This window comes from Tauraco erythrolophus, chromosome 1 (assembly GCF_009769465.1).
Source record: "Tauraco erythrolophus isolate bTauEry1 chromosome 1, bTauEry1.pri, whole genome shotgun sequence".
Taxonomy (NCBI): Eukaryota; Metazoa; Chordata; class Aves; order Musophagiformes; family Musophagidae; genus Tauraco; species Tauraco erythrolophus.
This window is the reverse complement of record NC_141465.1, coordinates 27435650-27579828: the sequence shown is the minus strand read 5'-3', so window position 1 is coordinate 27579828 and position 144179 is coordinate 27435650.

Below are 144179 nucleotides of genomic sequence, written 5' to 3'. Positions count from 1 at the left end.
TCATCAATCCTCCGCATGGTGTATGAGTATTATGAAAGTGAGGCACACTTGCAAATAGACCTCTCCCTCCAAAGCAAAGACAAACTATCTAGGATGTGGCATTCCTTGTTCAAAACTAAAATACAATCAACAAAGCTAAATACAAGTTATAAAATTATAGGATCATAGATTAGTATTATTTAGTACAATTTAGTACTATATAAATTTTGGAAAACCTACTGAGACATCACACACTCCTCCCCCAAGGTTTGTCAAAGTACGGAACATTTTACCTTGTTTACTTTTAGACAAGTAACCAAAGAAAATCCAAACAGACAAAAATTAATTCATTTGATAGCTGGTGCACTTAACACAAATGAGATCTATTTGGAGTCAACATACAATGTTTGGATCAACGTTGCTACATGATGCTGATATATGGAAACCTGCTAAAATTATTACAAGAAATAATGAAGTTGTGTGCATATGTACTTGCATATGTTTGTACATGTTTCATAAACACAAAGTAACCATTGGCATATTAGCACAAGTTAATAGTATGAGAATAACTTAAGGTAAACATGCAAAAGAGGATACGTGGCAGGTCAGTCCACTCATGCTATCTGATCCTGGCTCTTTCATGCCCACCTTGGTCTCTATGAAACTACAGTCTTTGTTAATGTGATCACACACTACATCTAAAACAATGCAATGTATGACACAGCTATTGAAGAATAGACACTTGTTCAAATACAGGCGGTATTTTACTTAACCTCTTTTTACCCAACTGTTCTGCAATGCTGAGCTGAGTAACGGAAAGCAGAAGTAACATCTTACTATCTTTAAGAGTTATGACTACAAATTTAGGAAATTACTAGAGACAGTTGGCTGCATGATTTTTTTTGACTTACTATTCATGCACTATTGGATATATTTTTATATTTTTCCCTTTCTACCAACTCTAATTTGTTTTTTGAAACAGAAAATCCAGCTATGTGATCAACATCTTTCTGGCATATTTTGCCTTAGTTTATGGCCTGTGAATTTAATGCTTTTATCAAGATAAATTCAACAATGCCCATTCGTAATGTATTCATTTAATATACTTTCAAAATATTTATGTACTCACTGAAAAACTTCTGTAGATAATTGTGTTTATTCAAAGTGGTGCTAAAAGATATGGTCACATTCCAAAGTCTATAACAAAATAAGATGCATTTAAATCTTTTGCAAAAACAGTCTTTGAAATTCTTGTAGTGTCTTGAGATAATGGATACAAATATCTTCTTCAAGAATACAGAAAGATTCATCTTTTTAAAATAAAATTTTGCAGTTTATTAATTCCCAGTCTATTCTGTCTTTATTTCAAACTGTCTTTAATACATCAGCTATTTACAACATTTTACAAGCTTAGGTGCTACTTCTTAAACCATAAAAGGAGAAGAAAGAACATTCGTATATATAAGCTGATTGAATTTCATGGATTTTTTAAGTTGCCTTTTCAGCACAGCTCTTTTTTGCTACTTAAATGTTCAACAGCACTCATGATGATGCGCAAAAATAAAGCTGATATTGATGTGCTGACTTTCTAAATTTTTGGAACTTTCCAAATATTAGTAAGACAAGCTCAGACAATTTTGTTCACTATATTACAGAAGAAGTGTGAAGAAGATATAGCAGACAGACAAGCCAAGTAATAAGCCAAATCCAAGTTGTCTTCACTAGAAATGTATGTTGTCTTGCAAAAGCCTGATTTACAAAGGAAAAGGTTTAGGTAAATGAAACACACTGATAACATTAAGCCTTAACATTATAAAAGTTTTTTTTAAATAATCTGTAAACCACCTATGAAAAGATGTAACTCTGCATGCTGTATTATAGCACTAACTGATATCAATTATATATTTCCTGAAAAAAGTCATAGAACATCTACAGTTCCAAGGATAATAATGTATAAAAGCTGCTAAGCTGTTATTTATTTGCCTACATCTTTCAATCTTTACACTGACATTCAATGGCATATCTGATAAAGAAATTTGAATCCTCTTTTCTTCTTGCTGAAAAGAGGTATTTCATTTTCTTGAAAAATATAATTTATTTTTCTATGTTATTCATCTCATCTGCCCCGTACTTGGTAGAAATATGATGTAAGACTTAAACTGTTTTAGTTAGGAATGTTTGGAGACATGACTTCAATTTATGAGGTCAGCTGAACTTCAAGAATAATCTTTAGTTTAGATCTAAACTGTGCAATTCAGTTGCAAAGTAACTTTTTACCTGCAATGATCACTGTAGAATATGTTTCCTTTTAACACTGTTACCCAATAATGTTCTTCATAGCATGAGATATAGTTAGGGACACCATTTTACTGATGAAACTAAAATCTTCACTCTTTCAGTTTTAAGGAACAAGAAAGCTTATCTTGTCTCATCAATATTCTTGCTCTCTCTGAAATTGTTAAGATAATGAGGCTGAACTAATAAAGATCCTATTTAGCATCATGGTAATACTGCCTGCATTGCAAGTGAGTTAATGGTTGCTATTTATAAACATGTACATATGGTTTTCAGTGCCACCGTGCTAATAAAACAATAACCTTTAATACCAGCATCTAAACAGTCTTTAAGTTGTATTTATTTGCATGTATAACAATAACAATAATAATGCTATATGCCAGAATTATGCAAAAAAAGGGTTTTGAAAATGGAATTTTTGACAGCCCACTTTGAGTAATTTCATGCTAAACCTTCTATCTGGAAAGTTAATAGAAGTTTAAACATTAATGACATAATAGTGAGTTTGTTCTGCAAGCTCATTTAGCTCCATTTGCTATTCTACACACTAGATGAGGAAGTAGAGGGGGAATATAGAAAGAAGGTCTCCGGCACAAAGCAGAGACAGGTGAAAGTGAAGCAAAAAGGTAGAAATGCCCACTTTGTGTATGTCTAGTAAGGTTGAGAAAGCCATTCTCTTACCCTCAATTATTTGCAGAATGAGCTTCCTCTGTGTAAATTTGAGGCTCACAGTTCTTGATAGGGTAACAGGTTTTCCCACTTAAATGCAGGCATAAAAAAATAAAATTAAAAATAAAATAAAAAATAAAAATAAAAATAAAAAATAAAAAATAAATAAAAATAAAAATAAAAATAAAAATAAAAATAAAAATAAAAATAAAAATAAAAATAAAAATAAAAATAAAAATAAATAAATCTAGTGCTTCTTGGACCCACGTGAGGAATGGTAGTCTTTGAAGTGAATCATAGTTGGGGGTTTTTCCTTCTCACCTCCTTCAAATAATAGTAAAATTTGTTATGGAAACAGCCCCACAAATTAATATGACAAATCAATACTGTTTCTCATGATAATGTCAATCCACAATCAACATTCTGCAAATCTGTTCTCTGTAATGCTTTTAAGTGCATTTTAATTTCATCAGTCAATAGCAGAAGCAGCGGTTGTAAATGATACCACTGCTGAGTGCAGAAGCTGAAACTTTAATGCTAATGACACTGCTGAGGAGATAAGAGTCAAAAAAAGCATGGAAATGTTTTAAATTGCCTCACAATATGTTCTCTGTGATAGCATTTGTGTATCTGCCCCAGTGTCTGCCCGCAGTCAAGATGCTTACAGTAGCAGCAGTGAGAATTGTAACCCTTGTTTCATCTCTTCTGCTAAAGTCATTCTCATTTCTGCATCTGTACATGGTCAGGGCTCTGTCTCTTGTTTTCTATTTACTTATCCTTAATATGCATGCAGAAAACCTAACATACTAGAATAGAATTCAGAAAAAAATTAACAAAAAGCAATCCAGGGACATAACTTCAGTTTGTATAAATTGATTGTAGCTTTTCTGAAACTAAAGAAGTGAAGACTATTGTAGGATTCTGTCTATCCTTCTATCGGTTGGTCGAGCCACCAATGTTCTGTCATCTACCCCAAAATTTCTAAGCTCCAAGTCTTTTCCTAGTAAAATCAACAGCAAGTTCCCCAGTGGAGTTTCTGGAACATCTGGCTATTTTGGGGTCCTTTTCACTTTTTGAAGGATAAAGTAGTGAGGACAAACATTTGAATTCATGTCAAAAGAATGATAAAATACATCTTTAAACTGAAGAAAAAAACAGTTTCCAGCATAAAACTGAGAAGTATAAATACCACTCAATTTCTTAGGATTTTTTTTTTTTTTTAAATTACCTCCAGAACAGAACTTTTATTTCCAAAAAATAAGCACTGAGGAGGAAAAAAGATAGCAATGTCTCCACATTAGCTCCACTGTGAATGTTTCTAACAGTACTGTTGTTTCTCACCTCTACTCATTCAAAATGCAGATGTTTGCATTTCCTGCAGCTACATTTGTACAGGAGAAAGTCTCACTCTGTTCTTCATGTTTTTCTTTTTTTTGTGCACACTAAGTCCATGAAGATTCAACAAATGTGTTCAAGTCCTGCTTTAAAAGGGGAAGATTTGATCAGCTACAATTTTAGTTAACCCCAAAAGCACTGCTAATCTGATAACAGAGAAGTACTAACCTTGTACCATCTGTATGATGGGACTAAACCAGGGGCAAAGCAGACGTAGCTGTCAAGGGTGGGTTTCATGGATGACTCTTGGTCAAAGACTGCTAGTTTGAAAACAAAACTCTGCAGGAAATCGAATTCATTCAAAGTTTGAGAAACTTTAGAAAATCTAGTTTTGAAATATATATTTTTAATACACACTTGAACAGACAGAAGATGTTGGCTGAGGGACTGTGTGAAACGTCAGAAAAAGATTTCTGAAAACACAAGATGACTCTTAGTGGAAATGTAATTTATGAAACATTATTGCAAGAGCATCACAGCAAAATATGAACTAGTATGGTAAAGAGTCTGAATCTGTTCTATTTAGTGAATTCAGTGATAAATTCCTCACTATTTGTATAAAAGAATGTTTGAAACAAGCTGTATAGAAGAATTTCCATTGCAGAAATTTGATCATAATAATTACCATAGTTCTATAGACTTGCTTGAAAACAAGCACATAACAAGGAATATTGCTGGAATGGAATAGTAAATTGAAAGCAATAATAAAATTCACAAATATGACTTCCTGACCATCTCCAAAATCAAGTCAGAGCTGAATTCTGTGACTGTATTCAAACAAAAATAAGGGCTGTTCCTAAAGTCTTCATATGTTTTGTATCATGCTATTTCTCTGAAGACAAACTTCTTTCCTTTCATTAAGGCCTTTTTTTTTGGTCTTAAATTTGCTCTTATCTCCTTTTTTTTCCTTCTTTTTAAAGTAAAGCATATATTTCTATGTTTTTCAGTTTATGTGGAGTAGCTTATTTTCGGGAAAGTTTTTGGTCTTCTAATCACTGATGCTTTTCTACTTGTTCTGATGTTTTCCACTGTCTCCCCCTTAGACTTTTTATCTCACAATTCCAATCCCGTGTTATTTCCCTGTTTTTTAGAGTGTATCCTAGGATAAATTCACAGACTGCTTCTAAGGGATTTAGAGCAGATGATTTGAAGTAACAATTTAAATCACAGTAAGAAGTCCACAAAAAAGTGGAGTTAATCTGAAAGACACTTATATTGTGGTCTCCTATATTATGACATTAATCTTTTTAGCTATTACTAATTTGGCATAATTAACCAAAGACCTTTAGCAAACACAAACTGAGAAAATCAAGACAGTGATGACTGCAATACAGATACAGTGTTCAGATATATAATAATTTTTGGTTTATTTTCATCATAATACTTATGCATGTTTCTGCCATGTATATTTAATTTTAACTTTCAAAGGAAAAAGATGCATTAATAGAATAACAAGGGGGAAAATCCATTTATAAATGTTCTCAGTCAGTAGTGAGAAACAGATGAAAATCATAGAAAGATGATTAACTGCTAAATGATTGTTGAAGCAAATCTACATGTCTAGATAATGTAATAAACAGTGTAATTTACATTTTCATGCCCATTCATGTCTGAGCTTTATAGGTTATAACACTCTCCAGTCTAAGATATATTACCCAGGTATAAAATTATTATTTATTTTTAGGATGAATGAAGAGCTAAAGTGTGCAGATTCTTCACTCTTTTATAAACAAACCCAAGATTTTGGATATCATACAGTAGTCTCATTAAGACCCCTTTGGGAAATCCTCATTCTGATTCTTCAATTGATCTTATTGCTGTAACAACTTCCAGAAAGCCATATATTTCTGAATATCTCAAGGTTATTGTAATAGTCATAAGGACTGTTTCTCCTCTGCTAAACCATACGCCTCCTCATCTTTAGCTATAATTAATACCCTAACTTATTAATGGTTGTTTTACCTAGACATGGAAAATATTCATTCTCTTCAGGTGTGTTTTGCTGCTACCTACATAACTTTTCTGGCTGGAAAGGAAACATTGTCAAGACTACCTTTTACAATGAGATCCACAGAGCAAAAAGCTATTCCTGCCCATCAACTCCCTCTGCTGATGGCATGGAGTGTGGACACTCTTCAGCTTTCCGGCACTGACAGGGTGGCATGGGCTTCTGCATAGCCTCTAACAGCTAGCTCCAGCTTGTCTCCATAGGCTTCAACTGTGCTTCAGACCACAGCATGTCCACATGCTAAGCTGCTGGCCCATCATTGTTACACTGGGACACCAGCTGGGCCTCCTGCAGTGTCCTCTGTCAGTCTCCAAGCCAGACACGTTCACTCTCTTGCTGCAGTCATTCGAGTTGCAACCCATGTAGCAACCACCATCATGTGTGGCCGTGGGACCTCCACCCCAGAACTCTCACTCTACCGGGGCAGTGAAGCACCGAAGGTTAGTTTACACTTGCACAGTGATATTGCTCTTGCTCTGCAACTGGAAGGAGGAAAGCCTCAGTCTCATTTCTTCATTGCATCTCCTGTTTTATGATCTATGTAGTACGGGCTTATGTGTCTGATAAAGTATTCATTGCTACGCATCTTCATCTGTCTGCAAACTGTTGTTGAACAGGGATGCTTATTTCTGTGTTGTGTCATGAGATGTAGAGACTTCAACGCAGAGAAGAGGGTCTTGGTCTCCAGAAGTGCCTCAGTTCTACAGCAACCACCTTATTAAATCATGTATTTTTCTCACTAACATTTCTCACTTTAACTCTCGAAATTTTATGTTTATTAATTTCATTTCTTATACTTTATCTTGACATTCAAGGTCCTACATGTTAAATAAATCTATTTTTAATATAGACAGACACTATAGCAAAGTTTGCAGTACATGTCTGCATTTAAGTGAGACTCTAGTTGCCTTCAATATCCTGTATGACTTCTCTCTGGATGTTGTTTAATTTTAATGTCCTTCAGTTTTGCATATATAATAATCCTTTGGAGTCAAATTACAGTTACCTACTCATATACAGAATTTGTTTGTATTCTTAATGATTTTTAAGAAGCAGAGAACATTGCAGGAGAAAAGACAATTTGGGATTGAAAATTTGAAGAAAATAACAAAATCCATTTAATCAATAAAAATCCAGACTTTTTTTTTCAAGCAAATGAAGAAAAAAGTTCTTTAGAATTAAGAATTCTTAAGATAATTTTTTGGAAAAGATTATTTCTTTCTTCTTCTTTCATACAAGACTTTTATTTTAGAGTAGAAAAATCCTGTAGAGTATTCCAGAAAGAAAAATATAGTATGCAACTGTGCAGCCACAATTTACAGTTTTAATTTACTGAAGATCGAAAGAAGTTTATCGGCTGAAAATCAATACTGAGTTGAATTTAAGCTTTTGTAACTTGGGACTTCTCAAGTAAATTGAAGAAGTGCCATAAAATGCGAATGCTTGCCTAAATAATTTATCAGATAGCTGTTTCTTTATGTTCTTTTAAGTATGGATGTCTAAACTGAACCAACAACTGCATTTTTATTATGCATTTTTAGCACCACTTCTAAAACCTGTTTTGTACACAACTTCAGATAAGACAAACAATACATATCCTTAACTTTAGTGACTAGTTCAAACCTTATTGTATGCACATATCTTTTTAGAATCAGCTCTGAAGTTCAGAGATAGCGAGTTCGGATTACAAAACTGAACTGAGTTTGAGACACATTCATAGCAAATTATTTGCCTTGACTCTGTTGAACATAAGGCTGAATTCCACTAGTGCTGTATCCATGGTTGAATGTATCTATATAATATTTCAACAATGTGAAGGGACTCTGTATTGCAACAATACTCCGTGAGGGCACATAATGCAAGTGTGTCAACACCCCTGATCCTACATGCTAAAACATACATGTGGCAGAGGCACATGTCACACGCCTTGGAGAGTAGATATGTGGAGGGCAGACAGCCCAGAGGGATAACACAGGAAGGTCAGATATTCCTTTTCTCGCACTCAGGGTAGGGCTAGGTTAGTTATACAAATGATTGTCAGCACAACATGCTATAGTGAGCTTTCACAGCATCATTTATTTCCACAGACAGAAATTTGGGTATGCAAGCATAGATTTGGTGCTGATCTCGTGGCACGTCTCAGCAATAACAGCCAAGTTTCATCTGGTCCCTGCACACGTGCCACACAAAAGCTATTCCAGCTAATATTTTATCAGGAATCATGTCAGAAACTGTTGTAGTCACAGTAGTTGTAATTAAAATTTAAACTCAGTTCCAGGACTGAGTTAATTGCAAACTTCACACAGATTTTTATGAAGCCAGGAAATTATTCCAAAGGGCAAGGTGTTTTGGAAGTGTCCTTAGTTATGTTTTATTGTCCTCTTAAGCAATATGCCTTGCAGAAGCACAAAACTGTTTTCAGTTTTAGCATTAGTATTTGGAATTTATAGTCAGAAGACTGCTTTTTGAAATTTTTCTTTAATACTTATTAGTTGTTCAAGAGTGTAATTTTAAGTCTGTCTAGTATGATTGTATGGCAGTGGTTGGAGTGATGAAACGAGAGTAATGCAAGAAATCTGATGAATACACCATGCTGTTGAGCACAGACAGGAATTTCTTATCTGCCTGTGAAAATCCTAGCTTTTTCATCAAATAGCTTGAATCATCTCTGTTACTGCACATACTTTCTAACAATTTAGATCATAACTTCTCTGGTGAAGAGGCAATCTTTTCACCCCACATGTGTGTAGGACGTAGCACAATGAGGCTTTAATTTCTGCTAGGTTCTTTTCAGAGCAAATAATTATTAAAATCATGTGCAGTGCACTTCTGTGAATTTGGATAGGAAAGAATAGTAAATGTCTAACAAAAAAGGCATCAATATACTAAAATTGTTGTATATGCTATCAAAGCCAAAAATCCTGACTTTTCTACGAGTGCTGTATGCTCTACAGAGGCGTTACTGATTACATTTTGTTGTGGGTATGCTGTACTGCCTTTAACGGGTCACAATGACACCAGATAACGACAGAAATCACTTTGCGGATCCTCACAGCCCTCATGGATAGTGCCCAATATAGCCAACCTCCCACCTCTATAAGGACAGTAAGTATAGGGAACGTATAATGGGAGATGCATGCAGGCTCTGTGGCAGAGATGGGGTGGCACAGCTCCTTCTCACGCTATGTGTGAAAAGGGAAATGCTAGGGAATGAGTACAGAAGGCCATGTCTTGGCCAGTAGCTATACTACTGGAAAAATTGCAAGGCATTACAAAATGCAAAGAGGACTAACACATATGCAGCAGTTGGTCAACCTTGACCAGTGACTACACCACCAAGACAGTAACATGAGAAATGGCAGAAATGGGAAACATTGTTGATGATCTTGAGAGGATGGGGCTCAGGATCCAAAAAGGAGGGAGCAGAGGGGTAGGTAGCAAAATGTGAGATTGAGGCTGATTCATGTTGGTGCTTGATCCCTGCAATTTGGAAGAATCTGCTACATCCAAGATTTCTGTGTTTATGTTCACAGCCAGGAGGGATCTGGTGTCTTTTTCTATGATGAAGGAGTATTCAGAGAGCTCTTCCTAACATCAGCAGGGGACTCCCTGGAAGGTACTATCTCACAGCACCACTCCACCTTCTCCCCTTATAAAAGGAGACTTCCATTCATCTTTTGATAGTTTCTGATTCTAATGGAACTACAAATATGTAAAGAGAACCTATTTTCTCTATGTTATTTCTAGACATAACTAAAATTTCTTGCATGACAAAAATATTGGAGTTATAGTAGATATTTTTAATGAATATTTGTTACTTATTTCCTCATCTTGTCAATGGCTGAAAAGAGCACAAAAATCCTGCCAAAATCTGAGGATAACATTTCAGCTATATGTGTCAAGATTGTTGTATATTCATAGATGTATGTCTAAATATCGAACATAATATTTCTTTATATTAATGTTATTGATAATGATAGACTACATTATTATAGTACCAGTTGTATTTTTTGATTTTGACACGTTTTGGTAATAACAGAGGATGATTATCCTAGAATATAATTAGAACTAGTATAGAAAACTATAAAAGTAGAACAAAAGATTTGCCTATTGTGTTTAGTACAAGAATTTTCTCTGTGTTGAGTACAAGAAATCCTCAAGGTTGCCTAAATAAATCATACTGACCACTCAAACATCATATTTTTGTTCAGAGAATTTTTGTTGCATACTAACTCAAAAAGATTTATAGTGGAAAATACCTAGCAGAACTAATAAGAGAAATTTTTATAGAAGGATTTTTCTTTTCCTTTCCCCATGCAGCATAAACGCTGGATACAGGTATGCTCCTCTCCTCAAACTGTATTTAAGTTTTAGTTATTTTTTATGTCTCAGCTAATGACTACTATGTATTTGTCTTCAGAAAAGTTTTATAGAAGACTATTCTTTGTTTTGCACCTACCAATCCATATTAAAACATGTCTTTTTTGTGGTTAATTTTTTTAAAAAAGTTTTTGAAGTATTAATGTTTTTTTAAATTAAAATAGGAAATTTTAGGAATTCTTTCTCTTCAGCTTGCATAAATCTTCTGTCTCTGTTCTATTTCTGTTTTACTTTGTCTTCCCACAGCTTATTTCAGTGAGATCATTAAGTGTATTATTATTCTGAAAGAGATGGTTTTATTAACATGTTGCTTTCAATCTACACAATTGTGCATTAATCTAAATATATACAGTCTGGGTCCTATTCAGAAAATTAAATTTCATAGTTCCGTTAAATCATACTCTATTCAAATTATACTGGAGTTTTCATGGCAAATTAATCTGGAAATATTGGAAGCAGCAAGCTGAGTGTTGGATGTGTTAGTATGAGTTTCAAAAGTGTTTTCAAATATTTGTTTCTGGAGATGCATACTTTCTTTAGAACGAGATGCATTGACTCACAGAAACTGTTATATTTTCATTAGAAAAATAAAACTTCATTTGGAAGTTTCGCCAACTTTTAGTTTATTGGATCTTTCATTTTGAGAGAGTTAACAAGCTTTAAGAGATATTATTTACATGTCACATTGTGATGGAAGACATTATGCTAGACAACGATATAAAAGAAATCGATGTTTACAGTATAAAAATGTTTCTCATTTTAGTTTTACAGTCTTGTATTTCTGTTGAGCTTGGGAGGGTTGTTCATATTTTAGAGTGCTGTGAACAAAACCAGAATGTGTCATCCATTTAATTATAAATATACCAACTCACATTTCTTGGTGTGAGTATTGCCAGGGGCATATCGTGCAGCAGAAGAGCATAGTATGTTTTTGCTTAACTGCCAAGAAGAGTCCAAGAGGCCAGGGAGGGACAAGAGGTAGTGAGCAGGTATCATTTTTAATTGGAATTGCCTGGGAAAACATTATTTTCCTACAAAATGATTTCATGAAGACAAAACCTTTTCTTTTATTTTAGGGTCTGTCAGTAATCAAACTGTTTGCTACAATTCACTCATCCAATAACAAACATTGTGGATGTGGATTTAAAAAACCAAAAGTTTAGCTGGGTTTGAAATTTGGGGGAAGGTGGTTGTAGAGGGTTTTTTTAATTTTCTTTTTTCTTTCAGTAAAACCAATCAGCAATAGTCTACAAAGTTTCATGTTTTATTTGTGAAATATTTCTGTCTTTTAGATTTTCAACAAAAGTCTCTTGTTTTAAAGAAAAAGAAGGAAAAATAACAAAACCAGATTCTTTAGAATCTTAGACTTCTCATTTATATTAAGATGTTGTATCTTGTCACTCCAGCAGATGGTCAGATATCAGAATAGAATCACAGAATCATAGAACGTTTAGGGTTGTAAGGGACCTCAAAGATCATCTAGTTCCAACCCCCCTGCCATGGGCAGGGAAACCCTCCACTACACCAGGTTGCCCAAAGCCTCATCCAGCCTGGCCTTGAACACTTCCAGGGATGGGGAAAGCTACAGAATCCAATTTCAAGGAAATTTTCAGTCAAGTTCATGGTCCCAAAATGTACAGATAGTATGCTTTGAAGAAATCTTTCAAAGAATTTGCAGAGAAGTTCAGCACGCTAAAAGGAACTTATGCTATTTGGTTTTTAAATGACCATGGCACTTCACCATGAAGAAATTGTTTTTTGAAAAAATTCCGTGTTAATTAGATTGACATGAAATTTATGCTCATTGTTTACATACATCCTAATATAATGAACAAAAAGCAACTCCTTTTAGTTGTAACATAAACATAAATGTATTTTCTTTATTTTTAACATTCATTTTCCCTGAGATATTAGGGATTTGTTTTAATTACATTATCTTTTTTCATTTCAAATTCTAGAGTACATAGGAATGTTGAGGTTAGATTCAGCATGCAGATTCATTTCTGTTGTCATTGTTATTTTAACATTCTTATTGATCCCGGACACATAGATAACAGGTAGGGTAAGAGTTATGCTGGTGACCTCATCTACTTATAGATAACCATTGTCTTCCATTTGAATTTTAAATGAAGGATCAGAAACAGAAAATGTTTTAACAAAACATTATCAACTGAGTGTTTCTGTAGACACTGCTGTATCTGTAAACTGCGAAGTATCTTTAATCTGAGTACAAATCTCAGTCTTGTGATGTTTAAATTGCGTATACAAAACTCTCTACAGTGTAGAGGTTTATTTGAAAACTATGCGACTGGAAGTTTTGGCTGCCCCAGCAGCCTCTATACCAGCATTTCTGTACACTTCAGCACAGATGGGATGTCCAAGATATTGATCTGACAAGGGCTTATAAGGAATTTCATGAAATTTACAAAGAGTTGCATAGGGAAATGTCAGCAATGCATAGCTGAAAACCATCTGAAGTTTCTTTTCTTCTTGATATTTGGAAATTAAAGCAATATTAACAAGCAAGTTATGTAAGGACTTACATTACATAAAAATATGTCAGCTGCAGTTTACAAGTAAAAAGATGGAATTTTGAATCAGTACATTTAATTATTTATGGAATCAAAACTGCCTAGATCGATTTTTCAATAATGTATTAACTTACCTTCATGCCAGGAAGAGGAAATGGACCATTCTGCTGTGAAGAAAGCCCATATCGGTAAGTCTTAAATATAACCTTTTATGTTACAGAACACATTTTCATTAGTAACTTCCAAACATATTGTGCATGTATATTCCACTTAACAAATATGGAAACCAGAGGTACTTTGTTATGTCAAAGTTTTGTTTGTTTGGTTGGTTGGTTGTTTTTCTCCAGTAACTGACAGCTCTAAAATTCATGAGATTGGAAACTCTACCTTATTGAATGTAGATGTCAGATCATATTAATCAAGTTTGCTAACATAAAACTGTGTCTTCATATTGCCACATATGAGCTTTATTTTTATATCATCATATGGTAATATAGAAAAAGAAAATAATCTCTTCAATTGTCTGTAGATTTACTTAAGGATTACTTAAGTCTTTTTAAAAGATGAGTTGTAGGAAAAAAACTCTGGATCACAATATCTCAAGTAGCCAAACCAATTCTTATATCCATCAAATCATAAACAGCTTAATGCAATGGAATTTATATAGAGATGACATACACTTTATATTTTCATTCCTTACTCTCTAACATTATTTGAGTTTGCATGGTCTGCTACAAAAATCTAATATGAAGTGAGAGCTTCCTTGTCTAGGTTTCCCTGGGAGACCACAGGTGCGTTAAGATTGTGTTTGCCATGGATAAAACTTTTTGTTATAGTTTGGGAAGACTTCATTTCAGGGAATTTAGGCCTAGATTAGGTAGGTAGATTAGATTAAGGCTAGATCAGGTACCTGATTTCAGCTAAAACTGGTTGATTGGGTTTCTTCTGTGATTATTACTCAAGAACACGACGTCATCCCATTTTAAAATAAGTGCTCATGCTAGCTGGGATAATTTCTAATCTGAATTTGCCTTTTGCAGTACTAACTGCAGTTCGCAAACTTTCAGGTTATTAAAATTAAGCAAGAGATTTATCTTCTTCCTGTTCACAAAATACTGAGATAAGAAAAATTATGATTGTTTATGGGTTAGTTATTTCCTTTGTTTTATTATTGATTTAAATTTTGTGATATAAATTGCCTAGCTTGAAGAAATCTAGTCTGGTTCTAGATCTAAGCTTTCCCACTACCATTGTTTTTATTCAAATTATTTTTATTTGCTGTATTGCAATGGGACTTGTTAAAGAGAAATGTCTTTCTGCTAGGCTGGCACTAACATCTTACAAATTTGTAGGTACCCCAAGAGTCAAGTGTAACTCCTATGGGTCTTGAGATATTCAGGAGAATTTCGGATTTATAAACAAAGTTGAGTTATTTTACTTTTTGTGTCTTTTCAGAAAGTTCATTCTGATGCTGCAGAGTCTTCCAAAATGCTGCATCTCAAGCTATTATATTAGAATAAGAAATGAGTCGCATTAAGGTTCCTTGGAGGAGATTTCTGACAGGATCACCTTGATCAGATGGTGGCTAAATTCCATCCTCTTTTAATGATATGTCACAAGGGACATATGTTGATCTTCACTTATTTTCTGTGTGACAAATGCCTGATCTTATCAAAGAAACCCAAAGTACCTAGTTTTAGGCCATCATATATGAGTACAGTTATTTTGGAAGCCATCCTACACATTTGCACATAAGGAAAAAGGCAACTGAAAAATGAAGCTCTTTATGTGTTCTGTGATACGTTGTGATATTAATCACTGTAATTGTATAAGATAAACTATTATTTTCTGTGTTATTTTTAAAAAATAAAAATATTCACTGTTGTTCTTGATGATAAAAGTTACATGCCATTTAAAACTTAGATGACCTCTGCACAAGGAAAATTGACCAATTACTGATTGAATAAAATAAAAGTTAGCACAAACACTGTCATTTAACTTATCTATTTCTGAAAATGGTGATGGTAATGTCTTAGTACCTATAATCTAGCTGACTATATAGTTTAGTTTATAGTTTAAGTCCCTTGTTAGTTTTATTTGTTCAGAAAATATTCTAAAATCTTATTATAAAATGTATGATGACTTTTCATAAATAAGCGAATACCTGAAATGTTGCTAGACAGTTTATAATGTTTAATCTCTTAAGATGAATTGTCAGTGACCTTCACACATCGTCTATTTTTCTGCACTTCAGCTTAAAATCAAAATGTCAAATTCCACAGTTGCTTCTGAGCTACTTCAGTCAGAGAATGTTAAGAAGCTGAATTGATTTATTTATAAACTACAGAAATGTTGTTCATCAGAATGAGGAGTTATTTTGTCAACCATATGTAGATTTACATTTTTCTAAGTTATTTTTAGCCTCTAATCCTTTTCTAAATGAATTAACTCAACAGCCCAAAGACAAGGTTGCATTTCAAATGTGCTGAAAATGAGAAAACAATATAGTATACGCAGGTTCTTGAGCTGTGTGCTATCAGTCCAATTAATACTGTCTTCAGGCCACAGTATGTTACTTGCTGGTGTTAAGAGAAATGATGCCTTTAAAATTTTGTCCACTACATATGGCTAAAATTTCATTTTGTGGCTATGCCTCTCTAGTGATTTAGATCAGCTACAATTCTACTCTTATCATTAGCTATTTAGATTTATAAGAAACCTAGAAAATTTCCAAGGCCTATGCAACTCAACTGATCATTAAATCCATACCTCCTATTAAAAATACTTGCAAGCTCTCCATCTGCTTTTTTTTTTTTGACCTCATACAGTCTGGTATTCACATGAAGTAAAACCCTTCATTGATGTTTGAATACTTAATATCAAAGCCTTATTGTTTTGTAACTTAAGCAGAGCAACTGGCTCTAAACACACAGATTACCACTGCATAAATAGTTTGTCTGGGGGAGAAAAGTAGCTAAAAATCAACTGCTTGGTCTTTGCCTTTGATTCAGAGAAAGAAGACTGTTCTTATTCAAATACATGCATTTCATGATTTTTACAGGACATGTTTTCCTTCTCATTTTTCATTTTACTCTCTTCCTACCTTCTATTTAATTTCCATCTAGAATTTCAGTCCTCCTCTGACTCACTCCATGTCTGAATTTCACACAATATTTGTTGTCTCTAGCTGTCTTCCTGCAGTATCTGGAGTGTTTCTGAGACAGTATTTACTGCAGAGGTGGAGAAACAAGAGTGACTACAGAGAACTTTGGAAAGAGTCGGTGTCTGTTCGTAAACATGATGATAAGATATACATTTAAACAAAAATAAATTAAAGTTGCATCATATTTCTAAAGAACTTTCATTTGTATCTGGATGGTTTATCCATGATGACCTTTACTCCAAAACAATTGTATTCCTGCAGGATTTGTTAGCTCAGGCATGTCAGTGAGTGAATGCACTTCTCTTTCTAAGACCAGCAGAGCAATGTTGCCACTTTAGAGCTGCACTTAGAAGTGATGATGTGCCTGGCCCTTAGCTACCTCCAGGCAGCTTGTGTCTGTCCTACATTTTCTAGGGCTCTCACCTCAGACAGTATGTTTTGGGCAGTGGTGTTGAGTTGCTTTCACACTATGTCCATATTTTTTACTTACTAATATTTCTCCACCTTTACCAATTTCTGTTGTAAATGAGGTATAAGTGACTTAGTAATTTGACTTAATGGAGTGATATTGTACTGCAGTTGTAGCTTTTGCATGAGATTAATGCCCATGTAGGAAGGAAAACAAAAGTACACACATCTAGAGACTGCCATCAATCACTAACTAAATTTTAATGTTCATACAATACAAACAAGTTAGAGATTTTCAATCTGTGAAATTCAGAGCAGGATTGCTTAGAATAGTTCAAGGGCAATATTCTCCACTTTTATTTGTTGTTTGGTTGTTTCTCTTTGCTGTATACTTTGTACACTCTTTTTCTTGTCAGACTGATAAATTGATTCTTGATTTCCTCTCTTCACCCTCACTTGAATCACTTCCAAATGAGTAAATCCCTAATCAGGCACCAACTATCAGCAGATTGATGTTCCCGCAGCAGCCTACACAGAATAAAGTTCCTAGTCAAAGGATTACAGAAAGGTGTAACACAACTGTATACCGAAAGTGATATTGCTTACATTGTCTGATCTGAAAGCTGATTGTGCTTGACACGAATACAAGATAGTTGGTCAGAATTATAATGAAATATTTTGGCATAAATAAAGTTGCAATGTTCTTGTTATGGTACACTGAGATTATACAGCTGCTCTGACACACGCCAAAACAAATGAAATAGTAAAGTTTCTTTGAGTATTGGGAAAGTCCAGCTCACAAATGGACATCCTTGGATAATGGCATTAGAATACTTTATCAGGAAAATATAGCATGTTGTTTTGAGTAAAGTCTTCATTGTTTTTTACAGGGTGCATTTGTTTCTCCCTTTGATTGATGATGTTTTTTGGATGGCAAATATGAATTTATACATCTTATTGCATACTTATAATAGGGTATATAAAGGCAGCAATAAGACTGAAATGAGCTCATAATAACAGAGCAACTTTCGGGTCATGTAGGTAATTATCGAAGAAGTTAATCTTGAATTTCTAACATAAAAACTGCTGCAAGTGCAAATGGCAACATTGCTATGCTAGGAAGAAACTTCATAAGGTCACAGCCATTCTAGCGTACACATTGTACGCATTGTTTAAGAATGAAGTAATTTCTTTTATCATGGATTATAATGCTTCTCAATAAAGCAAAACCAAGATGATTGTTGATATTTGCTTGACTGAGTTAATGGAAGTAAAGCCAATAATGATTTGCTGAAATTATCCCCTAAAGGTACACTGCTGTATGGCTTGCCCATTGGTACCTAATATTGCCTCAGTGCTCTAGAAGTTTTTATGGCTAATGATAGAGCAAAGTTGTAGCTAAATTTATATTTATATGAGGATCATTACTGATACATATTAGTATAATAATTTGGCATATGCTTAAGATGGAAGTACATTGGATCAAAAAATACGTGCCTATTTTATTACAACTGTTGGAACATAAATTGTGCACAAACTATCTCACACCTTGGTTAATGGTAGTGTTATTGCACAATGTAACACAATGAATAGAAGATGACAAGGGTTAATAGAAATCTATGGCATTTCAGTGCCACTTACCAGAGCAATGTTTGGCAGAATCCTTCAGTATTATTTCACGTGTTCTGTGCCTTTGCATATTTCAACCCCTGAGCACATTCTATGCTCTTAATCCAGTGAGAGAGTTAAGATATTGTTGAAAGAATGGGAATTTGATATACCTTAATGGTTATCTATAATAATTAAAAATTGAAAATACTAAGAGTAGTATGCAGACTAACTCTTAATATAGTTGGAGGTAAAAGTTTGTGAGACTTTCTGTTCAAATGCAAATGTCTGAAGAAAAAAGGTCAAAAATGAAGATTTTGTCAGCAAAAACAATCTTGAAGTTTTCACCTTGTTTCCTGAAAAGATCTGAAATGTGTTTAATAGTCAATAAGTATACTTGCTTGAAGTGCTAGCTGTAAGAATGAGATTGAATATAGGGGAATGACGTGTAGTTGTGGGAAAATAATGACCTCAAAAAGTGCCAGAAAGATTTAATTGGTTATGGGAAAGAGCATAAGTGGCATAAAAGAAGAGCAACAAACAGCGAAAAGTTTTGGAAAAAAAAGTAAATTTTTTCTACTGCTGATCCAAATTGAATCTTCTTGCTTTTCTCAGTAGTAAAAATAGATATTTGAAAAAAAAAAAGAATGTATCACAGTCAAGATGAAGAGTGAAGCTAAAATGTCTCAAATCCCTTTTAATACCAACCCAATAAAAATTCATTGTGATTTGCAGTACCAAACTTATGAGGTCGACAGTCCTTTAACAAAACCAGCAGATTTCATAAAATTTGCAACAGGTAAATTATTTTATTTAGAAAAGCTAAAAATGGTTTTGTTAGAAATATTTTTCAGTATGCTGCTCACACAATTCTAACTTCCTCTGTACTAAAACAGTGAAGGCAGTATTAGTGTATAAGGATTTAAAAGGAAGAATTTCCTTTTCTTGATGTACCACACAAGAGTTTTTAAAGGATATTTTTCCTCAGTTTTATTAATTATTTTAAGATGTCTTCAGCGGACAAAGCAATTATAATAATAAATGGTGTAATTACATGTTCAGTGACTATCTAATAAGGTTGCATCTTAGACAAATTTGAGATGTATGCAGTTTCTGCTTTATTAACGCTATTAAATTGAGTTCCATTTCTGCTGGAAATTCTTGTTCATAGTTTGATGATTCTAAATATATAAAATGCTTAGATAGTAATTTGTACTAAGCAATACTAATTATTGATATTGATATCAACAAGATATTAAAATATCTTATTGTTTAATACTGATTAAATAACCTTTTTAAGATTACATCTGTGATTCTGATCTTACAGTGATCTCTGCGTTCATTATATATAACCACTAAGACTGTTGTAAAAAAAGTAATCAATCAGCTCTGCTCCAGAAAACTATGCATCAGGGTCTACATAACTAAAAAAAAAAAATTTAAAAAAAAGAACCAGTTGTCATCTTTGATAAATCTGTATGTCTTCATTTTTAAATATGCTAGAATGTTCCACAGAATATTTATTTTGGAAATTCAATATTTTCTTAATACTGATATTAAAAATTTGAAAATCTTTTAAAATCATAACCCCAAAGATGAAATGTTTGCCAAATACTAGCAAAAATATGGCTGTCAGAGGTAAACTCTGTTGTTGTAAAACTATCTACGTAGATCTGTACATAAAGAAAATGTAATGTCTGTGTCCTTAAAATCACAATAATAGTAACAAGAAACATGTTTTTCTTTGTTAAAAAATCCTACAGATGCAATGACTCTTCTCCAGTGTCTAAATGACATTAAAAATAAATTAACCATGCCAGCAACTATCTTTATCCAAAATACTGAATCCATCTAACAGTTCATCAGCTCTGGGGCCCGCAAGAGCAGAAGGACATGGACCTATAGGAGCGAGTCCAGAGGAGGGCTCAATGGAAATGTGCTCAATGGAAAGCATTTTGCCTCTGTAGACTAACTACAACCTTTATGAAGTGCCTTATCATTTCAACCAGAGTATTGTTTATTGGCAATTTGCTGTGCTTTAATAAAGCAATATGGACAGATCTTCCAGTTTCATTTGTCGTGTTATGAGTTTTTGTTGCGATACAGAAAATAGTGTGACTGAGAGGTGTAAATGTTTCTGAATATCTGAGACACACTTACAATGCCAACACAGTCATTGAAAGAAGGATAATACTCTAGGGCATGGTTAAAAGGGTCAGTTGAAACGTTTTAAAAAAATGTCAGATTAGGTATTGATTACTGAAATAGTTCAAGTTAAAATGTTTCATTTGTTGCTAGAGCACTAAATTCAGGAGGATGTTTTTTTTTAAATTTCTTTAGAATTGTTTAGGTTAAGGTGGACTGTATGGTGCTGAAGCATCTTGCCAAGTTATACTAATCCATTACCTGTCTCTAACAAAAAGAAAACTCTAGTTCATTTTCTTGTTGCCATTCTTTTAGAGCCAGAGAGCGTGAGAGATTGAAAAACCATCACTCTTACTAAAGGCCCTAGGAGTAAAATACCTTTGCAGTACCTTTTAAGATGGGGTCAGTTATGTTATTTCATTGAAGTTAACTCACTTGGCATTAAAGTTAATACAGTTCTAAATGATTGCTTTTGTGAAGTTTCACTTTCCTTCAATATGTGTTTTAAATATCTTGTATGTGCCATCATTTATTTTGCACTGTAATGCAGGATCTACAAAGTGGACTGCAGAAGATTCTGAGTTATTTTTTCATTGAAAACATCTGCCTTTCACTTGCTTTGTTAAACCAACAGAAAAGTAATAAAATAGTATAATATATACAACAAGATGGTATTCTCAGATTTAAAATTAGACCTGAAGAGCTATTTGTCAGTGTCCTTTTCCCAGAATGACCCTGGGGTTTGGATGAGAAAGCAGGTATTGAAATCCTTCCACCAAATGATAAAGGCAGTAATGACTGATTAGTACAGGTACAAACAGCAGTAGACTTAGAAGAGGACTTTATGGTCTCAGAGACAGATATTCTTGGCAACCTGGTTAGCACGGATGTACAAAGAATGGTTGAGCTTGTGAAGTCTCTGATGTCCTTTGACTTATTGGGTTCCTAGCGAAAGAAAGGCATGGACCAGTTAGAGCAGGTCTAGAAGATGACCACAAAAACGAACAGAGGGCTGGAACATATCTCCTATGAAGAAAGGCTGAGAGAGTTGGAGTTGTTCAGTCTGGAGAAGAGAATGTTCTGGGGAAACCTTGTTACAGCCTTTCAATACTTGAAGGGGGCTTATAAAAAAGATGGAAAGACACTTTTCACCAGGATTTGTAATGACAAGCTAAAACCAGGACAACAAGACAAGGTGCAATAGTTTTAAATTGTAATAGGGTAGGTTTAGATTGAACATTAGGAAAAATTTTTTATGGTGAGGGTGGTGAGATATAGGAACAGGTTACTCAGATATGTTGTGACTGCCTCCTCCCTGGAAGTGTTCAAGGTCAAGTTGGATGGAGGTTTGAGCAACCTGATCTGGTGACAGATGTCCCTGCACATGGCAGGGGTGTTGGAACTAGATGATATTTGAGGATTCCTTCCAAATCGAATCATTCTAGGATTCTATGAAAAGGAATGTTAGGAAGTAGAGGCTTTGCTTTGCTTTTTACAGAAGAAGAATTAAGTGGTATAGCTCCTTACCTGAGAAAATTTGTAAAGCTCAATTTTTAGCTTCTTTTCACTGTAAAGCACTCTACCCTATGCCAGTCTGATACCTGTAACACTGTTAGTCCTTTGATTAAAACAGTTTCTATTTCCTGGGCATCTTAACTGTTCTCTGGAGAGAAGAACAAGTCATTCACTTGACCAGTGAGGCCTCCTGAGGGCTATTATGAGCAGTGAAGCTGAGGATGCTAAATTCAGGAAGAAAGTGGAGACCAGTAGCTGCTGCACATGTCACTTTCTCTGCATATCTCATAAAAAGTCACCTCACAAGAATATTTCAGAATCCATTTTTGTATCTATCTACTATCTGTATCTACCTATCTACTCCACTTGGAGTACTGCATTCAGCTCCAGAGTCTCCAACATAAAAATGACATAGACCTGTTGAAGCAAGTCCAGAGGAGGGCCACAAAGATGATCCGAGGGCTGGAGCACCTCTACTATGAAGACAGATTAAGAGAGTTGGGCTTGTTCACCCTGGAGGAAAGAAGGCTCCAGGGAGATCTTACAGTAGTCTTCCAGTACCAAAAGGGAGCCTCCAAGAAAGCTGGAGAGGAACGATTTGCACGGGCATGTAGTGATAGGACAAGGAGCAATGGCTTTAAACTGAAAGAGGATGGATTTTGATTAGATCTAGAGAAGAAATTTTTTACAATGAGGGTGGTGAAACACTGGAACAGGTTGCCCAGAGAAGCTGTGGATGCCTCATCCCTGGAAGTGTTCAACGCCAGGTTGGATGAGGCTTTGAGCAACCTGATGTAGTGGAAGGTGTCCTTGCCTGTGGCAGGGGGGTTAGAACTAAGTGATCTTTAAGGTCTCTTCCAACCCTAACCATTTTATGATTCTATGATTCTATGATTCTATGATCCAAAACTCATTGCAAGATGGTGTATTTGATTCATGTGTTAACGGTGTCTGCGGAAGCGGGATTTGAAGACCCCAGAGACGACTCAATATGAGTTAGCTGCAGGAATCTCGTTTATTGCACAGTTCTTATTGCTTATATAGACAACTTTTGTCAGTCATCTTGAGACCACACCTTTTCTACAGCATTATTGGATGATACATATGCTTGTCATATTTAACAGCTTATTTCAAACAGGTACCCACCTAGCGAACCTCTGCTCTAAGCAAACACTAATCCCTTATCATACTGCATAGTTTTCTTATCCTTAACTTCAAGGGCATTCTGCCCTTGAGGCCTAACTTTAGAGCTCCAGTCCTTATTTACACAGGATTTTCTTCGTGCAGTCTCTTCAAGGATCTGCACTCCGACAATTCCCCCTTTCTTTTCTTGCACGAAGAAAACCCTGTGCACGAGACTGTCAACCCCAGTTACTAGCATGTTGTTTTGGTACAGCCTTGCAAAAGCAGTTTCTAGTATACTACTTCCCTTTCTGAGGGCTTTACTATTTCCACTATACCCAAGATTCCGCTGAGCAGGAGGGTGTCAATCGGCAGGGTCGTTGTGGAGAAGGGAGGCAGGCACGGCACCTTCAGGGCGTCCCCTGTTTATCCACACAGTGTGCTCTGCAGCCTCCCTCAGCTCCGCTCTGAGCCATCTCTTTTCACCCTCAACAGAGTCTATGACAAAGGTACTGACACGGCGTTGCCGCACGCGTGGCCAGTGCGTGCAACAAGGCTGCCCAGTATGTGCTCTGCCGGCTAACAGCGGCTTTTGCAAATCGCAACATGTTGTTCAATAACAATCCTCCTAGCTTCTCTTTTCAAAGTTATGTGCTCACAACTAAGTCCAGTTAGTAATTCTTTGTCATTAATTTGGTACCAGTTAATTCTTTTCTTTCTAGTAGCTACGGGTGGAATCCATACACCTTCCGATCGGAGAAAACACACAAAGCATATATACAAGCAACTTTCACACATGTAATATACCAAACAATAAGAAAACATAGAAACAGTTTACATATCAACATGCAATCTTCTATTACAATTCTTTTGAGCCATTTTCCTCATTCTGCGTCTCTGTCATCGCTTTACGTTTCTTGCTGGTAACCAGTATGGACCTGTGGGAAAGAGAACACAAGCATACCCTCTTCCCCATATAAGCAGAGGCACAGGGCCATCCCATGAGTTGAGCCCAGTTTCTTATAATATACTGTTGTTTTTTCGTACAAAAATGGCACTGGGTTTAAAATTATGATCCACAGCTGTAGTATGTTGCCTAGAAGCAGGCGAATTAAGAAAATTTAAAACATATGTAGCTTTGTCTGAGGATTCTTGTGGGGAAAATATACGGAAGGCTCCCCCTTTTTGGTTTTTCCTTTTTTTTTTTTTTTTTTCTTTAGAATCAATTACCCTTGGGAGTACAAACAATCGTGATTTGTGGTGGATGATCGTCCCAGCTAGTGCACATAATCCTCGTGATATAGACCAAAGACGCTAATAGGAATTAAATGCACCAACGTGTCAGTGATTACTGTTGACCAAAACATTTAGCTGCCAATATCTCTGCTTTATAGTGTTCCCAGCCCACATTTTGACACGCCTTTACTAAATCTGCAATCATTTTTGCCCGATTTCTGATAAGATCAAGAGCTCGTTGGCAGTCTGTGTTAACATTTTCAATGGCTAACTGGAATATCAACACATCTGCAGTAGCCGGATTTTCTGTTTATTTCTGAACTGCCATTTGTAGCTGATCAAAGAAATGCTCATAAGGTTCCTGTGCTCCCTGCCAAATGGAAGCAAAGGAAGCCTCCCCTGTCCCAAAAGTCAGGGACACGTCTTAATGCTCTCTTAGCCAATTCAGTCAGTTGTTGGAAAGCCACTTGCTGTAACCCTGCCTGTGCCTGATTTTGACATGTGTGACATTTTATTCATCCTAAAATATTTATCTCTCGATTTAAGAAATTTAACACCTATAACACTTTAGCTATTGTTTCATTGGGAGATTTCCCCATCATTCCCCCTTCTCGTTTTCAAAGCATATTCTCCAAAGTACCATGTGTGTGTTCTATGATCGGTTGCCCAGTAGGATTGTAAGGAATACCAGTAACCTGCTCAATACCTTATGATGACAAAAATACATATGTTTGATAAGAGGTGTATGCCAAAGTTCCTGCGAGCGTAAACCACGAGGACTAACACCATTCACTGGTGGCATCATCATATTTTAACAGCTAGTACACAATTGTACAATTGAGCGGGCTTGTTGTCTTGTTATACCAAATTGTCACCTAATAGCATTAGCATTCTGATGGTAGAAGTCATGCAAGATGTTTGCCTGCATGAGCGAGTTTGGTACCAGAGCTGCACTCGTGAGAGGCTCAGCTCGCCTGTTCCCTTCTGCTATAGGCCTTGGAAGCGCGGTGTGCGCTCGCAGATGTACAATGGAATGTGCATGTTTACGGTTTTGCAACACTGATATTAATTGCTGAAATTGCTGGAACAGAAGAGGATTAGTTATTCCCCGCAATGCCGATCGAGACGATCCAAGTTACGATGTGCTCTCTCGGTAAAACCTGGGCCCCGGGCCTCAGCCGGGCGGGGGGGGGGCGGGGCCAAGCGGCCGCTCGCCAGGCGCGGCCGGCGGGGGGGGCTGGGGGGGGCAGCGGCGGCGAAGGGTTAGCCCTCCCTCACCTCCGCCGGACTGGGAGGGGGAGGACGGACGGACGGGGACGACGACCCAGCAGCCCTGTGCCGGCCGCCCCCCTTGTTGTTGTTGTTGCTGTTGTTGTTGCCGCGTCTCCGTCCCTTCCAGCCGCGGTTCGCTCCGTGCACGAGCGGCAGCGCCGAGGCAAACGCTGCGCCCGCGGCCCCGGCCGGCAGCAGCAGCGGCGTTCCCGGGGCGCCGCCGGGCGCGGTGGGCGGCCCGGCGCAGAGGTTCGATGTACCGACTTCGTTGGAAGAGGGGGAAAGCAATAAGTCTATCTGGCGTTCGGGGCCCTGGATCAAAAGGATTCGATGATGGCTTTTCCAGACCGGCAGCTCCGCACAGCTCCTCTGCCGGTGGGGCCGCGGCGGAGGCGGGGATGGGGCTGCTGGCTCTGCCGGTGCCAGCGGCGCTGCCGCGGCTACCGGGGGAGGCGGACGCTGATGTTCCCTCGCCCTCGCTCTCTCCCGCCGCGCCCTTCAAGGCCTCGAACACAGCACACCAAGCTGTCAGCTGTCGGTGCACGGCAGCATCCCCACGGGTGGCTGCGTCCCAAAGTTTAACATCTATAGTGTCCCAAGTCCTTGTCAGGTATATATTTCAAGAGTTTGCCTCTGGTATGTGAGCTGATACCCAAACCAGGAGTACCAGGAGTTTTATCAAGTCAGTACTGTTAATGGTGCTGTTCTGTTTCTCTAGCACTTTTGTCAACACCTTAACTACAGACTTATGTTCTGTTAAAGCCATGCTTCCCATCGTTCCCAGTCTCTTACCTCCTCCTGTTGAGGCAGTTGTCGCTTATTTTTTTTCTGTCTTTAGATTCTTACTTCTTCTTTCTTTTGGTTCCTAATTCGTGACAGTAGATCTGCTCCGGCTTTCCTCTGTAGGCCGCCTGTAGTCACTCGTCCTTCCTTCTGCAAAATTAGCACACTCGTTCAAAACAAGTATAGGGTCCCGAACGTGAGGTTAGCTCATTCTCCGAGAATATCCCGAACGTGAGGTTAGCTCATTCTTCAGGTATGTGCCGAACGTGAGCCCAGCTCATTCTCCGGCGCGACAGTGGATCCACTCCGGCTTTCCTCTATAGGCCGCCTGAAGTCGCTCGTCCTTCCTTCCGCGAAACACTCGTTCACGACAAGTAATAAATATTCCGAACGTGAGTTTAGCTCATTCTTCGGGAATCTCCCGAACGTGAGTTTAGCTCATTCTCCGGAATGTCCCGAACGTGAGTTTAGCTCATTCTTCAGGTATATCCTGAACGTGAGTTTAGCTCATTCTTCAGGTATATCCTGAACGTGAGTTTAGCTCATTCTCCGGGTCCCGAACGTGAGTCCAGCTCATTCTCCGGGTATACCCCGAATGTGAGTCCAGCTCATTCTCCAGGGCCGTGGCTTGCCCCACGTTGGGCGCCACTGCGGAAGCGGGATTTGAAGACCCCAGAGACGACTCAATATGAGTTAGCTGCAGGAATCTCGTTTATTGCGCAGTTCTTATTGCTTATATAGACAACTTTTGTCAGTCATCTTGAGACCACACCTTTTCTACAGCATTATTGGATGATACATATGCTTGTCATATTTAACAGCTTATTTCAAACAGGTACCTGCCTAGCGAAGCTCTGCTCTAAGCAAACACTACTCCCTTATCATACTGCATAGTTTTCTTATCCTTAACTTCAAGGGCATTCTGCCCTTGAGGCCTAACTTTAGAGCTCCAGTCCTTATTTACACAGGATTTTCTTCGTGCAGTCTCTTCAAGGATCTGCACTCCGACAGGTGTCTCCTAGGAGGAGATTTCGCAGTACATCAGTGCTGAAGAATCCCACAAAGCTGAGTTGCAGATGAAGGATATGAGTCTGCATGCCTCTCTGTCTGTGTAGATCTCCAAGAGCAGAAGTAACACATCAAAATTAGAAAAATTGTTGCTTGATTTCACAAATTCTTGTCTGTTTTGTGTTACTCTCATTCGTTGTTGACTCCTATTTTAATACCAAGTCTTGCAGGGTTTTGTTTTACCTTCATAAGAAGTGGAAGTGTCGCAAACAGTTCAAATACACAGGAGTTAGATTTCTAACAATGAGATGAGCTTAGCTACTTTATTTAGAAGTGTTAGGAAAAGATGTCAAATCTGACACTTTAGGTATCAGTAGATATGTTGATTGGTGTAAATTTCAACTAAGTTTGATTTTTATTTTTTTATTATTTCAGATTATAACTGCATTTTTACTGACATAACTCACTGAATCTAAACTCTTACAAAAAGTCTTATCGGATAAGACCGGTTATGGATATGATTAACCACCTGAGGGGTTGTCAAGTAGTTCTTATATTCTACTTCTTACAAATGAATGCCTTTTACAACACTTATTTTTTGATAAGATTTTTTTAAAATTGAAATAACTTTCCAACTTTTCACAGAGGTCTCATAATGAAGACTTCTAGATAACTACTGCGAAAATTTTAATAAACAAATATATTTTCATGTGACTTGTAGGATGCCATTCCCTTAAAGTATTTCCATGGGTAATAGCGTTTTTTTTTCTGCTGACAAAATAAGCTTCACATTTGTGTACACTTTTGAGGCCTCAGTATCACTTTAACCTATTGACATTCATAACTAGCGACATGAGTGCCAGGGAAAAATGACACTGACAAAACTATGACAATGCAGGAGTTCAGTTTGACTGTTTTATACATCAAGTCAAACTTATTAGCCTTGGGTTACATTGTTTAAAGAAAATTGAGAAATACAAATAAATAAATGTGACAATGAGAAAGAAATTAAAAACTGTTTCACAGTAAACCAATTTAGACAATGTAATTTGGAACCGTAACCCAACATAACTGATATGAAGGATAAGCAGCGTCAAAGATAGAGAGCATCGAGGATTTTTCACTGAAGTAGTAGTAGTATTAGTATACATAAAGTAGAAACTTATTTTATTTATATTTCATGTATGATGTAAAAGCAGTAGAATAAAGCCTTTAAGAAGCATGGCATAACAGGGAATAGTTAACACTGTTTCACTAATCACTATACAAACTTAAAGATATTCTGAAAAATTACTCTTTAAAAAATACCACATTGCATAAAAGACTAGAATATGTTAGGCACTTAAATCTTATGTGTGACAATACTGAATAAATGAGATTGCACACCTTACGGTTTCAGAAACATATGTTCACGTGCATCATTCTTAGATGTTAGCCCTACTTTATCACATCTAAATTGAGATCGATAGTTTAAGACCAGCTGACTAAACCTGATGACAGCATCATTTCCTTGCATGCTAGTGAACATTACAAGCTCATCTGAAAGGCCACAGGGAACGTACCATATGTATGGAGCCATGAATTCACTGATTGTCCAAGTAAAGTTTCAGCTGCCTGTAACAGTCCTTCTTATGCCATTAAGAAAAGCTTCAGTATCAACATAGACAAAATCACTACCGAGCCCCAGTGAATCTCCCCAGTATCTATACCTTGTCTCTGGTGCTGTGGTCCTATGTCCCCGTGGCCTGAGGCTTCCTTCCCCTACAGAAAGACCTGGGAGGGATGGATGTGTGGCCCATCCCCATGGCCATCACCCTGAGCTCTCACCAGAAGGAGTCTGATGCTGGCAGTAGGGTCCCTTCCTCCTCAGTCCTGGAGTCCTTTTGGTTTTCTTTTCATATATTTTCCTTTAATTTCATAAATCCCTGTCTACTCCTTTTTTCCCCCTAGCTCCAAGAGAAGGAGCGAAAACTTCCCTCTAGCCCTTCAATATCCCCAAGGGTCGTTTGTCCTGCAGGGACTGCCTGGGGCTGTCAGCCCCTTCCCTGGTGGCACTCATAGAGCTGGAGATCAGACAGGCTGGGCAGTGGGCACTTGGCCACAGGGCGCCTGGTAAACCCAGCTCAGCCCCGCTCAGGCTGAGGCAGCCCAGCCACCCCTGGGACCTAACACAGCCTCATGCCTGCTCCCAGCAGTGGCAAATATAATCATATTTACTAGGCCACAACTTTCAAAGCTGGTATGACTTAACCTAATTAGACTTAGCAATACCTTTGATCTATGGAATTAGTGAAGTTAAAATATTTGCAATTATCAACGGTATGTGTTTAGCTTGTAATAAATGATTTTAATTAGTCCAAACATTTGAAAATATATAAAGCTTTTGATTAATGGCAAGTATTGAAAATCTATTTTTACACTTCTGTTGAGAGGAAGCTGGAAGAGCAATTTACATATTCATATAGACTTGCAGCTTCACTGCCTCATTTAAATTTTTACTCAGAAATTACAGGTTGACCCCTATTTATTTCTTTCAAAGCATATTTGAGGATGATAATAAGAAGAGGGGAAAGGTACAAAACTGAAGCATCCAAATGGTGAAAGATGGATTTATTATTAATTACATCTCCTGGAACACAAGCAGGTAAATAAGAGTAGTTTAAGTATTTTATACACAACATTGCAAGTGTAAGTATATTTTCGTAATGATCCAGAAGTCTGGCTCCGAGAGTTTTACCTAGGGTCGAACAAATTTTAATCTAGGTTTACTCCTAAAAAATAATGGAGCATATGCATATATCTTTCAGTAGATCCTGACATTAAAGATTTTGAATTCATATTAGAGTTTTGCTTTCTTAATCTTTCTATTAGCCATACATTTTTACACAATTTGGCACAGCATCTGGTTTAATGATTTTGAATGCTATCTTCCAAGGGTGAATTGGATGAAAAAGGTATTTTAAGGGACTAACAAAAGGCAAATACTATAATAACATACATGCTAGAACGGTATGTTTCCAGCTCCATTATGCAGTTATTGTGTGCCTTCTATGTTTTTGGTTGCATGTCTACTTCCGTTAATTCATGCTATCACTTTTCTGCCTGCCTTGTTAATACTGTAGCTGTAAGAAAGAAAAATGAAGAAAAAATATTTGTTTTCTCTTGCACCTTTTTGTTTGTTTCCAGACATTAAATAACAATTTGCTGGTAAGAAAATGACTGCAGTATTTACAGACATTCAGAACAAATAGTAACAATTCTACTCTCAGTCTGGAAAACAATTAATTAAAAGGGGATATTAGCAGAGATAATATTTTTATGTACTTTTTCTACTTTTCACAAAGGTACTTACATTACAAAAAAGATTTGAATTTCTTACAGCATACTAGTCTCTGTACACACCTGTTGTATCCGTAAGTACTTGAGATTTGCCTCTTAAAAGGAGAGGAGGAGGTACTCTCACAGTGACAGGTGACATGAGCTGTTGTTCAGGTGATTTCTAAGGCACCATGGCATACAGACACAATCTTCTAACAGAGATAGATAGAGGAAATGAGGTGGTGCGGGAACAGCTGTGGTGTCTGCAAACATAGTATATCCGAAATGGCTAGCTGGAGCATGTTCAGTACTCTTCTGCACAGTGAAAGTGAGGTAGAACAAGCCTGACCTGAGGATGCTTTACTAAGGGGAAGAGAAATTCTGGCCTCATCAAAGTCAAGATTAAGCTGTGTATCCAAAGTTCTGCTTGCCACTGCTGCATCATGACAAGGTGATACATTCAAAGTTTTTCACGCTCCTAAGTAGCTCAACCTCACTGAGCAATTCTGCTACAACTCGTGTTAATTATGTATCTATATGTCGAGCCAGTTTTAAAATGGTTGTTACATTTTGTTTGTCACTGTGCCATGAATTTGTCTTCATAATATTCTGCAAACTCCAAAAAAAAAAAATGAGGCAACGACAACCTTTTCGTAGTTCAATTAACAAAAATACTGTATGTATGACAAATTCGCTAATGTTTCTTGCTGTCGTGAGGAAGGGAGCTTCTGATACTTCTACATCCATCACTGTGAAAGCTTTGTGAACAGCTTTATCACAGGAGAATTAAGATTACGGTCTGAATGTGCTTTTGCAGATAATCTGGGAAACTACATTTGTCATTCTAAGGCATTCAGAATGATGAAGTCCATAGTAAAACCTATGCAGTTCTTCCTTTCAGATATTTAATATTTATTTATTTATTTACCCTATCTTTCCTATGACATCTTGGAATAACAAAAAAGGAATAGCACATATTTCTTAAAGTAGTCATTGAAGTACATAGTTTATTAAACATATGTAAAATATTTCTTGACAGCTTTGAGTGGAAATGTTGTAGCTTTATATGAAAAAATTTTATGAAGTTAGATAACTATTTATAGTCTATTTTCAAAACAACTCCATAACATAAGGAAGTACCAGTGACTTTCGTTTTACAGACGGAAACTAAGGCACAGAGTGTTAGACAGAATAATGGTTGTTTATGTACTTTACACCAAAAAGTCACTGGATAAAAGCCATTTTTTGATTCAGGTTTATGATCATTCATGGGAGCGTAACCACTAGGTCACAGAGCTGTGCACTTTTTTTGTGCTTTCTGTGGCCTAATGTGTAGGAAATTATTTATTTATGATATCTCACTAGTCTTACAGTTAGGATACCTTCCATGGAACTGAGATACAGGATTTATCTGGAGGAACACGCTGAACCCAGGTCTGCTACTCAGAATAGCCAACAAATAGTGTTTGATTTTCAATACATAAGTTTATTTCAAAATCTTATTTCAAGGAAAAAAACCCAACCAAACCCATCAACTTTAATGTTAATATTTTCAGGTGTACTATGTTATTTTCATGAAATCTAATTTGCTGATTAGAAAAGATGTTTTTGTCAAGCAATTTTGTCTATATCTAGGTCAGCATGCACACATATCATATAAAACGAATAGTGATTACCTCACCAAAATCCCTTACAACTGACTTCACCAGGTGCTGGGTTTCATACAAACATTAACAATGTCTTAAGGCTTTATATCTTGATTAGGATTCTTATCTAACAATCACTTGAATTATTTGATCTATTTTAGGAGGTTAAATGATAGCTCTTTCTCTGAATATAAATCATAATGTATTCTCAAGATCATTCAATTTCAGGGAAATACTGGAAGCTTGATGCTACCTTTAAAAATTTTGTCCCATCTGAATGTGCTCATTTTCTATCTTCTAATTTTTGTTGTCTTATAACCCTAAATTCATTATCTCAGTAAGTACTTTCCTGCATTTTAAACTTCACTGAATCGGCAATGATTCCTTTCCTCCATGTCAAAAATATTAGTTACACTTGCTGCTACAAGTCATACTTCCTCTGATTTAAATCCATTTTGGCACTTATCTCTTTTTTTGTTTGACCTGTAATAATACTTTTAAGTTGTTGCACATGTTTTCATGTGAGGTTAAGTCCTGCTAGGCTACATTGGTTATTTAATTTTTTGTTCAGCATCAAGCTTTCTACTTCACTGTTGCAAATATTCAACCCTTTCTTTTGAGTCAGAAGATTATAACACAAAGACCGTCTACTTGATGGATAAGATATTAGTATTTTTCTCGGAATTCAAACGAACTTTCATTCCATATGCTATTGTATTACAATGCATAAATTGCAATTCCTGGAGATTTAGATGGTGTTTGCAGTTTTGTGATAGGTTTTCTTCTAAATCTATTTGAATAGAAGAAATATTTCCGTTCTATTGTTTCTTTTAACAGAGGTGACAATAGTTAACAGTCTTACTATTTGCATATAGATTATCTCATACCAGATACAAAAGCTGTTACAGAGATTAAGTTATCTTTCCCACAGTACAATATCGCTTGAACACCTACTTTTATAATAGCCACACTCAGAGCACTTTATATAGGGGAAGGAGGAGGAGAACGAATTCAAGTTTGACAATTTCTGTCAGTAAACCTGTTAAGAAGAAGAGTGGTCTGCAAATTACATGTTTACGTGCTTCATTTCTGGTATAAAGAACTGGAAATAAACCTCCCTCTGTTCCACTTAATGATTATTATAAGAAAATAAGAAGATAGCCGAGAATTAAGATCTTTAGAAAAAATTTCTTGCTTTTATAGAAAGTACAATTTTTCTAAACAACATTTATGACTCCGAACCCTTAAGATGGATCGTGTCTTTTCTACAATGCAGCCGTATCCAGGGTGGAAGCATCAAAATCATTGGTCTTGGCGCATTTTAGTATTGGGTTTGGTTTTTTTTCATAAAATTCACCTGAAGCCCTAATGTAGAAAAGCAATTCAGAATGTACTTAAGCCCTACTGAATTCAACAAGATTTATACATGGCCTTTAAGAGAAGAAAATGCATAACTGACTCAGACCTTCAGACCAAGCTAGGATTGCATGGGCTATGCCTCTGCTGTTCTCCTCTGAGGGAGCCAAGACAGGAGATAGTACACAGTTTATCATGAATAGTAAATGCTGTTTTTCACTACTGTCAAGGCTGGTTCCTGTCACAGTACTTAACTGGATACTGAATACCTTTTTATTCAAATTGCTCCTGAGAACGGGGCAAAATCTCCCCGGTTCAGTGCCTCAGTATGCTCTGGAAGACATTCTAGGCTTTTCCTCAAGAAGAACTTAATCTTCTCTGGCTTTAGAGTAATCTTTAACTGGTTACTTAATAGGAAGCTCAGACTATAAGTGCATTAAGTCTACAACTTCTTCTTCCTATTAGCTAATGGCTAAATTGTTCAGTGCCAGGAGAGCAAATCACCACTATTATTAACCTTTCTTCAAGTTGTACTTTGAAAGGAAGCTCACAAAATTGCATAGTTGCAAGATAAATTTGGTCACTTGGCAGCCTGAGACTTAATCAGCTATGTCACAGTAAGGATCACTGAAAGGATGCTGAATAGCATGCTAACTTGCTACGCCTGGAGTGGGGTCTGGATGGGAGAAAGAAGAGGGAAAGAGGTCTGTACACTTCAGACGTGATTCTTATATTCATGTAGTTCCCTGAGTAGGGAAAAAAAAACCCACCCACTGCATGTATGGCCTTTCTTGCAAACGTATATTCTCTTTGGTGTCATGTTGTTGTCAGGCTATAGTTGTCTAGATGATGCTATATGGCATCCTGGAAAGGCTGTCACTAGCCCCTGAGTACATTTTCCAGCACATGCATCCACTACATGTGATGCGTACATAGCAAACCTGGGAGAATTTCTTAGGTCTGGACATACTCAGCAATGAGTCTCTGGCATACCACTGCTTCCCAAGAACAAAACGTAAGTTTTTACTGTGAAATAGCAATCTATGCAACGATCATCAACATCAAGGGAAGCAGTAGTTACAGTGTAATTGTCTGTGCATCTTGTTTCATGTGGCTCCAGTTGTCTGCTGAAATGGCTCAAAAACCTTTTCTCTGTAATTCTTGCATAGTTGACAGTTCAAATATCACCATTACTTGTATGGTTGCAGTAGTGAATCTATTTCTGACACACACACACACACACACACAATAACATAAGGTGATGATGCTGAGTGTTCAAGCCTTCTTGAGGGTAAAATAATATTAGTCACTAAAAGAGTTCTCTTTTTTCAATAAATTAATTATCATTGGTCAACAGGTGCATGAAAAATAATACAGAGGATGTTTCTAACACTACATTTGGAAGAAGTCATAATGGGAGTGACTTTCTGCTTATCACTTTGTTCCTCTTCTATTCCCATGCTGCTTTAGATTTCAGCCAGTTTTCAAGGTTCATGCAACATATGTTCATTAAAAAAGTACATTGCACTCCCATGCAAGTTTTTCCTTTTCAAACGTTTCATAGAAAACATTGATTTGTAGGAGATGTTTGTAATTGTTCTCAGATAAAAAGTATCCAGAGGTAAATTTACCTTTCACATAACATAACATAAAACATAACATAACATAACATAACATAGCATAGCATAGCATAGCATAGCATAGCATAGCATAGCATAGCATAGCATAGCATAACACAACCTTTTTCCCAAAGTAAAATCCAGGTTTTATAGGAACATCATTACAAACAATAGGCAAAGACCATTTTTAAAAATATTGCATATTGGGAGAGGAAATCAGTATACATGATACGTAAGGAGCAATAGAAAACTGAGTTGCGCTCTATTACTAAGAGAACTATGTAATAAAAAAGTGTTTATTTGGATGGTGGAGAATGGGAAGACAAATAATTCCTGCAGTTAAAAAACTTAGTGGCATTATTTTAGAGAATAGAGAGGAGATAAATAGGAATTCATTTCTTATTTCAAATAATTACATAGCTACCAGCATCTTAATAAAAGTCAAGCACGGGAACAGCTTAAAATGTAAAATTAGCTAAATTGTCCTCAGAACAATGTGGTGCTTTAAACAGCAGCATAATAACAGTATAGTTTTAAAGATATAGCAGAGAGTAAAGTTGTTGGTCCAGATGGATTCTTGAAAGAAACTGTGAAGTCACTATCTCCAAACTGTCCATACTTTTAAACAGGTTATTTAATATTTTGCTATCTAAAATTATATGATGTTAGTCAAACTACATGCAGTAGGAAGGACTGCAACACTGATAAACAGGTCAGCCAAATGTCTTTCTTGCCATTATGCAACTATTATTGTAAGACTTCTACTAAACTGCAAAAAATGTTCATTTTTTAAATGTTTACATTCCTAAACAGAATGAAAACAAAACAAAACCAAAAATACTTGCAACATTCTCACAATGAAATTGTGAGTCTAAAGGAACTTCAGAACTATCGTTTACTTGCCTTGAAAAATCAGGAAATTAACTGACAGTTTGAATCTTTATCTATTGCTGCACCTGAAAAGGTTTCTACTTCTATGCAAGTAACCCTCAGGATATAACTTCCTCCCAGGAAATTGACCTGCTGTTGCCCCATATTTTGGGAAATGGAATCACATTTTTTTCCTTATTCTATCTGCCTTCTTTAACACTTGCATTTCACAACCAATGCAGAAAAAGATTAATTTGCTTATGTCTTTCTTCTGGTTTGTTTTCACCTACTCATTTTGTGTGCCATGGCAGACTATTTTTTTAAGCTGAAACACATCTCAGTGTCATCTCTTATTTCATTTTTTATTTCTGTGATTGTGACCGGAAACCCTCTAAATTTTTCCATAGTACTAAAAGGCTTTGTATTCTCCTGTAGTTAAATTGTACTTGGAAGCACAGAACACACATCCCAAGTGCCAGAAATGATGGTGCTTTAAATAGATAGGCACGATTATTTCTTTAACGAATACGGAGAAGTTCCTCAGCTGAATGAGTTTAAAGGATAAGGGCCTACATTTTCACTTCTGGGTGCATAAACTCAGGTATTTATGTTCCTATCTAAAAGTCTCTGAAGGTAGCCTCTGAAGGACTTCTTAGATTCCTAAATATAGTTTTTATATGTATATATATATGTATCCACACATTTAAGCATGTATATATATAGATGCACATACACAAGCATATATGCACATAGATATACACATGCATATCTATTTATGATATATATGATATATATATATATTTCTACACACAAATATATTCATGCATATGCATATTTCTGTGTTTTCAGTCCTAGTATTTTTATGACACATGAATAAATAGACCAGGGTAAGTTTTAGTATTGATTTTATAGAACAGAAGTTTTTTTTAGTTTTAAAAGCTTAACAATTCATGTGCTAGAAAAACTTGTGATAATAATAATAATAATAATAATAATAATAATAATAATAATAATAATAATAATAATAATAATAACAACAACACTTATTTAATGTTTTCTTTGTTACCGCTATTTTCCTGTGTTGATTTTTTTCCCCCTAGAAAGTATATGAGGTACTATAACTTGATAATTTTACTCAAACATGTTTTTTCACAGTCATGTTTCTACCGTATCATTCAAAGATTGAAGAAACCTTGAGTTCTGGAGTCCCCAACACAAGAAGGTCATGGAGCTGCTGGAGCGGGTACATAGAAGGGCCACGAAGATGATCCGAGGGCTGGAACACCTCTGCTATGAAGACAGGCTGAGAGAGTTGGGGTTGTTCAGCCTGGAGAAGAGAAGGCTCCAGGGCGATCTTATTGCAGCCTTCCAGTACTTAAAGGGGGCCTACAGGAAAGCTGGAGAGGGACTTTTTACAAGGGCGTGTAGTGATAGGACAAGGGGTAATGGCTTAAAACTGAAAGAGGGGAGATTTAGATTAGATATAAGGAAGAAATTTTTCACTCTGAGAGTGGTGAGGCAGTGGAACAGGTTGCCCAGAGAAGTTGTGGATGCCCCATCCCTGGAGGTGTTCAAGGCCAGGTTGGATGAGGCTTTGGGCAACCTGGTGTAGTGGAGGGTTTCCCTGCCCATGGCAGGGAGGGGGGAACTAGATGATCTTTGAGGTCCCTTCCAACCCTAACCATTCTATGATTCTATGATTCTATGATTCTTCTTCAATACAATATGTATCTAAGAAAGAAAATCACAAGTAAAATAAAGGATCATTCCTAGCATAATCTTGTCCTTAACTTTCAGATGGCTCTTCAGATCAGACATCTTCAGATGTCTTCATTAAAGATCACAGAGATTTTGAAGTTGTTCACCAAATCACAGAATGGTTGAGGTTGAAAGGGACCTCTGGAGGTCTTCTGGTCCAACTCACTGTTCAAGCAGTGTCACTGAGAGCATGTTGCCCAAAACCATGTACAGATGGCTTTCAAATATCTCCAAGGACATTCCACAACCTCCCTGAGCAATCTGCTCCAGTGCTCAGTCATCCTCCCAGTGAAAAACTGTTTCCTCATGTTAAGGTGGAACCTTCTTTTGTTTCAGTTTGTGCCCATTACCTCTTGTCTCATCACTGGATATCAGTGAAAAGTGCCTGGCTACTTCTAAACTGTCACTTCAGGGACTTAAGTACATTGCTAAGATTCCTTCCTGAGATCTCACAGCTCTCACAGCCTTTCTTCATAGGAGAGATGCTCCAGTGCCTTAGTCATCTTAGTGGACCTTCACTTGACTCTCTTAAGTATGTCCATATCTCTCTTGTGGTGGAGAGTCCAGAACTAGGGACAGTACTCCAAGTGTGACCTCACCAGTGCTGAGTAGACGAGAAGCATCACCTCTGTCAACCTGCTGGCAACACTCCTCCTAATGTAGCCCAGGGTACCCAATGGTATCTTTTGCCTCTTTGCCCCAAGGGCACATTGCTGATTTATGTTCAACCTGCTGTCCACCAGGATCCCCAGGGCCTTTTCTGTAGAACTACTTTTTGGCTGGGTGATCCCCAGCATATATTGGTGCATGAGGTTGTTCCTCTCTAGGTGCAGGACTTTGTACTTCCCCTTGCTGAACTTCATGAGGTTTCTGTCAGCCCTTTTCTCCAGCCTGTCAAGGTCTGTCTAGGTGGCAGCATGACCCTCTGGAGTATCAGCCACTCCTTCCAGTGTCATCAGTAAAGCTACTGAGGATTCACCTTGCCCCACCATCTAGATCATCGATTAATATGTTAAACAGGATCTGATCTAGCATTGACCCTAGAGTTACACTGCTAGTTATTGGACTCTGACTAGACTTTCATTTTTTTTCCCCACCACCTACTACTACTGTAGGTTAACACACTCCCCTGAAGAGGTGATTTTTCAAAAGCAGAATTTTTAAGTGCCAGACAGCCCATTGATATTTTTTCATTTTTTAACACACTTCCCTTACCTGATAAAACAATTTATAGGCTTCATTTTCTATAAGTAAAAGTATGTATTTTAAATTTTTAGAGAAATATATCATACAGTGAAACTTAAATTGTCCCATGTGGTTACTGCACAGGAACAACCAATAATATATTGCTTGTGTCTAACTGGAAAAAGAGGAGCACATTAGGCTTAGGAGAACAATATACATTGCATAGGATTAATTAATTCATCTGGTACAGGGAGATATTTAAAGAAAAACAATGGAAGAGTTTGGCGTAGTTTTGCTTGTTTTAATTACAATGTATTATTCATGTGCAGATGTGGAAAAGCAGTTATCTTTATCCCTCCACTTTCCACCACTGAACTCTGAAAGTCAATAATTTATTTCTAGCAAGCTATCAGAAATGTGTAGAGGTCTCATTGATAGTAAGCTTCAACAATTCTGGGTGTAGAAGAGATAATCCTATATATTGTCACATATTTGCCCAACTAAGGCAAAGCTTGTGGCAGGAGATCACTCTTTATGAGAGCAGAAAGAATCCACACCAGCAGAGCTCTTTAATGCCTCCCTGCTGCAAGGAACTCATCAGTCAGGGCTCACAAATCAACCCTGAGACACAAATCTATAGGAAACCGAGCTTCATTAGTTCTGGTGCTTGTGAAACTGCTTGGCTTGCAAAAGAACTCTAATAAAGCCCTCTTGTATCTTCAGTCTTGTAATGAAGTTTCTTCCGGGGTATGTATATGTTCATAAACATATAACATTAAAGAATTCTAGTTATTGACAGACCATATTCAGTAAGATGTTATTGTTAAAACTAGCATATTTTTAACTATTTGCCATCATGATCTGGTTTGTGTTATTTTACCTTTAAAGCTTCACACTGATTGAATCTCCTTATCACAGTGCTGGCTTGCTTTTTCTCGTAACAGAGCCCTAGTCATAGAAAAGCCCCACAGCTTCCTCACTTTCTATTCTATGTTCTTTAAAGTGTTAAGAGTTGAGTCTTCTCACATACATAAAGCTGAGAGAATCTTAAAAGTCTTTGAAAGATTGAGGTCTTTGTAATCTTAAAAAAATATTGATAATGTGATGTTAGACAGCAGAATATTTTCTGTTTCAAATGTTACCATTCTGAAAATTTTATATACAGCACTTGTTTTTAAAATAATGCTTGCTGCATCTATAAGAAAAATTAAGGAAAGACATTAACACAAAATTGGTTAAGAAACTAGGTTGCTTGCTGTTTGTCCAACACCAAGGTTTTCCCATCTCTGTTTTATTTTCTCACAAGCTGGATGGATAAGTAAGTGCACATTGTAATCTCTACATTAGTAAAGTGATGAATCAAATTTCTGGATGGATCAATTTGTTGTCCTTGCCATTTGATACCTCTCAATTACTGACGAACAAGTTTCATTCTATATTTTAGAGAACAAATTAGTGAAATAAAGCATGAAGTGCTGAAGAAACATTGAAGTCCCAGCTGGTTCCCCACCTCACCTTAGAAAGGTGATCAAAAAAGCAGTGAAGTAAGTCCCTAAAAAATGAGCTGAAATGAAACAAGTGTTTGATAGCAATGCTGAGGCTGCTGAAGTTGCAGCACAAGGTGGCATTGATCTTGATTCTTCCAGTCTGAGCCTGCAAGTGGCAGGATCAAGGCCATTTTCTAAACTACTTTGAGCTGCCCCAGCTTTGTCATGTTGTGCACAGTATACTCAAAACACTCAACGACTGCTACACTAGTGCATTAAAGGCACTACTCATGCATACTTGGAATAGTCTGTAACAGCCCATCTATGCATGCAAGATTGCACATAAAGAAAAATGATGAATCTGGGTTCAGGGGTGTATGTAACTGAAACTGTCATGTTAAATGTGTTATGTTTCTATTTTGTAAACATGTTTGAGAAATGATTTAAACTTCCTTTTTTTTTTTTTTTGTTAATAAAAGTAAGAAATACTGGTTACCTAGGAATTAAGGTCCTAGTTTGGAGGATTTTTGTGCTCGTATGTTGGACTCTAACATTACTGGCATTTGATGTGCCACATTGGCCTCAGTTTCCAGGCATCTCCATTTATTTTTAATAGCTAAGAGAAAAAAAGTCCAAGTTTTAGATTGATCGCTACTTTATGTAGTGAAAACGAGAACAATCCCAACATTGTTAGTCCAATAAAAGGGAAAAATACTCAAAAAAAGGCAACCCAAAGGACAGTAAAAAGCAAATTTACAATCAGATTAGTGTATTTCTTATACATCCCCAGCTGAAGATATGTTGAGTATTAAATTAAGGAGGAGGCTTACTTGATGCTTAATACCCTTAAATTAAGAAATCATCCCCTTATTGCAATTCTAAAATGACACATTGAGTCATTAGGGTAAATATTGCTTTGCTGCTCCTGACTAGAACAAGGATTAGAACATTTTAGATATAATCCTATCTAAAGTGATTGGAACCTGAACAATATCTTCAGCATAATAAATGAAAGTATAAAAAGGCAAACCAGCCTACTTCCAAGCATCTTGTGGAAACAAATGTGTTTCACATGGGTGGATTAATAAGGACGGCCTTCTGGACTGTCCTTTTGGTCTTTATCAGGCACATGGCCAGATCCACAGTGAGAAGGAAGCAGGCTGCACATTCAAATAACCCCAAGAAGACCCAACTCAGAAGAGGACGAAATGCCCCCTAGGAACATCACATGCCTCTCAGTGAAGAACTCACGAAGCTGATGACTTGCAGATTTTCCCCCATCGCATTTTTCTAAAAAGAAGACTGCAAGTGTTGAGATTATCACTCAAAGTGTATTGAAAGCATAAGTATAACACTGGAGGAAAAGTGTAGGTGAAAGGAAGGGATTTTTGTCTAACAGTTTCAGCTATACTACTCATGAGGCTTTCCTATATTAATTAGATAATTTGGACTCTGAGACTGTTAATACAATACTTGAACAAAAAATGCGTTCTTGGCTCTGTATACACAGCATATTCCCTTTTGCCAATTTTGAGACTTTGAGTGACAGGACTGGAACTATATACAGTGTTCAAGAAGTCAGTGTACCAAGGCTTTATATAACAGCAAAACGACACCATCTGTCTCGTTCTCAACATCCTTCCTGATGATACCCAACATTTTGTTGGCTCTTTTGACTGCCACTGAACACTGAGTTGATTGTCTCAGAAAACCGACAGATCACTTTCCAGAGCTGAGACTGACAGCTCTGAGTTCAAGTCATAGTTTAAATTATTTTTGCTATATGTGTAACCTTATACTCATCTACACTGTAGCTCATTTGCCAACTGTTTGCTCCTGCATTCCATTCTGTGAGATCCTTCTGCCATTTGTCACTATTGGTTTAACATTTGACTACTTGAAAAGAGCTTAATCATCTGTAGACATGGTGATTACATTGCATACTGCCTTGTCCAGGCGTTTTTATAAAGACGATAATAAAATCAGGTTCCAAATTGATCCACTGATGACCCAACCTCTGATTTGTCCCTATTATAAGATTTCATCTTTAAGACTTTTCTTCCTGTTCTTTAAGGAATTGTCTATCTATGAAAAAGAAATACATCTCTTACAAAGCAAACAACTTTTCTCCAATCCATGGTAGCTCAGTTTTCTGGTTATTTTCACTCTATAACTTTGTGACGTGTTTTTGAAATACCACATCTATTGCGTCTACATGATGATCCTTATCCACATCGTTATTGATGCCTCCTATGATGCCAGCAGGCTAATAAGCCAGGATTTCCATTACAAAAGGCAGACTGCCCATTTCCCAACAGAGTTTCTCTGCAGCCTCAGTCATCATATTCCTGATTACAAACCCTTCCATCCTACAAGAGATGGAAATTAGATTCATCAGCCTACAGTTCCTAGGATACTCTATATGACTCTACTCTATAGAGATCCTATAGTGTATCCCGGTATCCTATAGAGTTGTCTTTGTCTAGACAGGTATTACGAAGGCAACCTAGCAGATCTCTGGCACTGTGACTGCATGTGATGCAGTGATCTGCATGCATGTGATGCAGTCACAGTTGGCTGGAACTTCTCTAATTCCACTTTTGACGTTTTCCAGAATGCATGGGTTAATGTCATCCACTCCTGATGTTTTATTGAGATCTATCTTGGTTTTTGGTTTAATGAAAATTATGAAAAACACAAATTAAAAAATATTTTGCTGAAACTGCAATATTACATTCTTAAGAGATTATTAAAATTGTTGTGGATATTAAAATAAAAGTTAAATTGTGACTGCTATGATGTTTATTTTGTTAAAAAAATCCGGGAAGCTATAACAACTTTGTCATATTTCTGTCCTACAGTGTGCAGTTAATGCACCAAGAATGTTTAATTGCAGAAAATAAGTTTTATACAAGTTTTTTTTATTTTTTTCCCTATATGATACTAAAAAATCACAGGTTGTGGTGTATAGAAAGAAAAAGTACTGACACAGAAAATTAGTCTATTTTCTAAGACACTGATTTGGAAGAAGCAAAAGTTTCTCATTCAAATGTATTAGTTTTGCAAAATCTTATTTTCTTATCGTTTAAAGGAAATGCCTACAAGTAACTTTAATATTATTTTCAAAACAACTTTTTTTTTTTGTTTCGCAATGCAGTCTGTAATATGACTGGCAAAATAAAAGCCTAAAGAGACTCAAAATATTTTCCTCTTAAAATTCCATTCTTCATAAATTTCTCTAGTATTAAACTGAAATAATAGTTTTTAATATGAAGAAATCCCAATTACTACACAGTTCAGCTACTAAATACTTTGAAATATAGTGTTATTCTGCCTTTTTACTACAGTTTCTTCCCTTTTTCTCTCCAAGCTTTACAAAAATATTCTGAGAGTGATTTCTTTCCAGGGTCATCAGAGTTGGTCACTCTATCATGGAATTTGGAACAATTTATTTCATGTGAACATCAGTATTACACCAGCCATTTATCTCCCAACAGTGTAACGTAATCCTATTGGAGAACATCCTGTAAGGTTTGCAAAAAGTCTTCAAACTCAAACATTCAGCAGCAAATGTTTTAGTGGCATCTACAGGAAACCGTGATTTGAATGATGCAACAACCATCGAAATAGTTGAACTGCAAACTTAGATTAATGTTCAAATGAACAGGACATTTTAATGTACAAATAACTGTACAACTCTAGTGGCAGGAGTATAATTTTAATAGCACGACGTTCAGGAGTTCAAACTGGATAACAAATACATGATGCATCTGTGTGATTAGTAATGCAGAAAAACAGGACTTTTACATTGTACAGGGTAAGAGTCAGTGAACACTCAAGGAAAGCACACGCCTGATGAAAGGTCACATCCTTTATCTAGGAGACAGAAGGATAAACTTCCCTCATGACTAGAAGTGAGGTCTTATTCTCCCTGCAGCATATTGTTTGGTAAGGTTGAGGACAGATAAAATGAACCAAATCCATTGTATGCGAGGAAAATTTAAAGAGGTCACTCTTCAGAAGGTTTTGTGGTTTTTTCGTAGACAAAACTTCTGGTGATATAAAAGATTATTTTTTCCTGCCCTGACACTCCCAAGGGAAACTTAAGTGTTAAATACAAAGTTGGAACTAATTAACGAGGTTTTAAAGCTTGCAGTTTTTGAAGATTCTCTAGTTTACTAATTTCTCTGCACCTGAAATAAAGCCAAGACATTTTTTTTATGTTCTAACTACTTCACAGATGATCAAAAGGATTAAGGGTGAATATTGCATTAAAAGAAAAGAGAGAAAAACAGGTGTATTTGTTAAGGAGAAATGTTTAAAGATAACTGATCTGCTTCTTGCCTCACTGAAAATGGTAATATCCCAAAAGGAATCATAGAATCATAGGATCATTTAGGTTGGAAAAGACCTGAAAATCATTGAGTCCAACAGCAAACCTAACACTGGGAAGTCCACCACTAAACCATGTCCATAAGTGCCACATTTACACATCTTTTAAATACCTCCAGGGATGATGACTCAACGACTTCACTGGGCAGCCTGTTACAATGCTTTATAACCCATGTTACAGAAGACAAGCTCCATGTAATAATGAAATACATTTCGTGATATCATCTTTGAACTTAGCTTTAAATTAAAATAATAATTGGACCGTCTTCCCCTTCTCTTTTCACTAAAGAATGTCTAACTAGGTAGGTTACCAAGACTTTACAACATGTGAGGAATTGATTAGGACATTTAGAATATGGTATGAGAAGGAGTGTTATGTAAATCTATTCAACTGTTAATTTTTTTTTTACCTCTGTACTACTGTAGGACGGAACAGGTCTTGCAAATTCTTCCTCACTGAGGTTTATGGAGTTGTGTGGGAAATTGAATTCTAAAAAAAGTATTTTAATACACTGTGCCCCAGAGTTCCATGTGGCTCTGCATTGAACAAGAGAGAGTGATAAGATATTTGTCTGTCCTAAATGCTATTTTGTTGCTCGTGAGCTCTTTTGTACTACCAGTGAGAAAATATGAGAAGTTTGGATGCTTTGGTAAGCCACTTCATAGTTAGAGTCACATGAAAAAAAGTCAAGGTTTTGACTGTATCAGCAGTATCCAAAAAGGTAAAGATTAGCTGAAGTTTTGTGCTCTAACTAGAGCAAAAGTTTTGTCATTTGTCCAAATAGTTTCATTGTGAGTTTGTGCCGTGGGTTAGGCCGATCCAGCAACTAAACCCCACGCAGCTCTCCCACCCCAGTAAAATGGAGAGGAGAAAAACATAATAAAAGAGCTGAGGATCGAGACAGGAACAGAGGAGCACCCACCAACCACGGTCCCGGGCAAAAGAGGCTTTTTTTCTTAAAGCAAAACTATTTATTAACAGCTACCTACAAAGAGAAAAAAAAGCACACAAAAACGGTTACTTGAGAGGATTACAAGAAAACAAGGCCAGGTCTTAAAAACAACACCACTCCCCCCCCTTGCCTCTTCTTCCTGGCTCTACCTCCTCCCCCCAGTGGCGCAGGGGGCAGGGAATGGGGGAGTGCAGGTCAGTTCATTCCAAGTTGTTACTGCCGCTTCTCTTAAAGGAAAAGGAGTCCTTACACCATTGTCCCTTGCTCCAGTGGATCCCCTACTCACGGCGAAAGCGTGAATCCTGCCCACTAGGAGGCAAATCCTTACCCCATCGGATTTGCCCCAAGTGCGGGCTTTACCAGTCCTGGACTTTTAAGGAGCTGTAGCCACTCGCTCTGGCATGGGTCACCATACAGACTTTAAATGCGCTCTGGCGTGGGTCATCATATCTACCTGAAATGCGTCTCCGTACAGACTTAGATGTATAAATGCGCCTCGACCTGTGCCCATGATTCACAACAGTCTCAGGCTCAGGCATCTCCTTTAACAAAGCACCTCCCCATCGGCGGGGGTCATCCCACGGACTCTAGATGCGTACCGTACTCAGGCTCTGGCATCTCTTCTCAACATGGATCCTCCACGGGCTGCGAGTGGGTCTCTGCTTGCTCCACCAAGGGCTTGTTACAAGGGGCTGCTCGCAAGGGGGACTCAGCCGCGGCACATGTTGTTCCGTCCCATCTTCACTGACCTCTCATCTGTGCAGCCATTTCTCTTAGATTTCAGTCCTTTCTGGGTGAACTCGGCCCGGTGGGCGCCCCGGCAGCAGGCCTCTCCCCGAGTTCCCCAAGTGGCTCCGCCGCCGCCATCCTCGACGGGGCGGGCACTGGCCCAGCCCAGGCTGCCGGCCCGGCCGGGAGCCGGGAGCGGGGGCCGTGCCCCCCTCCCGTCTCCTTGCTCCTGGGCACAGGCACACCTTTCCGGTTCCTTTGTCCGACGTAAATAGGGCAATTCGCAGAGGCGCCGATTGGTTCAAGACCCGAGGGGGATGGGAGTCCGGTGTGATAGGCAGCTTCTGCCACCTGGACCGCCCCCCCCCACTTCAAACCATAACAGTTTGGTAATACTTTTTAAAGAAAAGGTAATTATTCTATTTTTTATTCTGTACCCTGGAGAGTTGTAAATTGGACCAGGAATGAAACTGGAAATCTTGATATTCAAAAGCTTATGTACATAGCAGGAATGTGAAGACGAAATGAAAAAATAGCAGTTCTGTATTCTGAAACATCTGACTCAGCTGAAGAACATGTACAAACAAAGTCAACAGAAGAACTGGTTTGCACATCCTTATTTAAATTCTTCTTTTAAATGACTTACAGAAATCAGTATTTAATTGGTTGGCTATACATCTTCAGCCTTAAAAAAAATATTTTCCCTATGTTAGATAATGACTTTGAAAAAGCATCTCACCAAAAGAATTGGTGTAGGGGTTGCATCCTTCTTCATCTTCTCTGGCTTTCCCTTCTCTCTCCCTCCCCAGAAACATAGACGCAATAATCTTGTGTCGTAAGTTGTGCTTTGGTATTTTTGATCCCTAAATTGAGCAAATCAAATCAAGCTGTTAATTGCTTATTCAGATTCATGTATAATTTGTCTAGAAAAGCTTATGCATTTTTCTGATTGCATGTGTGTGATCTCAATGGAAATCCCAGTGGGTGAGCCTTTTTCAGCTTCAGTTCCTACCTAAGTATTCTTTCTGACATGAGCATAACTAGGAGCTATTAAACGTATGCCATTTCCAATTTATTGTGAGTGTCTGAACATCTGTTCCATCTGAATGGAAAGTTTGTATTTTCAGTCTTGTTCTTGTGTGTATTTTTTAAGTTTCAAATTCTTGCAAGGCTCTGCGTGTTACAGTATATGCGCATTCATGTATTGCAAACATCTACTTCATAAAATGGAGATAAGGATTATAAAACCACAAGTTATTCTCTTTTACTAACATCATCTAAAGATCACTAATAATATGAAGATTTACTGAGGGATTTAAAATTTCTCAGCAGTAACAAACAACTGTAATTTGGGAAAATGTCCTACCAGAAAATAGATTCTTTCATAATAAGAAATCTCTTCCTGATTCTTTCCCTTTACAAAAAAGAAACAGCTTGTTTCAGAACAATTTATATCCTAAACACAGAAGTGTTGAGACTTAAAGATTATCCAGTAAGATGCACCAAATCAATTTTAGCAGAATAAGCATGATGTGGACCACTTGGAAAAGAGACCACTTTGGAAGTTAATTGCTGCTGACTTTATCTTGTAAATCTTTCTCAAGAAAATTTCTTACAGAGGTAGGAAAGAAAGTGAAAACAAGGCAAGGAGATGTGAAACAAAAATAAAAGCACGAAGTCTTTAAGTAATTGAAATGGAGCAGGATTGCCCTATTTGCCTGCCAAATTTGTTTCCTTCTTTTCAGTTTAAGTGGAATGTGTTTTTTTCCCTCTTGCTATAATTTACTTCACAGAACTACAAATTGAAGCGAAAAATACTTGTGTCTGCTGTGCATTATGCATGGATTTTGGAAGTGGCATTGCAAAGACCTTGGGTCCATCAGCAGTTGCACCTTGAATTCCTGTTTGCATTGCTCTGTAATTTAGACAGGGTTTTGACATTGTACTTATGATTAAATAGGTAGAAAACAGTAATTTAGGTATTTCTGACTGAGTGCAAATAGCAGTTTGTACTCATTGAAAAATGTCCCTTCTCAATATCATGTCTTTGGGCATAAGAGTAAGATGATATGACTTTACAGAGAAGACTGCAAGTCTGTGTACAGAGGGGTTCTACTCTGACTAGTGCTGAACGAGTCTGAAGCATGAAGACTAATGGCAATGTAGGATACCACATAAATTGCCTGTGTGTCCAGTCACATTTTGTTTCCTCTTATGTGGCAGTGAGGTCCTTTTTTTCACTTCCAGAGGAGGAAAAGCAGTGTGTGTATTCTGCTCTTCCAGGCATCAGCAATAATATTTTTCTCCATTTAGAATGACATGGTACCAATAGCGGTTCTCTCTTCTCTACCCACACACTACCGAGAGAGATTAAAATGTTTTTTTGGGGTTTTATGTTACTGAATTTTTACATTACATAATCAAATGTAGCACAATATAACAACTCAGAAATATGATTCTATGTATATTGTGTATAAAATCAATGCTACTGAAGATCTGATGACAGCTTTCTGCATTTAATTCTGCAATGAATATTTATCGGATGTTATCTCAAGTAATGCAGTGGTGCTTTTGCTTTGTAATGAAGGACACATTACAGTTCTTCCTCTGACATTCCTCACAGAGTAGTTTGCTAATTATTTTTTGTTTTTTTAAGATTAACAAGAAGGGTCTTGAAAGCGAAGATATTTTGCAACTATCCTCTTTTCCTTAACCAAACCAATTCACAGGAAGAAACAACATTCAGAAGACATGACCATATGATTCTGAAAACTAATATCATGGGTTTGGCCTTCTTAATAATAAGACTCAATATGGCATCTTAGCTTTGTTTTCTAGACAGTTTTAAATCATTACAACACTTTTTTTTTCAATAGCCTCTGGTACATCATAAATTATATGAACTTTTTCTGCCTTATGCACTTTTTCTAAGTACATCCAGAGTTTTGTAAGAGATTAGGAATACATTTTTCCTTTACATTTTCCCTTTTTCCATTTTCCCTTACAGCAAGAGTACTGAGCAGATTCAATATACTTTACTTTTCTAAATTAAGATTTTCATTCTTTTTCAATTTGTTTTGATCCAGTTAAAGAAGACATGCTATGTAACTTGCTAGGCACATGGGGCACCTAGCTGTCTAAATTTTCCAAAATAATCCCAAAAGCCCTTAAAAAAAGAGATAGTATTTGGAACCATCTCATCTTCTGGAACAGAAACTGTTTTCAAAGAGTTATTATATGTTGTTGTTACATCAGCCACTTCATATTGAATCTGGCTATATAGCCTAGAATGTCATATTTCTGTTTTTCAGTACATCAGTTTTGGATGCACCTCACTTCTACTAACCAAGCCCTACTTTTATTGGCTTGATGTGTCACATAAAAGAACTGAGACACTTTTGAAAAGAGCAAGGAACAGATACACCCACAACTCAGCAGGCCTATAGAAATACAATATTTTCTAGGGAGAAATACCAGCTGTGCAAAGTTTTCAGCAACCTGGAAAGTAACTGAGCTGATGATTTGAAACTAAGCCTGAAAGAAAAGATCTATTTGTGAGTATGCAGAAGGTAGGGATATATTTTATGCAGAAGGGATATATTATATGCAGAAGTAAGGATATATTATATGCAGAAGGTCCCTGCTCGGCGTGGCAAGCATAACTGCCTGGCAATTCCCCCACCCCCCGAGGTGTCCTTGCATAATAGGTACAGTGCTCTGCAAGGGGAACTGGAAAACAGTGAGGATGTTGGTTCTCCCTGCTTGGAGGTGTCACCAAAGCCTAGTCAGACTGCCATCGGCATTAAAATCTCATCAGAAAGGAATAAAAGACAGGTCATTGTCATTGATGACTCACTGCTTAAGGGAATAGAAGTCCCGATATGCAGACCAGACCTGCTGCACAGGGAGGTCTGTTGCCTCCCAGGGGTCAGAGTTAAAGATGTAAGGAAGAAGCTTCCTTCCCTAGTACGGCCCTCAGACTATTACCCCCTTTTGTTATTTCAGGTAGGCAGTGAGGAGTTAGTAAGAACCACTCCAAGGACAATGAAGAAGGACTTCAGAGCCTTGGGGTGCCTGGTTAAGGGATCAGGAGCACAGGTTGTTTTCTCCTCTATCCCTCCAGCTGTGGGCAAAGATGAGGGACTAGGCAGGAAGTACCAGCAGATTAATACCTGGCTCCAAGCCTGGTGTGTCCGGCAGGGGTTTGGGTTTTTTGACAGAAGCTGGATCTGCATGAGGCCAGGTATGTTAGAAAGGCATGGTAATAGCTTGTCCCACAGAGGGAGAGGAGTTTTGGGAAGGGAGTTGGCAGGGCTCATAGACAGAGCTTTAAACTAGGTATGAAAGGGGGTGGGGGTGAAATCAGGATCACTGGAAGGGAGCCGGAATGCAGTATGCCAGTGCTTGTGGGGGAGGAATGCACTAACAAGATGGCACAGTCTTGTGAATTTGCAAGGGATCAAGGTGTCATGCCAAGTTGTAGACAGAGCACAGGGATTGTTGAGGGGTTGGTTACTGTGGAAACATCTGAGCATCATCAGGGGGCTCCAGGCACCTCATCAGGGACCCAACTCAAATGCCTCTATATGAATGCCCGCAGCTTGGGCAATAAACAAGAGGAGCTGGAGATGCTAGTGAGCCTGCAGTGCTATGACCTGATCAGCATCACAGAGACATGGTGGAATGACTCCTGCGATTGGTGTATTGGACTACAGGGGTATAAACTGTTCAGGAAGGACAGGCAGGGGAGATGAGGAGGGGGTGTTGTCCTCTACATCAACGAACAGCTAGAATGCATGGAGCTCCACCCGGCAAGTGATGACCAAAGAACCGAGTGTCTGTGGGCCAGGGTGAAAGAAAGGGTAGGAGATTTTACAGTGGGAGTGTGCTACAGACCACCCAATCAGGAGGACCAAGTGGATGAGGCCCTACATAGACAGATAGGAGTTGCTGCTCATTCGCAAGCCCTGGTCCTCATGGGGGACTTTAACCACCCTGATATCAGTTGGAAAAACAACACGGCGAGGAACAAGCAATCCAGGGGATTCCTGGAATGCATTAACAATAACTTCCTTATCGAAGTGATAGAGGAACCAACGAGGAGAGGTGCCATCTTAGACCTTGTTCTCGTCAATAGGGAAGGGCTGGTAGGTAATGTTGAACTCGTGGGTAGCCTTGGCTGCAGTGACCATGAGATGGTGCAGTTTGAGATCCTAAGGGTAGCTAAGAGAGGGAAGCTAAGCAAGCTTGAAACCCTCAATTTCAGAAGAGCTGACTTTTGCCACTTCAGGAATCTCCTTGGTAGTGTGCCATGGGATAAAGCCCTAGAGGGACTGGGAGCCCAAGATTGCTGGTTGACTTTCAAGGATCATCTCCTCCAAGTTCAAAGGCATTGCATCCCTAAAAGGAAGAAATCAGGCAAAAACACCAGGAGACATATATGGATAAACAAAGAACTCCTGGCTAAAATCAAATACAAAAGGGGAATACACAAAGCATGGAAGCAGGGACTGGTAACCTGGGATGATTACAAGGCAATTGCTCGTGTACTCAGAGACCAGGTTAGAAAAGCTAAGGCCCTGACAGAGTCAAATCTGGCCAGCGATAATAGAAATAACAGAAAAGGATTTTATAGGTATGTGAGAGAAAAAAGGAAAATGAGAGAGAATGTGGGGCCTCTCTGGAAGGATACGGGTGACCTGGTTACTGAGGACATGGAGAAGGCTGAAATATTCAACAACATTTTTGCCTTAGTCTTCACTGGCAACCACTCAAACCACACCGCCCAAATCACAGAGGATGTTGGCTGGGTCTGGGAGAGTGAAGAACCACCCAGGGTAGGAGTAGATCAGGTCCAGGAACACCTAGAGAACCTGAAGATGCACAAGTCCATGGGACCTGATGAGATACATCCACGGGTCCTGAAGGAACTGGCGGCTGAAGTTGCTAGGCCACTAGCCATCATATTTGAGAGGTCCTGGCAGTCTGGTGAGGTTCCTACAGACTGGAAATGGACAAACATAACCCCCATCTTTAAAAAAGGGACCAAGGACAACCTGGGAAACTACAGACCCGTCAGCATTACCTCTGTGCCAGGTAAAATCATGGAACAGATTCTCCTGGTAGCTGTACTAAGGCACATAAAAAATAACCAAGTGGTTGGTGACAGCCAACATGGCTTCACTAGGGGCAAGTCGTGCCTGACTAATTTCATGGCCTTCTACGACAAAGCTACAGCTCTGGTTGACGTGGGTAAAGCAACGGATGTCATTTTCCTGGACTTCTGCAAGGCGTTTGACACTGTCCCACACGACATCCTTGTCTCTAAAATGGAGAGACACGGATTTGACAGATGGACCACTCGGTGGATAAAGAACTGACTGGATGGTCGCACTCAAAGAGTTGTGGTCAATGGTGCGATGTCTACACGGAGACCAGTGTCAAGCGGTGTCCCTCAGGGGTCTGTTCTGGGTCCAGTGCTATTCAACACTGGCCTGGATAGGCACACCCTCCTTTGGGTTAAAAACTGGCTGGATGGCCGGGCCCAAAGAGTGGCAGTAAATGGGGCTAAATCCGGCTGGAGGCCGGTCACCAGTGGGGTTCCCCAGGGCTCAGTGCTGGGTCCAGTTCTGTTTAACATCTTTATCAATGACCTGGATGAGGGGATTGAATGTACCCTCAGTAAATTTGCGGATGACACCAAGCTGGGAGGCTGTGTCGATCTGCTTGAGGGTAGGGAGGCCCTTCAGAGGGATTTGAACAGACTGGATCGTTGGGCTGAGGCCAATGGCATGAGCTTTAATAAGGCCAAGTGCAGAGTCCTTCACTTGGGGTATAAAAACCCCAAGCATCGCTATAGGCTCGGGGAAGAGTGGCTGGAGAGCTGCCTGGCGGAGAAGGACCTGGGGTTGTTGGTTGATTACCGGCTTGATATGAGCCAGCAGTGTGCCCAGGTGGCCAAGAAGGCCAATGGGATACTGGCATGTATCAAGAATAGTGTGACCAGCAGGAACAGGGAAGTGATCCTGCCCCTCTACTTGGCACTGGTGAGGCCGCACCTGGAATATTGTGTCCAGTTTTGGGCCCCTCGCTTTAAGAGAGATATTGAGCTCCTGGAGCGAGTCCAAAGAAGGGCGACCAAACTGGTCAAGGGGTTGGAAAATAAAACTTATGAGGAGCGGCTGAGGGAGTTGGGGCTGTTTAGCCTGGAGAAGAGGAGGCTGAGGGGAGATCTGATTACAGCCTATAAATACTTGAGAAAAGATGGTGGGAAGGTAGGGGAAGGGCTCTTTACATTAGTGATGGGTGATAGAACAAGAGGAAATGGGTATAAGCTTAGTCAGGGGAGATTCAGGTTGGATGTTAGGAAGTATTTCTTCTCTGAAAGGGTTGTCAGCCACTGGAATAGGCTGCCCAGGGAGGTGGTTGAGTCCCCATCCCTGGATGTGTTTAAGAATAGGGTGGATGATCTACTTAGCGATATGGTTTAATGGGGATTAGGGATGGTTGGACTCGATGATCTCTAAGGTCTTTTCCAACCTAGAAATCTAGAAATCTATGAATGAACATCTTTGTCAGCGACATGGATGACGGCATTGAGTGTACCCTCAGTAAGTTTGCCGATGACATCAAGTTGTGTGGTGCCATGGATTCACTTGAGGGAAGAGATGCCATACATAAGGACCTTGATAGGCTTGAGAAATGGGCCAGTGCTAACTGCACGAGCTTCAACAAGTCAAAATGCAAGGTCCTTCACCTGGGTCGGGCCAATCTTAGGCACAAATACAAACTGGGCACAGAGTGGGTTGAGAGTAGCCCTGAAGAGAAGGATTTGGGGGTGTTTATAGATGAGAAGCTCAACATGAGCTGGCAGTACGCTCATGCGGCCCAGAAGGCCAACCGCATCCTGGGATGTATCAAGAGAAGCGTGGTGAGCAGATCAAGAGAGGTGATTCTTCCCCTTTACTCTGCTCTTGTAAGACCCCGCCTCGAATACTGCGTCCAGTTCTGGTGTCCCCACCATAAGAGAGACATAGATTTGTTGGAGCGTGTTTAGAGGAGGGCCACAAAGATGATCCTGGGGCTGGAGCACATCTGCTACAAGGACAGGTTGCGGGAGCTGGGATTGTTCAGCCTTGAAAAGAGAAGACTTCGGGGGGACCTAATAGCTGCCTTCCAATACCTGAAGGGAACCTACAGGAAGGCTGGAGAGGGACTTTTTACAAGAGTGTCCACTGATAGGACCAGGGGAAATGGGTTTAAGTTGAAGGAGAACAGATTTAAATTAGATCTTAGGAAGAAATTCTTCAGTATGAGGGTGGTAAGACTTTGGAATAAATTGCCCAGAGAAGTTGTGGATGCCCCCTCCCTGGAGGTGTTCAAGGCCAGGTTGGACGGAGCCTTGAGTAGCCTGATCTAGTTGAGAGGCGTCCCTGCCCATGACAGGGAGGTTGGATTAGATGATCTTTAAGGTCCCTTCCAGCCTATGCTATTCTATGATTCTATGATATTTCTTTATAGTGTCTTTTATATTGTAAAAATCTTCTATAAAAAAAAAATTGTTTCAAATGCTTTGTTCAAAGTTGATTGTCCAATAAAAGTGACTTTCTAGTCCAAAGGCATTTTAAGACCTAGCTAGACCCATCTCAAATCTGTGGATAATGTAGGCTTCACCAACTGAACCTTGAAGAGTTGCATGTAGCTTGATTCATATTGGAAAATTAACATGTTTCTACATTAGCCTGAGGAGCAAATACAGTTTAAACAAGTCTCTCTGGCTCTGTAGAAATATTATCAAACACAATTCTTCCTTTCATTACATTGGAATTACATGACTGAAACACCTAAGTCCAGAAAGCTACTGCCTGGTGGCAGAACACATTTCTTGACAGCTGGTGTGAGGGGCAAGGGGACACACAGCTGTAGCTTCAGCAGGATGTCCCACAGCTGTGAGTCTTCAGTCATATCACAGCTTGCATCCTCCTGGAGAATGTCATGGTTTGATGCTACTTGTAGAGCTTCATGTCAAAATGTACATGTGACTCAAAGTAAATAAATCTTAGCTCTTTAGGGCACATAGTAAAGGCATTACTTGCATTTGCATTTTATAGGAAAATAAATATCTTTTGTTAATGATATGCAAGGTCAGATATATCCGGGAGAGAAAGGGGACAAGGCTCAGGAAAGGAGATGGAACAGTAGTTAGAGATGCATCAGTTTGCATGTATGCATATTTATGTATGTAGAAACCAGCCTTGGAATGTCTGCATGCAAAGAGGAAATGTTACCATTATTTTCTTGTTTAAATTCAGCTTCCTTTTCAATTTATTATTTAATATACACAAATTACTCATCCAGCAACAAGAAAAGCTGGGATGATGAAGAACGGATTTGATTTCATGAAGTTCTCAGCAATGTCTCATTTGTTTTTTGTCTGATTTCCAGCACAATTGGAAGTCTGGATTATCTAGAGCATATTTTACTTAGTTCTTGGGTATAACTTCTGCTTGGTCCTTCACTGCATCTAGAGATATCAAAGAAATCATGGTGGTAAAAATATTTCCAATTTTTGGAAGTTATTTCTTTTGTTCATGTCTAAAATATATCCAGAAGAACTACTCATTTTGTATGATAACTTACTAGTATACAATTTTGGGTTCTGTGTAGGAGGGAAAAATAGTATCACCTTGTCATGGTTTGATGTGAGGGGGATTCTGGTGGCAGGAGAGGGCCTTTGCTCCCTGTGACCTCCCTGGTTTTGGAACCGGGTCAGACCTGGTTCTGGCCACAAGATCGGAACTCCCATCCCCCTCGGGGTTGAGCCAATCAGCGCCTCTGCAAATTGCCCTATTGAAGTTGGGACAAAGGAACCGGAAAAAAAAAAGCTGCTTTGCCCAGGAGCAAGGAGAGAAGGGAGGAGGGCACTGTCCCTGTTCCCTGGCTCCCGGCCGGGCGGCTGCCTGCATCGGGCTGGCGCCTCCCACTGAGGATGGTGGCGGCAGAGCCAGCTGGGGCACTCGGGGGCACCCCACTCCCAGGGTGCCCACTGGGCTGAGTTCACCCGGAGAGGATTAAGAACTGAGAGAAACAGCCGCATTGACACCAGGTCAGTGAGGATGGAGCGGGAGGAGGTGCTGGAGCTGAGTTTCCCTTGCAGCTGGTGGTGAGAAGGCAGGCAGCCCCCCTGCAACCAGGACGGCCTTGGTGGAGTAGAGACCCACTCGCAGCCCGTGGAGATGAGATGCCTGAGCCTGAGGATGGTCGTGTTGGGACGCACGACAAGGCAGAGAGGCATCTGGAGTCTGGGTGACGACCCACGCCGGAGCGAGTGGCAACAACTCCCTGAGAATCCCAGACTGTGGTAAAGCCCGCATTGGAGCAATCTGATGGGGAAGAATTGCATTTTGCGGGTAGGACTCATGCTGGAGAAGTTTGTGGATTTTTTCTCGTGAGTAGGGGATCCACTGGAGCAGGGGAAAAGGGTGTAAGGACTCCTTCTCCTTTAAGAGAGAAGCAGCAGTAACTGCACTTCCCCAGTCCCTGCCCTCCTGCACCACTGGGGGGAGGAGGTAGAGCTGTGAGGAAAAGGAAAGGGGGTGGGAAGGAAGGTGTCGGTTTTAAGATCTGGCTTTGTTTCTTTTTACCCTCTCAAGTAACCGATTTTGTTTCCTTTTGTCCTTTTAAGTAACCATTAATAAATTGTTTTGCTTTGAGAAATCCGAGTCTGTTTTGCCCAGGACTATGGTTCGTGGGTGCTCCCTCTGTCCTCGTCTCGACCCTCAGTCCCTTTATTACATTTTTCTCCTCTCCACTTTACTGGAGTGAGAAACCGGCTGCGTGGAGTTTAGTTGCTGGATCGGGCTAAACCACGACACACCTCAATGCAGCAACTTCAGAAGAAAGTAAACTTGCCTCTAATGTTAGCAACCTCTAGCTACTGTTTTTCAATGTTAAAGAAAATTATAAAATGAAATATTAGAATTTATAAATGTAAACCATATTTTAAATAATTTAAAATTTGTAAATAAACACTTTCACATATATTTCAATTATATTTTTCAATTATATTTTTATATATAAAATATTGGATCATTCAGGTTTCAGCTGTTTAAGTTAAATTACATAATTCAAAAAAGCTGTTTATCTTTCTAAACAACAACGCTATACAATTTCTTATTATAAAGTATGGGGACATTTAAAATTATGAGGACAGGAGGTATATTCATGTCTTTTTGTTGTTAAGTCTTGCTGGGATCTCCTACTTGGGTTTTCAAGAAACTCAGGATGTATTAATCGACAACTTAAACTGACAGCAACTAACAATTTCATGAATTAGTGAACCTGAAAAATAGCATTTTCTAACTAGATATTAAAGAAAGTGATATACCTATCAACTACAAATAATTTTGATTTAAATAAGCAAATTCTTTTCAACTTCAATTTCTTTTTAGCTTACTTTAGCAATAAATTCTCCTGAGAGACATTAAACAGTAATTACTACATATATTCTTACCCTGTCATAACGTTATGAAACGAAAATGCATTTCACTGTCTGGCTTGATGAATTTTTTCAATCTCTTCACTCTCTGATGAAGGACTATGTTCTTATACTTTATTCACATTGATTATTATCCGCTACTGAAAACCTTAATTTCAAATGGAATAGCTTATTGAATCAATTACTAAGCAACCTAAGAAGTAGGATATCACAATGTTACTGACAGTAAAAATTGTTAAAAAGATATTTTACCATTTTGCCACCTCTAGTTTTGTTCTAAATGTTTTTTAGGCATAAATATGGTTTGTTGTATCCTCAGATTGACTATTTTTTTCAGTCTTGTTTCCTCAAACTGAACCCAAGAACAGCCATACTAGTTTGAAATGAGACTCCATCTATCCCAGTGTTCTGTCACCAGCTGTGGCCATCAGCAGACACTTAGAAAAGTCTGAAAACAGACGGAGTATCTGCATCTACTGGTTGCAACTATGGTACATTTTGGCAAGTTCCTCAAGGATGCTGCTATCTGTTCTATGAAAAAAACATCCTTCTATTTGTTTAGAAAGTCCTATTATCTTCTTTCCATGGTCCTTTTTTATTCTATTAGAAGAGGGACTGAACAGTGAATTATCTTAGCTCTTCCTGATTTTGTAAAACTTGATTATATCCACCTAAATATTTTCTTTCTGAGCTGAGGAGCTTTGGATACTCAAATTTTTGTCATGTGGAATCTTTTTCATACTTCAGTTTTTCTCTGAGTGTATTAGTTTTTATATATCTCTTTTGAAGTGAATTGCTGTACTTTGTACTGCTATTTTATTTTATATATTCATCTTCAAACTTCACTTCTGAAGAAAATTTTAAGTGTTTGAAGAGTATTACTGAATCTGAAAGCCTACGAGCAGACAGCAAGAAATGTAAGAGTTCTTTGTTTCCACGAATGTCCCTTTAAGAACACAAGGATCAGTGTGAAATGTGCAAAGCCAGCAGTTCAGGTCAATACTCAAGGAGTATAAAGGTGGTTTATTGCTAAGGTTGATGGAAGGGGCACAGAGATCAGAGACTCTCACATGCAAACAGAAGAGCATGGATCCAGTAAATTTAGTAGGAAAGTTCCTGTTTATTTTAATGGATCCAAGAGGTATCCTTGCTATTCAAGAGAAAAAAAGAAAGCCTTTCATATTTTTGCTTTTCTACTATGTTTGAAAAGATTTTAATTATTCCAGATGCTATCAAATTTTGGTCTGGATAAAGAAAAGAATAATGTCAGGTTTTGCACTTAACTTCAAATCGTACAGGCGATATGAAGAAAGGCTTCAATTTCAGCTGCAAACAAAGAGAAAGGAAGGAAAAGATAGCCTTTTTAACCCAATGTTGGAACATTAATAATTTTTTCTTTTTTTCTTCTTCTCTGCTTTACTAATCTTCTTCTTACTGCTTTACTAATCTTCAGATTAATATCTTTCATTAATATATTTCTAGATTAAATCGTACATATCTGTATAAAGTATGGAATGTATTTATTCAAAACATTCTTTCCTATTTTCTTCTGGCATTCAGAATACAGTAGAACTTTTAATACTAAAAATTAATTTCCTGTTTACACCAAAACATAGCTTTGGATAATCTTATTGTACCTTCTTATCAGATGTTATTTTTTTCCTTTGTCCACTTTGATTTCTTGAAATCCCCTTCACAGCTTAGAAAAATATGAAGCATATGTAAGCTTCACTTTCAGTTTATTACACTTATTTTTTCTGACAATAAAAATAGCTTTTATGATTGTCTTTCTAAGATGGACAGTTGTATGCATTTAACTACCAGCACAGTATTTCAGTCTTAAGGATGACTTAACCATACCAAAGAATGCCCTTTATGTACTTTCACCTATGAAAAGCATGAATCAATTAATAGATGTTTGTTCTGCATGAAGTTGACTTTATAGTGAATGTTTCAACTCTCAGAAAGCTTTCTCTACACAAGTGATTATTCTCAGTTGTGCATAATCAATGTTAAAAATCAGCTTATGTTATATTTAGTTGAAAGCTCTTCCTCTCCTCTGCCTTTCGGAGGTAAGAAGGACGGAGTTTTTCAAATAGCATCCATCTAAACTTCATGTGACAAACTGAAGAACATCTTTAATTTGATTCTACTTCAATAATCGAAGAAAAATAAAGCAATTTTTACTTGGTAACTTGAAGCTGCTTTCATGTAGAAGATTGGGACTGTTTAACTTGGGAGCAAAATGATCTTACTGGATCTGTAGATCACTGATTTCTTGAATGGAGAAAAAGAATATCCCTTTTATCTGTCTTTGAATAGATCTATCTTTGGAGTATTCTGTTCCATTTTCAAAGACCACTTATTGGTTTCTGTGTCTGAAACATAATTAAAAGAAATAAATAATGTTTTATTGTTCTCTCTCATTTAGGACATTGCAGTGAAAATCACTTGCAGTAATCCAATGCAAGGTATAAAATAAATCACACATTTCTTCAAAGTGATATTTAGATAAAAATTCTAAAAATGACAACAGTGGGGTAAGTGGAAAATTTGTATATTAGCGCTCAAAGACTTTGTTCAATGATATTATTTATCAGCTGTCTAAAATGTCATGTTAGAATTAACACATTTTGAACTTTAGGTATTTTCTTAATGGCTTTGTTGATATCAAGCTTTAGTGGAGATAATGAATTGGATTAACTGAAGACACAGTAGTTAATGTAATGGTAGGAGCAAAATCAAAGTTAGTGGAAAATACACAAGTGTTACTACTAGCTGCAGAGATACCCTGACTTATAAGAGTTTAAGCAGCAGTCTTGGATTGTCATAAAGTTTATTAAAATCTTGTTTTTTGGAACCCTAAACCAAAGTTTTTATATTTAATATCATAATCAATTTTATTTTTTTCCTGTAATTCATTATCCAATAACCAGCCATCAGCTGATCAGCCTCTTATTGAACGACTTCTATACTGGACATTAGTAGCTTTCGTGTTCCAGTGGAAACATGGAACTGATTAGATGAGAAGAAAGAAGTATAGTAGTTGTAATTAAAAAAATTTTAAATCCCTGTGTACAGAAAGAATAATTTCTGAAAATACGAAAAAACTTAAATAGAGTACTGCTTCAGGGTTTTCTGAAAATGTAATCCCATTGTTGAAAGCATTCCTAGGTTCTTTTGTGTACCTAGCAAACAAACAGTAAGTTCATCTCTAGAATTAGTCAATTGATAGAAAGAATATAAAATCCTATATAAAAAATAGGATTTTAGGATTATGTCACAGTGCGATCTGTTGCACTCCTCAGATGAAGCTGTATAGAATGTCAAGAAGAGAGATTCTTCTAATCCAGTTCAAAGTCATTCTATACCATTTGAATATTCACTATTTTGCTCATTGAGTGTTTCATTTTATATGATAAATTACACATACTTTCATAATACCACAAAATTTTATTTCTATTTCCTTATACTTACTGTTGAACTAAATGTAGAAATGTAGAAATCTAGACTTGTCTGTACTTGGCAAAGTAATAGCAACAGTGTTATTTTTGACCTTAGTGACTTTTTCAGAGGCAGTTTTGATATTGACCAACCAGTTGCTATTGACACACTCATGAATGACCTAAAGAAAGCGAATGAGAACATTAATTATTTTTCATGGAAAAAAGCAGAGAGATCAGGAAACTGCTCTTGAAAGTAGCTGTTAATCCTAGTCCACACATACACTACTTCTCAATAGTGAGGTTATATATGTGATTCCATATACATGGTATATCTGCAGGCTAGTTTTGTCAATGCCCTTACCCAAGTTTTTAATAAAAGCCAAGATTTCCAGGGACTAAGAGAATACAGAACTGCAATACTCCTACAGAAATGTGTCTGTCATTCTGTTGTCTATTAAATATAAAGGTAATATATTAATTCCTGGAGTCACCTTTTACAGAAATTATTAAATATTTAAAAAAATGAGTATGTACAATTTAATTTATATTTGAAGTATAATAAAACTCTTGGCATTGGTTTCTGTTTAATTTAGGCTTAACAGGGCTGTGAATACTTTCTTGTGTAACTCTGCCAGAATGAGGACAAATTCAGTGTCAGCTAGACACAGAAAACAGGATTCCCAAAATGATTCCTCTGTTTGCTGACTTGCATCCCCATCAAGTATTGTGGGTATCTGTTCATCATGTTCCTCAAGCAAACTGCTGTGTTTAAATGCCTATATGTGCAGGATGCAGGTGCCATCTAAAGAATCCCAGAAATACTGAGGACACAGATGTCCCGTAAATCCTGTTGCTTGCTAGCAGCTAGACACTATAAACAGGGAGAAGCCTCTTTGGTATGCAGAGGTCTGAACCCTTCAGGGCTCAGAAACTTGATTTTTTTTTTTCTGAAAGACTGCAGAACAATAAGACTTTATTTTAAGACACAGCAAAGTTCCACCCTACTCATTAACACACCGTGTGCAGTCTTCTCCAGCATATGGTAAATCTCAGTAAATCCCTCTTGCCTCTTGGGTGAACTCCATAGTCACTGGAGTAAAGACTAGACAGCTGTAGGCACGCTCAGTTTCTATTACTGATGCTGTTTTACATGGCAGCAAATACCTAGGGATTCACTGGGATGAGAATTCACTGGGATTCACAGGCAGAGAACAATCCTCTCAAACACGAGTTAGGGCAATCAGAGGAGGAAGAGTAACTGTAGTATCTGGTACACGTCCAAAAGACTACTGTGTGTTTTATCTGGGGAATGTCTCATATGAAGATTATTATAAAATATGCAAATAGGTCTTGAAGGAGCAGGAACTTTTTTACTCTTTTTTTTTAAGGCTAAAGCTGTGAAAATTTAATCCATTCTATTTTTAACAATTCCAGATAAAGCATACACATGATACTTTAAAGACAAATGTAAAGGATATTTTACTTAGTTGAACTCCTATCTAATACTTCAACTATGGCTTATAAAACCTTCAGCAACTGTGAAAAAGAAGGTATCATCCAGTTTTCTGCGTGGAACCAGAAAACTTCACCAGAGTAAAGTGGACCCCAACCATTCCCTTTGATTATAGTGACCAGAGACTCCAGTTAATAAATTGAGAAACTGTAAATGTCAAATAGAGAAAATAAGTTCATGAGGAATATCTTCCTATAAGCACACGTATTGTATGGCTGACTGACCAGATGGTTTGTCAAGATCTCTCTCCTTGTGCAAATCCAAACTGGAAGATATTTCAAGAAACATATCAGGAAAATTTTCAGAAAAAGTTCAGGAAAATTGGACTGAGGGCTTTCATCAAGTAATCAATAAATAAAAGCAGATCTGTCAGGACTGTCTGACCAGATGCTGAATCTCCAAAGAACCAGTCAGGTCATCAGCCTACTGATACTATGGGAAAATATTGGGTGGCATTTCAGATTTTCAATATAAGAACAATTGTCATCCGTCCTGATTCAGTAAGTGTCATTCTACCTAGCAGCAACCCAAAATGATCTCATATAACATTTGTAAAGCCAAGAGACAAGAGGATGCATACTCCATATAATCTGAAAAATAACCAGTGCCAGGTTTCAAGATGAAATCTGCTGCCTTTTTTTTTGACTGAACAGTAATATTTATTATTCTTTCTGTGACAGGTACAAAATAAACTCTTTTGAGATGCCACATTCACTGTTGTTGTCGTGAACAATGGGTCTATCAATACACAGGGAGCTTCATAGATGCACAAAATGTAGCTGTGTTGCTTAGAAGTTGCTACCTTAAGCACAGAGGAAAAGAAAGTGTTTAGAAATTAAAGTCATACTGCCTTTAGGTTGACAATATAGAAATAGGCAAGGATTATGAATGATCAGTTGTTTTTCCTCAGATGCCTGTGTCTAGGAAACGTGCTGCTACAAAAATCATTCAACTTGAAGAAAGAAAGGAGCAGTGTTTGTAGCATCAAACCACAAAGTAGTAGCAGTGACAATGAAATTAAAAAAGTAGAGAATGATATTTTTCTGGAAGAAATGAAATACGGTGATCACACACAGTGATTCCTCAAAATGCAGAGTAACAATTTGTATGGGTAAGCCTCCTTTCCAGATGCTAAGGAACAAAGTATTTTCAGCTGGAATAAAAACATGTTAAAAAGAATTTTTACATAGATATTTACTTTCCTTACTAGTAGAAAAGTAGAGAAATTTCCTCTTCTGCGAGGGAGTTAAAACCAAAAAAGTAGGTTGCCATTCCATTATCTTCATGTGGAAAACAGCCTAAGCGATTCCAAGTCAGTCACAGAGGTACATTTTATAAGCATCTGTTCTGACCTCTGCAGCATAAGGAGTACAACTGTGCTATCTTTGCCATCTGCACCTTGTTGTGAGCCTGAAACATTTATGTATTGAAATGAAGTATCTTCTCTAGCTCACCTATTTGTTTTAAATGCATCCATGCTTCACTTGAGCAGCATGTCCTGCCGACCCCTTATCTCCACTACTGCATGTAGTTTTGTTCCTAATCTGTGAGTGCTCATGCTCCACCCAGCATGATTGACCTCACACAGGGTCTGCTTTTGAATTGAAGTAATGAGAGTTTGTCCCATCTAAACAGTTTCTGTCCCATCTAAATAGAAGGAGTGAAAAAATATGACAAAAATAGGAGTTTCTTTGACAACTGCATGTACAACTCATGTATTCATGGACGGTCTTTAAAGGATATGTTTTTCAAAAGGTGTGTAAGAACGTTTTCCTTGCTCTTTAAATTTTCTTTCTTCGCTCCTCTAACAGTTAAAGATAAAAAGGAAGAGACAGAGAAGGAAAGAGACATACAGCAGTCTGATATTACTAAAGCTCTGCCTGCTTTTTTCTTGGCCCCAATACTGGGACACAGAAAGCACAGTACCTCAGATCTATTTTTAAGAATGGAGAGGATTTAGACAAAGCCTCCCTTATGTGTGGTTGCTTTGAATCCCTTTTGAAAGTTTGGTGCAGCAGCAAGGTTAATTCTATGTCAGGAGATTTTCTGATACAATCATTGATTTCTTAATTGCTTTAGAAGTGCTAAGAAAATGTGATGTTTTGTGTACATCCCTTACCAGAATTGGAAAAGGTATACATGAGTTCTTTGACTGAGAAACTAGACTGACCCTTGTTGTAGTTAACACTTTTGTTATTTATCTAGCCACAGGGGACTTCAACTTTAATGATAGTCTTCAATCTCCTCATTCCATGCTCAGACACTCTGGGATTGGAACTTAAAAAAATCATTAATCACTGCTTAGATACGGTTTTATTTATTTATTAATGGGCCTGATATGTTCTCCTTGGGACAGCCTTGGAAGCTATTTCTCACTTCTGATTACAGACAATGACTTTCTTCCCCAACAGGTTCATAAATTCAAATACACTGAATGTGAGATATTCAGATAACATTATAATAAGTGCCATGCAACTATTTTACATAAGATGCTATTCCTATTGTAGTTATTAAATATCGATTAAAAATTTGATAGCATCTGTATCATGTTTTTCAGTCACCTCTGCAGTCAGTGTTGGAATATGCGGTATTGCGCTGTAATAGTATAAAAAATAGCTTAAAAGCTAATATAAAGAATTTGACATATATTCATAAATATTTCTTTAATTCAACTCTTCAGCTTTAAGTGAGAAAACTTCAGTTACAATTTCCCCATCATATTATTATTTATATTTTTTCAACTGTGCTATGTGTTTTAATGTCCCACTGGAAGAAGACAAAAGTTAGTGAGCAACAACGACCACACAATAGGAATCTCTGCTTAACTGTACTTGAATCTGAGGTTCAGGCCAGGTAATTGTCTTTGAGTACATTTGAATCAATGAGATTTTTGGTGGTTTTCTTTCTATCATGTATAGAAAGTATGTGAAGAATTCTTCAGGAAAAGATGATATAGTTTTAATATTACTCTCATTGGGATTTTTGTCATATTGTGAAGTTTTACTCATGGCAGCAAATAGAACCTGAACCCCACTTCTTTTTATATAGTAAAGCATATTAGCTTCCACTGTTTTTTTTGGAAGGGAAGAGGAAGGAGGAGGAGTGGAGAGGGAGGGAATAATGCATGAGCATTCAAGAAGACTATAATTTATGCAGATCCCCTCCTTCCCCCTGTCAAGCTACTTCCAAACTTTATTTATGGAAAAAATACTTGAAATGTGAACTCTTGGAACCAGTTAAAGAATCACTTTATAGAAAAGATTTTATTTGTGTCTTTTAGGAACGTCTCTAGGAAGGGTGTCAGTTATTCAAAACATTATTTTTACATATGTTTCCGCCTAGATCTTCTCAAATTCACAGTGTTAATTTCTTCCTTATAAACTAGGAAACAGCTAGTTCCTGCATGGCTTAAAGACAAAAGAGTAGACAGTAGTTGATACTTCTTTAGCATTTCATGCTCTTCAAATAATTTATACCAAATTACTCAATAGTTCAATTAAAATATATTGAATAATGAATATTAATATTGAACTGTTCTTAAATACATTCATAGATTCAAAAAAACTAGTAAAAATCTTACAATAAGTTTAACTAAGAAACTTTGATGAAATAAAAACCTTTTCTTAGGCTTTCTCTGAGTAGAAAAACAAGCCAAAATAATTCAATAAAGCATTTCTTGATTTATTCAGTTCACTTGGAAAGCCAAGGTTTCTAAGAACGATTTGATTTTTAGGTGATTCAGTCTGAAAAACTTTTATCCCCTGAAAGTCAGGTTCATTTTAATTTTATATTATCTGTCCAGAAACTTAGTTAATATTAGTTGCATTTGCAAATCTTATCTGTGTCTCTAGGTTATCAATCTATCTTTCATTCCTGTACACTAATGAGAAAAAGAAAAGGCAGGTAATTAATAGACTTTGGACATTATCCAAGAAGAAATTAAATCTTTCCAAGCCAATACAACTGCTTTAATATAGGCTCATGTGACTCTTCTTCAAAACAAAATGCAATGAGCAAGCTCCCACCTTCAATAGAAGGTATCAAGTAAAGCCCCTTGTCATCCTAGGAGAAAGGAAAGCTTGCTCTTTTGTAACATTCAACAAAAGATGTGTAAATGCAGTTTCTGTTATGATTCACAGATTAGGATTTTCTTTTTCTTCTTTGAGTGGCTCACAATCAGTAAGACAAGTTCTTTCAGTCATTTCAGTTTCTGAGCTCGGTGTTCCCATGCGGGGCAGGACACTCACTGCCACCTGTGCAGCCACAGCACAGTTCAAGCGTTTGTTTATTTGGTGAGAATCTCAGCTACAACACTTGCTGCCAGGTTTGTGATCTTGACAAAACTGAACAAGAAGGTAACATTTGTTAGAGCTGTGGGTGCCAGAAGGAAATCAAATAAAAGTTAATAAGTGATGCACACTGCTGAAAAATATGATTACAGTTTGAAGATCTGCTGCTGTTTCTGCTGCTGCAATCGAATCTCGACCTAAAGGTAGTAAAAGCTACAAAGGGCAACTCTTTGGGAATACAACTTCAGTACTTGGTAGATGGATACATGTAAGTCAATTAGTGCCATTTATTTGCAAGACAGTACCAAAACTTTTCTGAATATAAAAATTGTGTTGCACTAGAAGTTCATCTATGAGAATGATTATGTTGCCTCAGCAAGACTGAATCAACAAAATGTTGTAGTATTATGGTATAACATACATGTATGCATTTGTAGAGGAAAGACATCTTACACACTATACATCTGGAATCTAGGTGTTTATTTTCAGCTTTGTGTTGATTTTTGTTCTTGGTTTTGGTTTTGGTTTTGGTTTGGTTTTGTTTCTGCAAATGTTTCTTCCTCATGAAATTAAACATGTATGCAAGTGTTTAAACAGGTAACACAAACTAAGAGTTTGGTAAATAACGTTCATTTACATCCTTTCCTTCTGATACATTACTTGTAAACAGACTCTAGTTTATCTTTGGACATTATGAGAGATTAAGTCTTACTTGTTGCTTTAATAATTCTCTAGATCTGTCATTCTTGCCATGCCACTAACCAGACAAAGGTCTGAGATCTTCAATATTAGCAAAAATATCTTGGGAAACAGTAAGAAACTGTAAGAAATTTGATGCCTTTGGCACAATGTACACATTGTTCTCTGTTTTTCAAAAGCCCATTGGTAGTAAACTCAGTGTACGTTAGAAACTGATAGCAACAGCAGCCTTGACAGAAAACTAGTATATTTAAATAGGAGATGTTATTGTTTTAGGAGTATCTGGTGATGCTGTTTTGTCAATTAAATAAAATGTTTTATCTATTGTACTGTCCTAACTTGTCATGGAATTGCATAGTGTTGTTTCAAATGCACTGACATATTTTGCACTGGGAATATATTATAGATAAGTTTAGTCACTAGGAGAAGTGGATTCTCTTTGTTTCCAAATTTTCCATCAATAGGTATGTAAACATATGTCTAAAATGCAGTTGCCTTCATACTTTCAAGTAGCAAATGGTCACTTCACAAATACAATATGCTTGCCTACAATAATAGAAGTATTATAAGGTAAAAGCATTGCCTTTAATAATGACTCATGAAGAATTGTCACTTGTAATTGACACAAAATTATTATTATGTTGTTACTGACAGATTGTTTTACACCTATTGTGAGGTACTTTAATTTGCAGCGCTTAACAGAAAAATAAATGACCATAAAGTATTAAATTATCTCTGCTGGAGTTTGAAACACTAGCAGATAATGCACAGTACCATAACAATAGTAAGAATTATGCCTGTCTTAGCATTCAAAACCACAGGTCTCACATTCATTTGCAGGAATCATTTCTGAGTGACGCTGAAAAACGTGTCAAATCCAATATTTGGAGTTTATTTGTATGTTTGCTTTTGGGTGAGATTCTTCATACAGATTTCCTCAATGACTAAAGCATGAGCAATGGTTCTTCAACAAAATGCCAAGAAAAGGACTACTATCTTACGTTTTGAATAAAGCTATTGAAAGAAAATATGCTCAACTATTTCATGTCCAGTGATACAGCAGTACAATCTTTCAAGTTAGATGTTTGAAATAAGTAAAAATATTTTGTCATTCTCAGCATTTTCATAACCAAATTGTATTCTGCAGTGCAGTCTTGATGTTTGCTTTTCCTTTATGAGCGCCACGAATTCTATTTTGGAAAACAATTCTGACTCTTTCTGTGTCTTTGTTGTGGAATGATTATTACGTTTTGTGCAGTTAACCTGTCCAAGTGCTCATTCAAAAATTTGATTTTAAAATTAGAATTTTAGTACATTTTTTTTTACTTGCCATCATTAAGTATATATGCACATAAGAAATTTGACCATTTCACTAGAAATCATTAAAAAAACCTTATTCTTACTTTTAAACTTCAGAAAAATAGTTTAATATCCCAGACTAGATTAAAATTTCCTTTTTTGCTGAAGTAATTTTGTATAACTTTATAGGAAAGGAAAATAAGCTTAGTATTTTCAAACATCAACAGTGCAATAAGTCTATTTACCTGGAAAAAACATGCATATTGTTACATACTCTGCAATTTGGACAAGTTAGAATCACTGATGTTAACAGTGGTAGCTGATGAATGTCTAATACGAAAACTGTCAAAGGTTTCAAGAGAATGCACTGCAAATACTGACACATGAAATTATGCCATCCACGATGTGGCTCTTGATATTCCTAGCATGTCACTTTGACCATGTTAACTTTGATTTGTTTCTTGCTTGTAGTTTACCAAACATACTGTGTTTGTTTACGTTTTCAAAGCATTTTACAAACTGTCTTCTAACAATCTGTCAAGTTATGAGTTATTTAAGTTCAACAAGCCAACCTAATTTCAGTAGCTCTTCATTTTGTAGCTCTTAGTCTATGACAAATGCAAACTTTATACTATTTTAAGCTCTTTTTTAAAGCATAGTCTTAAGATCTGTAACAATAGCATCCATCTAGTCATCCTGTAAGAGCAGATATTATTATCTTGCTAGATTTTTAGCTTTTCCAGATATGTGATAGATAATGGAAATATCTGTAGGGATTTGTGAGTATTCTTCCTAAAATTCCTTCTTTGTCACAATGGCTACAATTTACTGATAAACTAGTTGGTTGTTTCTGAGCCAATTGCTGTTCATCAGCAATTTTTGTTTCCCTGGAGTCTTGCAGGTATCTTTCGACTAATTTTAAACTTAACTTTTATGGGTCTTAGATTAAAAGACATGTTTTACTATGATTATCTGTAAAATCTGGACATATAGGAACTTCATGCACAGTCCAGTTCATTAAAAGGAGTGTTCAAGGATTCTCTGCCTTCTTTAATAATAAAAATGATTATGATCATTAATTAATAATTGATTTTGTTTGCATCGGTAGAATCATTTATTTAATTTCAGTCACATCCTTGCAACATCTTTGCTTTAAAGAAACATTCTTAAATAGCGTTGATAAAATATAATAAGAGCATAATTTGGCTCATAGACAACCACAGCAGCTTAGGTACTAAAAATCTGAGAACCTGAGCTTTTTAGGCTGTGCACTGGGAATGGATAAATGAGGAACTCCGCACTGAACTTTATAGACATTGTTATGGTCTTTTAGGCTTATTTGGGATAGTTCTTTAGGTCCTTGTTAATTTATTCTCCATTTGGTATCTGTGATTTTCTATATTTATCTTTTGAGGTAAACCAGCTAACTATATGATGGTTACTAGAGGCAGAATATTTGTCTTCATACTAGGCAGATCTTAGAAAATGCAATAAGCAGAGTTATAGAATAAATAGAAAATATCAGTTAGGACTTGTCAGTCTTAACTTGCTCTCAAAATCTTGCAGTCTTTGCAGCAGTGTTCTTTAAAATGCTGTTTTGAAGTGAAAAAAAAAAAAAAGTTTGGTTCTCTCCTGAAAAGTATTGTTTTGTAATAAAATAAATTGCTATTGCCTTCAGAGTTTTTGAAAGACAAGCTTCAATAGTATTGTCAATGGTTTTGCTATGTCAGTGAGCTTCATTATTTGTGGATTGTTTACTTCACTATAATGATGAATTGACTTTCTGCTCATCATTATTAAATTGGAGATATTCAGTTTTATACTAATAACACCTTGCCAACTAACTGTATTTTCTCCAGTCAATTCCAGTCAAACCAGGTTTGCGCAACTCCCATTTGAAATTGCTTTGTGGTTCCTTTTTTGAAATCTGCATTGCTGCACCAGCCACTTCAAGATTGGCTGGTTCTGAACATGGGAATATCTGAGCTAACACAAGGCTTCATCTTTTAAGGTATTTATTTCCAAACATTTAATTTCTTGAGTTGTTTGCTGCTCTGGAAGTCTACAATAAAGCGCAAGTTTTATTTGCTGCTTTACCACCACAGCATTGCAAGGACAATGCCAAAACGCATTCCTTTCAGTGGCTTTGTTCAACTAGCAGGAAATCACACGTGTCATTGCTAAGCGTAGATGAGCTTGAGTGAACTCATTTGATGGGTACCTTGTAGCACCCTAAACGTCAGAGGAAGGAAGAAGGCTGACTTCTGTTTCAGACATTTCACTGAGGACTTGTAGACAAACTCTTGGGAAGTTATTTAATTTCTGTTGTATGGTTCTGCACCTGCAATAGATGAATTCAGCAGGAGTCTTGCCACTCATTTAGCAGAAATCTCCATCTACTTTCAGTGTGCACACAGAGGCTTCACACACTGGTCCTCAGCAGGTGATGTGGTTTGGCATATGTCACTGCTTTCTTCCTTTACATGAGCAGTGAAACTGCAGTGCAGAGAGCGCTACATCATTGCTTTGCAGAGATCTTACTGATACTGGTAGACAAAACCTATTTCTCTACCGTAAAATGTGTCACAGTGGTCTATAGCTTTGCTGCTGTGAGGCGCCTTGTACAAGATTATCTGCTAAGGTGATTCCAAATCTTATTCGAGTCAATGGGAATTTTTCTCTCTTGGCAGCTCTGTTGTGCTAGCTGGATTTTTTTATTCCTTCTGAGTTCGCAAAGAAACATTTTATAGTTCCTTTGTACCTAGAAACACTTTTATTTTACACATATATGTGTACATATATATATACACGAAAACTTTAGAATGCAAATTTCATAGCGTGTAAGGATGCGTCACACCTTGAAGTGCACACCTACTGAATTCTTGAAATATATCAATAATAACCATAATTATCCAAATATCTCCAACTTTACAGAAAATTCACAGGAATTACTTTTTTAGGCTTGAAGTAGATTTTAAACTTGTTAAGTGCTTTAGTCTGGTCTTTGAATTGCATGTTTAATGGTGCCATTCTAGAGTAAATGGAAATTTTTATTCATCAAGATGTTATTGAACTTGTACTCATATGGCCTAGTCTGGTTAATATAGTTTGATAGTCTTACTGTTGCTACTATTACAAAATTCAAGGGGCATATTTTGTTTGGTTACTGGAAAGATTTTTCCAACTTTGACATTGTTTCTAGAACATATCTTAGACCTAACCTTCATTCAAGGCAAAGAAGATGCATTCAATTAAATAATATTTGCAGGAAAAAAAAGTATCTTCAATGGGACTGCTATTATCAAATCATTTTAGAAAAAAGATAAGCTTCTCTGTCAGTGATGATCTCAAATGGAGGTGGCTTAATCTTTTAGATATGAGACATACTAAGCATTATTCCTTACTTCTCAACTGAAGTTCATCTCTGACTTCCTTTTCCCTATATGTGAAAGGTGGTAATGGCTTCTTGCTGTTAAAACAAAGTAAAAATCTTTCAAATTTGAAGATACCCACAAATACCATTCCATTTCACCTCTTCAGCACAGACAATACTTAGTTTACAGAAAAATGAATACACTACAGACCGGGTTTTTGTGCAGAGTAATTGTCAATTAACAAAATGTGATTTAGTCCTAATTCCTAAGTCTCCTCTCATAACCAGACATTACCTAAATGCTGAATAAGAATTATGAAATTCAACAGTCCGTAAACCAGATGCTGTGTGATAGGAGTATTGCCAGCTTCATCTGTCATCTCTCAGAAGCTAGAGAGGTGAAATTCGTTGTGCAGTCCCAGCACTGATGAACAAAATCAGCATCAGCTGTGGGAAGAGATTTGCTGGCTGGACTCAAGAGATGCACCTGGCATGCAGGGTGGGAACTGCTCTAATGGTTCTGGGCAATGGTCAGTCAGCCAGCCAGCCAGCCAGCCAATAACAACCTCCCTGGAGCCCAAGGAAAATCTGCAATGGGGAAGGTGAGTTTCTATTAAACATCCTCCTGTCTTTCTGTACCTGAGGAGTTCTGGCTGAAAGTTTTATATTTTCTTCACAACCTCCCTGGTAAGGTATATGGAGTATGTCAGTGTTTTCAGTGATTTAATACATTTGAAAGTGTCTCACTGTTTGCTAAATAATCAGTAGTTCATATAACTTGGTTGCAAGTTAAAATATGTGTGATAATATTCTAGCCTGAAGCATATACTAGTTTTCATTTTCTTTTTTTCTCATTGTAGTTTTTCTTCCCTCACGCAGTGATAAGCAATGATAAAATCCAATTATTAAGTTGGGAGCACTATTGTAAGAAAAGATAAGAGTAGCTTGTTTCGAAATGTTTTGTCCTTTTACCAGTAAATTGAATTTTGACAGTGAAAATCTGACATTTTATGAAATTGAGGTTTAGCCAGATTTGATATGCTCACTGAATGAGAGGGAAGAAATGCATTTAATATGTTAGATAGTTTATTTTCATTTAATATTTATCATCATATATTTATTTAATTGTCAGTAAGAGGTGAGGGACTAGATTTTTGGGAGGGGGTTAACATGTACTAAGATTGCATTCTAAAGTTATATTGAAAACTATGTTTAACACTTTGAATGTAAAGGAAATCCAAACATTGTATGTATGGATTAAAGTATATGTTATATATAACTTAATCATATTAAAATTATGTATATTGAATTCATGTTAAAAGGCTGCATATGCAGCTGTTAATTGTGTAGTTCACTAGTCTTTTAAAATGAAAGGAAATAACAGAACCTCATTATGTAGCCTTTAGTGCTAAACACTTTTATGAGACATTTAAAATTCATTATTCCATCTGGGGTTCAAATGTGTTGTATAGTCACAGTCCATACAAAAAAAACGAGACAACACAAAATGTGGATTAAACTAGCCGTGAGTAAATCTCAAAAGCTTTGGCAATTCAGTTTTTTTAAAAAAAAAAAAAAGAAAAAAAGGAAAGTTTGAATAGCTTCCAGGATCCAGCTTGATTATTCAAACCTTCTGGGTCTGAAAATCTGGGCAGCAAATACTGTGAGAAATGCCTGCGGTGTTTTGGCGCCTTGTGTCCAGTCTTAGCTGGATGATGGCAGAACCTAGACACAAAGTGTTTACAACATAAACAAAAATGAAGTGGAAAAAAATCTAGCCTTTTCCAATTTACTGAGGCAGAATAGTTTCCAAGTCATTTCAGGTAGAGGGAGGAAGGAAAAATGTACCTTTGTTTTACCAGAATCATCCAATTAGCTAATATGCAGATTAATTTGGGTTCTAATGTCTGCTGGTACATTACAATTTTTAGCAAATGCCTACTTATACCTATGGGAAAAAAAACAACACAGCAATGATATTGTTTTATATTTCTTTTATAATCTGGATGAAGCACAACATCTAACAGCAGAGAAGCAAATAATGGATTTTGCAATAGTAGAAATCTCAGCAAGTCAGTTCATATATTTGTAATGTCATGATAATTTTATTTCATGCAGTCTATAGACTATATAACACATATGCTTCAAAGCCAGGACATCTGTTGCAAATTTACAGATCTGAGGTAGTTTGCCAAACTACCCAACAGAGGCAGGAACACACCTGCTCAAACAAGTTGGAAGTGTTACAAATGTATGAACTTGACCTAGGCTTTATGAAACAGCAACACTGATTTCATAATGCTAAAAAAATAGATAAAATGTCGGCTGTGTCATCTGCAATTTATTGATTGATGAACACATCTGCAGATTTAATATTCATAACTAATGCCATATAAATTATGCTTCTTTACAGAAGCCTATTTCCATAAATGGAAAGTTTATAAAAAGTCCCTCATGTTTTGGTTTTCAAATTAGAACAAAAATTCCAGCGCTACATGGTGCATCCCAATGAATTTGTTGAACAGGATGGTATTGTAGGAGAGAAAAATAGTAAGACAAGCTTAATGAACTAGAAAATATCAGCTGAAGCCAACAGGATTCAGTGTTGGATGAATTCCCACTGGATCAGGCTCTGTGTAAAGGGACAGCCACCATGGGGAAATAGGATCTCATGCCTAATCTAGGTTCTCATTATGGGGCCTCTGTTATCTGCTCTAATGAAATATATGTTTACACAGTGTTTTGTAGGCAGATGTGGATGCCAGTTTGCTAACCTGCCTGGAAGTTTTGTGTGTCAGACAATGAACCTTAACTAATGCACATTGTTTTTCATCACAGCTTATTAGCTCAGAGCTGATGTTATCTATTGTGTCTACTTTGTTTCTGATTTGGAAGTGGCTGGCTTCCAACTGGCTTCAAGTGTGGGTAGTTGCCATCACTGTGTTCAACTGCATCTGAGATTGGAATGCAGTGTAGGAATACCTTTAGCATTTCAGAAAGAGAAATAAGTGGTGTTACCATGACAAATAAAGTTTGAGGCCTTACTAGCAAACCATTCAAATGTGAAAAAAACAGGAGAAATTTTTTTTTGAATGATGAACGTAACTTGTGATAGATATTTCCACAGAAGAAAAGCTTTGTGAGGATAGATTCTCAAGGAGGAAAAATCAGAACTTTTAGCAATATTCTTTTAGATTTGGAAGTTAGATGACAGGCATAATACACTATAAAACAGTGTTTTTTGAGTAGGACAAAGACTTCTGTTTCACTGAGTGCTAGCAGGCTCAGTCTTTGGATCTTCTGCATGAACTTGAAAGCTTGAAGATAGGGGTGATATTAAAGGAAAATTTCCAATTCTCATGCAGAGCTCTGGATAAAAATGCATAGATTTTTCCCAATCAGATCAATTTCTGTGGAAAAACGTAGAGTGTATATGTAAAGACTCACAACTACATTTTGAAGATTTTCCTATTGATGAGCTAGGCCACGAGGATATGGCAATACAGTGTACTACACTGCTAAGGCAGCTCTAATCTCTGAGAAGGAATCCATAAAACGAGGCATTGGTTGCAGCTTAGCTGGCACAACATCACAAAGAGACAGTACAATGTTTTTGCTTAGCATGAAGTAAAAAACAGTAATAGTCAGTAAAAATAATAAGTTCATGGCACTGATAAGGCTTTGCAAAGCAGCAGAATAAATATAGCTCATCATTCCTACCACTTGTTGTTTTTTCAATGTTTGTATACATGTGAGAGTTTCAAGTAAAAGTACTCTCTTCTGTTCCCAGAGGATTGCATCCTGCCTCCTTGTGAATAGAGCTAATGGCCAGTCACACCACTCTGGAGTTCACAGGTACAAAAAACCCTAAACCTCCAGTCTACAATCTGCAGCTGCCCCCTATCACATATAAAATATCTTTTTAATTCCCTTTTTACTTCAAAAACTTTCCAGTCTCATTCTGGAACAGAATGAGCAAATGGAACGATGCCGTACAGAGAAGTAGTAGTAAACTCAGACAAAATAATCCAAGAAAATGATAAAAAGTTGAAAAGTATCATAACTCAGAGTTAGTCTGCAGGAGAACATTGGGGTTTATGGAAGCTAGGAAACTATAAAAGCATAAAATATGATCAGCTTAAAGAAAAAAAGAGAGATTCGCAATTAAGATATTTCAGAAACCTTTTAAGAATCTCCTCATTTCCCCAGTTTTGGTGCTGCTTTTATGAAAAATTATTTCAATCAGTTATTATAAGGTAACCTTGATTACTCCTCATTTTATATTACCCAGTGCCCTCCAATCAGCCACTGAGTGTAGGATGTGAATATGAGAAAGAGGAAGGAGTGGAGGAAGACAAATGGACAAAAAGGGAGAAGAAAAAAACCCACACAAGTATTGTTGCATACATTCCTATGGTAATGACAACGGCATTGGATTTATGTTGTGGGGTTTTGGTAATGGGGTAGGGGTGACAGGGTTAGCCCCTGTAAGGAGCTGCTAGAAGCTTCCCTGGCTCCAAACTGGACCTGCCTCTGGTCTCCTTGGACCTGCCTCTGGCCAAGGCTGAGCCAATCAGTGCCTCTGTGAATAACATATTTACAAAGAGATAAAGAAACCAGCACCATGCAGGGCCTGCAGCTGAGAGAGAGGGGAGGTGAGGGGCCTGGTCCCTGGGCTCCTGCACAGGTGGCTGCCCATGCTGAGCCACTGCTACTTGACTGGTGGTGGCTGTGATGGCATAGCTTGGGGTGCTCTGAAGCACCCTGCTCCCAGGGTGCCCACTGGACAGAGTTCATCCTGCTGGGACTGCTAAGGTTCGTCAGGTTGATTTGGCCCCATGTGGCTGCAGCAGAGAGGACAGAGATCTGAGAGAAATGGCCATGCAGACACCAAGGTCAGTGAAGATGGAGCTGGAGGAGGTGTGCCAGAGCTGAGACTCCCCTGCAAGTCGTGGTGAGATGGCAGGTGCCTCCCCTGAAGCCCATGGAGATTAACAGTGAAGCAGAGATTCACCCACAGCCCATGGAGGACTCCACGCCAGAGCGAGTGGCTGTACCTGAAGGAGCTGATAGAGGACTGTCTCCCATGGCAAAGGGCCCCGCACTGCTGGAGATTAACGGTGCAGCAGAAATGCATCTCAAGTTTGTGAAGGACCCCATGTCAGAGCAGGTAGCTGCACCTGAAGAAGCCATGACTCTGTGGGGAAAGCCCATGCTGGAGCAGTCTGATGGGTAAGGACTTCATTCCACAGGAAGGATTAACATTGGAGTTGGTGGAAAACTGCCTGCCTTGAGAAGAGAACCCATGTTTGAGCAGGGGAAGAGTGTAAGGAGTTCTCACCCTGAAGAGAAAGGAGCAGCACAAACAATGTGTGACAAACTGAGTCCATCCTCCTCTGCCACTGGGGGGAGAAGGTAAAGCAAGGAAGAAGAGAGGGGTGGGGAGAGGGTGTTTTTAATATCTAGCTTTGCTCCTCATTATCCTCTCTGATGTGATTGGTAACAAATTAAATTGATTGCCCTCGAGTCTAGTCTCTTTTGTCCATGACCATAATTGGTAAGTGATCCCTCCCTGTCCTTCTCTTGACTCTTGAGCCTTTTGTTATATTTTCTCCTCTCCACCCCAACAAGGAGTAGGAGTGAGCGGGAGGCTGGGTGATGCTTAGTTGCCAGCTGGGATAAACCACAACAGCAAGAAAGAAGGAACTGGAGCTTTTTGTTTCCTTTTTTATTAGAGGATGTATTGGGTTTGTGTGGTGGGGTTTCAGTAGCAGGAGAGGGGCTACAGTGGGGGCTCCTGTGAGAAGCTGTCAGAAGCTTCCCCCACTCCAAGTCAGACTCGCCTCTGGCCAAGGCCCAGCTGATCAGTGATGGTGGCAGTGCTTCTGTGGTAACATTTAAGAAAGGGAAAAAAAACCTAAACAAGTGGTGGCAGAACCTGCAGTGGAGAGATGGTGAAGGTATGATCCTCACCCTCAGCCTTCTGTGTGGGCTACTGTCGAGGAGCAGTTCTTCATAGCCCAGTGGTGTTGACAAAGGGCCTTTGTTCCCCTAAATTGAGACTCAGGGAGCACCCACTGGGTGGAGCTTGTCCTGCTGAGGCCACAAGAGTTCTTTGGGCCTGGTGCAGTGATAGGAAGAGAGGAGTGGGATGTAAGAGAAACAACTATGTAGATAGACACCAAGTCAATGAAGAAGAGGGGGAGGAGGTGCACTGGAGAAGCCATTCCCCTGCAACTCACTGTGAGATGGCAGGCTGTCCCCCTGAAGCCCAGGGAGGTTAATGGTGGAGCAGAGATCCACCTACAGCTCGTGGAGGACCCCATGCTGGAGCAGGTATCTGTGCCTGAAGATGGTCATGACTCTGTGAGAAACAGATGGTGGAGAAGCCTGTTCCTGAAAGACTGCACCCTGTGGAAGTGACTCACACTGGAGGAGTTTGTTAAGACCTGCAGCCTGTGGGAAGGACTCATGTCAGACAAGTTTGTGGAGGACTGTCTCCCATGGGAGGGACCCCACGTTGGAGCAGAGGAAGAGTGTGAGGAGTCCTCCTCCTAAGGAGGAAGGCGTGGCAGAAACAACATGTGGTGAACTGACTACAACTCTCATTTCCCATCACTGTGCTGCTTGATGGGAAGAGGTAGAGAAATTGGGAGTAAAGTTAAGCCCGTGAAGAAGGGAAAGTGGTTTTGAGACTTAGTTTTATTTCTCATTATCAACTCTAATTTGATTGGCAACAAATTAATTATTTTTTTTTGCCCTTGACACTAATTGGTGAGTAATCCTTCTCTGTCCTGTCTCAATCCTTAAAACTTTTGTTATGTTTTATTATTTTTTCTCCACTCCATTCCACTGGGTAGTGAGCGAGCAGCTGTATGGTGCTTAGTTGCCACCTGAACCATGGCAAAGAAAAGAGCATGGCGGATGAAAAGACGGACATGAGCCGGGAATGTGTGCTTGGAGCCCAGAAAGCCAACCATATCCTGGGCTTCATCAAAAGAAGTGTGGCCGACAGGTCAAGAGAGGTGATTCTCCCCCTCTACCTCGTTCTCGTGAGACCTCCACCTGGGATACTGTGTCCAACTCTGGAGTCCGCAGCATAGGAAAGACATGGACCTGCTGGAGCAGGTTCAGAGGAAGGCCACAAAATGATCAGAGAGATAGAACACCTCTTCTGTGAAGAAAGGCTGAGAGAGTTGGGGTTGTCAGCCTGGAGAAGAGAAGGCTCCGGTGAGATCGTGAAGCAGCCTTCAAATTCTTAAAGTGGGCTTATAAGAAAGATGAGGACAAATTCTTTAGCAGGGCCTGTAGTGATAGGACAAGAGGTAATGATTTTAAACTAAAAGAGGTAGACTTAGACTAGATATAAGGAAGAAATTTTTTACAGTCAGGATGGTGAAACTCTGGAACGGATTGCCCAGAGAGGTGGTAGATGGCCCATCCCTGGAAACGTTCAAGATAAGGTTGAATGGGGCTCTGAGCAACATGATCTAGTTGAGGATGTCCCCGCTTATTGCATGGGAGTAGGACTAGATGACCTTTAAAGGTCCCTTCCAATCCAAACTGTCCTATGACTCTATGATCATGTTAACAAGCAGAAAATATTGGAAGAAGAAATCTTTCTTCTGTGTCATGTGAATGCAGATTGAAGCTCTCAGAGTGGGGAAATTTTTGCAGAAGAGGATAAAAATAGAGATGATTTCTTATAATTCATTAAGTAGTAAGGACACAAGGTAAACGGCAGGTTCGTCTATTTCCAAGGACAGCTAGCAGTATAAGGAATATTTCCTGACGTTCATATTGTTGGTCATAAATGCAGTTCTATTTGATTGTAAAATGTCTTCTAATATACCAGAGTCTGGTTATATATCATCTTTTTGTGCTTTTTTTACATTCCACCTGGGAAGCAACTTTTGGGAGTGAAAGAATACTTTGGTTTTTGTCATTTCTAAAGCAAGTTCATAGTGACTGAAGGACTATATTTGTAGTACGTCTGTATCAGGTTTATTTTTCCTTCTTTAGTCTAATCAGTGTGCTATAATTGAAATATGAAGAACTGAAGAATATTATTTTTTGCTAAGCTAATGTTGCCGCTCCCTTATCATTGGAATTTCATTATTTTAAGCAGCTACTCTTTTGTGACTCTATCAGTGTACAAGCACCATTATTTTGTTTCCTGTTTTTCTCTTGCAATTCTACCAATTTCATTTCTAAGGCTTTCAATTTTTCAGGAAGTGTTCAAAAAGCCTATTAAAGACAAGATTTTAATAAGCTCTTTTAACATAGAAGTCAGTTATGAAACATTGCTACTAGTTCTCTCCACTCTAAAATCTTTGTGCTTTCCTTTCTGGCTTTTTAAATTGTGTCCTTCATTTCTCAGACCCTTGAAGGAAACATGTTTTTAAAGGGTTGAGTTCTTTTCCGAAAGAAAAATATTTTCTTTTAAACAAGTGACTGTTTTGCAGTTCTCGTCATAAGTTTTGTTCTGTTTTGCAAGTTACAACTTGGGTTTTTTTCTCATTTCTCTGATTCGTCACAGTTTTCACTGTAATGAATTGTAAGTACTGTTGCTGCACTTAAAATGATGCTGCTCCTCATTTGGGTTTTGATTTCCTGTGATGATGGCTGCATAGCACCTTACTTCTGTTCAGTGCATGAATCTTATTCTTGCTCTTAGTGCTAGTTAATGACTAAATGAGAGACTTTTAGTTACGCTTTCATGCTCTTAGGACACCCAATGTGTGGCACAAGCTCAAAACAGATGACCCTTTTCTTATTACTAGGTGTTTAAATTATATGGGTAAGCTTCTTTTATGTTTTAAGCAATCCTGTCTTTTGAGGTATAAAATATGCTCTGACAGTGAAATATTAAATCAGTAATCAACTAATTCAAACAAGTCTCTTACCTGTGAGACAGCAATAAAGTATTTTTTGTGTATTAGCTAGACAAATATAAGAATTTTATGCACTGTATTTCACACAAAACATGTTCCTTTACACTTCAGCACTCTTTAGTAGTACGGCTATAAAAGCTAATATAATATAGAAGCCAAAAGTAGCTGAATGAAGAGGAGAAAAGAAGCTTTCAGTTGAGAACTGAATATAAATTTGAATTTACTGTGGAGTTCACTCAGTTTGAGAGGGAGGGGATGTCAAGGACTCCTCTCTCCTGTTGAGTGATGACACTGGTATTGCATTTCTTGGCAGCACCAGAGCTCGCTCCAGGCTGCAGAAACACCACAAACATTACGGAGGAGGAAAAGCAAAGCATTAAAGCATCTCCCCAGCTGAGACATTGGTTCAAGCCTCCACAGCATGCAAGGCCCTTGCAGGGGATGGAAAGAGGTGCTCCTACGTCCCATTATGTAGTGGATCCAAGTTTGAAGTAAATGGACAATCAATGAACTGGTTGAAAGGCAGGCTCATAGTATGTGTGAAAATATCTTACCTGGTAAAATGATATCATAAGATTGAGAGCAAATATGACACAAGAATGAATGGAAGATAGATAACATGATGAAGTAGTTCAAATTATCATAACCTGTTTCCCAGATGGTTACAGTGACGAAGGATGAGCTTCAGCTCTTATTTCGTACCGATTATGCTGACACTGTTACATTTGTAGACATTTCTGAGATAGTTGCTGGTGCAACTGCTGGGAGGTGTCCCATTTCTCAGCCCTTAACTCCATACTGCTGATTCAGGCAGACTGAAGGTGTCTTCATTAATAGAGTAAATATGCTCTGCTTTTCAGAGCAGAGTTACTACTAGGCTGAAATACCAACCAGAGAAAGTGCAATCAGGACTCACCACAATGTCAAGCTGATCAAGTTTACAGTCCTCATCTGATAAAGAGCTAGTGAACGGAAAACAACTTTGCTGTGATCTAGTCATTTTTTTTGTTGAGGCAGAGTTGTCCCCTCTTATCCAGTGATGTGTCCATGTACTAATTGGAAGAGAATAGAAAAAAAACAGCCAAACAAATGATATGAGCCTTGTGTTTACCTCCACTGCAGACAGGCAATGCCCACTGAATTTTATCAAAAAACACAGTTCTCTCCAGTGCTGCTTTCTAGGTGTATTTCTGAAGAATGGAACACCCTCTGTTCTACTACATGGAGGACATGTAATACAGTTTGTACCACTGAGGGCTTCTGACCATCTTCAGATTTCTTAGTACTCATCTTACACAGAAGTAGGTAGTAAACCTTTGAAATACAGAGAGTGACGATGGTATAATTTATTTGTTTGCCATACTTTTATTTCAGTTTAAAGTTGTTTCTAAATTTAGTTTTCAAACAAGTCTTGTTAAAGGTGTAAGATGTACTAATAAGCTTGATATTTCAGAAGTCTTGATTTAATTTCTAAAAAGTCTAAGCATAATATGCTATGAAGTGTACCTGATGTATCTTTGTTCTCTAGAGACACCTGCTGAGTTTACCTTGTTTAACTTTTAGTCTGAGAAAGAACAATTATTTGGAACCTCATCTTATAATGTCAAAATCTTCTGTTATTATCTACATCTTCTTCATGTTAAGAGCTAATGATTTCTGAGAGGCATTTGTTCAATCTCTTCTTTAAAAAATGTAGTGGATTTGACCTTTGACCAGCTGCCAGATGCCCACCTAACAACCCTCTCACTCCTCCTCCTCAACAGGACAGGAGGGGAAAATAAGATGAAAAACTCACAAGTCAAGATAAAGATAGGGAGGTCACTTACCTATTAGTATCACAGGCAGAACAGACTTGACTTGCAGAAATTAATTTATTTTTTGCCAATTAAATGTAAAGTAGAATAGTGAGAAACAAATTCAAAACTGAAACCACCTGCTCCTTCCCATACTCCCCCCTCCTTTTTCCTAAGCTCAACTTCACTCCATCCCCGACTCCTCTACCTCTTCACTCTGCCTTGAGCTGTGCAGGGTGATAGGGACTGGGGATTGTTGTCAATCTATGTCAGTTCCTCTCTGTCACTCATTCATTTTCACATGTTTTCCCTGCTCCTGTGCCGGGCTTTCTACAGGCTGCAGTACTTCAGAATAAACCTGCTCCATCGTGAGTCCTTCCCAGGGGTTGCCATTCTTCCAGAACTGGTCCAACGTGGGTTCTTCTCCAAGGGCTGCAGCTTCCTTCAAGGAAACTCTCTGGTGCAGATTCCTCCATGGGCTGCAGTGTGGATATCTGCTACAGCTTGGGCTCTTCCATGGGCTGCAACGAAATACCTCCTCCAGCGCGATCTGTCCAGACATTGCAGGGGAATGTCTGCTCAGGTGCCTGAAATGCCACCGCCTCCTCCTCTTACTTTGGTGCTTGCAGGGCTCTTTCTCACACTTTTTCCCCTCACTCCTGGGCAGCATTTTTTCTTCTCTTACATACACTTTCCCAGAGAAGCCACCATCTAATAAACTTCACTTAAGCATTAGTATATTAATGGCTAAAGCAGAGGGGTTTTATAAGCTCTACTGTTTACAATTTAAAGGCTCAAAAAACTTCTTTCAAAGCTCTATTTGCTGGCTTGTGTTGAAAATAATTTCTACCTCCGAGGATGTGAGCACCTCTAGCATCTCCCTCTGGAGTAATTACTTTCTTTCAAAGAAAAAGAAACTGATGTAAGACCTCTTTTTCTCTATATACATGTTGTATCAGACTATTTCACTACTTTGTTTTAAGCTGACTGACATTTTTAAAAGCAATTTTAAGAGCTATATATTCAGTACTGTTTTTGTGACTTATTTATGTGTATATGAAAAATAATACTAATGGAAATATATCTATAACCTTTCTCTCCCCAGCTAGCTAGTCACTGGAGAATGCTTGTGGATCTCCACAAAGCATTGTTCAAGTACAATGGGCTTAGGAGAGTGGACAGGTAAAGTGAGTGGATTATAATATACACTGGCTACAGAATCGCCAATCCCAAACATGTATGAGTCAGAATATCAGATTATGAAATTCCTGTAACACCAGGATCATTTTAAAATTAACGCTTTGTAGACATAATGATGGAGTAAAAAAACCAATTCATTTAGACTTCAACAGGTTTTCACTGAGAAAGCTGTCTAGAAATCTGTCCAGCAGCCGTTAAAAAATGGATATTCTATTTTTTCCACAATGGAAAGGAAGTTTTGTCAGATTGTCATGGTTTAACCCCAGCCAGCAACTAAGCCCCACAGAGCTGCTCACTCGCTCTCCTCGCAGTGGGGTGGGAGAGAGAATCAGAAGAGTAAAAGTGAGAAAACTCGTGGGTTGAGATAAAACCAGTTGAATAGGTAAAGCAAAAGCCACGCACGCAAGCAAAGCAAAACAAGGATTCTGGTTACTACTTCCCATCAGCAGGCAGGTATTCAGCCATCTCCAGGAAGTCATGACTCCATCATGTGTAATGGTTTCTTGGGAGGACAAACACATCTTGGGAGGACAGAACATCTCCCCCTTTCTTCTTCTTCCCCCATTTTTATATTGTTGAGCATTATGTCATATGGCATGGAATATCCCTTTGGTCAGTTGGGGTCAGCTGTCCCAGCTGTGTCCCCTCCCAACTTCTTGCACATGTCCAGCTTACTTGCTGGTGAGGTTGTGTGAGAAGCAGAAAAGGCCTCGACTCTGTGTAAGCACAGCTCAGCAATAATGAAAAGATCCCTGTATTGTTGACACTGTTTTCAACACAAATTGAAAACATACCCCCATGTTAGCTACTGTGAAGAAAATTTTGAAAAAATTCTAAATAAAAATCTCTATTCCAGCCAGCAGCAATACACAGATGAAACACAACTCCCAAGCATTCAGTTAGAGATTTTTATGGATTTCTTATGAATATTTCTGTAATCTTGAACAATGTCATTCTCCAGATATTGTTTTATACCTTTTTGTACATCTGTCACATTAAGCTTGGTAGATTCCTTTAAAGGAATGTGCATTTTCTTACTGAATTATATTGTTCCATTCACATTCTTAATTTAGTTGATGGACACAGTAGACGGTGAAATATATTCCAACTTTTAGTCAGAATAACTTGATAGCTAGCAGATGGCTCACATGTGAAACCATCAGGGACGTGTCTCAATAGGGACATATCTGTGTGTTTGTAAATTCATGTGCCAAGGTATTTCAACATTATGTTAATTCGGGACATTCTGGAGGGACTTCATTCCATTAAAGAAAAGGAAAAAAGAAAACACACCTGGCACTTCAGGACAGATGTTTCAGATACCATATGCTTCATACTATTTTAAAGAGAAATCACATATCTTTCCTTCAGATAATCACACTGATATTTCACAAGCTAACAAGCACTTTTGAAAATGTATAAATAGAAATATGCATGTTGGATTTCGCTTATAGTAAATGCTGTATATCGAAATTTAACTTAAAGTTAGGCACAGAGAAACTTCTTAACTGCTTCTTTAAAATGCAGTACCAGACATTAAAACTGAAATGAGAGAATACAGCTATGTAATTTTTCAGTTCTTTAGTGACAAATGAACATTCATTTGGTAAAATTTCATAAAAACCTCTGACCTCTTTTGTGATTAGTTTGAGGAGAAGAAATACTTAAGGTTTGTGAGAGACCAGTTAAATAGTAGCCTCAAGTTTTACTCTAGGCTTTGCAATATTGCCAGAATTCCATAACTCTATCCATTTAAGTATTTTAATTTATAAATTATAATTCTTCTGCATATACAAGTGCTTTTAAAATACATTAATCTAATTTGTGTCTGAAGCTTATTCTATGAAACACTGGAGTCTGTTCTGATCTTGCTGTGCATTAGACAAAAGTTTTGTTACATTTTCAGAGTTGCAAATTTACCTGATGCAATGTAGTCTTCCTCAGTATGATGTAACTAGCTCTAATGTCCAGCATCTTTGAAATACAGAAGCTACAGTGAAATGTGTTTCCTTAGGCTTAGCCAAAGTAGGCTGCAGTATGGCCATCTCCCTTTGACAGGCGGTTTTGGAAAGTCTTAATCATAGAAATGTTGTTTGGAAGGATTTTCTAGAGGCCAGTTAGTCCAACCTCCTGTCCAAAGAAAGACTATTGCCAACATTAGGTTAAGTCAGACACAGCTTTGTCTAGTTGAGTGTGGAAAACACCAAGGATGTCGATTCTGAAGTCTCTTGATTTGACTCGTTCCATGGCATCACCACCCTTCTAACAAAGAAGCTTTGCCTAATCCTATGTGCTCCTCTCCCATTTCATTGTATGGCCATTTCATCTCATTATATGGGATATCATTTTGACGAAACATTTGGTTGCATCATCTTTGTAACCCCCTTCAGATGGCTGTAGGCTGCCCTTAAATCAGTTTTTAACCTCTTCTTTGCTGCGCTATATAGACCCATTGCTCTCAACCTCCACGCACCAGGCACGTGCTCTAGGTCTCCTAACATCTTGTTCAAGACTTTTACTGAATGTTAAGAACTTCAGTGACCCTTTTAACTCATGGTTTTACTATGCATATAGTAGGTAAGTTCCACAGAATTTTCTGATTTATTTTAATGTATTTATGTCACAGAGTGCCATAAAAAAGAGACAGAGTACAAAGACTCAGGTTGCAGCCCAGGAAGATGTTCTCATCTATTGCATGAAAATTGTTTGAGCATTTAAAAAAAAAATCATCTCTTAATGATCAATTTATTAAAAGAGTTATAAAGTGTATAGAGCAACATGGCAAACTACTGAAAAGTTGTTCTTAGTTAGATGAATTCACAAACTGACATATTGATATATATAAGTTTATATCTGTATTAAAAAAAATATAGTGAGTATTAAAAATGTTTATTGGTTGCAAAATAAAAAGGAAAAAAATACAAGGGGTAAAATGATAAAAAAAAGGTAAAAAAGTATTTATAATCCATCTTCTGTATTTCAGAAAATTAATAGTTTTGACTGATGGTACAATTTTAATCAAATAAATAGTTTTGAGGATTTTTTGCATACTGTGTTAAATAAAGCAAAGAAAATAATTGAATAGACACTTCAACAGGAGTATAGATTGCAAATTGTTTTCAAAGTTATATGATAGAGTCATGATTTTAAGGTATTAACTGTTTTTAAAGATTATAATAATTAATCAAATTACAGGAAAAATAGTAAGCCAGTTGCAGTTCTTAGGAGCCAAGCAGTCGAATGAGATATGAAATGTTTTTCAGTTAACGGGATCTAAGTATTAACAAATACTAGCTCGATCCTTCTGTAAATTAGAGCCAGCTAAGCTATTTTTGAAGAAATAGTTTTTGACCAATTTCATCCACTTTTCTCTTTCTGATCAAACTGATTCCTATGAATGTAACTACTTTTCATAATGGCTTGAAACAAACCTACTTTCAAATACAGATTTTTCTGTTTATTCATTATTTCTTTATTTCTTTCATGATTGCTGTGTTGAGATCATGTGGTGCTGTTTATGCTTGGCAATTTGCTGAAACATTTGAAAAGAGAATAAGTATTTATGAATAGTAAATATCTCCATTTACATGTCAGTGTTGTTATACAGCTATCCTCCATGTGTTTGAGAAAAAAAATACTGTATCCATCAGTGTCTTGAGTATACCTGCCAACTAATAAAGCATATAAATAACTCAATAAGTACAGAAAACTACATTACCCTTTAATTAACTGATCTAGAAGCAGGGTAAGAGGGCATGAGACTTCTCCCCTCTGTTTTCTTTTTGCCATCATTTCCATGTTTGAGACTGAGCAGTTCAAAGAGGAGCAGAAACAACCTGCTAAGGTCAGATCAGAAATGGGTATTTGTGAGCCTTTTTGCAGTTTCCCCATCTCCCCTGCTTATCCGTCTAAGATGTCCCTTCTTGAGGGTTGCTGATAGGGGTTACAACTTGAACTGTCTGTGGCAGCAGTAGCTCTGGAATCATCTCTGTGTTGCAGAGAAGCAAGAATATAAAACCGTCTGTGAGTTGACTGTTATTTTAAGTTTAGTAGAACCAAACCAGAATTAACAGCTTCCAACATAGCTGGTATGTACCGAAATAGAATGAATATTCACAGATGTGAAATAGGTTTTTTGGTTATATCTTGCAAGTACTGCACTTAACAACTGGGAAAAAAGAGTGAACTGCAGCTGGTCCACACTTGGGAGCTGTTTTGCCTTCCATGGTGTAGGACAGCGATGGCTATGATGCCTCATTGGAGACAGAAAGGCTGGCTTATTTGTGAACTGTAGGCTTCCTGAGGAAGAAGAAATCCTCATGAGATTATCCTTGCCTCATTCTAGTCTGTATCTAGAATGAGGCAAGGATAATCTTGCCAGAAAATCTTGCCTCTTATTTTTGTAGCATATCCCTTTTTAGTGTCATATGTGGAAATATTTACAGGCATAGCAGCTATGAGGAAAGAAAACAATACATGTTATCTGTATAATTACTGTCTTGGTAGATAACAAGGAATCTGACTGGCAACGAAGCTGCCACGCTATATGTCAAAGAACTCAGATTTACGCGTGCTCATTTCCTCATACAATGATTTACAGTGGAAGCTGATTCCAAAAACCCTTTTCCTCCATAAGTATATGATGTCATACACCAGACAATGTAATTGAGAAATACAAAGAAGATGGTAATGAGCTTTGAACATTCATATTTCTTTACAAAGATTATACGATTTCAAATGATGTGACCTTCAAAAACTACAAATTAATACCAATGAGAAATTAAACTTAGCTGAAATAACACTTTCGCACTCTCACCTAAAACTCAGTATCATGTTTAATAGACTAAAATAGGAGACATTATTTTAAGAATATAGTGTGAATAAAAGCATGCTAAGAGTCACTTTAAGTGCTTTTCAATTTACTCTGCAAACTACCATGATAAAGTTCATAAGAGATGTTCTATTTTTAATAAGCTGTACTCTTAGTAAACCAGCCTAGGAATAACCTCCATAAGGTTATTATGAATGCTTAGGATCTTGAAAAAATTACTCCATAACTACTAAGCTTAGTAATTATGCAGTAGGTTGGCCTTCAATAGTATGACTTTTTATCATTGTTATAAATAATGTAATATATTTTTTTATTTTTAAAAAATTAGCTCTATAATATTACTATTGTACAAAAAGGAAAAAAGTAACAGTATACATGTGTGCATGTACACACATATGAACATTATGATATGTATGTAGCATATACACTAGTTATCAACCCTGTTTTCATTTCAAAATGCAACGTTCTAGGAACTACAAGGCAAAACGAACAGGAATTCTAACAGTCCTTCATTGGCTGGAAATTGGACAAATACTTTAAAAAAAGGAGAAAACCAGAAGCTGTGTAATAGCAGATTGATTTTCTGGAGGACACTTCTTCTTCTGGAGGAACCTGGACTATGCATCCACTACCTTTATCCTATCTTCAGTGGCCATCACAGTTTGAAGTCATGAACTGGTTCTCAGTCCAGTGCATTTTTTTTTCTTTTTATCCTTTCAAAAGTGAAAGTCAAACTCAGTTTTAGAACTCAGCTTTTCCCATATAACACTGCTTCCCTTAAGAAAAGAGTCTTGATCTGATCATCTGTAGGCTGTTGGGGATTTATTGTCCATCTATTTTTTGAAGTTCTAGCTTGGGAATTTTTGAGATCTTCATATCTCACTGTCTCACTTCTTGAACTATTTAATGTTCTTTTTCTGGAAGATAGTCCCTCTACATGAAAACCACATAGGATAGCTTGAAAAAAATGCATTTGGGCAGATTTCTTTCTTTCTTCAGAGGCATCACTTTGAAGAGACAAAAGCTGCATCATCTTTAATTGAATGCTTTTAGAAAGGTTAAGGGGACAGGAACAAGTTTTCTAAACTGTGAACAATGCAATTTTTCCTGTAAACTATAAGCTATTAATTTTTAAAATGGTATTTTTTCATTTTCAGGTATGCACAATATAGTAGAATATATTTTCTGTTCAAATGAGCATAGCAGAAAATCATTCAGGAATGATCAGCTCTGGCCCCATCATGCTATCTAAAACATTTATAGAAGTAGAGCTAGTCAGAACACCGTTTTAATTTACACAACTAATAAATTGGAAGAATCTGCAGTTCTTTGGGAAACTTAAGATAATTTGTTTTCTGTGCTTTATATAATATGCACTGTATGCTTCTATTTATCACCTACTGCAAAACTGATCATGGCATGGAAGTCTCAAAGAAGGAAAAGGCTTTTTATTTTCTCTAGATACATCGTAAATCTGGTCCTGTGCAATAGGTTCGATATTTCTGATTTCAGAAGCATATCACTGGATTTCATTTCATTGTTTTTTATTCAAATCCATATTGTCATTCAGCAGTTGCTCCTCTTACTTTTGAAAAGTGTTTCTTCCTGTCCAGATGTCTGGTAAACAAGAAATTTCTGTTCCATCAATATATAATCAGATCTTGAAAGGCTTAACTTCTAGGCATGTAGTATGAGATTCTGAACTGATGTCTTCAGTGCTTAAAAGGGAATTTAACTCTTCAAGCTCTGAAGGCAAACGCTTTCTGCAGCAAGCATGATCTGGGAAGCACATAAAAAATCACTAGAAGTGTACAAGAACAGTCTGAACCTTTCACAGAATTCAAAGTCAGCTCCAGAGAACAGTGGGGATTACGTCACGAGTGCTACTTGTCAAAAAGTGACATGTTTTTGTGTCACTTTGAGAAAAAAGAGAAACAAAGGTTCAGTACTATGTATAGTGACTTCTACAGATTGGACCAGTTGCCAGCCTTAGAGAGCAACATACCAAATGAAGCAGATCATGCATCAGTTTCCACAGGTTTATAAGAATGTGAATAAACCCAGTGGATCTGGAAACAATTTATCTGTGAGTAAGTATAGCAAAGTTTAAGTAAAATTCAAAATGATAAAGAATACATCATTACACTTTACTTGCAAATTTGTCTTATACATTCAGAAGAAACATTGAATATGTACATCAAAAATATTGGACCTATCTTAAAAATCCAGTTATTACAGTTCATCTGTTTCAAAACATGTACTGTACAGTAAAAACAATGAAATCTCTAATAGATTTTCCTTTTTTTTTTTTTGAACTAACAGAAAAGGTCTATTAAGAATAGCAGAAGAAATGGAGACATTATGATAGGTGGCTGTGGTGGTGCCTCTATAATGTAAAAGCAGAGCTGGCCATCAGTCAGAGCCAAGGCACACCTTGTCTTCCCAAAACACCATAACTGTGACTACCCAGCCCCAAAATTGTTTCAGAACATTGTTGCCCAGAGAGTTCATGCCAAACTGAAAATGCTATGAAATGTATTGGGGATCGTTGCTGTATAGACTTTTATAAGCACTTTTGCATGTAAGCCTAGTAACATGAAGATGTGGAAGACAGAGATCATGTGTCAGACTGAAGCATTAACACAAGAGGGAGAAATAGTTAGATCTTAAAAGACAAAAGGCACAAAACCAAATGTGTATATGTCAGCTATTGATACATTCAGAGTTGAAATCTGTGAGAATTTCTGCAACGGCTTCAGAGAGTCCTCTTTTCCCTGTCTCTCACAGACACTGTAGGGAGACAGTCACATATAATAAGCCACCTCCTCCTTTCTACTGCACCTGATGTCTCAGCAGGTACAGTCTTGGTATGCTTCACCATTCAGTGGTACTGTGTACTCATGGGCTGCCAGGTCGCTTACTGTCTTCGACTTGATTAGTCTGGAAAAGGCACTTTTACAAATCTGTTAAATGAACAAGAAAGAATTTACGCCATCTCCTTACTGACATGGGAAAAACTGCTTATCCATATTTTGATCAACTTCTGACATAATTTTACTAGTTAATGCAGTAAAGTACTCAGAACATTGAGTTTCAAAGGCCAGTGATCTTCCTTTTATCAGCTGTTTCAAAATACATACGTTTTCATATGGAGTGAGGAAGAAAAGCTTGTGTTCAGAAGTCTGATTTCTGCAAAAAAGGTCATTTTAATCCTCTGGATCTGCTTCAAATAGTTCAGGACTTCAGATCTCACCCCTATCCACCTTGGGATGTCTGTAGATCTGTCATTGTCCTTATCTCTCAGTAAATTAAGCTGTCCATTTTGCTCAACCTGGCACCATCAACCTTGGCATTTGTGCAAGTCTTTCCATTCCCTCCCATACAAAACCATCGCTTTTGTCCTGTTCTGTCCTGACAAACAGCTTGATTCATTTGCCAGATCTGAAGAGAGCTCAGATTTGACTCTTCATGCTGTCATTTCATGACCGATGGTGTCAGCAAGCTGTTGATATCCTTGTGATACAGCTTTGCTTTGAGGCACTGGGGCATTGGAACTTCACTAGGGGTTCAAAGATGTGAAGGTGAAAAGTGGCACAGGATTGGAACAAATACTTAGTTATTTTAAACTGCAGCTTTCAGGTGAACCACTTAAGAAAGTTATTACATGAAGTGATGATCTGCAATATCAGGAGGCAAGGCAGGCAGACAATCCAGTCTTTGCAGAGTTCTCTTTCTGTAGAGAAAAACTCAACAAGAACAAACTAACAAACAAACAAACAAATTCTCAAAACAAAACCAGACCTGCAAACCTTCTTACAAAACTTTGTAATTGTTTTTTCACTCCTACACATTTTTTCATGTCTGTATGAAGTTATGAGGAATATGCTTAACTGTAATATAAATTTCATAGCTACCCCTTCATTTTGCTGTTTTCTAATTTGGAGTGAACATAAAAGCTAACAACTTCAGTTCTCTCTCTCTGAGCAGTTTTGCATCTAACATAAACTTGAACCTGAAAGTACAGGAAGATCTGTCAAGTTTATTATTTTTTTGTTTGCTCTGGCTTGTGCCCGTATTAAACATAAAATGAGAATTGCCCATGCTAAATATAAAATGAGAATTAAAGTCATTTAATTCAAGGAAAAAATGTCAAGGAACTCGTAATAGGCTATTTGTGTGGTCTAAGAAAATAGATTAGTTGAAGCACTTTCTTCTCTTGTACTTCCTAGTATTTTCAAAGACTAATTTGTCAGCAGTAAGGATCAATATATCCTAGTAAACAAATTTACTAATCCTTCTCATGATACTGATGTGGATATCTATGTTATGTATAGTGATACCTTTTTAAAAATACCTGTTTATCTTTTATTGAAGTGAGAAGAGTTTTAGCTCTCTTTATCCTAGCTGATAGGTGTATTCTGAATTACAACAAAGGGCTTTAAGTTGTTCTCAGTTATAATCTACAGTAATACCATAAATCTTCCCAGTATTGATTAGTCTCACAGAGCTGGATTTAGCTTTAGTGGAAAAGTGAGCTGTGAAAGGAGTTAGGAACAGTCTTCAAGATAATGCTATAATTTCTGTATATATAATCAGATGCTGGATACTTTTCAAACGTACTACAAAGAACCGTATTAAAAAGAGGGACCGTATGGACAAGAGAAGCTATTTACTGTCATAAGTATAGGACTAACACAAACATAAATGTTGCTACAAATAAAACTATATACCCCTAGCATAGCAGACAAATACACAAATATGAATCTTTTTCAATATATAGATTTTGTTCAATGTAAATTGTTATTTGCTTGTTTTGTCTGATATACTTTTGTTTGTTTGTTTATTTACTCCAGACTCTTTCTCTGCAAATTATGTTATATCTGTACAGCATCCTCGTCAAAATTTCCAGAAATCTATATCTGGAGAACAGTAACCTCTGTAATCTCACCTAAGAATATTGATCTAAATATATCCTGCTGGTAGACTGCTTTCTTTGTCTTACAGGTTTTACATGTATTTCTGTCTATAATTAACCAGAGCCTGTCTGGTCTTTTAATTCTTAATCTAAGATGGAGCTGAAATATAGAATTCATGAAGTCTGTACAGACAGATGGAATTCAGCTCCCTAATCAGAGAAGTGTATTAGTGTACACAGATCTTCTGAGCAGATTTTCTGTGGGTGAAGGGGTGGTGCTATGTTTTTTTCACTGAGTGATTGAGAAAAAAATAAGTGAATATGTTTAGGGAGAGAATGGAGCTGTTAGTTTATACTATAGGCCAACTAGTGTATTCCAGTGGGATGTAAACCACAATCTTTTGTGGCTTAATGTAAAAAAACTCCAATCACACGACAACTGAGAGACAGCCTTATGATACCTTCTCTTGCAAGCATGAGGCAGCACACTGTAGAGGGCAATGCAGAAAACTGCAGTCCAGTTGTTTACCATGAATATCTTTCTACAACGTAAACATCTCCTCCTTGTTGAATATTTGAGCATTATCACCAATGTAATAAACATTCAGGTTGAATCCATGCTTTCAAAATGAAATATTAGATATTGCAGAACACAAGCACATGTTGTGCATTGTTGACACTCGACAAGCCTGGAGACTGTATCAGTACTGGAATCCAACTGAGCATGATAGGGCTTTGCAGGAAGAAAAAAGAAACCAAAAAGCAGGAAAGCGACTAGGACATTTCAATAATTCCCAAATACTACTTTTACTTCTGTGGTACGGTCATTCTGGTGGTCACCTCTGGATACTTGTCCAAAAATGCTGCATTTTAATGGATACTCTGGAGGTCAGATCTCAAGCTGGTCTAAACCAGCAGCTCTCTAATGATACAAGTCATTTTTACTAGAGAACGTCTGGGATGATACATGAGTGCCCATGAACACGAGTTTAAGAATTAAATTATTAATTATGCTTGAAATAAGCTTAGGGAATATTTTAGTTAGCCTCCTGACTAGACATTTCTTTATACCTAATGAATCATAATTTTGCATACCAAATAATAAGAAAAGCAGTATGGTGGAGGCTAAATTGATATTCATCTACTTTTTTAAAAAAAAGAGGGGGGGAAGAAAATTGAAAAGGATATTTCCTAGTCAATAAAAATATATGCATATACTTTCACATTGCATAGAATAAAAACTTGGTTAGGAAAGCATTATTAAAACTACCTCTTTTATTAATGTTGATGTCATCTTATTGTTCCCTAATATTACACGCAGATTTAACTGATTTAAGTCAGTCTCAGAATTATGGAGATGTATAGCTGAAACTGAACCGTTTTCATTGACTTCAGGTGTGCAGATTTGGTCAGCAGTAGAAATCTAAGTACTATGTCAGCAATGACATATGACAGAAATGGAAAGCAAAAACTTATGTAAGAAAATGCAACATTGCTAATATGTTGCTAATAATAACTACTAATATGTACTACTAGTAATAATTCCAATTTCATTTTCAGATCTCATCGTTATGGGCAGTCTACAAAAACTGAAAGTGAGTGTCTCCTCTGTAACATTTACTATTAGTCAAGAGCAAAACAGAGAAAGAAAGAAAAATGGGAAAAAAAAAGTCTGTTTCTTCTTTCAGAGGTAGGAAGTGGGGCATAAAAACTGTCTGCTAAAGTGACTAAAATTGTGAAAGACTAAAAAAAATGAACTTTTATCTCCTGAGGAAGTCCTAACATGCCAAACTGTGTAATATTTTATAAACAGACTCATTAAAATCATGCCAGGCTTAAGGATGAAATTCTATAATAAAACACGGTATCCTTTAACAAAGCAACAAAAACCCCTGCTGCTATTCCATGGAACAGAAGAAATTTTGAGTAAAAGAGGCTGTTCTAATGAACTGTAAGAGCGGTTGTGGTCTTAATGCATGCATTTGTCAGGAGATGATTACCAGACTCTGTCAGTATGTTGCTAAAAGGAGTAAATTTTTAACTAACTAGATTTTTGCTCTTATGAAAGTATTCAAAACTGAATTGTGATGGAACGTAGTATTCATTGGCTAAATCTATTTCTCTCTATTAAGCTGACAGTGCCTGAATTTTACCTTTTTTATTAATTTATGTATGATGGTCTTTGTGAAGGACTTGAGTTTTCTCACTGTATTTGTGCTGTCTCATGGAAAGAGGAGGGATAAAATCAGCTAGATTATAACCTATGAGTTGTCCAATTTGTCCCTGGCATTCTTAGAAATTATGTCTGAAATTTATTCTTTTATAATTGGCATTACTGAGACTTAGTCCCAGGAAACATGTTCCTATCAAGACTGCCGTTGGCCCAGAGTGGTATCACTGCCATATCTTCATTCTTCCATCAATAATCATCTGTGCCCTGTACCATATCCCTACCCACAGTATAACCTATTTTGAGGGATTTGAATAAAATACTTTTCCTCTCCATCATCACCTTTCAAAACAAATCAGTTTAAAGGTTTCCTGGATGTGACATGGGCTTCCCAGTTAATACATTTCTGAGTATTACATTAATTCTATACATGTTCCAAAAATGGATTTCAGGTGTTCATCTAGTGATAGATTTTACTCTGCCTTTACCTTATGCCTGAAATCAGGTCTTTATTCAAACCAAGAACTTCCACACTATCCTAGATAAATATTTACCTTTTAATGAAATAAATTAATTCTGATCTCTCTTCCCACCTTCTGTTAGCAAACCTTCCCACCACTGTTAGAAGGCAGTTGTAACAGCCATAACTGATTATACACCGTACTTCTGAATTGTTTTACTCTGTAATTTTTCACGTTTTACAATTATATCAAAAATAGCATATACAAAATAATACTTTAGAAGATAATATTTCTATACTCTTTCCACAAGTTCATTCAGGTGATTGGCTCTTTTTTCCTTAAAAAGCTCTACCCAATGAAAACAACAGTTTACATTCTATTTTGTGATAATCCTGTTTTAGTAGTCATGCCGTAACAACACTTCCTAAGAGGAGACAAGAAAAGGCATGCCAATTTAAATATTGTTGGATGGTTTGGGTGAAAGATATATGGTGGACAGCTTAGCATTTTCAAGGCTGAGGTACGTGTGGCTATATGCTTAACTAAGACTTCAGCTTAGAAACCTGAACGTTGGAAACTGAAGCCATGTTTAATAATATGAAATGCTCTACAACAATACTAGTTTTGGAGCATTACCTCCTTAGTGGCTTCACTGCTCTTTCCCATCCCTTCATCTTACTCTTTCTTCACGTGTTCTGTCACACACTGCCAACAGCATCTGAGAAATGATTTGAAGAAAATTAAACAGCTACAAAAAATACTTTATTTTTTGTTCCTTTTTTCTTTTTAACTGCTATTTTTGTCTAATCAGCTTTATAGCTCAGCTATACAAATAGCTGTGCTGTGCTGGCGCAGTGGTGATGCGCAGTGCATATGAATACTTGAGAAGAATAGGAGTGCTTTGAATCAGTCTTGCTCCTGAACAGTTTGTGTGTTGAAATCACGGCCTAGGGGAAAGTCGAAGACTGAAATCTCTAGATTTAGGTGGCTGAATCTATTTTGGGACCTCCATTTTCCGTATCCAACATGAGCATAATACTTTCCATACAATCACAGAGACCTTCTATGTTATACAGAACTGTGATGTATCCAGCTTCAGAGATGATGAGGACCATATCACAGCTACCTGCAATAGGCTGGCTAAGTAAAGAAAAAAAAAACACAACAAAACCAAAACCACAAATAGTAAAACAAATAGTATTGATCCTTCAGTCATTACTGATTTTCACTCTTCCCAGAAGATCATTGAAGTTGATAATAATTTTAGGACCATTTCTAAAATGGGATGTTTCAAAGGGAACAGGGTTGTTTGTTGAGGGGGCTATGCTAAAAAATGAGGGGATGAACTCACACGAACGTCTCTGAAAAAAAGCAAAAATCGGAAGAAATTTTCGATACGAATTATGAAAGCTGACACCAGATAAACTTGTTGAAAGGAAGAAAGTCAAATATCTTTTACCTGCAAGCCAAACTTTCTAAAGAGAAAAGATAGGGCAAAACCACCCTCAAAATCTAAACACTTCACCAATTTTTTTTTTTACTTCAGTGAGTTCGAAGTTCTGTCCTACCTCTTAGAAGCTTCCATCGTATAGATATAGGGAAAAGGTCAAAAGAATTTAGACACTGTGGCACTGTGGCATTTTCAATTTGCTTAGCATTCAGGTCAGTTTTTCCTCAGCACCAATCAAAGACAAAGAGACTTGGAAGCTGATGGAAGTGGAAAAAGACTTTGTGGCCTTAGGCGTTTGTTTACTAATCATACGGTGTTGCTCAGTGAAGTGATTCACTTTTAATAGGTTGCTTAGCTGTGTAGACTAAAGGAAAAGGAAAAAAAAAGGAAGAACAGTTTGAGTTATACTTATCTCAGTGGCTGCATATGAAATACTCATAGATAGATCTTCAGGTTGTATAAACAGTAATAATTACACTGAAATCAAAGAAGTAATGTCCAATTACATCATTGGAGTATCTTGTTAGTATTTATCATTAATTTGGGGGAATTCATAAATAAGTACTATTAGGGGTATCAGTACATGGTATCTACAGTGACTAACAGTTAAAGCATTTAGATGAGAAAGAAAATTTCAATTCCTGGAGATTGTGAGTGATAAACAGAATAAATTGTTACCTTTCCAGACCAATACTCTGATTTATTGCTTTAGGTAACATTTAAGTTGCTTTGATTAACTTCTGATCTTCCGGATGACCAGCTTTAACTTCCACCTTTTCCTGTGTGGGCCTTATAACATCATTCCAGTGCTGCTCAACTGGTGAGACCACCCTACAGCATGGCTTATGTTTAGCCTGCCTGATGAGTTGAACAGACCAGGCCTGGCACCAAGAAACTGCTTTTGTGTGGACAGACAGCTCATTCTGCACATGGACTAGTCCTGGACTGGGCACAACTGAATTGTTTGGGAGGTGTGTGTGTAAGGGGAGGCTCACAGATCTTCCCAGTGTTCAAGCCTCTTCCCAATTTTTTTAGCTGAAGTATTTTAACCATACAGTATTTCCATCTTTTTCCTCTGTAAGGTATATACCCATCGTTTTCCTTTCTTGCCATAGTAATGGCTCATTATTGTACAATTAAAGTGGCATCTCCTTACCTTTTAAGCTACTCTCTGTCATGCCTATCTGTGAATTTTATCTATCTTTGTCTATACAAAGAAGTACCGTAGACATTAGGCTGCCTAAATGAGCGTAGAATATTTTCTGAATGCTCTGACATTAGGTTAAGTGCTCCGTTTCATGAGCCAACTAAACAGAAGCTCTGGGTGAGCTAAAAGTTCACACTAATCATATTGACATGTGGCACTGTATACACTTATATTAACCAATATAATAGCACCCTGCACTTAAAGGACTGCAACATAATGCATAGCCATGATCTTGTTAAAAAAACCAAACAATAAAAATCCTCTGCTTCTCATTAACCGCATCTCAGAGAGGGGGAAGTTATATACATTGTTATGTATAATTACTTTGTGTGCATCATCTATATACATACACTAAACCTCATAGTGTATATTTTCAGGTCAGCAGAACTTTTTAAACACTTTTTTGGACTGTAAAGTTGCTAGATTTGTTTTAAGCACAGATGGTAATTTGAGGAACTTAAAGAAAAATCTAATCAATTTGGAAAAAATTGTGAAAATCTAACCTTTTTCCTTTTCAGCAGTAGGATATATATAGAATGCTGTATTTCTGCCTTATTTATGCAGTTTTTGCTGAATAGGAGGTTCTGGCTTTGAAAACACTTATGTCCTAAAGTATTTGCTGTCATTGCCTCAAGCATATTTTCAGTTGTCAGAAAATATTTTTCCCTTGTTTATTGCCTTCATGAAAAATTTCAACTTATTTTAAACAAAAATTAAAAATGAATTTTCAATCCTTTTTTGAAGAAGAGTTGGAATTTCCAATTGAAAACAGTATTTCCCATTAAGCTTTTGTCTTAGTTAAACAATCAACAACACGCTAAATAATTGCAGTTAAAAGTTTGCCATGACTTGACCATGATGAGATATATAAACTGATAAATGAAAGGCAACCTCTCATTCAACAGACAACATAGAAATATTCATTTTAGTTTTGGGAGGTACCTTTATCTTCTTTTTTTTTTCAGTCACAGAATACCTCCTTTCAACAGCTTTAGTTCTCTTTTATTTCTTTTGGTTTTGTGATTAAATCAGTATTGTCTGGAGAACATAGAGCTTTACATCTCTTGCTTTTTCTAAGGTGTAAGAACTTCCTTATTTCATTCAGTTTTCTTAACTGGATTGTTGAAGTTCATATTTTCATAAGTAGCCCCTCACACTTTTTTTTTTCCTTAAGCTTTGGTATCACTGAATTTAATTTATGTTTTTTAATAGGCATTTATTTTCCTTCTTAGACATTAGATAGTTGTACTGTAAACATTGGCTTCATCATGAGTGCAACTGATTACATTTCATGAAAGGCCCTTATTCAGTTAATGTTCACTATGAATAAGATGTGCTGAATAGACCTTGTAACAATTATAAGGGAACTTAGCAACATCTCAGTCTAGTGATGCTTTTTTTATAGCTAGAGGAAACAGAATATTTGAAAAAAAATATAAGAACTTAAGCTTCTATGTGGAACAGAAGGTCATTCTGTTCATGCAGAAAAACGAATAATTGCATAAATTATTTTACTTGAATTAAAAGTTTTGACTTATAATAATATAGTTTTATCAGAAGTTAGCAATTATGACCAAAATATCTTCCTTGTCTTCCTATGAAAACAAAACAAAACAAAACACAAACACCCCCCCCAAAAAAAGCAAAACAAACAAACAAACAAAAAAACCCCAAAACTAAACAGCCCCACGAAGTAGAGTTTTTTATTTTTGTCCTTTTTGTTTGTTTGTTTTGTTAAGTCATTATATTTCACATACCTGTTTTGTTGATAGCTGCATGTAATTATCCAACAGTGTCTGAAAGCTACTGTATAGCTACTCTATTATTTAGGAGAATAGCCTGCATCTGGTTGGTATTGGTTCTTCCCAATTTTTGTTACCTTTGAATGCAGAGCATGGTCTGAAATCCATTAAAATCATTTGAGGAAGTTAATTATATAGACATAATATGGGTTTTATTACCAAGAAATTTAATAGAACACGTACTGAAATTCAGAGAATGCTAAATTTTAATGTAATGAGACCAATTATACTAAAAGTAGAAAGTGAAAGAAAAAGAGGTTGTGTCAAACCGGAAACTTCCATAAGAAGCTCCAGATATTGAAAATGATCTTGTTACAAATAGATCCTTTCTCTCTGTATAGCTGTGTAAGAGCAAAAAGCTGATATTTACATTTTGGGAGCAAAACAATATAAAACTAAAGGGAAAAATATCTCATTCTATTTGAAATTTGCAGGTGCAACATGCTACATATGGCAGAATTCCATAAGCTAACTCTAGTATCCACTATGTCCCCAAATCCAAACATATTTATTAATTCTATATCATCTAAATGCCAGATAGGTGCTTGAATTTGTTTAGATTCTCAGAATTAAGACTGTCATTTCTACTAATATCAACAAAAAACACACACTGATTATAAATAATGTAACGTAATTTAAATATTCAGATATTTTAAGTGAAGGATTTTTTTAATGACTACTAATACTGGTTTATTTGGTACACTGAATTTGAGTTATGGTCATTAATAAAATCGAATTTTTAGCACAATTTTATTTTAATCAATCTTTAGCACTATTTTCTACAAAACTAGATTCTTTTTAAAATTAAATTGCACAAAAATATTATGTACCTTCCTCATAACACTAACAAAATTTTTACATCGACAGCTGACATTCTGCTGTCTGGAGACTTAGTTCAGGAATATGACAATTTCGTACTTTTGAAGCTAATACACCGATAAAGAAAAAAATGTGATAAGCAAGGTGGCAAATACTGATTATTGTAGAAATTCAATCTGAAAACTATGTACCATAATGTTGGTATTCAATGGCTTTAGAAGAATAAGTTTTGGTTCAGGGAGGAAGCTTTAAATGATTTATTGAGCATTATTAATATTATTGTCTTGTGAAAACAAAATGGTCATTTAAGTATAATGCTTTCCCTCGAGGGAACTCAAGGAGTACTTTCAAAATGTTTTGTTACCTCTCATAAACTATCTTTATACTATGTTCTGTGAAAAAAACAGGAAAACTGTATTCTGTCCTATATTACCAAAGTAATACAGGCATCTATTTTATAAGAACTGTAGAAAACATACACTTCAACAGAAGATTCATGATTGAATTTATATGAACAATTGAAACATTATAGAAAAAAACATTAGGACACTGAAAGGTTTTATTGTAAGGGATACAAAGGATTTTTGAGATTCTTAGATATTGTCCTAGCTAAAATGATCAAAAATATTTATTTATTGAAAAATAAATTAATCGCACATGCTTGTAATGCTTGTACTTGCAGTGGGGAAGCACGTTTTATGAGACTGTACTTCTGTACAAAATGTTTGGAAAGAAATATACTTTTTATCTAATGAAGAGTGAAATTTGCACCTGTTTAACAGTTTCTTTACACTGCATTTAGCTTTCTGAATCGTTGCTATATTAACTGTAAGAGGCATTTAATTCAATAGTGTGTTTCCATGCTCCTAGCTTCTAAATCTGACTTAGGAGAGTTGGAACATATGAACTAATTTTTTCTGTGGTTTTTTTTTCTCTAAAGTTACTAACAGTTAAATCAGTTACTCGTATTATTTACAAAGGACACTGTACTGAAGCTGTCATTTTCTGATTTTGAGAAGTGTGCACACTGTAGCAGGAAATGAAGTTTACAACTTCTATATCCTTTGTCCCTTTAATTCAAGCACTGTAACAGTGCTGGGTTTATGTAAAGGGGTTTCGGTAGCAGGGGAGGGCTGCAAAGATGGCTGCTGCAACTTCCCGGGCTCCAAAGCTGGTTGGAGTAGTCTCTGGCCGGGTCGGACCTCCCATTCCCACCGTCCCAGGCTGAGCCACCAGCACCTCTGTGAATGCCTGATGTAAGAGGCGGACAGAGGAGCCCAGATGGAGGCTCGGACCTGCAGGGAAGAGAGGGGGGGCACATCTCAGCTGGAGATGGCAGTGGCAGTACGGCTGGGAGAGCTCCGAAGGACCCCGCTCCTGGGACACCTCTGGGTAGAGTTCATCCCGCCAGGACTGCCAAGGTATGTCAGGCCCAGCATGGCTGCAGCAGAGAGAGGACTGAGATCTGAGAGAAACGGCCATGCAGACATCATGGTGAGTGAAGATGGAGCAGGAGGAGGTGTGCCGGAGCTGGGATTCCCCTGCAGCCCGCGGTGAGATGGCAGTAGCCCCCCTGCAGGCTGTGGAGATTAACGGTGGAGCACAGATCCACTCGCAGCCCACGGAGGACCCCACGATGGAGCAGAGATGCCTGTGCCTTAAAGAAGTCATAGAGAATGGTCTGTTGGAGACTGACGAAAAAGCAGACATGTGTCTGAAGCCCGTGGAGAACCCCACACCAGAGCAGACGGCAGCTCCCTAAGAAGCTGTGACTCTGTGGTAAAAGCCCACACTGGAGCAATCTGATGGACAAGGATTGCATCCTGTGAGAAGGACGCACAATGGAAAAGTCTGCGGACTGTCCCATGAGGAAGGGATCCCACACTGGAGCAGGGGAAAACAGTGTAAGGACTCCTTCTCCTTTAAGAAAGGAGCAGCTGAAACCACATGTGATGAACTGACCTGGAATCCGCCATTCCCTGCTAGGGGGAGGAGGTAGAGCCAGGAAGAAGGGAGGGGTGAGGAGAAGGTTTTATGAGATCTGGCTTTGTTTCTTGTTATCCTCTATGAATGAACCTTTAATGAATTAGATTGTTTTGTCCCCAAGCCAGTCCGTTTTGCCCGGGGCCATGGTTAGTGGGCATCTCTCCCTGTTCTTGTCTCACCCCTCAGACCTTTGGTTACATGTTTCTCCTCTCCACCTCACTGAGGAGAGGAGCGAGTGGTGAGTGGTGGCTGAGCGGCTGCTGAGCTGAACCACGGCAGTAACACAGGCAGCCAGAGCACAGGAAGCTGCATGCAAGAGATTAGCATGTTTTCATGGTCTGGAAACATATATAGGTAACACTGTATGGCAACAAACCCCTAAAATGAGCTGGCCTGAGAGTTCCTTATGCAATCACATGTTTAAATTAGAATTAATGAACAGAACTTATTTAGAAGTTCAAATTCTTTTATTTCAGTAAACTTTCAGAACTGCATTTTTCTATAGCAATGGATTGCTAGATCTTAAAGAACAAGGATCATTCTTTCTTGGAGGGAAAGTGTTTGTCTTCAGATATACTCCTTAGAGAAGCATGATTCAATATATGTCTTCCTTACCGCAGCTTCAGGCGACAATTAAGCACAATTTACTAAAAAAAAAAATCTTAAATAATATTAGGATTGCAAAATGAAGCAATTGAATATTAGTAAACGCAAGAATTCATCCCCCCTGAGTATATCCATAAAGACACATACTCCAATCACACTCTCATGTCCTTCATTTTCCACGACTCCCAAGCTACAGCAGACCATATTCATTAGAGCTCCCTTCATTTAAGTCCGTTCAGATGGGAAACAAGGATAATCCCTGCAGACATGAGCGAGCTGGTGTCCAGCCAACACAGGCTGGGATATGTACTGAGTTCTCTTTAGCAATCTCCAATATTAGTGAACTTAGAGCCTGAGGTTATTTGTGCTGCAAGTGTAGAAATATGGACTGATTCTTTCATGTGAATGGTAGACAGAACAAACTTGTAAAAGTACTGCTGAGTGCCTGCAGTCATTCGTATTCAGTGGTTTTGTGAAGATGGCAAATGTGCAGTTGTATAGTAAACTCTGATAAATATCTAATGATATAATGAAACCTGAAACATTCTGCGAACATGTACCAATGTAAGTCTAGACATGTATGAACGTACATTTAGATATCTTTTAGCACAAATGAAAAAGGCAAGCCTCTAGAAGCACTCAACAAGAATACTGCTAGCAAAGTTCAAATATAATTGACAAAGCCTCACAGTTTCCAATCATGTGTTTAGGATCTGTTTATTGATCGATATGAACAAAGCAATGCATTTTTTCAAACCTTGTTTTGAAAAGAATGAATATACTATCTGAAAATTAAAAAAAAAAAAATCAATCTTAGCCATCCGAAATGGAAAACATCATTTGAAGTGCTTTATGTTTTGTGTGGTTGTAATCATCTGAAAACAAGAGTTTGTAATGGAAAGTGTCAAATAATCTTAACTGCCTTTAAAGCATTATTATTTAACTGCCTACAAAACTCTATTATTTTGGGAGAACACATAGCTCTTTTTAAAAGCAGCATTGGTTTAAAACACCAAAAAAGAAAGAATGAACACTTACATAAAGTGTACAAACTTGTGCTATTAATCTCCTTATTGATTGTCTATTCCATATGGATCTGTATATGCGGATCCTTGCAGCATTACTCAAAGCTCTTCTGCAATCTCCAGGTGACAAATATGCGGGAGATACAAAGTTGACTTTTGACCACCTCTACAGTCTCAGTTTATCAACCACATATCATCTAGTTTCAGGCAAGACTGAGAAAACCCCACTCTCCATCAAATGTTTGTACAGTAGGAAAAGAAAGTAATTGAGCAGGCAGAAGTAAGAATGAAAAATCTACTGTCCATGGAAAAAAAAACGGAAAATACAAGATAATTTGTGAAGGTTTGCATTACGTGTCTTGTGGCATACCATCAAATAGTGGCTTACGTGGAAGTCTACTATCAAGGAATAGAAGGAAAACTGAAAATTAGAGCTACTGGCCAGGAATGGGCACTCTTGGCAAGTTGACTTGGCATCTGAAAATATGTGTAGCAACAAAGTCTGAGTGGGAGCTTACCAGACTTTGTTAAGTGAGAGACAAATCCAGTTATTCAGTACTTTAATAAAGTAGAGGGAAACCACTGGGGAAGGAGTCTTGCTGAAATGTTCTTTAATACAAAAAGCCTCATTGACATGGGATGATCTGCATTGCACATACTATTTATTAGATAGGACTCGGTAACATCACAGTCTATCTTTTGCAGGTTAATTATTTAATTTCTTAGAATATGGGCAAAATTTAATTTTCTTCAGTCACCAGAAGTTGTATAAAATTTCCTAATTATATTGGTTTTTACCAGATCAATTACACATTTTATTGATGATGCATCATATTAGTTAATAGTAATTATTTGAAATGTATACTAATAATTCAACCTTTCCATAGCTACCCATTTTTTATAGCCATGAATATGCACAGCTGTTACGTTTTGCTGACAATTTCAATACTAATGGGTCCTGTATATTAACAACTGGTTTACTTCTAAGTGCTGAAATACAACGCCTAATGCACTATGCACAAATACATCAAAAATAATTTGTTGAAAGCCAAGTGACATCTATTCCAGAGCTTCAGATGCATTTTTGCAGTGATTATCATATCTATATAGACACATGCACAGACATTTAAAACTTAGGTAACGGCGTTTTTATTACAAATACGAATTCTATTATAATACTGAAGTAGAATAAAAAGTAAATTTCACAAGTTGCACAGTAACCTCAGGAAACTAAGTATAGCACATTTTTTATGCACTGAAAACCTAAACTTTAGAAAAAAAATATATGACTTCTGTAAAGAACTAGCAGGAACTAGTATGTTTTCCCTTCTTATTCAGAATTCCTATTAAAGCCAATAGGAATAATAATAATAAAAAAAGATTAAAAGATTAGACAAAAAAAGTGATCAAAATACAAGGCAGCTGAATGTATTACTATATTGTTACTACTTGGCACAAAGCAGTTGTACTTCTTCAAGCTCTTTTGTAACATCTTAGGCTTGTGAAATTAGTACAAAATATTTTTGCATTTAACTTACAAAAACACGAGCAGATATACTAAGAAAGACTAATAAATTTTTTGCAATGCTAGGTTATGTTCATGAATCCTGAATAGCGCAAATTTGCCAAACAAAGCAACAAATCTTTTCGTGTTTTGTTTGGTTTGGGTTTTTTTTTCCTGATTATACTGGTAGTATAATTCTGCCATTTTCCTGGTGTGCTGTTGTTTCACTGGTTTGGAGTTCTCCTTTGAATGACACGCAAATGTAATGGAAACCGAAATAACCCGTTACAGTACCTTTGCTCTGGTACACTGTTGAAGACATACAGTGGGTACCGCAATACTACAGGTTGTCCTGTGTCTTACCTGAATGGTGCCACTCTACACAGTCCATGGTGAACACAGGCTGTAAAGAGGTGAGAGCTACCCGAAAGCACTGCCCAGATACATGAGTCCACAACTAACTAGACGTAGCCAACTCTGACTAGATCCATTTGGTAATAGCTAGAAAAAGAACAAGAAACAGGCAAATGCTTTGTAATCACGGTTAGCTTCACACTTCTGCCCCACATTTGAAGTGGGAGAGCACACAGTGACAGGGTAACAACTGCAAATTTGCCTTAGGTATAGAAAGTTCATAAGACTCCAGAGCTTCTAGTCCGTGCATGTAGGACAGTGGTGCCACACAGTCTGTATGAGGTTGGCAGACCTCAGCATGCCGGATTGGGCAGGAGATGAGCAGCTCAAAGAGCCTGTTGACCTTAAAACTTCAAGGACATCTGGCCTATGAGCCAGGATAGCTTGCTTGGTACATTTTTCTTGAGAGGCCAAACGGATGTAGATCCTGAGTGTTATTTTCACTGATTGTCTTTCTCAGAAGTACAGAATTGTTGTTTGGTATCTTATTGCCTAATGTATTAAGTATTTGCTTTTATTCTGATGATTTTGCTTCAAATTTTATGTTGCATGGTAGCAGAAATTTTCACCATTTGGAAATAACTAAATCTGTGCAGCTCTGAGCAGCTTACACATGAAAACTGTCCTGCCAATATTGGTATTAACTGATGAGTCAGAATCATTCGTCTGTTAGTTTAATATCCTCTTCAAATGAAATACAGTTTCAAGTTTTCTGCCTTTGTTGATAAACTCAGGTAGTCCAGCTTCAAGTTGTGGAGCTAGGGACCTAGGTTCAGGGCCTCTGGTATCACTACCTTACTCTTCATCTAAGCAATAGCCTCAAACTGGCACTTTTCGTTACTTCCAGTGTCCAGCCAAAAAGCACAGACCATTTTGTGAAGAAGGAATCATTTGAGGTACTCACGAGTTGTCCTCACCTCATCTGAAACCATCTGAAAAAGTTTGATCCTGATAGCAGGTCTACAGTGACTACCAAGATCTTGTCAGCACAGAATCCTTAATGACTTCCGTGCATGACTTGGTTCAACCAGTCAACACATACAGGAGCACTATATCACAGAATCACAGAATGTTAGGGATTGGAAGGGGCCTCAAAGGATCATCTAGTCCAATCCCCCTGCCTGAGCAGGACCACCTAGATTAGATCACACAAGAACATGTCCAGGCGGGTTTTGAACATCTCCAGAGAAGGAGACTCCACAACCTCTCTGGGCAACCTGTTCCAGTGTTCTGTTACCCTTACTGGGAACAAGTTCTTCCTCATGTCTAAGTGGAACCTCCTATGTTCCAGCTTATATCCATTTCCCCTTGTCCTATCATTGGATGCTAGTGAGAAGAGCCTGGCTCCAACCTCATGACAGTCACCTTTTACATATTTATAAACATTAATGAGGTCCCCCCTCAGTCTTCTCTTCTCCAAGCTAAAGAGACCCAGCTCCCTCAGCCTTTCCTCATAAGGGAGATGCTCCACTCCCTTAATCATCTTTGTGGCCCTATGCTGGACTCTCTCAAGCAGTTCCCTGTCCTTCTTGAACTGAGAGGCCCAGAACTGGACACAATAGTCCAGATGCGGCCTCACCAGGGCAGAGTAGAGGGGGAGGAGAACCTCTCTCGACCTACTAACCACACCCCTTCTAATACACCCCAGGATGTCATTGGCCTTCTTGGCCACAAGGGCACATTGCTGGCTCATGGTCATCCTGCTGTCCACCAGGACCCCCAGATCCCTTTCCCCTGTGCTGTTCCCCAACAGTTCAGACCCCAACTTGTACTGGTACATGGGGTTGCTCTTACCCATATGCAAGACTCTACACTTGCCCTTGTATTTCATTAAATTTCTCCCCGCCCAACTCTCCAGCCTATCCAGGTCTCTCTGAATGGCAGCACAGCCTTCAGGTGTGTCAGCCACTCCTCCCAGTTTAGTGTCATCAGCAAACTTGCTGACCATGCACTCCATGCACACCATGCAGTGCCATGTAATACTTATTTAGGAGCATACACTGTGCAGAGACATGATCTTCACAGACAATTGGTTATCTTGATACCTACTGCTAGCAGATAGGATTGTCCATCTGAGAAAGGATTGTAGAATATCCTGACTGATGGTTTCTCTTCTCCAACATGTCTGTGAAGCAGCCCTTGCCTGTGCTTAGTAAGTCGTTTGGAGGAAACAGCGGTCTTGAATGTCCCTCCTGATTTCTTCCTCTACAATCTTGTTTACTTTATCTTGTATGAGATATTTAGTGCTTGTCTCTGTCAGCATGACCATAATCTTGCTTGTTGCACCTTTTGCCTTAGTTATCACCACACTAGATAGACCCCCTGGGTGCCTGATCTTCAGACTTCTGGACAAATTCACAATTACCAAAAAGTGCTTTTTCTCTCTAATCTTGAGTGAACGCAACCTAGGGTTCCTCTGATTCCTGACTTCAGAATCTACTTAGATTCCAGAAAATGTTTATTTTCAGCTGAGACCCAGTGAAACAGTACCTCAGCATGACAGCGGGCCAGTGGATGTATGCAGGAAAGACTCCATGGTCCCCAACAACTTTTCTTGTGCCAACCATCCTCAAAAAGTTACCCGTGCAGCTTGAAAAAAAACGCAACTGTTGGGTTTTTGTTGTTGTTCTTGTTCAGTTGTTTGAGGCTCTTTTTTATAGCCACTATTTTTCATACAGAACCACACATTCCAAGCCATTTAGCAGGCTTTGGACTACCTCATCTGTGCAGGACTCCAAGAACCACATGGTGGCAGAATCAAGCCTACAGACTCTTATAAAAAGACCAATACAATATTTCTTATTTCCTCAGATTGACTGATGCCTTTAGTCCTAGTTTGCATCTACTTGACTCCTGTCTTACCTATTTAGATTATTCTGGACAGTTAGTAGCTATGTGACTTAGCGTATTTGTGCCTTGAACAAAAAGTACACAGTATTCTCTGAGGCCAGTATACATTGCTGTCAAAGAAATAATTGATAGTGACAGTCTAGAAAAAAAAAAAGTTATCCATTCTTTGTTGAGATGGAAATATGTTAAGAGATATATTATACATCACAAGACACTGGGAGCCAGGAATAAAAGGAAAAGTATTTATATTTGTTTTAAAATTATTTAAATAGGCAAATAATTAAAAGTGGAGAAAAAATATGTTAATATACATAAATACTTGACAGATACGCAGACAGTCTCTGTCTGAAAAGTTGGTATTTGTATTTCTGTATGTGTTGGTCTTGTTTTGAAAGTGCTACTCCTTTGAGTTAATACTCCTCTTTATCATGGTCTCTTTGTTATGCCAGTGGCAAATCGCCATGAATATCAGGCAAAATTTTTACATTCTGCTACAGTAAGATTAGAAATTAAAAATACAACACCGTGCATTTTTTTTTTTCTTTCTTTCTTTCTTTTGTGGTATGTTGCATCTTTTATCTTGATATAAAAAATGAATGAGGTTTATAGTATTTCAGTATTTGCAGTATTTTTTTTTGTACTTATGAAATATCTTAGGTGTGCCCCAGCATAAAACAAACCTTAAAACCATTCATAGTAATTCTGTACATATCATCCCTTAAACAAAAACTGCCTGGGGATTGGTTCAGCTTGCACATCAAACTCATCTATATTCTGCAGTACAGATTTGAAATTTTGCATTCAAGTAACATTCTTGCTTACTTGAGTTATGTTGCTTGATTTCTCCTAATGTAATGACCCTTTGATTCCAGATTCCCTGTCGATGAACTTTAATGTAAGTAAGTAACTCCTGACTGGAGCATATATTATGTGGAACCATTAAAGACAATTAGCTCTTCCTTTGAGACTCAAAAGAGTTTTGATTTTAATTCTTTTTTCCAAGGATTTTTATGCATGATAAAGAATATATATGATTATATATATGTGTATATATTTATATGCACAGTATATATAATATATTATATATATGTGTATAAACATTATAAACTCTATTATTAGATATTAATTGCTCATAAATTATGATCTAATGCTTTACTTTGCCTTCTCAACCTCATCTCCTCCAACACAAATACACTCAGAATATTGTATGGGAAACAGTATCAGAATTTTTAGAATGACGTCACTTATACACTCATAATATAGAATCGTAGAATCATTTAGGTTGGAAAAGACCTTGAAGATCATCAAGTCCAACTGTAAACACTGCCAAGTCCACCACTAAACAATGTCCACAAGTGCCATGTTTGCATATCTTTTAAATATCTCCAGGGCTGGTGACTCCACCACTTCCCTGGGTAGCTTTTTACAACGCTTGACAACCCTTTCAGTGAAGAAATTTCTCCTAATAGTCCATCTAAACCTCCTCGGTGCAACTCAGGGCCGTTTTCTCTTGTCCTATCACTTGATATTTGGGAGAGGAGACTGACATCCACCTCATTACAATCTCCTCTTGTCAGGTAGTTGTAGAAAGTGACAAGGTCTCCTCTCAGCCTCCTTTTCTCCAGACTAAACAACCCCAGCTGCCTCAGCTCCTCCTCATAGAACTGTTTCTCTAGACCCTTCACTAGCTCCATTGCACTTCTTTGGATGTGCCAGTGTGTATTTGTGTATATTTTACAAAGATAAAGTACACTTATGAAGTTCAACAAGGCCAAGTGCAAGGTCCTGCACATGAGTTGGGGCAATGCCAAGCACAAATACAGGCTGGGTAGAGAATGGATTGAGAGCAGCCCTGAGGAGAAGGGCTTGATTGTGTTGGTCAATGAGAAGCTCAGCTTGAGCCAGTCATGTGCACTTGCAGCCCAGAAAGTCAATCGTAACCTGGGCTGTGTCAAAAAAAGCATGGCCAGCAGGTTGAGAGAGGTGATTCTGCCCCTCTACTCTCGCAAGACACCACCTGGAGTACTGTGTTCAGCTCTGGGGCCCCAACTTAAGAAAGACAAGGAGCTGTTGGAGCAGGTCCAGAGGAGGGCCACAAAGATGATCCGAGGGCTGGAGCACCTCTGCTATGAAGACAGGCTGAGAGAGTTGGGGCTGTTCAGCCTGGACAAGAGAAGGCTCTGGGGAGACGTTCTAGCAGTCTTCCAGTACTTAAAGGGGGCCCTCAAGAAAACTGTGAGGGACTTTTTACAAGGGCACGTAGTGATAGGACAAGGGGTAATGGTTTTAAACTAAAGGAAGGTAGATTTGGATTACAGATAAGGAAGAAATTCTTCTCTCTGAGGGTGGTGAGGCCCTGGAAGAGGTTGCCCAGAGAAGTTGTGGATGCCCCATCCCCGGAAATATTCAAGGCCAAGTTACATGAGGCTTTGAGCAACCCGATCTAGTGGAAGGTGTCCCTTCCCATTGCAGGGAGTTTGGAACTAGATGATCTTTGAGGTCCCTTCCAACCCAAACCATTCTTATTTATAGTAAATACAAATAAATATGATTATATATGAAGTGGTATACAGTACTGATATATTTGGCCAGTAGCTCTTTTTAGGGCTAGAAGAGAACACCATGATTATATGATCTGACATCTTTAATCAACTCTATTTGATATTATGTATATCAAAATTATAAGCTCTCTGTGAGCTTTAGTATTTTGAAAGGGAGGTGCCAAAAAGTAACACAAATGATGAAAAGATGTGCTTTATTCTTAGCTAAGTCATTCTATTTGCTAATTTCCATCCTTCTTAAATAATTCTATCTTATTTCTAAATAGATATAATTTTTTAGCAATAAATTCCAAATATTTTATTATTTATATATAATAATATATATTATATATTATATTATATTTATATATAATATAATATATTCTTCTTGTGGAGAAGAAGCTGGGAGGGCAGGGGCAGTATGAGAAGCTGAAAAAGGCCTTGGATTCATGTAAACATTGCTTGGCAATGACTAAAACATCAGTGTATTATCAACATTATCCTCATCTTAAATCGAAAACACAGCACTATACTGGCTACCAGGAAGAAAAATCTATTCTATCCCATCCAAAACCAGGACACATTGCAAAGACATAAATTAATAAAATGAGCATTTGTAAAATCCTTCAGTTACTAAGTGCATTCACTGAAATGGTGAATTCCCTTTGACTGACAGGTATGTACCCAGAAAAAATGACTGCCTTATTGAACTCTAGAATATTTAATTAATTACTCTTAATTGCAAATGTTTCAAAATGAAGTGCAAAGTGCACTATGCTATTAAAATGAGCATAAAAGCAACCATATTGGGTTTAATGAGTTTAAAAGGCATTTTGTGACGATGCAGGCAATCATTCATAATACCAAATCTAGATAAAATCAACTTAATGGATTTAATGACCTGTGAATAAATTGCAAAGAAAAAAGCTTGTAAGGTTTGTCATATATAATTTTTGTTTTAAAATATGTTTTATTTTCAGATTCTATATTGAAGATGTTACCACATATATGTGCTTTTTTTTTTTTTTCTCAAGGAGGATTTCATAATTTTGTGGTTCTAATACCCCAGGGACAGAGGACTTTTACACTTTTATATCTGAGTGTGTGCCATCATCTTGCTTAGGCTGTAGGGTTAATGCAGCTCCCAGTTCTTAATGGAACAGGAACAAAATGAGCTTTGCAGCCCCTGCTGAGCAAGTCAGCAAAAGTTAAAGGTATCTGAAATTTTAAGTAGCTATGAAAAGTGATTGCAAGTTAAAAGCCTGCTGTTTTCTCTTAAAACACTGCAATAATGTGTAAATTAAGCTGTATAAGAAAGGTATAACTCTTAAGAAGCAGCTTGGGTTCTCTATACATGGAGATTAATTGCTTAGCCATATCAGATAATTTTATTTGGGAGAGAGAGGGGGAGAGAGACCAAAGGAGATCTCAATTATTTTATAGTGTTATTAACTCATTAAAATATGTTTTTTTCTGATGAAAATGAACATATCATCGTTAAGTAGTAGACATAAGAGTAAAACTAGTGACATACAAAACTGCTTTTTATGCTTTCCTATAAGAAACACACAGAGGATTGCACTAGCAGGCATCTGTGTCTTCAACTGGCCACTTTTATTCATTGCTTTGAAAGAGCTGAGGGTGTCCCAGTATAAGGTGAATAAGGGTTTTGGGTTTACTAGCTGCTTGTAAGAATAGTCTGAAGGACTGGGATTTTCCAGCCCTGTTTAACTAATTGACATATAAAACATCTATCTAAAACTCTCCTAAAACTGTCTAAAAACTATCTCCAACTATCTAAAAATCTCTAAGAAGATTTGATCTAAGATGTTTCAGGATTCTGTGCAGCTATGTAAATTGAAGCAGAAACAATTCTTCAGCAAAGATATTGATTTAACTGTTTTCCTTTCACTTTGATGCGGTTCACTGTTATTATCCTACTCCTGTTATTATCATATTCTTGCATGACTCCTGAGACATGTTTTGTACAGCAGGTAAGCAAGTGCATAAGTGTAAGTAGTTTCCCTGAGTTTCATTAAAAAAAAAAAAAAAATAATTTTGAGTTTTGCTCTGATTTAAACATTATACGCATATTTACTATAGCAATTATATCTGGTTTAACAGTAATGTACTATATTTATACTTAAATTTTGCATTTCATCTCAAATACTAAGATATTACATTATGTGCTGACTAACACTCCCATGAAGTCAAAGTATAAAAGTTCCCAACGCTATGTTTTACAGGTTACTATGGTTTGGCTGTCTTCAAGTGCACACAGAGTTCCGACAACAAGGAAGTAAAACTGAGTTGCATAGAAAGATACAGAAATGTTCTTGGTAAGTTTTTAGTTGATTATGTTATTTTTTAAAAGGAAAAATTTTGTTATGATATATTCAAGGATTCAGAAACCTAAACTGTCATGGTATGATTTATTTCCAAGACTGTGTTTTTTAAGAGAAACAAAAGGCACGTAACTGTGGGAAATAAGGCTGAAGAAAACTCGTGGATAAAATCATAATACATTGAACCCAATGGCAGAACTTTCAATAAGTTCCCTATATTCAGAATTTTAACCTGTAAGTTTGAAAATAAAAGGAGGGAATGTGTTAGGACTGTCTTTGAAATCTTATTCAAATTCAGAATTTAAAAAGTTGCAAATCCTACTTTTTAATAGATTAATACCTGTTGCAAATGTATCAAAAGTGAGCCTTACGTGAGCAAATGTTTTAAAGGAACTGCTTACATTTTGCTATCCAAACCTTACAATAACTTTCTTCTATGCAGAAATTTTGTCTTTTGCTTAGTTATCCTGTTCAGTAAAGTGCAGAATTACTGCTAGATTCTACACAAGCAGATCATAGATGTGATTTCTGTAGAAGAGACGTTTGCTCGTCAGAATTATCCTTTTGTTCTTTTCCTATCAGAAAAAAACCCACCTCACTTAAAATGTTCAGAAGGGCACTGTGAAAAAAAAAAAAAGAAATGGAGATAAATAAAAAATGGAGACCTGATATCCAAATGGAGAATTTCATTGATGTGGTACTACAGTTTTTTAAACCTGACATTTCACTTGTAATTCCTAACTGCCTACCTCATATGTGGATAAACGAATATTACTAAATCTAGATAAGTATTTGGAAGAAGAAACAGAAGGAAAGAATAATGAAAATATAGAGGAGGTAGAATAAAAATACCTCTCATCTTTCCCTAACAAAAAACTCACAAAAACCTAAGACTGAATAAACTGAGGAAAAAAGAATGAAAATGTGATTGAAATGACAAAGGAGAAATTAGAAGTAGGAAATGAGAGAATTAACACTGAAAAGAGTGATTTTTAAAAAGTCAAGTGTTGCTTTAGTAGTTTCATTGCAGAACATGTATATATTATATATTTGTTGGGTTTTTTTTTCATTCTCATTAAGGGCTTGCCTTCAAGAATGTAATTCATCATCATTTTATTTTCTCCTTGTCATCATTTTTTCTTCCTTTTTTCCTGTCTTGAATCTTTTACAGAATTGCTGTAATATTCCTCATTTTGGGAATCTGTATGCATAAAGCAATCTCTACAGCTAAGGCAGCTGCATGTGAATCTTTTCAAGAGGTTGATACAGAGCTTTTAGATTACTCAGGTGGGTTTTTAATCAGATGTTCAAAATTAAAATCAATGATAGGAATTAGAATCTGGAAGGCATGATTTTAAGTCCTATCCTGCAGCTTCATTTCCTTTCTGTATCCTTAATTGCAACAGAAAATAAATTTCATAAGAGGATATACATAATATGCTCTCAACATGATGTATATTCAGTGCTGTCAAAGTAAAGTAACAATTGATATAACTAAAACATAAACTGTATAGAAATGTAAGGACCATTAAGGATACCATATAATTGAATCTGAAATGGTTCATTTATCCAAATACCTTGACCTTAGTCTTCTTTTGGACGTTTATAACTATTATGTTTATTATCTATTCCTAACAAGTTTTAACCAAAATCTAAAAAGGAAGTTATAAAAGAAATTACTAATGTTGTTTGGTGTTGTTTTTTTTTTTCTGTGATTTTTCTTCCTATATAACGAAAAAATTTGGTATGATGACAGTGTAATACCGTATCATTTTTCTTTAATCAAGCTGATCATGTTAAAATGCAATTTTGTTCATGAATGAATTTTCACATTTCATTGAGCAGCTAGTCATTGATAAAAACAAATACAATTTGATCTGTCTCTCAAATAAACCTGAAGAAAAGTACCAATATTCTCACAACTGTCTGTTGTCTTTAAAGGCTTTCTTTCATTGACGGTCAGTCTTGTACACTTTCTTTAATGGGTTACTATAGCTGAGGATGCATGTGAGGTAGCCCAGCATTAGTGTGATAAGATGGTCAAAATATTGAAAACTAAAACTTTAAAAATGAGATTAGTAAAGGAATTTTTTTCAAAGAAAAATGTTCAAATATACTCAATAATGTTTTATTTGGTTTTAAATCTATTACAGACGCTTATCTATATTTAATAGCAGAAATATCAGAGTTGTGATTACAAGAGAAGTGTCCAGGAGACAAAACGGTGATTCAGATGCATGCATAATAATTTCTGGAGAACTCCATTGAAACATACGTGTGTAATTGCGCTAGGTAAGGGTAGAACAACACTCTGAGCCACTCCACTAAGGAAACCATATAATTGTAATGCTTGCTGTAATCAAGGTCTCTTGTTAATCTGCCCCTGCTTCACCTTCTTCCCATTGTCCACTGAGAATGCCAACATTTTCATCTGGTTCTTCTGGTTCTTCCATTTTTCCAAGAATACTGGTATGTCTATGGTTAATGTGTCATGGCCTCAGAACCACATGTTAACACAGTGATTTAATTGACTTTTCAAACAGGGACTGATTCCTGCACAGACATTTGGTCCAGCTTCATGATTCTATAAATGTTACTGGTCCCCATCTGGCAGAACCACAGAAGGAACTGTAAAAGGTTTAGAGATGGTTCTTTGAGAACTAATGGGCGACTCACCTCTAGAAGAGAAGAGAAGAGAAGAGAAGAGAAGAGAAGAGAAGAGAAGAGAAGAGAAGAGAAGAGAAGAGAAGAGAAGAGAAGAGAAGAGAAGAGAAGAGAAGAGAAGAGAAGAGAAGAGAAGAGAAGAGAAGAGAAGAGAAGAGAAGAGAAGAGAAGAGAAGAGAAGAGAAGAGAAGAGAAGAGGGAGAAGGAGAAAATAATTACAGAAAATGAAATGAATGTGAATTGACAAGGGTCCTTGCCAGACATTAAATTGTGTAAATACAAATGAAAAAATGAGTTTTTACTATCTTATTTTATTTTGCAATAACCATGTATTTAAACATGCAACACATAAGATATTTGAAGAAGTATCTAAGAAGATCTAAAAGGAAAAAAATAAAATGTCATTGAGATATTTTTTTTAAAAGTCAGTAGACATCTAAATGTGTGTTTATGTAAGATAAGAGAAAAATAAATCAGATTTATCCCAAATCTAAATGCAATCATTCAGTCTATAAATTTGTTTTCAGGTAGTTGATTATAACAATGCAAGTAGATAAGACTGATAGAATCAGTAACTAAAATGCATTTGCTGGTGTTTTGAATGATAATTCTGAAAAACATCAGTCTCCAAAAGAATACAAAATATTCTGTCAAATTTCTACTTGTCAAGCATGTGTTGTAATAGGGAACATGGGCCCTTCAACAGCTGAGAACAGTTTGGGGATCTAATTGCCGTAAGGCAAAATTATGTAAGATTTCCAATATAATGACAAATATTCAGATCCTTGCCTCTCAAGCAGAGTATATCTGAAAACAGAGATGAATGACTGCGAATTCAGAGATACAGGTGGTTGTAGAGGTTTCTCCTGAGAACACTCAGAGGATGTTGCTGCTAAATGCATGGCAGGGGCAGAGACATGTAGAAGTCTTTTGGACTGGAGCTAGTTTATTTGGTGGCAGGTGTGTGTTTTCTATTAACTGGGTACAGTAAACCTAATTTTTTAAGCTGACAAGACATATTTATAAATTTTACATCTGAGTGACTTTGGCACACATTGTCCGGACTGGTAATAGTACTACTAGTATCAATTAACACTGAACAGCACAGCACTTCATCCTTGGCTTTTTGTTGACAGAGAGGACCATACAATACCAGATGGACTCAAGCTCTCTCAGGGTAATAAGAATTACTGGTCTCTGTATGTAAGATAATATTGCCCTTGAGCTCTGGGAGGAATGAGACCTAATTAATCTCTCCTCATTTTTTGTCTTCTCTGAAGTAGCCATCTGTGTGACTAAAACTTGATCAGTTTATACTTTCCCCTTTCCCACACAACAGTAAAGCTTAGTCTGGGTAGCACGTTACTGGACCTTCTGAAATTTATGTGCCTCTCACAGACAAGACGAATTTAGATGGAGTTTCTCATACATCTGTTTTCACTAAAATACCTTCTAAAGCCTGAACTGCCAACTGTTAACATGAAAAACTAAGGAGATTGTCCCTAGCTTCTGCTTACAGCTTGGCTGCTCTTATACTGCCTATGGCAGTGGGTATGATGAGGAAATAATTGCTTAATTTATTTGCTTATGTATGAAGCTTCTGGGTGATGGTGCGCATCTGGCCATGGTACTTCTCTTATTTCATTTCTGCAAAGTAAACAACACAAAACAGCCTCACTAGGTATGACAGAGGATAACTATGATCACTAAGAAGCATTTGTCATCTTCAGCCATATCAAGTATAAAGTGATAGCACAGTCTGGTACAGCTACAGGACAAGCAATTAGCATCAATTAACATGTAGTTATACATACATTTTTGAAACCATAATTCTTCTACAGATGTGAGCTACAGCATACTATTTGTGAAGTGCTAAAGATGACTCCAGTATCATGTCATGTTGCCTGTGTAGCTCACATGGACCAGGCACTCAAAGAAGGTAAGGACAGACAGGACATTTTTGGCATAGTAGACAAATTGTTTTCCCAAATGTGGGGTTCGTTTGCCCGGTGTGCAATAAGCCAGTGCATACACTGAGCCCAGATACTGCTTTATTACAAAGTTGCGCAAGTTTGGGTGCCTGTCCCAAAACAGCGCACCCCTTCTAAAATTCAGTAAACATTTATACAGTCCGAATTAGCATATTTACATATTCATTGTTATTCTCTTAAAAAATTGGTTCATTTTCTCTCGCTTTATATGCAAATTACTTCACATGCTCAGTCCTTTTCCTCTGCCCCTTTCTTTCCGGTCTGGGGTATGTTTAGGGTGGGTGGTCTGTGTGTCGGTGGTCGTGATCTCCCCCTGCCGGCGTTACCTTTCCCCCAGTTATCACTGTTTCTCGCTTACTTAATATTTGTGGTATTCTTCCAATCTCGTTGACCTTTTCTCGTAACAAGATGTTTCCCTTATGAGTCTTTGAAGCCCTTGCTTTGGCTCCTTCTTTCATGATTAACAGCCAAATGTTTTGGACTTACAAGGATGCGTGTCCTCCTCTTGACATATTTTTCTAAGGCTCCTTCATTATGCCCAATTATTTATAAAGAAACAATGTCTAGTACATTTTTGCATCAAGACTTATTTTCCAGGATGTTCTTTTCTTAAGGGCGACTTGCCACTTCAAAGATCATCATCCTGTTTTGGGGCATTATGTATGTATTTGCTTTATTTAAAATAAGCTACTATATACGTACAAGCAGGCCACTAACCTAAGTCTTAGCAAATTCAAGCAAATCTTCACTTAAACCTTTAACTGTTTCATGGCTAGACAACAAAATGGTAAGTTTCTCCTGCAGCTTCTGGCTCCTGGAAAAGTACTTTTAAAGACACAGTAGCTATGCTTTTTGATTCCTACTGTAGAGTAGTTTCCCTATATCAGGAACCCATTATTTTAATATATATCCCCTACCTGTCCCTACCAAGAGACATGCGTATCGAAGACAGACGCTTATCCTGGCTGGCAATGGATGTGTTGACTAAAGGTGCAACACATGAAACTGTTGATGACTGCTGTAGTGAAAGGCAAAAATTGTTTTGGGTTTGGTGCAACTTTTTGTAAAAGTTGTTGACAGGGGCCACAGATGGAGACTGCAAGATGTAATAGAGCACAAGGCCTTTCCTTGGAAGCCTCTCCTATGCGTGCCTTGGAGTGAAACATGGTAGCCTCTTGCTCATATCCTCTTGTCCAAATATTTAACTGAGATCACTGAAATAGGTTTGTGGTACTGCCACTATCAGTGATCGTGACTCAAAAGGATTGCCTTCTGCATCCCGAATTTGAAACAACACTGGTCCCAAGATGTCTGGCACCATAAAGAATATTTTCTGCCTCCTAATGCTGCTACAAGGTTACTGAATCTCTGAGAAATGCTCAGTCCTCTAATGGGAAAGCTGCTTTCATGTGGCAGTCAGCTCAGAGACATAAACTGCTCCTCTCTGGCACTGCCTCTGTGCTGGGATCTGGAACACATCTACTAGATAAAAAAGACTTTAAAAATAAAAGCGAAGAATGAGTTGGGAGGTGAAGAAGGGCTTGTTAAAGGTCACAAGTAGGTTACAATTGTTTAGGAAATTTAAGAAAAGGTAACAGGCAAAGATGAACAACTAGGTGGCCAGAATGACACAGAAACAGAGGTTTATAAGAATCTGAGGGTTGCCTACAAAGCAAGGATGCAACACTTGAACACTTCTGTAATACAAACCACCTGAAGGATCTGTGATCTCCTAAGGATCCTAGGAACAGCTGGTGGTAAATGGATGGTGTAGGGGTACCGGGCACACACTAGGGGATTTTCTAGAACCCATACAGAAAGTTTCCTCCAAAAGGAATTTACATCAAATGCACCAAAACCACCTTGATATCAAATAAACAACAGAAAGCAACTAAAAGTCATAAGGGGTTTCTCATCAAAACCAGTTATCACACTGAGTTGCTAAGACACATACACTCTGAAAGAAATACAGAGAGCCTGCAAAATGAATTGAAAATTTTATTTGAATTTAGAGTTCTAAAATAATTAGCTGAATTTTGAACTTATCTAAGCGACTAGCTATTAACTTAACAGGAACTAATCCATATATAAAAAGAAAACACAATTAGGAAAACATCAAGTGTGGTAACTACTGTGTGAAATGAGAGACAGCAGCATGATCCAACAGGGAGCTAAGAAGGCCCTGATACACCAGTTCCTCTTCTAATAACTGATGCTTTCAAGGTGGGAAAGGAGATAAGGTTTTATGATTTGTATAAGAAAAGTTTATCTTCAAGAGGAAAATAAAAGGAAATGAAAAAAACAATAGGCTGTTTATTATATTCCAAGAACTATGCTCCTTCTGCTCCTCAAGATATACCACCAGCATTTTATTGTTTAACCAGCCAAAATTTGCAATTTCTGAGCAAATGTCTTCCATAAAAGCCAAAACTTGATTCCAAATAATCATTCTCTTTTTCTCTCTTGGTATAAATGGGTGAAAATGTATTTCTTTGCTAACTAGTAAGACAGACGTGAAACTAATTAGCTTCCAGCCAAAGTGAATAATTAAGAAACCTTGGTGACAATTAGTAACAATTGGTTGTAATGAATAATTCTCCAGCTGTATTTCTTACTAATTAAACTTCATGAACAGAATATTAATATATAGCTGAAATAGTTTTCATATTGCAGCTATAGAAGGAGGCCCATATTCTCCCTCATATTAAGGTAATTAATCTGATATGCAATAGCTATTCTCAGTTTGTATTGGCATACACATGAAGTATTCAATATGGCCATCAAAAAAGGTGGGGTACAAAAACGTTATCGTATGAACAGCATACATCAGTTCTGGCATGCAAAGATAAATTTGTACTTTCCACTTAGTAATGTTACCACAATCCAAATATGTTACTTTCACTCCAATTTTCTTCCACTTTTTGCAGAATTTGAGGGTAGTCAGATTGTTGGAGCAGGTCCAGAGGAGGGCCATGAAGATGATCAGCATCTTTCATATTAAGACAGGCCGAGAGACTTGGGGTTGTTCAGCCTGGAGAAGAGAAGGCTCTGGGGAGATCTTCTGCCAGCCTTCCAGTACTTAAAGGGAGCCTACAAGAAAGCTGGAGGGGGTCATTTTACAAGGGCCTGTAGTGATAGGACAAGGGGCAATGGATTTAAACTGAAAGAGGGCAGATTTAGGTTAGATATAAGAAAGAAATTTTTCACTCTGAGAGTGGTGAGGCAGTGGAACAGGTTGCCCAGAGAAGTTGTAGATGCCCCATCCCTGGCAGCATTGAAGGCCAGGTTGGATGAGGCTTTGGGCAACCTGGTGTAGTGGAGGGTTCCCCTGCCCATGGCAGGGGGGTTGGAACTACATGATCTTCAAGGTCCCTTCCAATCCTAACCATTCTATGATTCTATGATAATTGACTAGGAAGAAACGGAAAGCATATATTTTTCATTAGTATGATTCTAAGAAGCAGAGCAGTCCAATACTGTGGCAGCATGTGGAGTTCTTGTTTCTAGTCAATTGATTACAGGCTTCATGACCAGAGTGGTAGTAGTCTTTGCATGAAGTTGAGAATGGGTCAAAGTAATATCTTTAAATGTAAGAAAATCAATGCTGATTTAGTAAATTCTGCTAGAATTTCTGCAAAGCTTCACCTGCAAAGAAGCAACCAAATTTTAAATTAATTTGTGTGTGGTCATAATTGTTTTGAACTCAGAAAAATGTGAAGGCACACAAAAAAGAGACAAAGTTATTAGATGACAGCACAATATCTAGACAAATAAGAAGCTGAAGATATTAAAATGATTGCTCACATAGCCTGTTTCTGTCAGCAGTCATTCTTAAGAAAGAGAACTACTTATGTGACAAAATGGAGGAACTGTATCTGACAGAAATTCATTGCTTTTTGATGAGTTGTATGTTGATTAATTATTACCAGATTAAAAAATAGAAGTGATTTTGTTCTTCGGTGATTGATTAAGAATAGCCTTTACACAATATGTGAAATCCAACATAAAAAGATATACCATCTATCTGACAAAATATACCTGAAGAGTGAGGGCACTCTAAAAGCTATTGCTGTAGACAGAACAGCAGAGGCAATACTGTTGTTACTTAGTTGTGCCAATAATTTGCACTGGTTTACTAAAATTGGTATGAAATGACATCTTGTTTTTCTGATAGTTCTTTAATGTAGTTCAGTTGAATAATGTAGAGAGCTAAATTTTCTTTATGTATTTTATCATTAATCATGTCAAAAACGATTTATGAATCCCGAAATAAATGAAAACAAAAAAAAAATAGTGTGGGTATTTCAGGGGGCTGAAAAATAATTAAAATATTTCTTCTTGAGATCATACTCAAAAGGTAGACTCCCATCTATAAGCTGAGTTTTATCAGTGCTTTCATTTCTGAGACATTCAATATGAATTTGGTGCTTATAGTGCTTATCAAGGTATTCGTATAAGTACTTCTAAAGCAGTATCACCAATACCATATAAGCTGGCTGATGGGAAGACCTTGTGCAGCTCATATCTGACACTGCAGGAGCATGGGCTTCACAGAAAACTTGAAAATGTAGAACACTTATTTAAGAAAAGAACTTAATGTCTAGGTTGAGTATGGTAGGTATAGTGCTTGATATTTTTGCTACACTGTCTTCTTACACCTGAAGGTGGAAGCTTTCTCTTCACTTTCCAGGTATGACTCCAATTAACTAATTCTGATAGTAGGTTCATACACATATCCAGACATGGACTTGGAGCCTTAAATCATTTTTACTTTCCTTTTTATGTTCTCCTTTAAGCTGTCATCACTGTTACTCTAAACCATTTCAAGTGATATGGTACGTATACTTTCACAGCATTGAGAGGCTCTGTTTCAGAAATAAATGTGTTTGGGAAAATTAACCTCAAACCTCAAACACTCTTTCAGTAGTCAGTCAAAAGCAATATTATGCCAAGTGCTTTGTTGCTGCTTTCTTTTTTATTTTCCTAGCATCAAACAAAAGACATTGGTCAGTAGTTTCAGGAAAAATGTGAAATCCTGTATTCCGCAAACTGTATCGTAAACCTTGTGTCAAAAAGGAACATAGGTTCAGAGTCTCTTGTTCTCTTAGTGACTGTAAATTTGCTAATGCCACAAAAAACAAAGAGAGAAAGAAACTACTTGGAGCAGATGATGCCAGAATCAAGCTCTGCTGTGGGGAAGGCTTAGGAGAATCGACTTAAAACCAGGAGCCCGGCAGGGGACTGTGGTAAGGGCAGAGGATGAGTGAGAGGTGGGGAAAGAAGGAGACTGACGTTGCAACTGGCAGTCTCACCCAAAAAAAAAAAGGCAGTTGGAAAGAAAAAGGAAATGGGAAATTAGTATATATGGAAGATCAAAATTAGATGAGAGAAGTTAAGAGGAAAGGAGATCTAGTTTTGAAAAGAAATGGGTATGGAAGGAGGGCTGAGTTTGCCCTCCCAAAACACTGAGGAAGCACTAAAGGTTGCGTCAAGACTTGAGGTAGGAGGGCTGAAGCCCGGGGGCACGGAGGAGAGAAGCCAGGGATGAGAGATTTAAGGGTAAACTGGATGTGACAAACGAGTTTGTTTCTTCTGAGAGACAAATGGTGCTGGAACAGAAAGCCAGAGGCGAGAGACAGAGATTGCAGACAGCAGGAGAGGCAATTGCTGGGACCTGGCTTCCTCTCCCCTACATGTCCTGGGGTCCAGGCAGCGGTCCCTGTGGAAGGCAATCCCGCAGCCGGTGGGCACAGCTGGCTCCAGGCAGCTGCGAGGGAGTGCGTGGGTGGAGGCCTCCCTGGGGGCTGCCGGCACAATGGCTGCTGCCAGCTCCAGCCTCACCCTTGGGCCCAACCATGCCACAGCCCCTGAATGCAGCAGGTACAGTTCTTTGAGCCAGATGAACCCAGAAGAAAATGTTCAAATGGTGATAATGGCACAATGTCATTGCTTGCTAGCCTTCTGGTACCATTGGATTTGTCCAACTCTTCTCTGTTTTCCTCCTTTCTCCTTTCCCTCAAGAATTTGGGTGATTAAGCTGAGTACTAAGCATGGACCAATACTGTTGTTTCTTTAAAGTTTTTTAAATAATAAAAATTACTTAAAAATAATCATGCTAATGTTATGCTTGTGGGAGAGAGAGTTGAGAAGTTGGAATGAAGAAAAGTGAATTTTGGGGCCGGGGAAAGCAGAATGGGTGAAATCCGAAGTGGGAGACCTGAGCTCAAATGAACATCTAATGGCCAAGGAGATCACATGAGTACCTTTACTTGGCTGTTTGTGCAGAGTCAGGAGCTGATTCATAGCAGTACAATAGAAATACTGCAGGGATTTATTTTTTCCCCCTAAGATGTCTCTGTCATCCCTTCACAGACGACAATATTTTTAAGAGGCTTAAAAAATATAGCCAGTTGCTATTTCCAGTTAATATGTATGGGGTCGGACCAGTCTCGGGTCTCCCCGCTGAGGATGGCGGCGGCGGCGGCGCCGCTGGGAGAGCGCGGGAGCGCCGCGCTGCCGGGTGCCGCTGGACCGAGTGATCCGGAGAGGGCTGAGCCGCCCGCCCGGGGGGCCGGGGGTGGGTGGGGTGGGGGGGGCAGCCTCCGCCTCTCCCCTCTCCTCATGGCGGTCCGAAACCGCGTTTCGGGCTCCTTTGTCCCCGACTTCCATAGGGCGTTCGCAGAGGCGCTGATGGCTCAGCCCGGGCCTGAGGGGATGGGGGGGTCCGACCTGGCCAGAGACCGGTCCAACCCGGTTTTGTTGCCTGGGAAGACACAGGGGGTGAATCCCCTCTCCTGCTAACAGAACCCCTTCATATAAACCCAGCACAACAGGAAAATGAAAAAATCAGTGGGTTATAATTAGCTGATATTCAAGACAGTTAGGAATTCTGCAGAAGTTCTAAGACTATCAGAATAAAGGCTTTTCAGGGTCCTTTCTGCAGTTCAGCTATTTAGCCACCCAACAAAATTAAGGAGAAATCTAGACTAACACGTGAAGAAGCATATTTGGAACCTGCATTTTACATAAAATTTATAGTAAGACATAAAGTAAGAATTTAATAATCATGATATATTCTCCAGACTTTCCTTATTGCTAGCTTATACAGTAAGTACAGCTGCAATAGCTGTATTTTCATTAAAAATAATTAAAATTAGAAAATTCAGTGTATTTTTTTTCTCTGAAATATAAATATATAGACCGGGTCTACCTAACATAGCCAAATTACAACTAGAACTACTTGTCTCTTGATTATGAAAAACATGGAATGAAATGGAATGGATTGAGAGCAGCCCTGAGGAAAAGGACTTGGGAGTGCTGGTGGATGAGAAGCTCAACATGAGCTGGCAATGTGCACTGGCAGCCAGAAAGCCAACCGCATCCTGGGCTGCATCAAAAGAAGAGTGGCCAGCAGATCGAGGGAGGTGATCCTGCCCCTCTGCTCTAGTGAAACCCCACCTGGAAAATTGCATTCAGCTCTGGAGTCCCCAACACAAGAAGGACATGGAGCTGCTGGAGTGAGTCCAGAGGAGGGCCACAAAGATGATCAGAGGGCTGGAGCACCTCTGCTATGAAGACAGGCTGAGAGAGTTGGGGCTGTTCAGGCTGGAGAAGAGAAGGCTTCGGAGTGATCTTATAGCAGTCTTCCAGTACTTAAAGGGGGCCTACAGGAAAGCTGGAGAGGGACTTTTTACAAGGTCATGTAGTGATAGGGCAAGGGGCAATGAATTTAAACTGAAAAAGGGTAGATTTAGATTGGATATAAGAAAGAAATTTTTCACTCAGAGAGTGGTGAGGTACTGGAACAGCTTGCCCAGAGAAATTGTACATGCCACATCCCTGGAAGAGTTCAAGACCAGGCTGGATGAGGCTTTGGGCAACCTGATGTAGTGGAGGGTTTCCCTGCCCATGGCAGGGGGGTTGGAACTAGATGATCTTTGAGGTCCCTTCCAACCCTAACAATTCTATTATTCTATGATTCTTTTGTCTTGCAAAGCTGTGAAATATTACAGACCCAGTCTGTGATAGTTCAGCTACAATGTTATACCACATTTTTCATTGCATGTATCTCCTAAATATTTGGAAAACAGTAAACTAATACGCGAATAACATGAAATGATCTTAAGGTAGATGTCATGACTGTATAGGGCTGGACTCCTGATTCTAAATACTAGGAGCTGGTAGCATTACACAGTGAATTTCCTCGTAGGAAAAAGGTCAAGAAGCCTATTTTCAAATTGGTGTCAAAAGGTTCTGTAGAACCCTTCACATTTTCTACACTGCTGAACATATGTGCAGACCTAGGTGTTTTTTCAGAAGTCCCTGCTTTAATTTAAGGTTTTTTCTTTTTCTGGTCTAGAGTTTGTTAAGTCTGGTTTTCTCAGGCAATTTTCATGTGATTCCATCTTTTGTGTTACCAAGAGATTGAAACTTGCAAAAGGTAAATTGAGAGTCCTTTCTGAGCACTGTCATCAACAGGCAGCCCCACCTGACTTTCTCAAACTTCCCTGTGTCCTTTTCAGCTTCTTCCCCTCTTTAGGAGGGACAAACACCCTCGAAACTTTAAACAGCCAAGTATTATTTGACAATTATTTCAGTCTAAAATATTTAAAAGTAGGGTAACTAAGGCAAAGAAGATTGACAACAACCACAAATAGACAGTAGTCCCTATGGGATATACGCTTTATATATAAACACGAGTTAAAATAATTTTGTGTGCGCTTCAGGATTAGAAAAAAATCATGAAAAGAATTATTACAAGATGATTGACATGATTTGTGCTATGGTATTAAATGTTATGTCATGGTAAAACAATACATCAACAAACAGCCAATTTAATTGAACAAAAGGATAGCACAATATATTTTTCTGCCAATAGCCAATTAATTTTTCACTGTCTTGAAGCATTTTGGTCCTAGTAAACCTGTATGTATCATCTACACTGAACTCATAGATAAAATATTGAGGCCGTTCTTTCTTCAGAAGTGTATTGAGTGTCACTGTATTTTTTATTTAAATTTATTTACTATTTGTATTAACATCCTAATTATGGACAAGCTGCTTGAATTCTCCTGGTAGCAAAAATTTCTTGAAAACTAACTGAAAAAAAATTCTGTAATACAATTTTATTTCCATTGCTTCAAATTTGAAACCGGAATAGCCATCTGATGTTCTGAACCACAGTCAAATTGCTTATGGCATTTCAGTATGTCCAGAGGCAAATTCCTACATGGCCTCACTCAACTTTTACTCAGCTCCAACCTCAAGAAAATTCCTAACTATCACAGCTGAAAAAAATATACATTTTTAGTTGGATATTCTCTAGTGTTTAAATGACATAAACGTTAGCTATTGTGATATATTTATTGACATCCCCAGTGTGCGTGTATGACTCTTTGGAAAGGCTTCAATAAACTATTCAAGATATTTTACATCCCTGTAAATTTGCATCAAACCACACAGTATTGTATGTGATTTATGTTACAATATCCGACACTTGAATAAGCATCTAAAGTTTCTCAAAAATAGATGTATGCCTGTGTGTGTACATATGCAAATATATGCACCCATACCTCTATGTATCTTTCTATCTATACATATAGTGCAGGTAGTATCTCTTCTTTAACCAATTCCTTCCTGTCTAAGTGATAGCTTCAAAGGAAAAAAAAAAAAAGAAACAAAAGAAGACAAAAAAGCCCATAAACCAGAATACATATTTTATACAAGATTTGAGCTAAAGAATATACTTGTTTGGATAATACTTGAAATCACTGGGAAATTTGGAATTCCATCTGTCTCATTAAGGAAAAGCAACATAGCAGCTCCTCAATTGCACAACTGAGATTAAATTAATGGACGTATGCTGATATAAACCTGAAAATCTGGCCTAATACCTGTATAATAGCTTTAGCAAGATGGTTTGCCAGATCCTCATTTTTGCCTTTTGAAGATGGGCACATTTATCTTCTCTAGTCATTGGGAACCTCCCTCAGTCACCAGGACTTATCAGGGATAATCGAAATTGACGTTTCAACGAAATCAGCCAGCTCTCTCCGCATATTTGTATGCATCCAGGCCAGTTCTGTGAACTTGCATCTCTGAATTGCTTAAGTGATTCTTACCTTGACCATCCTCTATCGTGGGTAGTACTTCACTACTGGTTTGACAGCAGACCCTGCCACTAAAGAGCAAGGCAAAGGAAGTGCTGAGTACTTTCAGGCTTTTCCACGTTCTTTGTCACTGAACTGCTGACCTATTCATCAATAGACCCTTCCTTGGCCTTCCTTTTGCTGCTTCCACCTGTAGAAGACTTTCTTGTTGCTTTTTCCCATCCGTAGGGCAGTAAACACGATTTTAGTCACAGGCTTTGTGTTTACCTGATAGTACAGGGTCTTGGGACTTGTGTGGACCTGTCTTAGCCTCTGCTGATTTTAGGCTGTTCTGTCTGTGCTAGCAACTGCCCATCTGCCAGCTGACTATCACCTAGCTTGTTTTACCTTAGTTCTGTGAATATTGTAACAGTCTGACAAACCCATGTAGTCACAAGTAATGGAAAAAGGATCTTTTTATGAATTAAGCTAGAGAAGTCTATTGTGTATGTTTAACTAACACCCAAGAGGTGAAGACAGTCATACTTATAGCTGAGAACAAATGAAGAAAGAGCATTATGCCCCAGTAAATGTGAATTTTGCCATTACTAACAGAAGGACACAGGCTTAGGACTGCCCATTTCAGATTCCAGGGGGGTAGATGGGCTGTTCTTGGCCTAAGCAGGGGTAAGGTGGGTTTACCAAGCGCTCCATGGACAAGAGATTATTGCCCAGACTGTCTGAATTTCATCTCTGTGACTGCCAACAAGGAAAGGGGATGACAGACCCAGGCAGTCCCTGTAGGACAAACAGCTCCCAAACTGTACTGGGGAGCTATAGGCAGCTTTCAAACCGTCCCTGGCAGCAGGGGAAAGGGAGCAGGATAGGGTAAGGAAACATAAAAGTAACCTCAGGCAGACCTTAAGACTGATGAAGAAGAGACACCTGCCATGAGCTTCATACTCTGGTAAATACCTCAAGCTGCTGACTATTTTCTGACTCGACTTTCTTGAGGAAGGCTTAAACTGTCAGTGTTAGGAATCAAAGAGATACTGGAAAGGTGAGCATAACATTAGAGACAAGGAGTAGACAGTAAGAAATCACCATAGAACAATTTTATCTGTATTAAGGCTTCTCAATAATTAGATCATTTGGATTATAGCACTTTATATCATTGTAAATAAACTATCAGTAATTATTTTCTTTATTATTTAGACTCTTAAATTTTACTACCACTAAATTCTCAGCTCCTCACATAGGATGCTCTTCTATTATCCGTAACAAGAATTGGAAGGTAGTACTTCTGCACTAGTTTCAACTTTGAATGCAGACTCTCCACACACACATAATATTTTTATAATGCTTCTCCTGTCCTCCATCATGTCCATGCTTCCTCTTTTGATACACCTCTTTTTTGTGCTTCAGTTCGATTAGGAATTTCATCTTCGGTGACACTGTCCAGCTGCTACTGTTGTATTCTCCTGCACTTTGGCATGGATTATTACTGCTGTCCTTCATGACCAAAAAGCTTTCCCTGTCCCTCTGTCCTGTACTGCTTCCTGCCTACCAGTTCCCTGAACAAGCAGAAGCCCACTCTGCTGAAATCCAGGATCATTATTTTGTTGACTGTCCTCAGAAAATACATTAGGAAAATCATACTTCTTATCTTCAGGGGAGTGTTATGAGCGTTAGTGCATGATCCACTCATTGAGATATATATATATATACATGTGCCCCAATACTATCTAATATATGAAGAAAGGCTCTTATGTATTTCTAATGCTCTTTTCCTATATAAGATATAAACTTGTCATCGTGAGTTGGTTTTGAACAAGGAAAAGTTAGTAGATACTGAAGGAATCATCATTCACCATGGAAATGGGAGGCAGAATGCTATGTCATAATTTTTATCAGAGCAAACATACTGCTGTAACCATATGAATACTGCAAATATAGATGATACACATAAAATACTATGTTTAAATATTTTATTATTATATTACTATTATAGGGATTTTAAAGGGCACCTTGGTAAAGGCTTCTTGTCTCCCAGGAGATGGTTCTTCTTTTCTTCAGTAGCTTTCTACTTATTTAGGGAACACTGGTAATATTGAGAAATCTCTTTTACGTTGAATGTGATCTGCGAGTAAATGCATGTTCATTTTCTCCATCAGACTTCTGGGAATGTGAATAGTGTTAGTGCAGTTTAGAAATCACAGCAATGATAAAGTTATGTAGCAATATGTGTTAAATACATCATAGATGGAGATTTTTATTATAAGAACTACTTTAAATATTTTAAAACTTTTTGGAGTTTAATGGATGTCACTGCATTGCAAGTCTTCTTGAAGCTTTGCCTTCCTGTCTCAGATCGGTACATCTTTCTGACAAATTTCTGATCTATTTTTTGAGTAGTGAATATGGTTGTTTCTAGTGACAGACATGTAATTATATGTTTATCCATAAGGTTCTAAACGTGCTCTTTTATCCATATAGGAGTGCATGCCTTCTTGCTGTAATCCTGCAGAAAGATTACAGAGAAGTGATGAAAAGTAGTCACATTTACCTTCTAGAGAGTCTAAATGATTCTTTTAGTCTGAAGAGGTAGATCAGAGACAGGAAAAAGTGACAATAGATATGATGTTATTGCGTATACTGTAGAGGTCCAGTAAGAATGAAATTGCTGTTGGTTGTGTCTAGATCTTCATTCTGATGTCCTTTCTAGCCCATGAAAAGACTTTTACTTTTTGTGAACAGACTGATGCAGGAGGGTATGATGTTATGACTTGAACTTGCTCCAATGTACTGTTGAAATACCCTTTGGGTACCTAGCCAGAATCAGAAACTCTTCATTTAATGAAATTGATTTTGTCATGTGATGAAACTTCTTACGCTAAGACAGCTTCTTCCAAGTATTTGATGTCTCTGCAACCTTTGACTGGATGTTGTGGCAATTTTGTCACAACAATTTTGTCACAACTTTGGGAATCTGCCCAAAACATCTTCTTGTACTGAGCCACCTTAAGAAGACTAAAGAGCCTTTAACTTCAAAGGAAACAAATTTTCTTAGCATATAGGCTATAATATTTAGCTATTTATAGAGATAAAACTCAAAGAGAAAGTTCAAAACTAGGTCAGTTCATTCTTACTAGCTCAGAAAATAAGTTAAAAGTAAGTTTATACAAGATTCTTGTCCTGTGCATTGTGTCCTTGTGGAAAAGTCCTGGTTTCCAACCTTGGTTTCACTCAACTCAGTGTCTCTAAGAGCTGTTGCAAGCCCTTTTCCATTTCCTCTGGTTCGTGATAAGCTTTTCTTTCTGTAGCCCCAGAGGCTTGGTTGTGGATCTCCTTCCCTGCTTCAAAATTTTCTCCATCTCAGACGAGCTATAGGCTCCCAGCTCTCTCCTGCAAATGTCCTTTACCTGCCACATCTTTCATTCTCTCCAAAATGTTATTTTCTTTGAGAAGGATCAAATGCTTACAAAAGGCAGGAGAAATCTTTCTCTCTTCTGAAAGTTTCACCTAATCCCATCAGTTTATTGGTAGAAAAACTACCATGCAGACTAAAAAAACACAAATAGAACTGACATTGATTGCCACAATGGTCATCTCTGAGTGAGGAAGGGAGAGGAGTGGAAAAAATTGCTACAAGAATGAACGTTAGCATCTTGGTGACTAACTATCTAATATTCAGCAGGGTACTCTGTGACTGCACTCATGGCAGGTAATGCAGCTGTTTAACAGCGAAAAGTTTGGCAGAGTAGAGGCTTCTGTAGGAGTAGATTTTAGTGTAGATGTAGATAATAATAATTTGTTGAATGTTTTTTTCATATTTCTGCAGATTTAATGAGAGATCAATGGAGACTCACTGAAGATGAAAGTAGGCAGGAAAATAGGCTTATATTTCTGTATCCGAGCTGCTTCATTCTTAAGTACTTGCAGGTGGGAAGAGCTGAATGGAGATCACTAAATATATAATATTTTTCATGTAATTCATCACTGTTCTTTTTCATTTCCTACAGTAATTTGCTTCTGAAAAGGCTGTGTTAGGTGTTCGATAACATCTAAGGGACACTTGATATCTCCTTTTTTCCTTTTTTCTTTTTCTTGTTTGTTATTCAAAAGTTGCACATGAAAACTAAAGAGAAAACAGGACACTGTTTTTTGATGTTTCTCATTAAAGGAAAGAATATGTTGTTGAAGAAAAAGATGAGTGAATATAAACAAAGTGAATTTGTAGTGGGAAATCAATTATCCATTCATTTCATAATGGAGAGACAATGTTATTCATTTAAGTGCATGTTTTTAACACTAAACACATTTTGAAAAATGAAACATTTGACGCTTTCTTGTCGTTGAGAGCTACTTTTATAGATGTAACGGAATTGATATTAAGGAGTTTACCATATTCGCTGCTGATGACATTTAACATACAGTTATCACAGAAGTAATTATTATGTTTATTACATTACAATTTAGAACTCCCATGTTGTCTATACAGAATGTTTTCTATATATATGCACTGTGAAACTGTGTCTTGCGATGTGCAACTGTGTATTTATGAAAAATGCAAATCAGCCGTTAGCCTTTTTTTTCATATTACCTAACGCTAGAGTCAGGCAGTAGATGTTCTTTAAGGAAGAAAAATAAAGAAATCTGTAATGTAGCACTGAGTACAGGAAGCATTATGTACTGGTTTTATGACAAGACTGCAACATTAATTCACAGTGACAAACACTTTCTGTGAGAAGTCATGTGAGTAAATGACCAGTATGAAAACCAACGAAAAAGGGTTATATAAGGTACACTTCCTTGATTATAGTGCTCAGCTAGAAAAAGGACAACCAGCTTTCACAAACAACTTGTTCCTTAACAGAAATGCAAACAGCATATTCAGATCCATCAGTATCCAGAAGGGATAGTATCTTAATCCATGTTTCATAAAAGTTGTAGGAAGCATGCAGTAGTTTTAACAAGACAACGAGCCTCCTATGGATAAGATACATAGCAAGCCTAACACTGACATATCTGTAGGTATATAGACACACTTCTTAAATTTCAATGCCTAACAGTAGATGCAATATGGTTAATGGCATGGCACAAAGTAGACGGAGACTAATTTGTCCCATAACTGATCTGCAACATGTGATAAATTTCATATTTCAGTGTTTTGATTACATTGTAATTCACAATGATAAAGGTGAAAAATAAATCTAGATTTGTGTACAAGGTAAATTTTGGTTTAAAGTGAGAGCAATCACTTGGTAGTCTTACAGGTGAGAAGTGCCTACATTAACTTATTGAAAAATAAATTGGAGTAAACCGCATACACCAGTAACGAGAAAAATATTTTTTCTGTACATGTAATCTTAAATGATAAAAAATGTTGTATATAAAACATACTATAGAAAAGAACTAAAAGAAAATAAACTTTCTTCAGTTTGAGAGGTCTTTTTTCAAAGTCATTAACTGCAAATGTCACTAATAAAGTGACTGCAATACACTTTGTTTGACAGATTGAATCAAGATTGTTGTCAGGCACAATGCAAAGAAACTATGCACTTTGGTTTCTTCTTTCTCTCCTGAGAGAGATTCAAGAAGGCTTATTTCATCTAGCATACTTCTGTATTTGCACTCCGTCTATCAGTCATGATGTCTGTGACTATATCGTACAATATTTTTCATTCTTTCCTTGATCCAGTCTTTAGAATTTTACTTCTTTGTCTCTTTAACAGCACCTGGAGACAGAGAGGATAGATCCTAATTCTTCTGAAATTAGTTTCAAATAAACATTCTGAAATAACAGTAAGGTCTAGAAACAATGAAATTGTAGTAACATAAAATTCTAAATCTAACAAGACAATTTTCAGTACATAGGGGATTCATGTACTGTTCAGTAAAATTCTGGAAGGTGTTGAGCATCCTTAACATTCATTAAAGTAGCTAGGATGTTTGAAGTATTCTCACTATTATTCAGGAAATTATCAAAATTATTAGTCCTGTTAATAATGCACTAATTATTGTTTTCAAAGCACTTTGGAATTCCAGATGAAGGTAATTATGAGAAGTTCAGTGTTATAATGAAGATAGTGTGTAAAATATTTTCTCTAAAAATAAAAACTCTACCTGGATTTGTCCCAGTTTCATTCCTCAGAGTATTTTCCAGATGTAATAAAAAGAAACTTATGATATTTGTTATAGCATTTTCTTGTATTAATTTTTTCCTTCTTGATTTTTGTTACACATTTATATTAGTAGATTCTGTTTTGTGTAGGTTGATATGAATACATCAAAGAAATTTCAATTGGAAAGAAACATTTCTAGATAAATTGTGAGGAACAATATATGTCTAAGGTTTTGTCCATAGTTTTAGAGAGAAAATATTCCTTCAGATGTTGCAGTGAAAATAGCCATCACATCCTAATCAGAGGAAAATCTCAGTCTAGAATGTGATCTTTAGAAAAAAATATCATCAGGAGATATTTGAAAGGTATATAGGATATACACAAGGTTATTTCCCACCTCATCCCCTCTTTCATGATACACACTAAAATATAATATAAAATATAATAAATTATCATTTGCAATTGAGTTTGTGTGCATGTTTATTGTATTGCTATCATATCTTAAATGAGAGCAATGGCAATTTTGCCAGATAATAAAATAAATTGCTCTCTGTAAGTCCTAAAAAACCCATAAATCACTTCTCTGAAGTTTATTTCGAATAATTTAACTGATTTAGTTAACCCCAAAGTAAACACACTAACTAGGTACTTGTGAAAGAAGAATTCAGACATGCTGAGTTAATGAAAAGAGTGGCAACGAGTGATCAAATTATCTTCAATCTCCTGTTTCAAGGGAATAATCAAGAATATATCTTGTATTTATACGTATTTTTTAAAAAAAGACACTAAAGTAGCTGTCACTCTCAATAGAAATATCAATCTAGGTAATTATTTTGCCTCCATTCTTCCCCACAAGCCTCTCAAAACCCAGACAAAACAGAAAATAATAATTAACGAGTAATGATATGGAAGTCGTGTCATGAAACTTCAGTTCATGGAAAAGGCTTTGCTCTCCAAAAACATTTGAAGCATTTCAAGTCTGTTAATCAATACGTTCTAGGAACTCCTGAGAATACAAAGTTACTGATGGTCTCTCATGCACCCAGTACGGTTAAGCATGCACTCTTTAATAATGAATTAAAGATTTTATATCTTAACCTGTAGCGAGTAAAGAAATTACAAAGGAAAAGGTTTCAGATCAGCACCATGCATATCAGCGTCATTATAATACCTGTTCACCCTTTCATCAAAACGTAATCATTCTTTCACCTTAACTAGAGGATAATATTTCAAAATTATTTTCCTGCCTTGTCTGAAACTTTAATACCTTGCAGAGAGGAAAGTTGGTTTAGTTTTCCTGGTTATTCAGTTCAAAGTGAACAGCACTCACAATGAACCTATTTGTTCATAGGCAGTTCAACAAACTCTATGTATGGACCCAAGATGTAGAAGAATTCTACATTCTGTTGGAGAATAAACAGTAGTGAACATTAAATGAGAGTTTATTTGTATATTTGGGAGTGTATGACATGTACTGAGCTACATGATCATAAGAATAATGCATTTCCATTAACTTTCATTAAAGCAATGCTGATTTACTATGAACAATTCTCTTTAGCATTCTAGTTTCTTTGATCCTTTGGTCAAGATAATTGAATAGAAAAATTACCTCATTACAATGTATTTTTTTAAATAATCTTTCAGTACAAAACTGAAATTATGGTAACAGACAACTTGGGAAAACATTCTTAACACTCCCTATGACAATGCTTATTCGTATATATTTTCTTCAAAGATGAATATATGTTTTTTGGAGACAAATCTCTAGCTCACCTTTCTGACAAGAGATTCATTGCCTGCATGGAGGTGTCATTTAATGCATATATATAAACGATAACATATTTTCTAAAGATCAGCTTTAATAGCTGAAGGAAAAATCAACAAGTTTAATCCACATGTTTTTGCCATATATTTTTATCTTCTATGAGATTCAGATTTTAAGCTGTTGATGCAGAAGTAGTTGAGGGGTATGATTTGTTTAATTTCATTGTCTTTTTGCACTGAGGAAAAATGGAACCAAAGAAACCAAACCTACACCAAATGAAAAATAGCCAAGTGATTCTGGAGATGCAGAGGTAAATAGTTTTTAGGTTAATTTAAATTAGTAAAATTGTATTTAAGTAAAAATACAAATAAAAGCAGAAAAATAAAGAGGAATGAAAAGACAGTGAAATAGCTTGGAATTTAAAGAAAATGTAGAAGGATGATACTTCAGTTCCTACCTTTCCCTCAAGCCATGAAGAAGGTGAAAGTTAAGTATTGTGGCAAAATTACTACAGGAACCAAATGGAAAACACTTCTAATGCTCAAAGACCGACATTTTTGTCAATTTTAACTTCTACAGTGTAAAATGAATTTAACTCAAGGTTTCAGACAATGTTGAACTAGGAACTGAGCAACAAAGCAATTTAGGATAATGGCTTAGAAACCAATTTTTTAAGCATGTGCTAAGATGATTTCTTGGAATAAGAAGAGACTTTGTTATAAACTTTAAAAAGTTGAAAATTAAATTGAAAAGCTGTCAGGATTATCAACTTGCTTCATTTCTAATTGTCAAGTAATCATGACTATTGTTATTTTAAAAAGTAGGAGAGAGAGAATAGAGAATGTTGTTTAGCTTGAAGGGTGAAATTTGTCCTGTGCAGAGATGTGGCATAGAGAATATGAAAAACCTTAAGTTTCATATAAGCACAGGTTCTTAAAAAAAACCCTTAGCAGAGCTTACTTCAGCAAGTGAAGTTCATCTCTGAAAAATTATATGTAACACTGCTCATATGACCACATCTGTACCTGAAATAGTCATCCTATTTAATTTGTCAAAACACATAACTGTATAAATGACCAAAAGACGAAGGAAATTAAATTGAAATTCTTCACAGGATTTGGTTGTTGGATTTTACTACATACTCCAAATATTGCAAAGGTTTTGTTGTTCTCTGTCTCAGTTTACGTTTTACCTAGCTTGACTTTCTTCCTCATAATGAAAAGAAAATGGAATACACAACTACCTTGTACCTCTCATGCACCAAAGAAAAAAAAATATCTATAGTTTGTTTAAGAGCACCCATGCTTTAGATAGGGCTGCTATATGTCATTGCAAGAAACAGCCGTAGGATAAACCAAGCATCAATTAGACTGTAAACATTTTTCCTTTACACTTATATGCTACTTAGTGAAAGTTTGTATAGACATCGCAAGTTTTCTTTGCTGAAATACTTCTGGAAGTAGATGTGACCCAATGCAGGACAGCAGAGTAAACTGAATCAACAAGGACTGGTTTGTATGAAAATCTGTTGAATTCAGAGTAAAAACATGCCTTGTGATAGTAGTAGAAAGATGTTTTGCAGGGTAGTAGAAAAAAAAGAGAGCTAAAGATTTTTGATTATTTGTTGATGTTATAAATGAACTAAATATGCAACTGAACTTATCAAAATATCTTGAGGCTCTCGGTCTTCATAGCTTTTAGACAAACATTCATATTGTCTTTCCATACAATCTTATCTTATGCAGAACTGTTTCAGCTCCTATTTTGATAATAAAGCTCTAGTATTCTCCCCCCACCCTAACTCCTTTAAGCTCCTACCTCCTGAGAAACCCTTGCAAAACAATGTCAAGTTTTCAAGGACAAGCATTCAAAAGAGAGGAAACACCAGATCAGTTACATTATTATAAAGATCAAGTTTACATAGTTTCTTACCCAAAACCTTTTTCAGAACATGGAAGAGCCAGTCCTTATTGAATTAGTGAATTTATTATACTTTTTTAGCTTGTCATTTTATATGGCTGCTTGCATATCGTTGCTGGATTTAAAAAGCCCTGCATGGAATAATGATGTTATTTCCAAATGAGTTTTTTCTCAGATGATTTTTTTTTCCCTTAGGGCTTTATTAACTGGCATTAATGTATGTATTTCCATAATAGGAAAAGTCGTATTGATTTTCTTGAACAAATGTGAAGCACAGATTAAGGTCAGAAAGTATCAGTTTTTGGGATGACCATTTGAAAATAGTATGGCTGGATACTTCAAATAGCTTAGTATTTTATAGCACGTGTTCAGAATACAATCATGTTGTGTTAGTGATGTGCTCGGTATATCTGAAAATCAGACTCTGTCCTAAATCAATCTGGGAACCAGGAAAGAAGAAATAGAGTGGATGCTTATGATTCTTCGTTCTGTCTTGTGAAGGTTCATCATCTTTGAAGGCTCTCACATGAACCAATTATACTGTGTAGTCAGCTAGAATTCAAACACTGATGGAATATGTCTTTTCTTTCCAGTGTTCTCTGATCGATGCTTGCACAGTCCTTGTCATCTCTTGTTCCTTTCCTCCTGCTCTGGTTTCTCATCTTCCTTTTCCTATTTAAATTCATGTCCTTTTGCCTAACAATACAATCCCTCTTCCACAGTGTTTAGCTTTTTCCTTATCACTTTGCATTGAAGTGAAGAACTCTTTTCTGTGCTGTCTGGTCCAGGGAATATTGAGAATCCAGAACAGATAATTTCCTTGCTACATTTTCCAACATTTAACACCATGGATGCTCATGATTTATAAGACTATCTTGGAAACGACTTTAAATTTACTTTGGATTTTTCAGGATCTATGAAAGAAATTTATGACATTAAAAAAAAAAAAAAAAGGAAGGTTGAAAAGGTTGTCACTTCTCTGAAGAACTACAGGTAACTTTTGTTATTTCTATCAGTCTACATCCTGGCATACTTTCCAAAATACTTTCCTGCCTCAAAGGGGGCTGGATTTTTCAGCAGATGCATATTGTATTCTTTAGGATTAAGATGTCTTTCAAGAGAAATGTGGAAGCGTAGACCAGCAGAAATGCCGTGAAATTTAATGCATTGCTAAGTGGGAGAAGGAGAGAGAAAGTGGTGCAGGAATACTCTTGAGTTTATTCTGTGTAAGTAATTAATCAAGCAAAAACATTTAAACAATTGCTTTATTCTATCAGGATTTTATATTGACTGGAATGTCATGTCAGGAATTCTTTAACTTTGTCAGAGGAATTACCAACATAAATTTGCATGGATTTCACAAGACTAATTTGTAATAACATTAGAAAATTGATAGTCTTATCTAAATTGAATGGTCAGTACAAATGAATTTGTTTAACTCTGATACTAAGACATAACACCCAGTGAAATTAAATTCATACCACTTACACATTTTTTCAAACCTCGTTTAATCAGACCGCATTACTAAAATCAAGTAAAAAAATGTCAAAATGTTGTGAAACTTTCTTTTAAAAGGAAGTAAGGACCAGATTCAATCTGTCTTTTTCACAGTATGTAATTTATAATTCTTCAAATAAGTCTTCTGCTTTTGGTGGAACTAGAACCCAAATAAGTAGTACATTTAAAAAGAGCGGAAAGAATCTTGCTGTGGCTAATTTATTTCATTCTTACCCAGGTCTTGCAAAATATTAAGCAAAATTGGCATCCAGTCTAGTTGATGATGAAAAAATAGCTCATTTAGTTAATTCTGAATTTATGAAACGCGATTGTCTATAAATGATGTTGTATCATTAGGTTAGCGTCTGCTCCAGGATTCATGGTATTTTGAAGAGGAATGATTAAGGACGTTATTAGTAAATCTACAAAGAACAGGACACACAGTGTTTAAACATTACCCTATCATCTGTGCAACAAATGTTCAGCATCATTATGTTTCCACAATAGCAATTTGCTATTGCTCTGTGGGATAAGCAATCAATACAGGCAGGCAATGCTTTTTATATCAATAGAAAGAGAGCACAGCTTAGTCTGTTCCAGCCTTTGCAAAATCAATAAGCATGTCCCTTTATATGGCAGACAATTAGTCTCAGTTGCAGATGAGAGTGACAAGGTATGGGCTATAATTAACAGAGGAAAGCCTTACAAAATGTTCATCCCTCTGTTTGTAAAATGTCACTCAACTTTTTACTGAGCATTAAGCGTAAATATTGTTTATATCAGTTCCTGATGCACAAAGAGCTGCCTAGAATCTTAATTCTTTCACAGCAAAATAACAGCCTCTACAAATGACATTGTTAGAGTTTTTAGCAGAGGGCACGAAGTGTGCTTAATACCTATCTGGATCTGTGTATGAAGAATAACTTAATTTTTAAAACACAGAATAAATAGATTTTAAATCACACTCTGACCTCCATAAGACATAGTGCATATGAACAGTTCTGAAGAGAGTGGCTGTCGTCAGAAACAGATAATTTCCTCCTTCACACTGGCAAATTGGACTTACTAATGCACTGAAATGGTAGAGCCTACCTATTCCTTTCCCCATTCTAGCTCTTCTCTGGTCAGTTCTAAGGAATAAAAAAGGAAAGTCAATAGATCCATGAAGATCTTATCGAAGCTATTACCCATGAGTCATCACCCCCTGTAACCTTATAGAGCAAATCTCAACATTTTTCTGAGTTTTCATTTAGAACTGCAATGTCAATAATGGTTAACTTGTAACAGTCTAAAAATAGAATTTAATTATCATTTGCATTGTAGTACATTTCAGTCAGAAACATTCAATAGTGGATTTGAAAGAACAGGTAGTTAGATTCTTTTTTGTTGGGGGGGTTGTTTGTGTACTTTTTAGCATACTTAGGATTCAACACTTTTCTCAAGTCCTTGTATAAAGGAATTATCCAGACCTCATATAGATGATTAATGATGAATTCAGTAAAATTTGTAATCTTACCACTGCTTTCAGCTCACTTAGTTAATATTCAAGGTCTTTAAAACCTCTAAAAGACAGTTGGTATCAAAATACAAAGCACTTTCTTGGAACTTAATTCATCATAATTTGTCATAATTTGTTAAAACATCTTTAATCCTTTCTAGTTTCCCTCTAAAAAATTGAACAACCAGTGGCTTCAGGCTTCTATGGAAAATGAAATACAGAGAAAGCCCTCTGCTTTAATGGTACAGAACTAGTTGATGCATAAATGATATCTCACATCCAAGAGCACCTGAAAAGCAAGAGAAAGGAATTCCAGCCAGTAAGTTAGTTTCATCGAGGGCCCAACTTAAGTGCAAACACACACAGCATGGGGAATAAACAAGAGAAGTTAGAGATGTGTGCACATCTGCAGGGATATGATCTTATTGGCATCATGGAGACATGGTAGAATGAATCCTATGACTGGAGTGTTGGAATGGGAGGATATAGGCTCTTTAGGAAGGACAGGCAGGGAAGATAAGGAGGAAGCGTCACCTTCTATATCAATGACCAGCTGGAGTGCATGGACCTCTGCCTGAGGATGGATGAGGGGCTGATCAAGAGTTTATGGGTCAGGATTAAAGGGAGGGCAGGGACAGGTGACATAGTAGTGGGAATCTGCTACAGGCCACCTGACCAAGAAGACAGAATGGATGAGGCCCTCTATAGACGGATATGAGCAGCCTCATGTTCACAAGCCCTGGTCTTCATGGGGGACTTCAACCGCCCTGGTATCTTTTGAAGGGACAATGCAGCAGGCCATGAGCAATCCAGAAGGTCTTGGAATGCATTGATGATAACTTCCTTCTCCAAGTGATAGAGGAAACAATGAGG